The 144,179-nt window shown below is 33.1% G+C and overlaps 3 protein-coding genes across 6 annotated transcripts; 1 reads left to right on the forward strand and 2 right to left on the reverse strand.

Annotated features, from left to right (window-relative positions):
* Positions 1-3,040: 3,040 nt before the first annotated feature.
* LOC129234492 (putative nuclease HARBI1) lies at positions 3,041-68,517 on the reverse strand. 4 transcript variants are annotated; one of them, XM_054868490.1, is made up of 6 exons: positions 68,250-68,517; positions 53,359-53,486; positions 28,262-28,433; positions 19,383-19,524; positions 5,645-5,789; positions 3,041-3,390 (listed from the first exon to the last, which is right to left on the reverse strand). In XM_054868490.1, the coding sequence occupies exons 1-6, from the start codon at positions 68,502-68,504 to the stop codon at positions 3,171-3,173; spliced, it is 1,062 nt and encodes a 353-aa protein (XP_054724465.1). In that variant the 5' UTR covers positions 68,505-68,517; the 3' UTR covers positions 3,041-3,170. The 4 variants fall into 4 exon arrangements, with proteins under 4 accessions (XP_054724465.1, XP_054724464.1, XP_054724467.1 ...); XM_054868489.1 differs by having other exon boundaries at positions 53,359-53,528; XM_054868492.1 differs by having other exon boundaries at positions 53,359-53,528; positions 68,441-68,502.
* A 736-nt stretch (positions 68,518-69,253) lies between these two features.
* Positions 69,254-70,432, forward strand: LOC129234494 (dolichyl-phosphate beta-glucosyltransferase-like). The gene is given in 2 exon segments (XM_054868493.1): positions 69,254-70,199; positions 70,202-70,432. Coding segments are annotated over 2 exon segments (966 nt in total). The 5' UTR covers positions 69,254-69,337; the 3' UTR covers positions 70,306-70,432.
* Positions 70,433-75,573: 5,141 nt separating this feature from the next.
* On the reverse strand, positions 75,574-113,112 carry LOC129228478 (uncharacterized). Its single transcript, XM_054863162.1, has 4 exons — positions 112,740-113,112; positions 105,054-105,135; positions 104,173-104,238; positions 75,574-76,192 (listed from the first exon to the last, which is right to left on the reverse strand). The coding sequence occupies exons 1-4, from the start codon at positions 112,990-112,992 to the stop codon at positions 75,751-75,753; spliced, it is 843 nt and encodes a 280-aa protein (XP_054719137.1). The 5' UTR covers positions 112,993-113,112; the 3' UTR covers positions 75,574-75,750.
* Between the last annotated feature and the right edge of the window lie 31,067 nt (positions 113,113-144,179).

Below are 144,179 nucleotides of genomic sequence, written 5' to 3' on the forward strand. Positions count from 1 at the left end.
GCATGGCTTCTCCATATAAATGGAATCAGGGAAATGAAACATATCTTCAGATGGTTGCCACTGAATTCCCAAAACCTTAACTCTTGTGTCACAACTGGTCTCTACAGAAGTATTACTTGCTCTAAACCTTTCGGGACTGTCCTCTAAAACATTTGGCACGTTTGAAAGCCATCTTCTCCGAGTAAAACCTCCCTTCAACATCATCTCAAAAACTTGTTGGGCTACGAGTTTGGCTCTTTCTTCTCTTTGGGCTCCTGATAGAAGGTCGTTAATGTAAAAATCATGAATAGCAACGTTAGCTGCCAAGGGAAAGTTGTCCTTTTCATTTAAAGCTAACTGTTTCATTACTCTTGTAGATAAAAATTGGGCGCTCGCAGTTCCATATGTAACCGTTACTAATCTGAGGGATTTTAAAGGATCATATGCATTTTCTCGCCACAAAACTCTTTGCCAGCTCCTGTCCACTGGATGCACTCTAATTTGCCGAAACATTTTTTCTACATCTGCACAAAAGACTATTTCATACGTTCTTAAACCAAAGGAGAATAGGGAAGAGTTCTTGTTGAATTCTTGGCCCTGTCATCAAAAGATCATTCAAAGAAAAGCCTGAGGTTGATTTCGCAGAAGCATCAAAAACGACTCTTAATTAACTACACTATGCTGGGGTAAATAATGGGATGAATCACTAAACACCTCATTATTAGGGACCATTTCCATGAGTCCTAAGTTATAGTATTCATTCATAAAGTTCTCGTACTGCTAGTGTACCTCGGGCTTAGGTGATAATGATTTCTCCAACGATTTACATCTGCAAACTGCTGCTTGTCTAGATTCACCTAGCAACTCTGGAGATGAATGGTTGGAAGAGGGAAGAGTAATTTTATTGTACAAATACCGTTTTTATCTCCCAAAAATTTAGATAAAAAATGATTCTCACAGTCTTGTTCTAGTTTAGTAAAACTAGAACTTTCAGGCACAGAGTCTAATTTCCAAAAATTAGTTCGCATCTCTTGTGTTTCCAATTGAATATTATTCACTTGAATAGTATGATTCCCCGTCGCAGGAAGGCTAACACTACCTGAAATAATCCATCCTAAATCAGAGCGATATTTTCACCTCCTCTGACGGTTTCTCCTCAGAACATTGGCATGGAAATGTCTACTCCTAATAGAATATCAGTTGGTCCACTTTTGAAAAATGATGGATCTGCTAAAGTGAGATCGCTAAATTGCTCAACAAACTCTTTACTCAAGGTCATATGTGGTAATTCTCCAATAATTTTGTTAATCACAAACACGGGGTTTTTGAATGATAACTTATTAGTGAAATGTGGGACAAATTTGATTTCTGAAATTCCTTTAGTTTCAGCATCTGATGATCCTAGGCACAATATGAGAAACTTAGCTCTTTTCTAGATAGGCCTAACCTCTGTAAGCAATCCTCAGTTATGAAGCTGGCTTGGCTACCTGGGTTGAGTAACGCTCGACAAAGTTGCAACTCTCCAGAAGAATCTACTACCTTGATGAATGCAGTGCACAATAGTACTTGCCCATGATAGTTAAAGTCAGAAACACAAGAAGTTATAGGTGCAGAAATGTTTTCATGTATTGATGAATCACAGAACCTGCTTATATCACTGTTTGATACAGCTGATGACTGTGGAACAAATACCTTAGCACCGGCTGATAATGTCTTTGAATTACTCGCACCTTGATAGTTACCTTCTAAGTTGTTCTCAGACTGATCATAATGAAGCAAGGTGTGATGATTTTTAGCATATTTTTTACATTTATAAACCCTCTTACATTGCGATACTCTGTGATTTGAAAGTAAACAATTGAAGTACACATTATTTTTCTTCACAAAATTAACACGATCTTGTACACTTAAAAATTTATTACATTTAATTAAAGAATGCTTAGCCTTGCAATGAACACAACACATTACGAACGGATCCTGGAAGTGAATGTTGACATCTTTTGATGAACATTTAGTTTTTCATTACCCTGTTGTTTACTAGTTTGCAGAGTTCTTGAATGAGATTTAAAAAATTCTAATAATTCATCAAGTTTTGAATACTATCTCCTTCCATTGAACGTTCCCACCAAGCACTTGTATCTGGGTCTAATTTAAATTGCACAATAAACATTAATAAAATGTCAGAAAAGTTCTCTATTTTGTACTGTAAAGTCTCGAAAGGCCGAATACATTCTCTCACACTATCCACCAAACTTAAAATTTGTGAAGAATTTTCCGATTGCAATGAAGGTAAATAAAGCAATTTTTTTACTAAAGCACTCATAAGTTCTCTTTTATGCGAAAATCTTTGAGAAAGTAACTCCCTCGCTATAGTAAAATTTGCATCAGAAATTGAAAGTGACTGCAGAATTTTTAACGCTTTACTTTTTAAAGAACACTTTAAATACTGTAATTTCTGCCCGCCAGATAATTTCTCATTATTCGAAATCGCAGTGTTAAAAACGTCACTAAATGACAACCATTCTTCAAGATTACCACCAAAACTCGGCAGAGTTAATTTTGGTAGCTTGATATCAGCTGCCTCGAAACACTTACTTTCACTTCTTACAACAACACTACTGTTCTTAGTAATGGCTCTAGAAACTACAAGAACTAATTCATTAATTATATCACATTGGCCTTGTAACTCAGCAATGAAAGAATCAAGTTTCAATTCATTGGACAAATCAAAAATATTATTAAACACAGACGTAATATTTTCACTAGATTTTTGAATTTTATTTTTGAAAAATTCTAATTCTGTGGAATCTGCATTATCAATATTAATGTGAATTTTCTCTTTCAATTTTGTTAAACTGGCTTTAGTTGCAGTTTTTCTCTTTTTCAAGGCCTTAAGATCCATTGTTAATCACAAATTAATAGAACAAACTCACCTACGCTGATGCATAAAAGCTCTGGCTCCATCGGTCCATAAATAAATGTGATGAATAAGAATAAGAAATGAAGCACAGAATTAAAAAAAAAATGACTTTGTTCAAAGTTCACAAAAAATTGATGAAATTAAAGTTTAATTTGGTTTCTGAAATTTATTACAAAAGTACAAATTTACGAATTGAACAACCACTAGATTGATTTGAAATAAAAATTCAATAACTTATATATACAAATCACTGTAAAAACGATGCAGGACTTTAAACAGAGAGATTATTTACAATTTCTTGTTGAATCTCACCGGCATTTCCATATACTTCATTGGAAACTACACAATTGGTTTCTGGAGAATTCAGTTCTTTGAGGTTTGGCTCACTAACATTGAAATGAACACACATGTTGTGCAACACTGCACATGCATTGACAATGTTAGCTGCCTTGCGTGGTGAGTAGTAAAGAGGTCTTTCTCCAAGAAGGCACCTGTATCCAGATACAAATAAAATTAGGGATTAAGAACTATTAATTGGATATAATTTAAAAGTCTAATGCCAAGCAATCAATTGAGAAAATAGTTTTATGTACATGCAACCATCAATCAAACTAATCCAGAAATGATTCATGTGATTGAAGAATATAAAATCTTTTGAATAATAAAAGAACCATCATTGAAAGTAGATGAAATCCCATCCTCATATATATAATAGCGAATGATCGAGTAACACTCCTGACGTTATCAACAATATAACTCGCTCCACTGCATGATAATTTGATAATGTGTTTTGGTAATGTGTGTCATGCAGGTAAATGCTTTATTGTGACAAGGCTGAACCTGATGCGGTCATTTAACTATTTTACTGGTAAGACTCATTTCAGGGGAATGGAAAAACGAAAAAGTGATCAACAATCTGTTGGGGTTTAGGGTTAATCCACTGGAGTTAGGTTTAAAATTTCAACTATAAAAACATTACTAAACACGCATTTGCTTCTTTACACATAGAAGCAATTTCACCCAGCATATCTTGACGGGCCATTTTCTAGTTTTAAAATATCTATAAACAAATTTTTGATTTATTTGTTTCAATATTAATTCGTGAGCTCATATTGTATCCGAGTTTAAGTAACTCCGAGGCAGACTATGCGCATCGTTTAGTCTCTGAAGTAGTTTTGCACTGTTATTAAATAAAAAAAAAGGAATTTGATGTCATGATTTCAAATTATGTATTCCACAATCACTACGACAGGACCCTACTTATTGGGTTTCTTTTGCCTACAAATGGAGAAGAAATTCGTGCACGTCATATTATGACTGGTGATTTTCTAGATTAGGCAATGCAAGGCATATCCATAGAAAACTGAACTGCTACTTCGTTTTATTGCCTATAAAATTAATTTGCAACTTTAATCCCAATTAGGCGTCTTATTGCTGGTCGATTTGGTGCTTTTTCTTGACCTTGGAGCAGTTTCAGAAATTTTTCGTACCCGCAAAACCATTGGTTCGTTCATGAGGGGTGGGGGGCGAGGAGGGGGTCATTCTTCAGCATGACCCTCCCTATAATGGTTTTCTGTATCCGCCACCGCCTCCCATAAGGACCAATCTTTACCAGAACTGCAGGTGGTCACAGTAGAGAAGTTTCACTACATAGGAAATCTATATTTTTAGTTTAAGATAACCCCAAAGTGTATTACTCATTTATTTATTTATTTTGAAAAAGTAGATAGAACTCCAAGGAAGGAAGGAAGGAAAAAAAATATTATGCAGGAAAAATGAAAGGGGGAATTTTTTTTTTAGAAACTTTTCCTAAGTTGTATATTAGGCACACTGTATGCAAAATTACTGTGTGGTCTCACTTATGAAATTTTTTTAAGCAATTTTAGTCTTTTTAGAAGCACAAAAGTCTGGGGCAATTTGTGCATGACTAGCTATAATGGCAGTTTGCATCTACTACTGTTTTTGGCGTTACAATATGATTATTAATTGACTGATCCTTGTCTCAAATCCGATGGTAGTCTAATAGTCTTGGTTTATTTTTTCTTTCATGTTTGAAGTTGCTCTTATATTTCGCTCTACTTAGTTTTCTTCTCTTTAGGGTGTCACTTTTTCCCATTTTGCATTTTCTCCACAATTTTAAAACTCTTCTGATTTACAATTCTAGTTTCGGGACATTTCATTCATGTATACGTTTGTTGCAACTAGATCATAAAATGCATCTCAAAATATTTTAAACCTTTGTCATGATTCAATAGTCAAATACCGTAGTATAATGCTGCAGCTTGTGGGTCATGTGCTGAGAAATTCTATTCAGGACACTCCTGAATTTCACGGCAATCTGTCAAACTCGAGAAAAATGTTAAAATGTCCACAACAATTTCAAATTTTTGCAATTTTTCAAGCACTAAAATGTAATAATTGTTCTAGGTTCAGCCATTGCTAGAAGAAAAATAACACATAATATGAGGGGAAAAAAATAGTTCACAGAGCCATTTTGCAAAAGTTCTATCGTGACTTTGGTTAAACTAAAAATGCAATAATTTTCCAGTTTAAATTCTTACACATTTGATTTTTATTCATACAAACTAGTGAGTTTTGATCATTTATGTGTTTAAAAGTTTCATCGAAAAGCATTTCTATACAGCAATATTTAGAAACTCTTTCCCTTTGCTTCCCAATCAATTAAGAAAAAAAGGACAATGATATAAGAAACTGCATACTCTCATTACCAATAAATCAACATACTTAAATCTGGATTTCAAGACGTGTATACATTTCTGTATTACACTTAGTCCACATAAGTGCCTTATGTTATATGTTTCCTCTAAATCTGTTTCAGGATCTTGTATTGGTGTCATCAGCCAAGGTTCTAATGGGTAGCTGTTGTCACCTGTAAGAAAAAATACAAATAATAAATTAACTTCAATCCAAAAGGAGTCAGTTCCAAAGAATGCTTAATAAACAATTATTTGAACTATCTGGATGAGTTTTTGATGGATCTTTTTCAAGGACAACTGTTCCATTTTTTTAAAAATTCACACATGGTATTTGTAGCTTTTCACAATTGAAAATAGCAGTATATTATGTATTGATAATTTTTCAGTGCCTTAATATTTGTTTAAGACAGATAATTTTGATAAATTGCACTCTTCATTAAGTAAATCAATCACCTTATGACAGCTAAAAGTTAAGAGACATTGTCTATGATTTTATTAAATTTTAAAAACTTAAACAGAAAACACACACACTAATGGATGATACACCTTCTTTAAAGCTTCTCGTGTTATTTTTGTTTGGTGATATTTTGATAGTTGAAGTTTTAACCTTAACTCCAGTGGATTGACCCTAAGCTCCAGCAGAGAGCGTTCATTGTTGACCACATCTTCGTTTCTTCATTAGCCTAAAATGAGTCTTACCAGTAAAGCAGTTAAGTGAACGGATCCAGTTCAGCTTTGTCAAAATAAAGCATTTCCCTGCATGTCACACATTACCAAAACACATTATCAAATTATCATGCTGTGGAGTGCGTTTCATTTTTGATGATGTCAGAAACGTTACTCAATCAGTGAACTGGCTATTATATATATGAGGATGCATAATGGCAAATATAGTTGGTGTCAGCATTATGGAGGTATGTTATTCCTCTGAGAGAAAAAAAAAATATACACCTCAGCAGGGAAAGCATTTGTTTCTTTAGATGCATTTAGAAATAATCCGTTTCTGATGTGGAAAGTGGAATGCAAATTCAGTTTACTCGATTGGTACTACCTAGCAAAACCAGGTGATACACACAGGACAGGGGTACCCACCTCCCCCTAAGAGCAAGGGTGCACCCCCCTCAATATTGCAAAGACCCCCCAAAAATGAGAAAATATCCCTCAAAACACCCCCTCTAAAAATTTCAATGGTGCAGTATGCGCCAAGACCCCCCTCCCCCCCTAAGTGGGCATCCCTGACATACATCACTCACCACAGGGTGCATACCCCCCGGTAGTTAAAAATCAAGCACTTTCAAGGATTCTGAGACAAAAATCAAGGATGTTGTACAAATAATATTAATAGAACTAAATTTAACACACTACAATACAGAAAGGTGCATTTAAATTACTACTTAATTTATAGTTCTCTATCCCTGTAATGAATTAATTTCATATTAAAAATCTTACATTCAAATATCATAGATTTCATTGGTAAGACACAACATAACAAATATATTTTTCCTTAGTCTCTTTAAATTTTTTCAAATGAAGTAAAACATCATCCCTGGAAAATACAAAGTCCTGAAGCTGTTTGTGTCTTGTTGATGTCAACTGTTGAGATACAGTTATCGTTAAAAACACTCGAAAAAAAGTTATTAAGAACATTAGCAATATCACTATCCTCCTGAATTAAAATTTCGTGCTCATCAACCAGTGGCTCAATATGATTATTTCGAACTTTCCATGAATTAGCGTATGCAAAAAACCTCTTGGGATTCCTGTTTATGTTATCTGCCAGTCTTTGCTCCAACTCTCTTTTCTGAATCTGTACCAAATACTTAAATTTACGCCTTGCTTTACAATATTGGAGCCTATCTGCACTGTGACCATTTCTTTTAAATCTATGAAAAGCGGCTTGCTTGTAATTTAGAGCGTCTCTAGTTTCCCTGGAGAACCTCCCCTTCTTGAAGGAGAAAAAAAAAAAAAAAAAAAAAATTCAAGGCTTTTTAGGTAGCCTATGCACTCTACCACCACATCAAATCATTTTGGTCCATATAATTGGAGCATGAAATTGATTGCTTTCATGGAAATGTCAGTTGGAGATGACTTTTTTCCAAACAAAACATTAAGGGAACTGAGACGAATTAAAAAGCTTTAATAAAATGAGGGAAATCTGATTGGACTATATTCATTTTCTGTTATTTTTAATTTTTATTTTTTTCTCTTTTTATGCTCTACAAAGTTTTTTTTCTGAGATTATTATTTTTTTTTCTTTCTATATGAAATTAGAAACACAATAACCATTTAGTAAATTTAATGAAAATTTGTGAGGTAATTCACAAATTTTTTTGAGTAAATTATCAACCTTAGGGACTTGTTTATATCATCAACAATAGTTTTTCAACATGTAATCCAGTTCAATCTTTTATCATTTCCAACCCAGTTTACAAATTTAGTTTTCATTGTGCACCATTCAAAAAGTAACATAAATATTAATTCATTTTAACTATGCTGGTGTAGAATGGTTAAATGCGGGAGCATGATGGGTTGAACAAAACCAGAAATTTTGGGGAAAAACCGTTTTCCCCCCAAAGAAGTTGATTTTTACTCAGGGAAAAATTTAAAATTTTTATATTTCTGCCCCAAAATAATAAAGTCAGAAGTTCACATTACTTACCTTTCAATGCTTATTTTTGGTTGAAAAGTGTTTATGTTTAGTATCTCACATGAAAACAATAATTGTGATAATGCAAGCTGTGAGATAATTTAACTTGCAACTTTCTTATTAAACCAGTTATCTATACATAGGACAGAGTTTGTTTATCAATAATATTAATCAGTAGAAATGTTTAAGTAAAACTTTTTAAATATATATATTTTTTTATTTAATGGGTGTGTACATATGTACACACGTACAGGGTGATTCAAAAAATGTAGACTTTCTAAAACCTTATAATTGTTGAACTATTTACAATAAAATGATGTGGTTTGCAGGAGTGACTACCTAGTGGGGGGTCATGGCGCAAACTGCACCATTAAAATTTTTGTGGGCAGGGGGGGGGGGGTTGAGGGACATTTTTTACCTTTGGGGGGAGGGGAGCTCTTGCTTTGGGGGGATTGTCATTGTAATATTTAGGGAGGGGGGCATCCTTGTTCTTATGAGGGTGGGTACCCCTTTGGTTTGCACATAAATTCTCAGAAGCATAGGAGTTTTTTGTTCAGAATGAAACAAATTATCTTGTACAAAGTTACATTTTTGAACAAAAGGTGACACCGGTGTTCAACTAATGGAATAATGTTAAATATAGCTCATTTTGATCAATGATAGTGCTTCCATATAACAACCTGCGACAAAAATGGTTTGAAATATGTCACCATGCAGCCTCAAAGAAAAAGGGATATTAATTGAACACCAGTGTCACCTTTTGGTCAAAAATGTAACTCATATAAAATAAAATTTATTTCATTATAAAAAGATCCTCCATGTTTTTGAGCATTTATGGGCAAACCGCATTGTTTTACTGTAAAATTTCAATAATTATAAGGTTTTGAAAAGTGTACTGACTTTTGGATCACCCTGCATATAAATTGATGAAACTGAAAAAAAAAAGCAACTTTCTGTTCAAAATCTTATTATTTACCAAAAAAAAAAGGTTAATTTCTGGGGGGGGGGGGGGGAAGAAAGAAAGAAAGAAAAAAAAAAAAAACCTCACTGAACTATTTACAAAAACCACTTTGTACTCAAAATTATACTTGAATGATAATTTGAATAATTTTTTGTGCCAGTGTTAGAAAGAAGCAGCAGTTAATTACATTTTGTGATCGAGATTTTGATTTGACGTCCAGATTTTCAAAACTAGGTGGTAAATTTAAGGCCTAAATCAACACTTAACTTTGATGCCTAAAAAAATAAGGACTCAAATTCGGGACCTCTGACTGAATATTTTTTTTCTTATTAACTTCCTGAAATGCAGCATTAATTTCCTGAAATGGTTTTCCATAGGTCACCCTATTTTTCTTTCTTCCCTTCTTTTCCAAAATGTTTGGCAAAATATTTTCTTCAGTTAAAAATAACATAATAAAACTCGAAAATGGCAGTAATGCATTTGAAAAGATATGCTATTTTTAAGGATTTATATGCATCTAACGCAAAAGAAGCAAAAATATGCAATGGCATATGCACGTTTGTATATAAACTGGACTCTAATTGTGACCCCCCCCCCAATTAGTTAATGATTTTGATCTTTTTTTGTTTGTTTTTTCCAAGATAAGATTTTACCAATTCCAGTAAGCAGAAATTTTATTTCTCATGGTCTTTTTCTCATTTTTCTTAATTTTTTTTTTTTTTTTGGAATTTTCAAACTAGAATAAAATTTCATACATCCTTGAAGAATTTTCAATAAAACAAAATATGACCACTGTAAAGCACTCTTTAGTTTTCTCCAAGTAGTAACTTGAAACTGAGATATTGGTTTTTTCTGTTGCAATGACAACCTGCACTCCCGAAAATTAATTTGTGTAAGTCACTGGGCTCCATCATGAGGGCTGGATTTAAATTCTAATTTCTAACACTGTCTGGTACTTTGAACAAAGGAAGTACTGGCTAACTTTTTGAATAGGTTAAAAAGTTAAAGCAGAAAAGAAAAAAAAATTGATAAAAAGAAAGATAATATGGACTGCAAATCTGCAAATGTATTCTTAAATATTTAACATTTTTTATATTTTGTAAGGGAATTTAACTATTAAACAACATTTTAATTTGTAAAAAAAAAACAAATTTTTAAAAAAACCAGGGGGGGGGGGAGTTTACTTTTATTGTCTCAAAATTTCTGGAAATTCTGCATCTCTATCTAGCCTTAAAAGTTACACACCGACCTCAAATGAACATCTGCACTTTAACTGGATTTATTTTTTCAGACTAAATAATAGATTTCTTCAACTGCCCCTAAGTAGCAACATATTTCAATCAATTCAATTGAATTTGAACACTTCGATGCTCATGCCCTCCTTTCAGAGATATCATGCCCAAGGGCGCCCCTGTTACAGGTGTTAGAATCGGTGATGTAACCCATGAAGTTTTAGCAGCACTGGAGATGTAAAATTTCCAAAAATTTTGAAGTGGTGGAAAAAAGTTTTTTTTGCCCAGTTTTTTCTAGAAAAATTGATTTTTTAATGAATAAAAATAGTGTTTTTCTTAACAGCTCTGTTTTTCTTGGACCATATAAAGGGTGAGGCATTAAAAAACATAAACAATCCAAACATCTTTTTCGGATGGACAGAAATTCACATAAAGTTTGGTTTATTAGAAAAAAACCAGGGCCTTTTCGTTTTAATAACTGAGAGCTTTCTTGGTCAAACACCAGAAATAAGTCTAATCGTTGTTCAACCAATAATATTGGGTAAGGTGTGTCTAATCATAACAATTACATTTTCTATTTTAGATTGCCTTTGAAACTTGAAATAATAATAGTAATTCTTGATTTTCAAACATGATTGATATTGTTTGAAAGAAAAATAAGTATGATTTTCCTTCCTTGCAATGTAACTTTACTATCTGAAAATGAAAGCTATTGAGTTTTGATTTTTTCCAATCCAGTCTAAGTCCAAATACTGCTATGTGAATTTATAATTATAAAAATTCTGTATTTTTTCAAAACTTTTTATTTAAGTTTAAGTTTTTTTCAATGTTATATAAAAGTTAGTTAAGTTTTGTTCAATGTTCTGTAAAAGTTAAAAATAAAATAGCTTGAAAGTAATAAGAACTAGTATTGTGTTTAAGATCTGTTTGTGATAAAATTGCCAAATACATTTTTTTGTTGTCTAAACAAACTTGGATTTCTGTACGTACAGGGGGAAAACTTTTCAAGTGCCTATAATTGTTAAACTAAAGTAAACAAACTTTCCGTGAGGCTACACTGGATCCTTGAGTACACAATTTTTTAATTTGCACACCCTCTTATATTTTTTCTATTAGGTCAAAAAAATAGTAAAAGAAGTTTCATATAATTTGAACATTGGCAAACCGTGCCGACTTGTGTCTGAAAATGTGAACCAACACTGTGTACTAGACCAAACCAAAAAAAAAAAAATTTTTTTTGGAAGTTTGAAACTTCATGTTGATAAAATGTTGCCTCTATAGCCCGACATGTACCATAAAAATATTCATCCAAATCAAAATATATTTAGATGACCATCAAAAGACCTAAAATTTGCAAATTTTCTTCAAGAAATTGATTTTTTCCCTATATATTTAAAAAAAATGTAAGGTAAATTTTAAGAAGTTATCGAGTTGAAAAATATAAACAGTAGAGTCGATAATTAAAGTTAAATAGCAATTTTTGCTCTCTTGGAATATTTAAGTCTCCCACATGGTCCTCAAACTATAGATTTTTTTAATTTTAAGTGAATTTTTTCATTTTAAATATATTATTTTTTTTATATTTGATTTGCAAATGTTGATTTAAAAATATGTTTGCTAATAATATTTGAACTTGATATTTTATTTAAATGTATATTAGGGTGGAGCTTATTTGCTCTGAAAAAATAAATTTTTAATTTTTGTAGGTCTTACCCTCTTAGTTTGTTCCTTTTGATGAAAAACCACTAAATATGAAGTTTGAATGAAAAATTATGATATTTAGAGGTAGCTCAATGAACTTGAAGTTTATTACATAGAGAAAATTTCGACAAAAAGTGATAGTTACACATTTATTTATATAGCACTTTTAAATCAATTGAGACATGAAAGAAGGTGGTTTCTGGGTTATAAAATGCACCTGGCATTGTTCTGGAAACAAGTTATTGTTTTGAAACAGACCCAGATAAAATCACTTTCCTGCTGTCAGGGTATATTCTGCGGTGTTCCTCGATGACTTGCAGCAGAAACTGAAACTGCGTTTCATCAAATTTTATCAGTCCACTGAACTCCTGAATGAGAGCCACTCCACGTTCAGCATGATCATTCACTACATTTAAAGCTTGAATAATTTTTTGGCTTCCTTGTAGTCATCTCATTTCCCATGATGCTGGAACAACAGAAAGATAATCTACCAGCAGGTTTAATACCTGGAACGGTGACATAGACTTTGCTGTTACAAAATCATCCAAATTTTTGTTCTCAAATGTTTGAAGATCAATCTTCCTCTGTTTAGAATTTTCTTCAGCTGGTTTTTTCACAGCACAGACCATTTTTATCTTGGTAGATGCACTGACATGACTATCAAAAATAGCCAACGAAACTAGTTCCTTTGTTAAATACCATAAATTGTTGGAAAACTTATTTGCAGTTGCTTTCGAGATATTTGTATGAATAGCCGAATATTCAATCAAAGACTCAATTAGTAACAGGTCATTATATGGAGCACTTGCAGCTTCTGGTGTTGATATCCATGCTTTCATGTATACACGTGCAATGAAAATGCGTACAGCTGTTAATCCCTTCTTTTCTTTAGATGTAAGCTTGATTTGCGATCTAAACATCCAGATTTTGAGACTATAAATACATTTTGACATCCAACGGGCGTGATGCATGGCTCCAGGCGACATAAATTTAACACCTCTAACAGGGGCAGTTCCAAGGAAAATAAGCACAAGTTCAACTAATTCTTTATAATCACCTCTTAGTTGGTTATGTGACTCTTCCATGTATTTTTTTGCATAAGCAATTGTATCTTCTTTTATATCCTTTATCAGTTCATCAACTACGTCAATTGAAATTCCTGTTTTGTACTGGTCGGTGTCAATGAAGCTCCAAAATTCCTTGAAATGTTTGAATAATGGAATTTCAGGAGAAGATGTGGCTCCCATGCACACTTGAAACAGTGAACCTATAATCAGTTCCAACACATGATGCCTGCACGCTAAGGACAAAAGTTCCTTTTCAAGTTTTTGTTCTAAAAGAACACATGCACCCGAGTTACTGCCAGTGTTTGAACTGGTTGTGTCAAAACACATAGCACGATTGTTTGATATTCCCCAGCTTTCAATAGCTTTAAATACTGCTGTAGCCTGTACCTCACCTGTCCCAGACGGAATCTTGTGAACTGCAAGTAGCTGGTGAATTCCTTTCCCAGTTACTAGTACAGGCAGGCGATCCACTTTATCTTTTGCAACTAAATCAGGAATTAATTTGCTGTCCCAATGGATAACTAGAGGGACGTTAGGTTGAAACTTAGCCTTTATGTCTGCATATTTCAGAGCTCTTTCCTTCCTTCTTTGACCGCCAATTGAGTCCTTATTTAAAGAAAATTCATTGATATTGAATCCTAAGCCTTTTGCAGTTTCTGCTATGACATAGAAAGCCTTTCGGTCTGACACTTTTGTTCTGTACAAAGCTGCAGCAAGTTGGGGAGTAACTATAGTTTTTCTCCCTCGCTTCCTTTTCTGTCTTTTTGATGCTTGTTCTGTGATATCCATTTTGTTACCTTCTTCCGTTGAGCTTAAGTTGCTATCAGTTTCAGTATCAGTAGATGATTCAAGTTCCACTATAGAATCTTTTAATTCTTGAATTTTCTGTTGCTTATTCGGGCATTTTCTGTTATTCGGGCATTTGCTTTTGTTTCTCGTTCAAGAGCTTTTTTCTCTTTTATATCAAGTTTTTTATCAACTCCTAACATTGATCCACACCTACCTTTCTTCCTTTGTGCTATTAAAAAGTCTTTGTCTTCTTGTAAGACTGCTTTACCAGTTAAAACATCAGCATGAGCAACATCAAAAAGATTTTCTAGTTTAGAGAGAAAAGTTGATTCCTTAGCTTGCTGTGTTGATGAACATCGAGCTTCATTTTTCTTCAAAAGCTGCCACTCTTTATACAACTTTTCAAGCTTCATTTGACAATTTTGGTTGTCTCGCATAGGAATTCTAGCTTTTTACCAAAATTTGGCAATTTCTGTGATGATCAGAGTTGAAGTTTGTCTTACGGTTTTCTTCAATTCAAGATGATAATGCAAAAAATGTCCCAAAGCCGTACGCAAGGATGGCAATTTTCCACCTTTTAATTCTGGAACTGATCCACCAAGAAGATACAAGTCACTTTGAGATCTTGTGGCTTTTGCAGTCATTTTGCTTTCAAAACTGAAGCAAAAATAAAACACTGAAAACAAACTAAGTGCTAAAATAACCAAATGTGTCTTGTACAGCTAAAGATGTCACATCCTAAAACAAAATGGCTAAATCAGAGCTAGCATGGCTTTTAAGTATTTGTGGTCTGCCTAGTTTTGCCATTTAGTAAGTTATATGTGAAGTTAAAATAAGTTCAAGGTATATTTATAAAATAATCAGACCCCGAAGTGGTTTTTTGGGGGAAAAAAGTAGGAAGTAAGGAGTCAAAAATTTAAAAAGTAGGAAAAGTAGGAAAAAATCACTTAAAAAAGTAGGAAAAAATAGGAAGAGATAGGACTGAACACACGTCAAGAGGAAACAGATTTAGCGTAAACTTGATTTCTAATCTTTACTGATATTATAAAGAAAGAGGGCGGATTTTTGTGTTTATATGTTCGAGGTAATCTCCGGAACCACTAAACCTATTTGAAAAATTCTTTCACTACATGAAAGGGGCTTTCTTACTGAGTAACATAGGCTATAATTCGGAAAAATCCGATATATAGTTCTTTTTTTATTCCAATTTAGGTCCAAAATTTCACGTAAATTGCCTACTATTGGCTATTAAAGGGGTGAAAAATTATTTGCACATATTAATATTTTATATCGTTGAAAAGGGTAGAATTTTCCACGTTCTAAGCAATTTGTTTCAATGCTCTAGCTTCATTATGACGGGAGCAATTTGCATTTTAATCTCGAACTTTTTTAGGCTTAGCTGAAATTTTGGCAATACTTTCTTCATTAAATCTGTCAATAAAAAGTAAAGGAATTGTCCCAGAGTTTTCTTTTTGACACCGTTGGAAAAAGCGACATTTTTTACTCCAGAAATATCTCGACCTTAGGTCGAAAAAGTAACCTTCTATCTCCAAAGGAAAAAAAGTTACAAGCCGTTAAAAATAAAGTTTGAATAAATCTAATCTTCATTAAAATTACTGATGTTTTGTTTCGAATTGCCATGGTTACGTCTTTTAGCTTCGCTTCATTTTAATATCTTAAAGGTCCACAAACTTGGCCGCACGGAATTTAAGCAATGGGGAAATGTTTTCGCCAATTCTGCATATTTTACGATCTACATTATGATAATTCCCGCAGACAATGTAGAAATTGCGGGAAGAGTTTGAAAACTAAGAGTCGTGGCAATTTTCCCAATTGTCGTCAAATTTGTGGACGCCAAAGACCAATGGCCAAAGTTCTTCGGCCATGGCCTTGCTAATAGTGGCAGAAGCAAACAAAATGGGGTTGTTTCCTTCAGTCAAAAGAAGTACTTTCAGTCACTGAAATTTTTTTTAACAGAACGGTTCAAACACTTGATAGTTTATCAATTTTTTTAACTTTTCAATTTACAAAGTTTGAACAGAACAACGTCTGTCGGGTCCTCTAGTGTAAAATAAACTAACAGTATTTTTGATTTAAAACTGTTCCAGAAATAAAGTAACAGTACTTTTGAAGTATTAAAGGGATTTAATGAAAGGCCGACTCATAAAAACAAAATGAAAGAAACAAGCTGACAATTTTCAGTATGAAAAATAAACTGCAGGAAACAAAGGTACTAAATACAAAAATAAAATCCAAATAAAAAAACAACTTTCAACAGTACAGTAATAAAAATTTGAAATGTGAAAGAATAAAATGCAATATAGCGATTGCAAAAAATAAAGATAATAATAATAATAATAAAACTCATATTTTGGTGCAATAAAACCATTTTTGTTAAAGATTTGTTTTGTCAAAAACGAAAACATTCCTTCGAGAGCATCCAATTATCATTTGAAAATACTAACACTTTCCACTCCTGTTGTCATTAACTGCGATACAAAAAGAAAAATAAATATTAATTTAATTTTAGTTTAAAATAATCAGCAGCTGACATGCGTTCTTGCATAAATAGGGGCAGATGTTTGAATTTGAAAAACAAAAGGAAAAAGACTGAAAATGCAGAACTAAAATAAATTTGTTCTTAAATATGGGACATAAAATTCATAATAAAATAATTAAACTAAATAAATAATGAAATAGGTAAACTAAAAGGTTTGTATTATGTTACATATTTTTAGCATTCAACAAAATTTTTCTTTCAGGAATGTCATTTAGGGGAGTCAGCGGGATCAATTTCTCCCCTCCCTGGCTTTAGAAAATTAATGCTTAACTATAAAAGTTTGTGTGGTTTTTATTGTTTTCAGACAAAATTTGCATTCAGTATACATACTTCGCTAGCCATCCCAAGGGAAAAGTCAAAATGACGGGCCAGTTTTAATTTTAATCAAGCAATAAAAACGAATATTGTTTTATTGGTTTGATGATTTTTTACCTCCTTCTTCCAAAATTTTTGTCACGGAACAAAAAGTAAAAAATCAATGCATGGTAAACACAAAATTTTTACTCAATCCTCACCATACAACAAAAATATTCTTCTGTAAATTGCTCACGAAATTGAGAGTGGGGGGGGGGGGGAGCAACTCCTCGATATTGATGATATATCAGATTAGAAAATACCCATTAAAAAGAAAAAAAAATACAGTACATATTTGCTTGTGGCTGTAACCCCCCTCCCCCCTCCCAACTTTTAAAAATGTGAAGAAATTAAAACGGAATCTCGCACTTAAATTGATTTCCGATTTTTCTCCAAAAATAGGGAAGGTTTTGCCCATTTAGGTTTTGCCGAGGTTTTTTTTTTTTTTTTTTTTTTTTTTTTTTTTTTGCAAATACACTCTTTGCGAGGAAAGAAACTGAAATTTTATAAATTATTTTTTCATGTTTCCTATTTAGAACGAAGAATAATCATATTCATGTATGAAAAAGGTTAGTTTCTGCGATTATTTTTGAAGTGTTTCGTTTTTGCGAATTTCTGTTACATGTTGCTTTTATTTTGTACTAACATCAAGAAAATATGTACAGTGTACAGGTTTTTCATTTTTTGCTTCCTTACGTTCCTTTTAAGGTTTTACATTGCCTTTCTGTTTAAATAGAGCTCCATTTCTCTTGTAATCATCTATACGAAAAATTGGTGAATAGGAAATTCTGCTTTTCCCGCACTTTTTGAACAGTCGGCCGTTTACTTTAATTAAAGCTTCTAATTGACGGGTAAGTAATATATAATTGCATCAGAATGTGCTGGTATCCATTTCTTTATTGTTTCGTTAAAACAGTAGGAGTGAATTTGGGGCGATAAAAAGAAAAGTCGATCATAAATGCAGCAACGGTAAAAAAGTCACTAACGAAAATTTAACTTTTAAACACGCAGACGCCGCGGCGTTCCTTCCAGAAATTACTGTAGTCAGTCAATGAAAAGTTCAGGATCCGCTTGTTTCTTTTGCTTTTCAAAATTGAAACATGCAGAAAATTATCGGTGCGGCATTGTAAAAATAAGAATCAATGCACAATTAGAAGTGCTATACTGAAGAAAGAAAAAGTAGGAAAAAAAAGGAAAAAGTAGGAAAATAAGGAGCGAGCTCTAAAAAATAGCAAAAAGTATGAAAAATAGGAACTCTTCGGGGTCTGAATGATGGAAAAGTAAGCAACCTTTGCTTTCGAAAAAAAAAAAAGATCCCGCAATGTTAAAAATTTCAGTTGTTGAGCTACCTCTAAATAATCTTTAAATGTGCTAATATTTGGCCTGAATTTTGTTTTCATACAAAGGAACATAATGAGAGGGTAAGAGGTTAATATTTTCATAGTTGAAAAATAAGCTCCACCCTAATGTATATGTAATTTTTTAAAAGGTAAATCGAAAAAAAATCAATTTTTTTGAAGAAAATTATAAATTTTAGGCCTTCTGCTGGACACTAAAAATTTTTTAAAACTTGGATAAATATTTCTGTGGTACATGTGGGGCTATAAGGGCAACGTTGTATTAACATGAAATTTCGAACTTACGAAATTTTTTTCTAATTTGGTGTAGGACACAAGGCTGGTTTACACTTTCAGGAGCAAGTCGGCACAGGTTACCGTTGTTTAAATCATATTCAAGGTTTTACATTTCTTTTGACCTGAAAGGAAAAATATAAGAGGGTATGCAACTTGAAAAAACGGACTTTCGTTTTTTTGGGACTCCCTAATATACGTACTCTCACCTTTAATGGTTCGTTCCCCTAATTGATGTTACTGAGATAATTTTGTGAAAAAAATTTCATTTTTCGAGCAAAAAGTATTCAATGTTTTTTATCTATATGCAAATTATATTATCATATATTGCATATCAAAGTTAGACAGCATTTTAATATACAAGGAGGGGGTGGAGGGAGAAGGAAATACAGTAGAACCCCGATTTAACAATCGTCAAGGGACTGGAAAAAGTTATCGTTAAATCAAGGATATCGGTAAATCAAGGAGCACAGACATTCAATGCGGTCAAATCTGGACCACTGAAATGAATCATTATATAAAGGAAATCATTAAATCGGGTATAGTAAAATCAAAGTTGTACTGTAGTATTAGAATTTAAGTTTGAGAAAATTCTAATTTTATCACTTTTGCTGAAAATTTCAATTAAAACTTCCTGAAAAGTTGATACATTTTTCAATTTTCCTGGACCGGAAATAAACCCTGGTTTTTCTATTTCCGGTTTTTTCGAACTGTGTTCCTCTCTAAGCAGCACTAAACTTATTCAAATCCAACTGGGCTGGGGGATATAAGATATTTTTTAAAAAGCAAATAAAGTATTTCAATAAATGCAATGTCATGATTACCTAGAAGCCATGATTTCTGATCAGATGAATGTAACTTTTCCATAACTCTCCTTACTGCTGATTTATTCCAGACCTCAGAGTTTTTGACTGATCCAGGGAATTTCGCATTGCAATTCAAGATCCTCAGTTGAGCGTCGCAAACCTTATCAACAAAGGATAGATTTATTTGCATTAAAATATATTCATATCAACAAGAAAATAACATGCAGTAACCTATATAATTGAAATAAAAAGTGACAAGAGGCTTACTGAATACATGATAAAAATAAGTCATTTTCTATTCTCATCTGAGATAATTATTGCAAAATTTCCTTAAAAAAGTTTTTTGGGATTCTTTGAATCAACATTTTTTCATAACTTGATTCAAATTCTCAAAAATTGTGTTCTTTTTTTATCATTACATTTTGAAAATTCAATAGCTTTACTGAAAACTGATAAATCAATCTTCTTGAGATGGATAATTTCATTCCTAAGCTTAGTATCTAGATCAGGCGACTTTGATCAAAAAACCAAGTAAGCCATAGTTAGAAAGGGTTGGCTTTCATATTGAAAATCAATGTGTTTGTACACTAGGGTGGAACGAAAATGACCTTAAATTTTTTTTTCAATTTTTTTGGTTTGCTGTAGGGGGGAAAAGTTGTTATTTAAGTTTAAAAAGAAGCAGACGAAATTTCATTGCTTTACTACAACATCTTTAGGTGCCGCAACGAGCTTAAAGTTTGATACTAACCGAAATTTCCATTTAACAATGAAATTTCTTTTTAAGCTTTAATACTGTATATAACGGCACAAAATATGGCAGTAAATACATTTTTTAAGCATTACATCAGGAAAAAAATACTAATTACAAAATACAGTTTAAAAAAAAATCTTAATCTTTACTAATAATAAAGCTGAAAGTCGGTCTGGAGATCTATATCTCTGTCTGGATCTCTGTGACGCGCATAGCGCCTAGACCGTTCGGTTGATTTTCATGAAATTTGGCACAAAGTCAGTTTGTAGCATGGAGTGTGTGCACCTCGAAGCGATTTTTAGAAAATTCGATTTTGTTCTTTTTCTATTCCAATTTTAATCACATTTAAACGAGCAAAATTATAAGATGGGCTAGTAAATTACTAAGTTGTCATAACGTGGAACCGTAACATGGGCGATCCAATTGGCGAGAAATTCTTCTTACATTATTTGTAAATATACAAGCAAACCAAATGACTTTTTAATTTTTCTACAACGCAAAGCCGTGCGGGTATCACTAGTATACTATAAAAGACATTAACAATTCCATTTTTACCATTTAAAGTATTCGTAATGATTGTAAATAAATGGTTAAACCTGTATGATGTTTGTGTCTACTTCTTTGACACATTACAGTGTTTTTTTTTTTTGTTTTTTTTTTGTACCAAATAACTCTTTCTTCCAAATAACTCTTGAGTCAATTTTTCGTCTCCTGCGACTGAACCATACTTTTTAACCGTTTAACCGCCGAACTATTGACGAATGATCAAATTTGAGTAATTTTTTGAAATTATGTCTATTTATGTCTAGTAAATACAGAAATAAAATAAAATTTCCAGAAAAAAAAATTTTACTATGATTTTCAGTGTGTTCCATTTTTGGAACATTGGCGTTTTGCATGAAGTTTTTTTTTTTCAGAGATTTTTTTTAAACTAAGAGGTTTTGAATGCGGTTTTTATCTTAGCATACTTTATTGCGGAAAAAATAATATTTTAAATTGCATTTGTGTACATATCAGAATTCAGAAAATCCAATACTGAAATATCTAATGCCCATCATATGAAAGGAAGCGTTGCTGGTGAAGTCGTTTGTCGCAATGGAAACATTTCTTAGTCGTATTTTTTTGCACACCGCGCAATGTCCTTGGGATGCAGATACAATATAACGTCCGTCAGACATTCTTGACCGTTTATGTAAATGACAACGAGGCCCTGGAGGACTTTCCACTCGTACTTTTCTTCTTAGGAGGTGAGTTGCTATTTCTCTTCGGAACTCTAAATGCTTGATCTTGACTTCGTGTAAATCACAATGAAGTAACCAACTAGCTACAACTGAAATATTCAGCGCATTACTAAAAAGATTCCACCACCATTTTTTACTCCTCAAATGAGGTCTGTAGCTCCCTAAAAGTTTATTCAAGGCGTCCACACCCCCCATTCCTTCATTGTATCTGTTGATAAGATGAGGTTGTGGCACATCTATCTTGCATTTCTGCGCATTTGAGTAACATTTTACAGATGCAAGTGGCTCATGTGTATAACAATTAGATGCTACTGTAACCACTGCATTATCTTTCCAGCTGCACATGTACACTGATCCATCAGATCGATAGTCAAAATTTCCGCGATCTTTTTTAGGAAGGGCTTTTTTTGGATTTCCGTGGACAATGGCCAGTTCGGTTTTCACGAATTGTTCCTGTTGCTCGTACACTTTTTTTTTGATAGCTGAGAAATTAAGTCATATGATGTAAAAAAGTTATCAAAGTATACTTCATGCTTAGACGTGTCAGTCAAAACTGATAATAGATCATTTACAACTCTGGATCCTAATTGCACATCAGGGGATCCTTCTTTTTTGCCTCAATAAATCTCCATGGAATATGGGTATCCACTTGAAGAGCACAGCATCCAAATTTTGAAGCCGAATCTTATTGGTTTTCATCTAATAAACATTTTACATGAATGCCGACCGTAGTAGGGAACCATAGATTCATCTATGCTTAATTTTTCATGAAATACACCAAATTGTTGAGGGTTTTTACACAATTCTTCGTAAATAAGGAAAACTTTTCTTAGTTTGTCATTTTGTTTTAATTCATGGTTGTCCATCAAATGAAAGTTGTTTTTTATTTTTCGAAAACGATTTTGAGGCATAACTGTTAGTACAATTGGCACAGATGTATCTTCTGCACTGCTCCAATACATATCTTCGGAAGGAACAGAATGGTACCCACTCAATAGCAACAAACCAAAAAATTGTAGGATTTCATCTCTGTCAACATCTATTCTTCCTCAGTGATATTGCCTAGTTCATCAGGGGGTAATTGGCATATATCTACATCTGACAAATCCGAATCTGACAATGTCTCTAAATAAGCCACAGCTTGTTCTACAGTAAGAAATCTTGTAGACATTTTTTAACATTTATGAACAGTTGGTATACGTCAAACAGAATTTCGTTTTGCCCGAAAACAAAGCTAGCGAATTATTGAACTGCATTTAAAATATGAAGAATAAAACTCTCACTAATATTATTTTTTATTATTACGTGACAATGCAGCTGTCCGAGCAGGTGTGGATTCGGAGCCATATAGTCCGTCAAACAGAAGACTGTTATTATTTTCTTTGCTAACGAAACGTCATATCCTTTCAAAATATAAACTTACTTGGTTTTGCCAACATCTACATCAGAGTACATTCAAAATGAGAAAAAAAAGAAACATATATTACGAAAAATGAAATTTCCCCTTGGAAGTCGAACGATTTACTTCGTGGAAATTTGCCTCCCTAAAAGCGCCAATGTTCCAAAATTGGAACATGCTATTTTGAAGGGGTACACCTTTCGGAAATATCATTGTACATTTCTACAAGCATTTTAAAATCATACATTGAAGTATTTTTCACAACTATAATAAATATCATCACATTTTCTGAAAAAACCAATTTTTGGTAAATTTTATAAGAAAAAGTTGCAAAAAGCTAAAAAAACACTCATCTTTGAAAAATCGCAATAAATAATTGAAAACATATAAACAATCAAGCAGGAAATCAAAAAATACTTTGAAATAAGACTAAACTGTGTTAAAAAAAACTTGTTTATTTTAACGTTATTTCTTGGGAAAATTTTCACTTAAATATGATGTTCCATTTTTGGAACATTGGCGGGTAAACGGTTAAGAGCTGCTTAAGGGGTTACAATTTTCACTTGGAGGGATTCACTAGACAAATGTTTTACAAAGGGGGGTTCGGTTATTTTATTTTCACCCTAAGAGATCAAATCAATGTAATCTTTGGCAGCAAAAATTATTTGTTGAACTTTAAATTTCTTAACCCCGCCTCTACTTTGTGTTCTTGCATTCTACACACGTCGTAATCCAAGTTCTCATACATTTCTACGCTCTTTGCATAACACAGCCAAATGGAGATTTTTTGTTGCATCAAACAGGGTTCATACTCTATTTGGATGAAAATATTCCATGACTTTTCCAAGACTTTTTCATGACTTCAATGAAAATTTTCATGACCTCGTTATACGAAGAGAATAGCACTATTTAATCTCAAACTCGGTAATATTTGGAAATGAGCATTAGCAAAACGTCAATATGAATGCCACAGCCTCATTGAAGCACTTACTCGTAATGGAAAAAATATAAGTGTACACTTAAAAAACTAAACTATTCTTATTTGTCTTCATCATATAAATTTAAGTAAAGTAAAAATGCTGTGAAGCGAATATGATAACGCTTAAATGTCTGATATATATATATATATTTTTAAACAGGCAGAATGATATTGAATGGGACAAAGGTTGAATGAGTCATTAGTAAGTTTCAATAAATTTGCTTCAAAAGTTACCTTTTAGTGTCCAACAGTGCCTTTAATCATCCACGTAACTTGACAGTATTTTAGTTCTTTAAAGTAAAGCCACATAGTTTAGTTCTTTTTATGTTTCAAAACCAGATCTTTTTTGAAAAAACCATTCAGTAATGAATCAATCTTCTGATTCAGAAGTATATTTGTTTTATTTGCATATTTTCAAATGCATATAAATTAATAGGTTCAGAAATTGCAGAACACGTTAAATTCTCGACATTGACGTAGTAGTGGGTCGCCTGGATTAGTTGGCACTACTGTTTAAGAGCATTAGAATTCCTCTTTTTCTGTATTCTATCGCCTGACTTTAAGATCTTTATTTTCTAAAACATTGAACAAATTAAGATAAACTCTGACAAATTTTATAATAAAGTCCTTACGAGCGATGGAATCGAACTCGCATACAATTAAATTGCTTTTTTTTTTGAGTGGGCGTGGCAAAACTAAGAACGTGAAATTTTGCTACTACAGAATAAGAAACATAAGAAGTGTTGAAAATAACAGAAAATTCAAAATAAATGATGTCCCAGGCAGTAAAATCACATCGCAAAAAATGGCAAGGGGCTGCGACAGAAGTGGATGCAATGAGATTTCAAAATTTAGATTTGATTTTTGGATCGTTCAATTTTCCTCTTTTAATAGCTTTTATGTGCTATACTGTTAAATCACTCAAGATTTCTAATGCTCTTTTAGCTACTGTTCCTTTCTCTTTGTCCAGGACATTTTTCCATGACTTGAAATAAATTTCCATGACTTTCAATGAAAATTTCAATTTTCCATGACTTTTCCAGGTCTGAAATTCTATTATTTTTTTCCATGACTTTCCAGGATTTCCATGACCCGTACGAACCCTGATCAAAATACCCATTTCTTTATATAGCCCGGTCTATAATGTTTTTAAAATCATGAGAGAGATATCGTGAATGTAAGATACGTTCAAATAAATGTTTAGAGCCGTAAGTACGAGAACGTTTTAACACTCGCGTATAGGTTGACCCCCCCCTACTTTTAGGAGAAAAATTGGGAAAAAAATCGAAAACCCGCATGCAAGTCAAGTCCCCACTTTTGAAAAAAAATGGGAGAGTTTTGCGGCAAAATTTGAAAAACGTTATAAATAGGAGGAAAATAAAATGTAATAAACATTTTTATGTTAAAAAAACGTCTGATTTTCATTTTTTTGCACCAAAAGGGTCCACTTTTGCGATCGCGATTTTTGTAAAGGATTCGCTTTCGCTGTTATGCTTTTTTTAATTGTTGCTTTTATTTTGATTTTATATAAATAGAATTTTATGCTGAAGCCATATTGCATTTTTAAAAAAAAATGAGCAATAATTCGCGAATACAGCGATCCCCGCACTTTGCGCGTAGTCGGCCGTTTATTGTAATTATTTATTCTTTATTTCACAGTCACACCATGTAAAATCATAGCAGAATGTTTAAGTATTTACTTCTTTAGCATCTGATTAAAAAGGATGGACTGAAATCGGGAAAACGTTTAAGTCTTCGAGTGTTTTTTACTAAGAAAAAAATTGGGGAAAATTTTCGGAAATTCTGCTGCGAGTATAAGTCAACCCCCTAACTTCAAACCTCATTTTTTGTAATAAATTTCTCAACTTATACGCGAGTATGTATGGTATTCATGAATATATGTTCGTAAAGTACCTCAAAACAACTTAACAAACACCCAACATGAACAACAATAGCTTAGGCATGAAATACTGATTTAGTGTCAAACTTTGGCATTTTTTATCTAGACTAGTTTGCTCACGATGAAACCATCACCTCTTTCTTCACCACAAACTGCTTCTGAAGCCCCTGTTACCAATCTGACGCAGCGTTCCTTTGCTTGGCTGTGACATGGTTATTTATGAATGTTCGAAATGCAAACTGAGTCCTCCAAATTAATTTCACCTTGAAGTAATTGCTTTAAGAAAGACTTAATGGCAGACGTGGGAACTTTTTTCACTAGTAGAGTATCATATGTTTCTATTTGCCAGGTTTACGATTTCAGTGTAATCTCAACAGTTGAAGTTTAACTTGAGCACTTTAAACTGTCTGACTGAGGTAGCTGCCTGTTCACTTAGTGGGTCTCTTATTGAAAAAATCCTGTGGTAGGCCAGAACTTGAATATATCTTCTTTTATCAGCCAGCGTCGGTAATAATATGTTCTCTGAGTTAGCAAAAAATGAATTACGTTGAATTTCATTGTTCCCGATCGTTCTTAAAAGATCATTTTCCTCTAATACAAGAACGTGGCTCAAAATACATTGAGCACAATACAGTTCTGCGTGGAAAAGCTGAAATTATACAGCATAACATTATAAATTTCTTCACATCTAAAGAGCTGACACTTGACAATTTAATTGTTATTGATTGTGACAGAACTAACATCAATACTGCTGTGACAAATGGTGGTATTCTTTGACTAGAGTTAAAACTAAATAAACCCTTGCAGTGGTTGATTTGTCTGCTGCATGCAAATGAACTTCCATTGAGGCATTTTAATGAAATATTTGGATGGAACAACACATGGACCAGCAAGTTTCTCAGGAATTATCAGAAAATCTATCAAAACCTGTGAAGATCTACCACTTGTGAACTTGAAAACAATAACATTAGAGTATTTTCCTCTAATTTTGACTGGAACAGATCTTAGCTCAGATCAACAATATTTGCATGAAATTTGCCAAGCCGTTTCATCTGGACATTGTTCAACCAATCTTGCCAATAAAAACCTGGTCCTGCAGTACATTCTAGGTGGGTAATTGTTGCCACTTGACTTTTGAGATTATATGTTTCACAGAGAATCTGACTGAAAATATGGTTGCATTATGTGCATATGTCATGAAATTTTAAGCTCCTGTCTGGTTCTTCATAAAGACACTTCTTTTTTAGAAGGTGCACATCATATCTATAAAGTGGTCAATCGGAATTTTCCAGATACTTGCCAAACAGCTAAAGAACGATCGTGGACAATGTAATTCAACCTAATTCATTTTTTGTTCACTCAAAGAAAATATTACTATTAATGCTGGCTGATAAAAGAAGACATATTGACGAAACTGCAGTTCTAGCCTACCTCAGGCTTTTGTCAATAAGAGACCAGCTAAGTGAACAAGCAGCTATACCAGTTAGACAGTTTAAAGTGCACAAGTTAAACTTCAACTGTCGAGATTACACTGAACTCATAAACCTGGCAAAAAGAAACATACGAGACTTCACTAACGAAAAAAGTATTCACGCCTGCCATTAAGTCGTTTTTAAAGCAATTACTCCAAGGCGAAATTAATTTGGAGGACCCAGTTTGCATTTCGGACATTCATGAATAACCATGTCACAGCCAAGCGATGGAACGCTGTGTCAGATTGGTAACAGAGGTTTCAGACGTGATGAGCAAACTAGAGCCCAGATAAAAAATGCCGTTCGACACTAAATAAGAATTTCATGCCTAAGGTATTGTTGTTCATGCTGGGTGTTTGTTAAGTTTTTTTAAAGGTACCTTACAAACATATATTTATGAATACTAAAGTATCCAATTTCTTAGGAAGGGAGATAATGTAATATTATTTTTATTTCCAAAATACCACCCCCCCCCCTTTATATTGTTACAGTAAATTATTTAAATAAGAAATTAAATATTTAACTTGTAAAAAAGTTTAGATTTTGTGTTTTAATATTTATATTTTGTGCATTTAACCTATTTTTGCTTTGCAAGATCCTGTAATTTGGGAAGAAAAACAGGTTGATTTTTGATTTATTTTGCTGTTTTATAGAAATTTAAAGAAATTACTCTATTGAAGTAAATTTTTTATAAGATATTAATGTTACCAAGAGTTAACATTTACCACCCTCAAACATTTTCAAAATCATGTATTTTCAATTTTGTAAAAAAAAAAAAAAAATACAAAACCGATTTGTTTGCATTTTTAGGGCGATTGTGGAATTTAAAGATGGAGAATAAAAATTTAGGGGTGATCTATTGATGCTAAAAAGCAACTTTTAAGCCCCCAGGCGTTTCTAAATTCGAAATTTTTTTTTTCACCCCAAAGGAGATTAAGTGACAACTTCACCACGCCTTCTTTAGAGGATATAAAACGATCTGCGTTGCTCAACGGGGACCAAATCTTGAACAATTCCGCTTTCAAAAATCACTCAAAAGGAAACTCCATGACCTAACAGTAGTAAATTTTCCTTCCTAGCACTACTGCACAATACAAAATTGTAAACAAAAGAAATACAATCTTTTAATTACAATTCTTCAAGTTAAAACCTTACCAACTGAACATTTAAGGAGTATGTTCCGCTCTCATTACAGAAAATTTGCCGTGGATAGATAACACTTTTACTTGGAGGAGTAATAATTTCAATATGGCTGCAATCTACAGCACCAACTACTCCGGGAAACTCAATCAATGCTTCAAATTCTCTTTTGTTTCTCTCCAACTCCCTATGAATATAATAATAATAATAAAAAAAGATTAAAAATGAGTGACTTCTCTTCTAATAATAAATTTTAATACAAAGAAGCTTGTTTTAATAAAAACACATATTTGAGACATTTTCCTTTTAAAGATAATGGGTGTGCCTAGGGCTAGAAAAATCTTCAAAAATTTACATGGCCTGCCAAGCATGTTTGTGTAAAAAGTATGTGACCGAAAAAATCATTACATGGCCAGTTTTTTTGTTGCATATTGTTGTTTATTGCACTTAACATAAGCCTTGACTAAATTTAGTTTTATTGTTTTTGTGCCACAGCGGCAACAATACTTGAATATATTGGTAGAATAGATTATTACAAAATTATGAATGTATCTTGTAGTCTTGTCTATTAAATGTTACTTTATGTTGTTAGTCATCCTCTGTAATGCATCAAGTTTACAGGTTATGGGGACCAGGATATTAGCTTCTAATTAGTGAGTACTATAAAACTGGAAGATAGATTTTTATTTTAAGTAGTTATTTTCAGTTTAAATAGAGTTGAATATGGATAAGACAAGTGCGATAATGCTAACAGGAAATAACTGGAATTTATGGAAGTTTCAAATGAAAATAATTTTAGAAAGTAAAGGGCTTTTTGAAGCTATTAATGGAGATTTTCCAGTTGAAGTTGACACAGAGGATGAGAATGATTATTTAGAAAAATTAGCTGAATATAGAAAGAAAGATTTGAAAGCTCAAGAAATAATTGTGAGTCGAGTAGAAGAAGGTCCGATGGCTCATATTATCACTTGCGAAAATGCAAATGCTATGTGGAATAAACTGTGTTCAGTTTATGAGCACAAGTCAGAAGTGAGCATTTATATGCTACAAAAGAAGTTCTTCAATTATAGTCATGATGGAAAGGATTTGTCTTTGTACATATCTGGACTTGAAGAAATTAGGACTAAATTAAAACAATATAAGGAAAATATCTCCGATCATATGTTTATGACCAAAGTCCTTATGGGCTTGCCTCAGGAATATCAGCATTTCATCAGTGCTTGGGAGTCAGTACCAGTTGAAAACCAATCAATTAATGAACTGGTAAGTAGACTGTCGATTGAAGAAGAAAGAATGAAAAATATGTCCAGAAAAACAGAAACAGCTTTAGCAAGCAAGAAAATGAACCAGCATACAAGGAAAAATCACAAGAACAAAAATATAACTTGTAATATTTGCAAGAAAGAACATTTTGCGAACCAATGTCCCTTAAAAGAAGATTTTGATAAAAATTTATGCTTTATATGTCATAAGCCAAACCATAAAGCAAAAGATTGTCATCGAAATGAAATGCATAAAGGAAAGGGAAAATACAATCGTGCTGCTTATACAACTATGGCTTTGTTCCCTGAAGAAAGACTTCAAAGCAGAGAATGGTACGCAGATTCGGGTGCTAGTGAGCATATGACTTGCAATAAAACGTGGCTCCAAAATTATACAGAATTGGCAAATGCGGTGAAACTTAAAATAGCTGATGGAAATACAATTGATGCAGCAGGTCAAGGTGACATCAAAATTAAATATTTTAATGGTAGAAAATGGGAGTATGGAGATTTGAAAAATGTGTTATATGTTCCAGATTTAAAATGCAATTTGTTTTCCATAAGCTCAGTTACTGACAAGGGATATATTTTTGAATTGGATAGAAATACATGCAAGGTAAAGAAAGAAATTGATGTCAAGATTTTTGGAAAAAGAGAGGGAAAACTTTATAAACTAATGTTTGAAGTGGAAGAAACTGCCTTTTTGGGAACATATTGTAGAAAAATAGAAAGTTTAAAAGTTTGGCATGAAAGGATGGCGCATCAAAATATTCATCAAGTAAGAAGAATTCTAAAAGAAAATGAAATAAAATTCCTTGATGAAGAAAATTTTTTCTGCGAATCATGTATTTTTGGAAAACAATACACCTTGCTATTTACAAGAAGTAAAAACATTGGTAAAGTCCCGGCTGAAGTCATCCATGCTGACGTATGCGGTCCAATGGAAGAACCATCTATTGGGGGATCTAGATATTTTTTACTACTTAAAGATGATTTTAGTCATTATAGTTCAGTTTATTTTTTAAAAAATAAATCTGAAGTAAAGAATAAGATTAAAAAATTTGTACTACTTGCTGAAAATATTACAGGAAATAGAGTAAAAATTTTAAGAACAGATCAAGGGTTGGAAGCATTAAATGCAGATATAGCTTCATTTTTAGAAGAAAAAGGAATTAGACACCAGAAATCCTGTACAAACACTCCACAACAAAATGGAAAAATAGAAAGAGAGAATAGAACAGTTGTAGAATTAGCTAGAAGTTTGCTTTGTGCAAAAGATATGAAGAAAGAATTCTGGGCTGAAGCGGTAAATACTGCAACGTATGTTCTTAATCATACGGGAACAAGTACTATTAAAGGGAAAACTCCTAATGAATTATGGTTTAACAGGAAAACTGATTTGAACAAATTACAAGTGTTTGGAACAGATGTATTTGTTTTAATTCCTAAACAACATAGAAGAAAATGGGATCCAAAAAGTAAGAAAGGAATCTTTATTGGCTATGAAGAAAATATAAAGGGATATAGAGTTTATATTCCAGATACTGGAAAAGTAGAAATATCAAGAAATGTTATTTTTAAACCGAACTTTGAAACTGACAAATTTTCAATTCTTAAAGATCCGAGCTCAAATAATGCTAATATTATATCAGAAAGAGTTGATGAAATATCTGAAGACATAAATGCATTTGAAGAAAGAGAAACTTCATGTATAGATGTAACAAATGAAGTTTCACATGAAGAAACAACCAATTTAAATAAAAATGAAACAAACGAGAGTAAGGAAGAAAATTTTGACACTAGAGACAATCAAGTTGTTGAACAAACTGAAGGAGGAAGACCAAAACGCGATAGAAAACTGCCTGCCTGGTTAGAAGATTATGATCTTTCTGACACTTCTTTTCTTTGCGATGAAACAATTGAGTCATCATCTTCAGATTGGAATGAATCAATTAAAAATGAAATCAAAGCTCATATTTTGAATGGAACATGGGAAATTGTTGAGAAAGAAAATGATTTCAATGTAATTGATTCAAAAATTATTTTAAAGGAAAAACTAAATCCTGACGGAACTTTAGAAAGGAAGAAAGCTCACTTAGTGGCAAGAGGATTTGCTCAACGACCAAATGAAGATTTTTTTGCTACCTTCGCGCCTGTTTCAAAACTAAGTTCAATTAGATTTCTGTTGGGGATTGCTGCTGAAGAAAATTTAAAGCTTTCACAACTAGATGTATCAACAGCATTTTTAAATGGAAAGTTGGAAGAGAAAGTTTACATGGAGAAACCTAAATGTCTTGAAAAATTTCTTCAAGAAATACTTTTGGAAGAAACTGAAAATGAGATCAGTGAACTTTTCTTAAAAACTCAAAAAATGTTAAGTGACATAAAGAAAAACTCCAAAGAAAAGGTTTGCTTATTAAAGAAGGCATTATATGGACTTAAACAAGCTGGAAGACAATGGTTCAAAACAATTAATGCGAAGTTAATGGAACTTGGATTTTCATCATCCACAGCTGATCCATGCTTATACTCAATGAAGAAAGGGGGAGATAGAGTTCTTTTAGCTGTATATGTTGATGATATAATTATTGCGACAAATAACAATGAAGCTGTAAACGATCTAAAGAAAAGTTTAATGGAAAGTTTTAGAATAAGAGATCTAGGAGACTTAAAATATTGCTTAGGAATGGAATTTGAACAATCGCATGATAAAATTGTAGTCAAACAACGAAAATACATCAAAGAAATTCTAGAAAAATTTCATATGAGTGACTGCAAATCGGTTTCAAATCCAATTGATCCTGGTATCAAATTAGAAAAAACACACTCTGAAGAAAAGAATAACATTCCATACCAAAATTTGATAGGTTCACTCATGTATCTTTCTATTGCCACAAGGCCAGATATTTCTTATGCCGTAAGTTATTTAAGTCAGTTTAATACATGTTGCAACATGCAACATTGGAATGCTGCTAAAAGGGTTTTAAGGTATCTCCAAGGCACTAAAGACTATGGTCTAATATTTAAGAAAACTAAACGGAATATAACTGGATTTACTGATGCAGATTGGGCTTCGTGTACATTAGATCGCCGTTCCTACACAGGATATTGTTTTATATACGCTGGAGCTGCAATTAGTTGGGAATCAAGAAAGCAGAAAACGGTTGCTTTATCAACCGCAGAAGCTGAATACATGGCATTGACTGAAGCTGCAAAAGAAGCTTTACATTTAAAGCAACTTGCAAATGACATGTGTATTCCTCATCCTAGCATTCAAATATTCAATGACAATCAAGCAGCTCAGAAGCTTGCATCAAATCCAATCATAGGTTCAAGATCAAAGCACATTTCTGTCAAAGAACATTTCATCCGAGATATTGTTGCCAAAAATGAAATTCAGATAGCTTATAAAAAATCTGAAGACATGCTGGCAGATCTATTAACTAAAGCTCTTAATGGTCATAGAATAAAAATATTGTGCCAAGGACTTGGACTTATAAGCTTATGTTCGTGAGGGGGAGTGTTGTTTATTGCACTTAACATAAGCCTTGACTAAATTTAGTTTTATTGTTTTTGTGCCACAGCGGCAACAATACTTGAATATATTGGTAGAATAGATTATTACAAAATTATGAATGTATCTTGTAGTCTTGTCTATTAAATGTTACTTTATGTTGTTAGTCATCCTCTGTAATGCATCAAGGTTGCATTACAGACAAGGTTGCATTACAAGGTGACTTCTCTTCTAATAATAAATTTTAATACAAAGAAGCTTGTTTTAATAAAAACACATATTTGAGACATTTTCCTTTTAAAGATAATGGGTGTGCCTAGGGCTAGAAAAATCTTCAAAAATTTACATGGCCTGCCAAGCATGTTTGTGTAAAAAGTATGTGACCGAAAAAATCATTACATGGCCAGTTTTTTTGTTGCATATTAATAAAAACATTTAAATTTGTCGTACAGTATTACCGTATTACCCCGCATTATTCGGCATGCCACAAAATTTGGGGGTCACCAGATTTTCAATAACTCTCCTAGTCCTTTGCGGGATATCGGAAAAATCGAGGTTAGGAAAAAATTAATACTATAAAAAATATATATGTTCAGCTTAAAAATGAATATAAGTTTTATACTGTTACGCTTTCAATGCAACTTCAAACTTTCTTTCAATGACGACACAGTTCTTGAAAAAACACAGGAGATTTATTAACAACTATGTACAAGAAATATCCTTAGCAACTGCTAAATTAACCATAGCAATTAGGCAAATATCAATTCAAACGGAAATACAAAGGTCCCAGGCAAATATCAATTTAAACGGTCCCTCAAAGGTCCCAATCGTATTCACATCAAAAAATGCAAAAACACAGCGCAAAGGCTAATACGCACTTCCAGTGGAACGCTGAAAACGAATCTCCACAGTTGGAAAACAAACTAACTGATGTATCCACTCACAAGACGTGTGGCGTTTTATACTGAGCAAAGAAATATTTAGAAAATCCTACAAAGTTCTACAAAATTTCTCATATTTTCTTTTTATTCCATTCACAAATCTTATTGTTCAGATACGGGGGGAACGTACACTTCAGTCGAATGTTAGGGGGTTGTACGTACATTACAAGAAACTATTTACAGGTTATGTTACTAAGATAATTTTAGATGAAAGATAATGGAATAAACGCCAAATTTAGCTAGATTACAAGAAATAAATCACAAAAATAACTACTACTTACAGAATTTGTAACAATACATATCTTATTTAATATAATTAAGCAGTTTAATTTTGTAAAAGTATTTACAAACAATGTCATTTGATATTTTAACACAAAAAATATTATTTAATAACAAATAATTTTATAAAAATTAAATTAAATATAAGTAAGCAAACATTTAAGCAGTAAGTTACCTCCCCTAAACCAGTGCTAAAATATTTATCACAGCTATTTAATAAATAAAAATTAAACTTATTCTCTAAAAGGAACATAAAATAATTTATTTAAAAAAATTATGAACAAATCGTAATAACAATGATTGTTTTTGAACTGATTACTTTATTGGCATATAATTAAATCTATTAATAATGATCCATTATAAATAACAAGCACATATTATATGCAATACACATTTTATATGAAAGAAGGTTACTTTCGGGATTTATTAATTGTTTTTCCTTACAGTGGTTTGCTTTCTGATTGGAACTGAATGGGGAAATTTACTTTTATTTTGTTGCAAAATAAACCTTGAATTATTTGGCATGCCAGAAAATTCGAATTTCCCGACATGCTGGTCAACCTAGCTTCTTTCCGGTATGCCAGATAATGAGGGGTAATAAGGTAATCAGACAAAAAATTAATTTAACAGCTTTCTATTTAGATTCAAATGATTTAGCTTTATATTAACAGATTTCTTCTTACTGACGCATGTGCAACAGAGGAAGGTCCCTCCCACACAAATCGGAAACAGCAAACTCTCTTTTTCTACTCGACTCAAGGCAATCCCTATTGTGGTAAACAAAAACATTCTCTTAACACTGGACTTAAAGCAGATGGCTCGCTGACTTGGCTGATGATCCTCATGACTATCTGTACCACTTGAAATAAATTTTGAGCTACAGGTAATTTTTATTAAAAGATTAGCAGGTTTTCTGGTTTAGCAGGGATAGTCATATTACTAGACCTTAACTTAATCTTAAAGGTTAATATGCAATCACAAATAGGGGGTGTCAAAGCGCTACCTTCTGGTATTTTTTCGAAATAGAAAATAATAAAGTTTTATGAACAAAGATTGGATTAAAAAATTACATGCCCATCCTGACATGTAAGGGTAAAAGATTCATGTCTGATCAGAACTTTTACATGCTTCAGGCATGTCAGGAAATATAACTTACCAGCTCTGAGTGTAATAAAACAAAGTCTGCTTTAAAAAAAAAAAAAAAAAAAAAAAAAAAAAAAAAAAAAAAAAAAAAAAAAATCCACATACATACCAAAAAAAAAAAAAAAAGATTAAAAAAATTAAAGAAAAATAATCTAAATGTTGCAAATTAGTGCAGTCAATGATATTGGGTTGTTCGGAAAGTAATTTCGTTTTTTCCCGTCAGAGGACTTAATTACGTTTTTTCGAAACCAACTTCACACTTAAGCCGCATAACCATTATATGTCTTGAGAGCTGATATTGCAAGGCTTGTGTGTGAAAAAGTTCTATTAATTCTACGCAGTAGTTTTTGGTTAGTGCCCTTTTAAATATGGAGAGCAATAAGCAGCATTTTCGTCATATTTTACTTTTTTACTTCAGAAAAGGTAAAAATGCTGTCCAAGCGAGAAAAAAATTGACGGATGTGTATGGAGAAGGCGTGTTAACAGTACGCCAGTGCCAGAACTGGTTTGCAAAATTTCGATCCGGCAATTTTGATGTCGAAGATGCACCACGGTCTGGAAGGCCGGTCGAAGCTGACAAAGATGCGATAAAGGCATTAGTTGATGCAAATTGGCGAATAACCACACGAGAGATCGGTGAGAGATTAAATTTGTCGAATTCGACTATTTATGGCCATTTGAAAGGCATGGGCTTAACCTCGAAGCTCGATGTGTGGGTGCCCCATGTCCTTACGGAGCGAAATTTGTGTCGTCGCATTGACGCGTGTGATTCGCTCCTCAAACGTCAAGAAAATGATCCATTTTTGAAGCGGATTATTACTGGGGACGAAAAATGGGTTGTATACAACAATGTTAAACGCAAGAGGTCATGGAGCAGAAAAGATGAACCGGCTCAAAGCGTGTCAAAAGCCAACATTCACCAAAAAAAGGTGATGCTCTCCGTTTGGTGGGATGTCAAAGGAATCGTTTTTTTTTTTGAGCTTTTGCCGGACAATACAACGATTAATTCAGAAGTCTATTGTCATCAGCTGGACAAATTGAATGATTCACTTAAAGAGAAGAGGCCCGAATTAATCAACAGGAAGGGTGTAGTGTTCCACCAGGATAATGCGAGACCTCACACAAGTTTGGTCACTCGCCAAAAACTTTTACAGCTTGAATGGGTCGTACTGCAACATCCACCATATTCTCCAGATCTGGCGCCTTCCGACTACTATTTGTTCCGGTCCCTGCAAAATTTTTTGAATGGCAAAACCTTTACCTCAAATGAAGATGTCAAAAACCACCTGAACCAGTTTTTTGCCAGCAAGGACCAAAACTTTTATGAGAGGGGAATTATGTTACTGCCAGAAAGATGGCAAAAGGTGTTGGACCAGAATGGCCAATATATAATTTAATAAAATATTTCTTCATTATACGAAAACTGTCTTTCATGTTCCCAAAAAAAAAAAAACGAAATGAATTTCCGAACAACCCAATATATAAGCACACATATCACTTTTTTCCCTTAAGAATAATCTTTTGATGTTTCCTATTCAAATATGTATCTAGAGGCGTGCTCATTGGATTTATTTCAGATGGGAAAACATTTCAATAATATATAAGTATATACATGAGGCATCTTGCCTTCAAATATTACTCTTGATAAAGTAAATTTACTGGACAGTTAGGAATTAATAATCTGCAACAATTTGCTCTTAATTACGAATTCTTGTGGCACTTTTACAAGCAGGTTCAAAATTATAGAACTTGAAAACAGGTCCTTATAAAACTTGACAAAATTAGCTACTGAAAAGGAAGTAAAAAAAAGTTCATTCATGGCCATAAGCAGGGACGTGCCAACATTTTGGAGAGTGGGGGACATGGGCGGATTTATGGGGGGGGGCAGAGGGGGCAATGCCCCCCCAGTTTTGGGAGGACTTCATGTAGTAACAACACATCTACCAAAAATTAAAAGAATATATATATTATTAATTTTTCCTTTTTTAATAGTTCAGAAGGGCATGGGTGGATTTATAGGGGGGCATAGGGGGCAATGCCCCCCAGTTTTGGGAGAACTTTATATAGTAACAACATATCTTCAAAAATCTTAAAACCAAAAAATCATGAATTTTTCTTTTCTGAATAGTTCAATGAAAATGAAGAGAAAAGCGAATGTCCTTTTCTGATGGGAGAAAAGAAAAGGAAAAAAAAAATAAAAAAATGAACATTACATACAAATAGTACATCTGTCACTGGAGTTCTGAAAATGTGTCTAAATTCACTATTTTGGACCGAAAATCATTTGGGCAAGTATATGAATGAAAATATAGGCTAAACGAGCTATACATTAAGCTGCAACACTTATAATAATTGACAATTATTTTAACAAATTAGAACCTAAAGCAAAGGAGAAAAAACTCCCCACCCCCATTCGCCCTAACAGAACGATCTACTCGTTACGATTTGTGTCCACATTTAAAGTATATTTGTGCATAATATTTATGTTCTTAGTAGATTAATTGGCCTTTTGAGAAATTCTAAAAAACATAGTTTTTTTCCTTCTCTCTCTTTTTTAAGAGAGAGAGAGAGAGATAAAAAAAATAAATACTGTCGCAAACTAATAAATTTCAGTTATCATTGTGTTTTGATTAAATGAATCTTTTTACTTAGAGGGAGAGTACAATTTTACTTACTTTATAAATACTGTTTAAAAAGTAAGGTAAGTCATAATCATCTAAGTGAGTTAGTCTTTGTCATTATTGAAATCTAAATAATTGAGTCATCAAAAGTTTTGAAAAAATTTGCTGAAATTTTATAAAAGTCTATAAAAACCTAACAAAGATCGGTAAAATTGTAAAAATCCTTTAACTATAAAAACTGACGAATTTTCGTAAAAATTACAAAAAATCAAGCAAAAATCTGCAGGTAAGAGTGAATTACAAACGGGGCCGAATATGCATATAAGATAAACAAGCTGTTGCTTAGGGCCCTTGCTTTGAAGTGGGTCCCAAGCTCCCAAAAAAATTCAGGATTCATTCCTTAAAAAATGGAAATTGCTTGAAAAAACAAATTTCATTTTTAAGTGCTTGAAAACCTTGAATATTTGGAAACGTGTGGCTGCAAACCTTAAATTTTAAAATTTCTAACAAATGGTAGAGGGGGAGGAATGCCAGAATATGTCAAATTCAGCTCCTTGCCTCATCCTGTATTAAAAATGTAAAAATCATAGTTCCCACGTTGGTAACATATTATTTGAAATAAATTTTTGTGACTCACATATTTCATATCTTGCTATTTATTCAATCCCGAATGCAGTATTTTGGAAATGCTTTTGTATTGAATGCTTTTATCTTATTTCTTCTGCATATTGTCTATCTGTTCAGCACGGAAAAAAATACACACTACTTCTATTTCTAATCGTTTTCTGCCCCACTTGCAACTGAAGAAAAGTTGTTGTCATGAGAAATCTATGGTTTCTTTTTTCTTTTAAATTTAAAATAGCTATTACTCACAAAGTTAGAACAGGACTGTAAAAATTTACAATCAAGTACTTAAATATCAGAGACTGGAAAGTACTAATGAAGTGCGTTAAATAATTTTATTTATTCTAGAGTCCTTGAAAATGATTAGATAAGTCTTCGAAAATCCTAAGCAAAGTGGGCTCCAATTTTTTCTACTGTATATTGTTAATCTGTTTAGCCAGAAAAAAAAATGATACACTACCTCTATTCCTTTTCGTTTTCTGCACTACTTATAATTAAAAAAAAAGGTTGCTGTAATGAGAAATCTATAGTTTTTTTTTACAAACTTAAAATGGCTGTTTCTTACAAAGTATGAACAATACTGTACAACTGTATAAACTAGTTATCAATTTCTATGTCTATCCAATTAACCTTTGTAAGTCTTCAAAATGCAGAATTTTCTATCTATTTTACAAAATTTTCTCCGGGGGAGAAACTCACGGCCCCCTAAAATTGTTGATATTCTATTTCCCACGTAACCAGCTCCCTTTCTTAAGATCAATTCAAAAAGGACAGCTTGAAAACACACATTAATGAAAGCGACACACAAAAAAGTAAAGCATGGACTGATGCATCACAGGAAACAGACAAAAACATGAGAGTGGAGGGCAATAAAAATGTTGCTAAAAAAAGATCCTGCCCCCCCCCAGGAACTGTCCTAAATCCGCCTATGTGGGGGGAGGGGGGAACAAAAAATAACAACTAGGTCCATCACTACTTCAAAATACTGGGGGGGGGGGTGCTAATTTGGCGGCCTTTTTATTGTTTCAAGTGCATGTTCCAACATGCAGAGAGAGAGAGAGAGATAAGATTAGCAAGATTTCTGGTTTAGTAGGGATAGTCATATTACCAGATTTTAGACTTAATCGTAAGGATAATATTCAGTCAGAAATAGGGGTGTCAGAGCGCTACTTCCTCGTATTTTTTCGAAATTGAATACATGATAATGCAGTTTTAGACTATATTTTAAGTTGGGGAGGAAGGGGAGAGGAGGTCCAAGATAGTCTCCCTCAATAATTCTCTTGTCAAATTTAAGTTTCCAAAACATGATCGTACGTTAGTTTTGATTTTGATCAAGTCAGGGGGGGGGGGAGAGAAGGAGGCTCTCCCCCAGGAAATTTTTCAAGATTGTTGGTTGAAAAACAGTTTTAAATAATCTATGGTGTTGTTAAGGAAAGAAGAGTCTCGGGGTCATCCCCCGATAATTTTACAAATTTCAAACTGCAAGCACGCAATTGTGATTTGTTTCTGATTATGACAGGTTAAGGGGGTCCGGGACCTTTACCCCGAGAAAATTTGAAAGTTGTAGTTTGAAAAATGCAGTTTTAGACCATCTATGGTGATATTAAGGGGAAGAGAGATGTGGGAGCTATCCCCCCCGAAATTTTTTGAAGGTGAAGCCTTAAAATCAAGGTTGCAGGCTTTTTTGAGGAGAAAATCAGTTGCTGAACTATTCCTTCTTGAAAGTCATAAAATAAGTATGCGGTAGTTGATGGAATTCTTCGAAGTGACATTGCATTTGGGCTCGAGAAATTATCAATTCATTGCATCGAAACAATGACAGCCCCTCAGCAAACTAGCTTTTCTTCCATTATTCCTTCTGCCCCTCCTTCCCCACATGGTTGGGTGCTTAGATCATTAACACATAGAACGGCAAGTGGGTGTGGTTGTTGACGTAGGAACCTTTGCGGGGGAAGGTGAGGGGAGACCACATGACTGCGTCCTTCCTCGGAAGCACCCCATACTTAAACTAAATCTCATAGGGATTTGAACAGCTGTCGATTTTAATTTTTTACCTTCTGTCTGAAATGTTTTGGCACATTTTTTTTCTGTCATCCGTAAGGGCATAGTTTACTGATTCATGGAAAAGTGTTTTTCTTCATTTTCTACAGTAAGCAGAGTCGGCCTTAGTACATGCTGGGCCCAATTGGTGAAATCTGGTGAGGCCCTTTACAGGATCGTTGTACAAAGTACAAATGAATATTTCTGATTCGATCAAGGATTCGAAACTGCCGCATATGTCCATCTTCCTTCAAATTTCTAAATCACGTTTAATTTTTACTTCTTCTTTTCTTCAGAAATCAATGAATTAGTGACCACAAAAATAAGTGTAAATTTTAAGAACGTAAGAAAAGTAGCTCTGAGAATCTTTATGCCTGATCTGCGGTTGGTGCACGAGGGAATGGAGGGGGGGGGGTCGAAAGAAGTATGGGAGTTAGGGAACAGCGCCCCTAATGCTGATTTTTTTCTTCTTTTTTTTTTCTTTTTTTGTAAATTTGGACGATATTATAGGATTTTAACATGACTGATTAAATAACCTCCAAAAAATGTGGAACATGGCCTCCAAAACCGGGACAGATGTCCTCCAATTCAAAGTTTGATTGTCGCGAAATAACATGAGAAAAGTCCATTTAGCTAGAATTTTCAGGGTTTTTTTTCATAGAATAAATCAACCCACCCAGTAAAAAATCATTTTTTCATCGATCATTATTGTGCAACTTTGAGAAGTGAGGAGGCAACCCCCTCCACCGTTGGAAGTGAACGGGCGGTTGCCCCCCCCCCATATGAGCCGCCTATGTGCGCAATTCATAGCGTAGATGGAAAAGGCAAATGCACCAAAATTTATCAGTTCTAAAAAAGCAATTTTAGACTACATGTAAAAACCAGACGTCTTTGGGATGTCAGAATTGGAATGGAATTGCAGGGAACGGGGGAGCTCTCTTCTTTGAAATGTTTCTAAATGGAAGTTTAAAAAAGCAGTTTTGGTACGGAGATAAGGTTGGGGGAGGGGGGGGAGGGACGTTAGAGGTCAGATAAACCACCCATGATCCCTGAAAGAGTCTTCAAAACAGACGCCTAAAATCACAAATTTGGACAATTTTGTGTAAAATGAAGGAACAGGCAGAGGTTCTCTGCCTACCGAATTATTTTTGAAACTTAAGATAAGTTTAGATTAGTTTTGGTAACAATCTAACAATAGGAAATTGGGGGCTCCACTGAGAAATGTTTCCCGAAATTTTAATCCCAATTGTGTGATGTTTGATGAAAATGGAGAAGAAAAGAATTTGGTGATCTCCCGTGGAAAACTTCCAAAATCGAGGGCTTTAAAGCGCAATTTTAGACGATCATTGGTGACGTTACGGGATTCAGTAACTCTTCGAAAATTTTTCAATATTGAAGTGTTAAAAACAAAATTTTAGGCCCTGTTTAGGAAAAGGGAGGAGATTCCTCCCGGATTTTTTTTCGAAACTGAAATCAATTTTATGCTATCCATGGGAAGGAAAAGAGTTCGAGGGTTTTCGTGGTAATATTTTATATAAGGGAAATTTTCAGCTATTGTGCTAAAATGCTAAAGAAATGGGTCATTAGTTAGAAAAAAGGTTTCAGAGACCTTCCCCATGAAATATTTCGAAATTTAAAACTTTAAAAACACTATTTTAGGCTACCTTTGGAGACGTTAGAGGATAAGAAGGGGAGGAGGGCTGTGAAAGTTATGAATCTTCCTTCCTTAAAAACTGAATGATGTAATTTTTGTCAGTTTTTTGGGATAAAGTTGAGGTAAGGGTGGGAGTTTGAGTAGTCTTCACCTGAATGTTTTGAAACTAAAGTTTTAAAAACGCATCTTCAGTCACGTTAGGAAATATGTCAGGGTTTGGTGGCTGCCCCAAGGAATTTTTGGCCTTGAATATTTAAAAACCAAATTCCATGTTATATGCATAAACGTAAGAAGATGAATGGCAGTTTGCTTTCTTTAAAATTGGTATAGAGATGTATTAAGCACGCAGTATTTGACGCTTATCATTTATTTATTTTTCAGAATTGCACCTACGTAAGTGCTGATTATGTATTAAAGAAATTGTCATAGCTGCTGAGTTTTAGGATTTTTTCTCAACACAAATAAAGAAAGTAAAAAAATAATAAAAGTAATTATATAAATGAAATAAATTAGAAAGATAGCTTTGAAAATTCCTGAAATTTCGGAGTCTTGGAGAAATTTCCGCATTGCCTATGTGATAGTAAGATCCTGGGATAGGGGCCCTTGACCCTTATGTTATTGTGGACCGTATTCATTGTTGATAATCATTAAAAATTTGTACTTTGGTTCCCCACTACCCAGTTCCTTTCTCTTGACTGGAAGTTACAGGGTACAGCGGCTGCGGCCTTAGATATGGATTTAAAAATGTTCAACTGACTACATGTTTTTTTTTTTCTTCTGGAAATTTATTTCAGACAAATAGTTTTTAACATATATCAGGATGCCTCAGGAAACTCCCCTTACTCCCTTAATCGCACTGAAAGTAGCTCTACAACATCAGATTAAATATCAGTTAAGCATATTATGATTAATATCAGTTACATTCATTTAAACTTTTTATTTTCTTTATTTTTAATTTATTTTTGTGAGAAATTGTTTTTTTATTCAGGGCCCCTGCTAGTGCGGAGCCCCATTGGGCTCTTTTGCTCTAATTGGCTTAAGGCCGGCTCTGACAGTAAGTCGAGTTATGCCGATTTAAAAATGGTTCTAAAAGTTGAGTACTCGTAGAAAAGCAACAGAGGGAGAAAACACCAAATCCAACCGACCAGTGACCGACCTATGTGATACATGGGGGCGAAATTATTTGATCTTTTCCCCTGGTCATAAAACTTGTCGCCTTTACTCCTGCTTTAGCACATACAATAATGAATGACACATGTGACACCAAAAAAACTACATGTTCTTTTGGGACTTCAGGGCCCAATACAGGCTGATTTTGCTACCGTTTTTCGGTACCTTCACAAAAATCTTGTTTTGAAATAGGTACTTTCACAAAAATCAAGTAATAAAATCAGTAGCTTCACAAAAACATCGAAAATGTCACAAAAATTAGCATTATAAAATATAAAATTTGTTTCTCTGTTTAAAACAAAATTTACTCATAAAATAAAATTCTAAGCAGGTTTATATGAACAATAGCTTAAATAGAAACCTTTTTGTAGTATTTTAACTAATTTTTAGCTGAATAACGAATAAATACCTTTGTGCTGAAAATTCAAAAATGCAGTAATCCAACGTTATAAAGCACAAAAATTGCAAAATATTGCAGACACGTGTTTCGGTGTTCCAAGTAACACCTTTTTCAATGCAAAGAAGTGTGAGCTTCTGGATGAAAAGTCATCCGAGCTTTTCTCGGATGACTTTTTAGCTGTTTTTAATTTTTAGCTGTTTCTCGCCTAAATGTATTTATGCAATATTATCGCAATTTTTCAACATCTGTTTTGGGAAACCGTTTTTCTCATTATTTCCTATATTGTACACAGTACATAGCCTATTAAGCTGAAATTACAATTGTATTTTTCATACTTCTTAGGTTTTTAGCTCCCCCTCCCCTCCCAAAAAAACGAAATCTGTTAAAAATAATACTAGATGACATTTACACTTTTCGAACTAAAATTTCACTTGTTCTACTTCTTGTTTACAAAAATTAGGATGCCTCTAAAATTTCACAAAAAAAAAAAAATGGTGATAAAAAAAAAACACTTTCTCACAAAAATAGAATGATGCAATACTTTTACAAAAATAGGTAGCGAGAAAAAAATCCTGGATTGGTCCCTGGACTTGTTTGCTTGCAGTGCTATCTATATCTTTGCACATCTGATAGGTCACTAATTCTCATTTTCGGAGAAAATACCCACTTTTAAAAATTAGCATTTTTTCCCTTTCACTATCGATTATATCCACTTCTAGTAATTTTTACAAACATTTAATAACTGGGGGGAAGGAGAGCAAGATGTAAAGTTTGCCCCCTCTCCTTTGGAGACTAGGGGGGCAACAAAACCAGGGGTCGATCCAGCGCCAAATTGGGGCCGCTTTGCGGCCCCTTCACAAAATTCCGCATGGCAAAAGCGGCCCCATTCACAAAATTCCTCATCGCAAAAGCGACCCCATTCACAAAATTCCGCGTCGTAAAAGCAGCCCTTTCACAAAAATTTATAAAAAGGCAGCCTTTACACAATATTTTTTAACCACAAATATGTACGCATCTACGCGGGAGCCTCTTCCACCTTCCCCCATCTTATCTTTTTGCTTGCTGCGTGAGGTGTTTTTGCTTGAGAGCGTCAGAGGGGGGACGGGAGAGGAACACTTGTGATTGGTAGCTTGTTTTCAGGAAAATCTTAAATTTTACTTTGATTACGCAATATATATTTAGTATTAATTTGTGTTGAGTTTCAAAATCCAATTCTAAAATAACTTTACTTAAAATAAAATTATTTTACATGCTGTTTTTATATTTTTATTTGTTTTGAAGATCTTGATTTCCTTACATCGGCCATGGTAAACGAATTTTTCGCATTTTTGATGTTTACTGTACCTTGTTAAGAGGCAAACAAATAAAATTTCTTATATATTTATTAACATCATTAAATTGCAAAGTTTTAAACGAAATACCTACTCTCAGGGATCAAAGTGACCAACTGACAACATATAGGACATTTTTTGAAAAAAATATAGGACACATTTTGAAAAAATATAGGATTTATAGGACATCAAAAAAAGATTAAATTTTGCATACACATCATAAAGAAGTTACCTTTCAGTGCCATTGATGAAAAAATGTATACAAAAATTGTTAGACATACCTTATTGATTCTTTCCTGTACTATAAAAATTTAAATTTCTCATACGCAAAAAATAAATAAGTAAAAACGATGATAATATTATGGGAAATAACAATTTATTTCAATTCAAAATCAAAATAGTTTAGCAACAAATTACATAGAACTGCTGACTCTGAGAAGCTTTTAAATTTTTTATTACCAGTGTCTGTTACAGCTTGCCCCGCCTCAATGTCAAGTCTTAATTTTTAATTTCCAATTCCCCTCATCTATCATTGCCTGAGCTGAATTAATGCTTTCGTTACAACCTCTAGTTCTATCTCAACCTTGAGTTAAACCTCTCAGTTTATCTCAAGAAGATTTTTTTTGTTACATCACTCAATTTAGGTTTTATAATTTTCCTTCTTATTTCTTTCAGTTTTTTTTCTTTCTGTTCCTTATATTTCAAGTGTGCTGCTTTGCACAGCTGGATTATAGTGCCTAGAAAGAATAGTGTGCCGATCGGCGCTTTTTCCCCTTCGATTCTTGAAGACAAAATGTATGAAAACCGCTAGAGGGCAGTGCGGTCGAGGTGTACGTTCAATTTCGCGGTGTTTACATTAGTAGACGCGGGATTTTGTTACAATTTAGTTCCGCGTTTCTCTTTTTTACCTTTATTTCGTGAATATTTCATGAAACAGCGTTTAAGGCTTTTAATGGAGGCATCAAAGTTTAATATTAAAAGAAGTAAAGCTTTATCTTGTTTCGTACCATGGTGCAAAAGTGGATACAAAACACGCAAAGAAAAAGTTTCGCTTTTTAAAGCTCCAGCAGATGAAGAAAAACTAAAGAAGTGGAATTCTTTAATTCCCAGGTTAGATAAAGTTTTTGATAAATATTGCTCAATTTGTGCTCTGCATTTCGAAAAACATTTTATTGAAACGCATAATGAGCATATTATAAATGGTGAGGAAGTTTTGATTCCCCGGGGAAAACATTATTTAAAAGACGAGGCAATTACGACAATTTTCCCAAATCTGCCAACATACTTTACTAAAAAAATACCAAAGCAAAGGTCCATCAGGAATTATGCAGTTAAGAAAAATGTTCCCTGTTTGAAAAAAATAAAACTTGATCTTTCCGCAGATGAAACTGAAATAACCACCTATTATAGATGAAATTGTTCATATTAATTTGCCTAACGAATATTGGGCTTGAATGAAATTTAAAAAATCTCCAAATATTGTAGTTTTTGTATATAATGAAAATTATGTGGAAAATAATATTGACGGTAAAAAGATCATTATTGAAGAAGAAGAAAATTTACAAATCAATGCTACTATTTTGGTCAAAGGTGTAAAAGTAGATTATCCTGTTCTTCGACTCAGACTGAGAATCCCTGATAATTTTAATTAGCTTCAAGAATTTAGAAGCAGTTTTGTTTTGTAACTAGCGGTACCCGCACGACTTTGTCCGAAGGAGAAAATTAAAAGGTCATTTGATTAGCCTGTATATTTACAAATAATGGATGATGAATTTCTCGCCAATTGGCTATGTTCATTCGCTCTTCCCATGTTACGATTCCACGTCAGGATAATTTCGTAATTTACTCGTCCATCTTATGATAATTCTGCTTCGGAAACTGTTTTTAAAATTTAAAAATAAAAAAAGAACAGAATCGAATTTTCGAAAATTTGCTTCGAGGTGCACACCCCCATGCTACAAACTAACTTTGTACTAAATTTCATGAAAATCGGCCGAACGGTATAGGCGCTGTGCGCGTCACAAGGATCCAGACAGAATTCCGGACAGAAATCCATACAGAGAGACTCAGCTTTATTATTAGTAGAGAAATAAGAGACGCGCTGTTATTGAATACTTAGGGGCCATTCATTAATTACGTAAGGATGATTTTGGCAATTTTCGACCCTCCCTCCCCCATGTAAGGGTACGTAAGAATTTTCACCCCCCCCCCATTCTTATGTAAGATTCCATTTCGTTTTTCAAAATTATAAAATAACAAATCTTGAATCGTTACATCACTGGAATCGTTATTAAATTTACATTATTAAATTAAACCTTTTGCGTAAAGAAATAGTTACTGAAAAGAATCTAAACTGAATGTTTTTTCGACTTTTTTTTTTTGATGTAATATTAATTACAAATAAACATGCCGTACGCAATGCGACTCCTTTATTATATTTTACACTATAAATTCTTTGTAAAACAAATAAAAAAACATCTTATCCTAACACGTTTCTTACCTTCCAGACGCAAATGGAACATAATCTCTGCCAAATCATTTGACCGCGCAATGTCTAATGTGAAATATCGACTTGGAAAATATCATGTAAGAATGAGTTTGACCCTCCCCCCAAGTAAGGGTACGTAGAGGCTTTTCCAACCCCCCTCCCCCTTGGGACCCTTACGTATTTAATGAATGGGCCCTTACAGTCTACTATTTTCATTGAAGCAAGGTAGTTTTATAATAAGGTAATAAGGTAATTTTATATGCTTCAAAAAATAAACGAACACCCATCTAACAATTAGCACTTATTACAGAATTTGTCTTTTGCGCAGAAATAAGTTTAATCCGAAAAACGGGGTTTTTAAACTGCGAAATCAGCATGCAATCGCTGATTTAAAACGAGTCTGATTGAGGAGCATAACGTACTACTCGAGTGCAGCGCCACCTGGATTTTCCTCAGATCTGACCTCACTTTTTCCCCGCCGATCGGCACACTACTCTTTCGAGGCACTATAGCTGGATCATTTTTTAAATTCACATTAATATTTTCCACAGGGAGATTTACGTCTTATCACTCGGAGAGCAACAATTGCGTCTAAATTCATGTTTGGTTTGTCACTACTAGTGACTAGTCAAAATTCTTTGTTTAAGCCTCTCTCCTTGGAAGTTTGGCCATAAGAGAAGGTCAGGACAGCCTTAACAAATTTGGTGAAATAAGGATAGTGCAGATTTTCATCCTTCAGGTTAAAGATGTCATTCCAATACTTATTGACGGGGTTATCTGCTATATTCTTAGGAATACCTTCGTCATTGATGTACATTAGGGTATATCAAAAAAAAAAAAAAGGAAAATTGTTTTGTTAAGTGGCACATCCTCATATTTTTCCTTCTATGTCAAAACTAAAAAAAATCACATAATTTCAACAACGCCAACCGTGCCGACTTGCGTCTGAAATTGTGAACCAGCACTTATGTACTAAGCTGAATCCAGAATTTTTTTTTTTTTTTTTTTTTTTTGAAATTCGAAATTTCATGCTGGTAAAAAGTTGCCCCTACAGCCCTATGTGTAACAAAAACATTTATCCAAACTTTAAAATATTAAAGTATACAGCAAAAGCCCTTTTTTTTCAAAAAATTCAATTTTTCCATCTTTTTAACAAAGTTATAAATTTATATAAAAAATCAATTACAAAAATTATTAGCGAACACTTGTTTAAATCAACATTTGCAAATGAATAATAAAAAAAATAATGTATTTAAAATGAAAAATTTAACTGAAACATGAAAAAAAAAAAAAAAAAACATATTTTAGTGTACTATGTGAGAGAATTAAATATTGCATGAGAGCAAAATCTCCTACTTATAATGCTAAGTACCTACTTTATTATTTATATTTTTCAGCTTTACAATTTCTAAAATCTTACTTTATGTTTTTTAAAAAATATATAGAAAAAAAAGTTTCTTGAAGAAAGTTATAAGTTTTAGGCTAAGTGCAGGACAAGGGCGCCCATATGCAAAATTTTAAGCGGGGGGGGGGGGGGGGGCTCAGATATTTTCTCCATAGTTTAGCAGGATATTTTCCCCATAGAAATCGATTTCAGTACAGATTTAGAGTCATTTAAAGTTTGACATTTTTAATAAATTATTCATTAATTGCTGGAGAAGAAATGTTTTTACATTTTTGCAAAGAAAAAAGTACTAAAAGCAAGGAAGCTCTAATTTCAAAGGCGGGGAGGCTTTAGACCCCTCTTGCCCCCCCCCCCCTCCCATATGGGCGACCTTGGTGCAGGACACTTCAATATTTTTTAACTTGAAAAAATGTTTTCGTGGTACATTTGGGGCAATCAGGGCAACGTTTTATCAACATGAAATTTCAAATCTTTTATTAGATCTAACTCAAGTAAATTTTCACCAGTTTTCCCTTTAAGAGCTTCTTTTTTGATGATGCAGGGCATAACTTTCAATGAAAAGTGATATAACTCGTTATGCATAAGGTGTAAAATTCCTCTGGGGTACCAAAAAAATAGGATTTTTATTGGAAATATAGGATTTATAGGAAATATAGGATGGTTTTTGACCTTTTTTGAAAAATATAGGATTTATAGGAAATATAGGACGACTTTGATCCCTGTACTCTGTAAGAACGTCAAAAGTCAAAAAATTAAACGCTGAATGCTGGTGCAGTATTTTTTTGGGTTTTAATTACTTTTAAGTTTTTCAAACACATACATGGAATCTTTAATGAGTATTTCACTTCTGTGTTAAGAAATATGTGATATCTTTGAGTCTGTTCATATTGTATTTATTAGGAGTTATCATTACGTTCAGCAGCATGTGCAATTTTCATTGCTCTTAAAGTATTTGAGAGGGGCAAACAGGAAATCTGTTGTGAGACTTTCACCTTAAGAAAGTGTGCCTTGCATATGTATATTTGTAAAAAGCAATAAATGTAATGTTATGTGTCAAATTACGAATAAAATGTTAAGGGTCTTACTTCCCCCCTCCCCCAGCGCATTTTCTCTTGACAGCTTTCAGGTACTCTTCAAGAACTTGCAACCACCCCTGAAACCTGTCTAAGGCTTTTCTATAACGATACTACAGCTAAAAATGCTTTAATGTAATCTTTTCCAAGAAAAAAATCACGAGAAGGTCTTTTTTACAAAAATAAAGAAAATTCACAAAAATATTTTGCTTTTTCACAAAAATAACGAAATTTCACAAAAATATTTTGCCTTTTCAGAAAATGGGGACCCAAAAAATAAAACCTGGATCGACCCCTGAAAACACTGACCCCTCTGTTGGCACGGGTTTGGCCAGAAATTTTTATTTATACTCTCAGCTGAAAGGGATAAGCACCTAGATTTTTAATTATACATACAAATACTGAATAGTAATTAATTACGAGATGCACCGAATATTTGGTTAGTATTCAGAAAACTACAGATTTGGCAGCCGGACCGAATAATTGCTTCAGCCAAATACTTTAATTTTGGGCAACCGAATAGTAAACAAATTGAAATATTCGAGAATATTGGTAAGCAAACACATTTTATTTATACAATGACAACTTAACCATCATACAAATTAATTGAATTACTTCTTAAAACTATCAAATTCAAAGTAATGTTAGAGTAAAAGAAAGCACTTCAATGTTGGCCTTAATTTTATCGCTTTTTATTTTTTTAAAAACCTTATGACATGTTTCATTACCGCACATGAAATTGAAATATGGTGAAAAATAAAACCTCATAGTATTAAGTGTTCATAATGTATGAAGTAAATTAACTGCTATTTTTTAAAGATAAAGTGCAGTAAAAAACATCTTTTTACGAATATTAAGAAAGAAGAGTAAAAGAAATGTTTGGATACCCCCATTTTGCAGTTTTAATTGTTGAAGTTTTACACTGTATGAAATATTAAACATTGTTTAAAAACACTAATTAAATTAGTCACTAAATCACAATTTAATAACGGTAAATTATGGTGCAAGAACAATAGGCCTTTTGTATTTTCAGGTTTCAGCCTATTACATTTTGGTTCATAAATCTTCCCCGCTTCAGAAAACAGACGTTTACTATCAATTTCACAGTTTAAAAATTCAAACTAAATATTCGGTATTCGACTGAATATTTGGCGTGAGATTTAACCGAATATTTGATAAAATATGGTATTCGGTTCATCTTTATACAGTTGAGTCCCGACTTACGCAAGGGATACGTTCCAAGACTCCTCTTGTAAGTCGAAATTTTGCGTTGTGGAAAAGGGTATGTGTAAAAAATTTTATAAACATACCCAATTATATTAGACACTTGTAAACACCAACTTAAATTGGTAAAAACCATTCCCTAACTATACAGTACTGTTTCTTACATAAGAAACTGAATTTTTTTTTTGTATTTTAAATTAAAAAAAAAGTTTTATTCAACATAAAATAATACTGTGATGCACAAAATCAATCATCAATGGGAAAGAAAGGCACAAAATAAACCAGTACAGTATGTAGTATGAAAAACAAATGAAATTTAGTTTTATTGTACAGTGGTGATTCAGTAATTATATTCGTAACTTAAAAAAAGGAATAGGATTTATGCTGCGTGATCAAACCGTTATTCTTATATATTTTTAAATTCAGTTTAGTTGCTTCACTAGTTCTTTTATTTCCTTCCTATCTATGGCAACGCAACACCCCTCTTCCTGGTTTCTTAAATTCACAGTACAAGAACAGCTTTCATTTTCAAAATTTTTGCATTTTGCTTAAATACTACTCGAACTTTTACGGGCTTCCTTTTTTTGACTCTTAATTGTGCATATGGAAGATTCACTCATATTTAATTGTCGTGTTACCTTCGACGCATTTGTTCAAGCACATAATCTTTAGCTTTTCTTTAATTGACAGAAACTTTCTCTTTTTCTCTGTCCATATTCACAAGATGAAAGTGCTAGGTGTCATTATATTTCAACAACTGCCACATTTAGAATTTTTAAAAAAATGGAAAATGAGTAGTAAATATTTGTATAAGCGATGTCTCGGACTTGTACAGTGTGGGAACTTCTGCTCTCAGTGATGTTAAAGGGATGAAAGTCCATTTACGGAAATTTTTTTTTAGAAAGACAAAAACAAAGCCGATACCGTCACCGTTATTCCCTTACGAAAATTTTCGTATTGCTGGCGAGGAATTCACGTTATGTCTGAAATACTTTACTTGTGAAAAAAGTCGCGCTATAGTCATTTCGCGTAAGTCGGATTGCGTTGTAGCGGGAGTCGACTGTAATTAGAAATAATTACTACTTTGCTTAATCTCTTGTGAGCACAAGAAACAGTAGTTCATAATAGTTAGTGCCAAGCGGGCCTAGATCTAGGTACCTGCAAACCCTGCAGTGCTGCGGAAGGGAGGGGGGGGGGAGGGGGTACGCCTTTAAGGGGGCCATAGCTCAAAAAACCAAATAAATAAATTCTAAAAAACCATGCTCAAACTTTAACAGTTAAATATATTTTTTAAAATTTTTTTCTAAAAATGTGACAAAAAATTGAAACTCTGAACGTCTGAATTACTTTCTCTATCTCTAGGCTTCAAACTGAAAAATGTGTCATTTTTGATAAACCAAATATGTAAGAGGTTACAAACAATAATAAAAAAAAAAGCAAACATTGCATGCATGCAGTTCTAAATCTCAAAATTGAGGGGGGGGGGGGAGCTTAAGTTCACTTTTTTATGTTAAGTTGTGATCATGAGTTAGGGAAAAAAGGTTCACAGCAAAGCAGAATTTTAGGCATCAATTTGGCGCCTAGGATCAAAAATAAAAATGTAGTAACAAAATGCCCTAATGACAGCTCATTTCTAGCAGTCTATCATGAGGGCATTGTAAGCTGTTCAAACTATCTCGGATGAAGTGGAGTGATGTTTCCATCACTATCTTTTACAACAAAACAGATTGAGCAGCGGATGATGTTTTTTTTTTTTTTTTTTTGACAGACTCATCTTTTTTCTAAAGAAGATTTCAGAGAAGAAAAGAAAGACTACACTTGAGTATTTATAGCTGAATAACTGGTGGAAGCTTGAATTGGACCGAAGATCTCTGCAACAGAAAATTCCCAACATGAACTAATGCAAATGTGATATTGAAAATGTAAATGGTAGAAAATCATACTTTGAATCTGTGGGGAATTTGACCCATTTCTTTAACATCCTCTTGTTGATTGCGGCACAGACTTTGTTAATGCATCTGCTTATAGATGACTGACTAAAGTGGAAGGTCTTGCCATCTGTGACATAGTTCTGGAAAGATCCAGAATTAAAGAACCGCAAGGTACACAATATCTAGAAGAAGAAATTCTTTCAATATACAGTATACTCTCGATTATCCGTGGAACAGGGTAGCACGGTAACCGCGGATAATCCGAATAATTGGTAACGATACTACTGTATACAATAGCTAAAAATATGCATAACACTCACACATAGATTTAAATTACAGCTAAAAACATAGCTACATCGCATTTATTAACATTGAATATAAAAAATACATGTAGAAGGTAAAAACAAATAATGACACAATTATAAAATAATTATTAAAAAAATTTAATGACAGTTTAAAAAAAAAACGTGAAAAGACCTGCGGATAATCCAACCCCCAATAATCAGGAGTTTTCTGTATTAAAAAAGGTACAGTTCAAGTATATATTCTGTTTTGTTCAGTGAAGCACTAAATAAGGGGTGCTCACCTGCGGGGGGGGGGGGGGGGGCAAGTTAATGGTGCTGATTGCGCCTTTGAAATTTTTTTTGTTAGGAGAGTGTTTTCAGGAGCATTTTTCAATTTGGGGAGGTCTTTGGTATTTGGGGAGCGAGTTTCATTGCTCTTGGAGGGATGGGAACCCCTGATTAAACAATAAGAAAAATGACATGGTTTCCACACTTTTTCCCCGACTTAATAAGGACTAAAATAATGTATCATAAAGATTATAAATATGCCAGTTAATTGTGTAATTAATTATTTTAGATTTCAAGTTTTAATATTTTGAAACAATCCATTGATAACTAACTTCAACAGAACTGTCACAAGCAAAAAAGGCAGAAATAGCTTATCATTTCAATACATTTTTAAAAATGGCAAGAACAATTTTCCTACAAGGAAAAGGATACACAGCAAGGGCGCCCATGTGCAAGGAGGAGGGGGGAGGGGTCCATTTCAAGGAGGGAGAGGGGTCAGGTATTTTCCCCATGGAAACTGATTTCAGTGCAGATTAGTTATTCAAAGTTGACATTTTTAATATCTTATTCATTAATGGCTGGAGAAGAAATGTTTTTACATTTTTGCAAAGAAAACAAATACTAAAAGAAAGGAAATTTTAATTTCTAAGTGCCCCCCCCCCCCAATGTTACAAAGTGAAATCACATTGTAGCGAACATCAATATGAAATACAATTGAAATTTAATGAAATAAATGTTTACTCCCACTCTCGTTTTAATTGCTGTTGCATTGCTTGAATTCCATTGCAACAGAAAATTTGCGGTCCTTAGAAAACTTCTTTTTACAGGATTTTACTGTATTTGAAGAGGAGAAACTGAATCCTCATACAATTGCCTATATGCATTCAGAAGCACATATTGCCAATTTAATGATAAAAAGGATTTAAAATTGGAAATATCACAAAAATATTCTAATTTGAAACAAAAATTTAGTTTTCAAAAGAAAATTAACTGGTTCTTAGGACTTATAACCAAAAATAAATACTCTTCTGACGGCCCAAAAATATGTAGAAGGTAAAAATTAGCACTTCTTACACCTCATTGAATATGTAATACCTTTGTTAAGGCATTATGAGAAGGAAGTCCTTAGAATCCTAACCTTAGATTAAGGATCTAATTTAAATGAAATTTTTAGTTTATTAAACAAATATTTACTTTGTTTCATTAGATGAAAACTATAAACCCTCAGAAAACTAACCACTTTCTAAACACTTTGTGTATGACATATAAAATTGTTCATAAAGTTTAGTAACTCGCAATTGCTGCATCACCTGATATAATTTTACATGATCAAAGCAGTATCTCTAGTTAATTTTTAAGCAATAAAATATTTTAACCGTTTAAAATCAAGCATTAACCGGTAGATTTATCAAATTTTTTTTAAAGAAGGTTCTGCTTTTATACAGAACCTTTGCAAAACCTCATTTGGATTATATTGTTCAATTTTTTTCTTGCTCATCTCAAGGAAGAAATTTTGTCATTAGAAAGGGTTCAAATTAGGACTACTAGGTTAGTAAGGGAACTTATAAATTTAGATTATGATACTAGACTTAAAAGGCTTAATTATAGCTGAGAGCAAAGGAGAGCCAGAGGGAACATGATACAGTAATTTAAATTTATCAAAATAAAGAATGATGATAGGCTAAATTTTTGTGATGAAGGCAGGACCAGAGGATATATTTGAATCTCAGATTATTATTGGGGAACAATTACTTCTTCAGTACAATTGTATGTATTTGGAACGGCTTAGCAAAAGAATTTGTAATGAGTAAGGGGGGTTGGGATAGCTTTAAGAGGGCTATTGGTTGACACCCAGTGGCAGATTTAGACTTAACGGGGCACTAAGCCGTTTCACATATGGAGCCCTCTTTTGTAGTTTGAACAACTTTTCTCTCGGTGGTGTGAGGCAATTTTTAAAAATTTTTTTCTCCTTGAGTATGTTTGGCTCTTTCCTCTGACACATACAGCAATACTTTTACTTTTTTGATAATTTTTTTCCCTGATGTCCTTTTTCGATTGGCCTTAAGAGGGGGAATGGTATCAAGAAAGTGACCCAGGATTCCCCTTTAAGTGGAGCAATGGCGTAGCCAGAGGGGGGCCCACCGGGCCCGTGCCCCCCCCCTCGAAATTTTCGTTATTGACATAGTAATATTTCATGTAAAAATTATTCTTTTAACCAACTTTTTCGTGGCGAAAAAATTGGTTTAAAAAATTGTTTGTATGAAAGCAGTGTAGACGGGGGGGGGGGGGGGGGGGGGGGGGGGGGCCTAATTGGCAACAATAGCTTTTGTTCTTTTGTCATTTTATGTTTAAAGAAAGCTTAGTTAATTTATCTAGCTTGGTTTTCAGTAAATAAAAGCTTTATTCTTTAAGCCATACTTACGTTGTAATGATTATTTATAACAATTTTATTTACTGATAACATTTGAGCAAGCAACTAAATGGAGCAATTACTAAAACCGGAAAGGTTTGACGTGGATCCCACAAGCGTTGGCGCAGAGGCAAAGTGGAAGCACTGGTGCCAAACCTTTTCTAACTTCATTTCGCAAATTAAGGGCATCCAAGACGGTAACAAGCTTTCCCTATTATGAAATTATGTCTCTGCAACAGTTTATATGTATATCAATGATTGCACAAAGTATACAGATGCCATAGCAGTCTTAGATGCTTTGTACATAACAAAGCGCAATGAAATTTTTGCGAGACACTGCCTGGCATCAAGAGCTCAGCAGAGTGGTGAGTCAGTACAGGAATACCTTCAAGCACTCAAGCAACTTAGCAAGGACTGTAGTTTCAAAGCTGTCAATGCAGAACAGAACAAAAGCGAGTATGTCAGAGATGCCTTCATTCGTGGCCTCAAGAACTCGCGCATTCGCGAAAGACTGCTGGAGAACTCCATTGTCACCCTGGAGAATGCGTTTGATCAAGCCAGAGCTCTAGAGTTGGCTGAGCATCACTCAGCTTCTTACCTCTTACAAAACCCTTGTACAACTGGGGCAACCACGGAGAGCTCGAAAGATGACGATGCTCATCAGCTTGCAGCAGTTACCCCAAATCGCTCAAAGAGGTGTTATTTCTGTGGGAATGACTATCACCCTCAGAGTGCTTGCCCAGCAAAGGATTCGATATGTCGAAATTGTGGAAAAAAAGGACATTTCCAGAGATCATGTAAGTCCTCCCCATTTCAACAAGGCAAATCACCACAATCCAGTGCTTCGTCCTACCTCCTCGCTTCTGCTTCTGTCTTCCCCCATTGCCTTCAAAAATCGGTCACTCAAGTGGAAATTAATGGAGTGAAGCTAAATGCACTGATAGACACTGGGAGCTCTTTAAGTTTTATCAATGCGTTGCATGTTCAGAGATGCCGTGCAGAAGTGAATCCTTACTATGGAAAAATAACCATGGCGAATTCGTCGTTGACCACGGAAGTTTCTGGTTGTTGTACTGTTTCAGTCAAAATGCAAGGTCAAAAATACAACAATGTGGAGGCATTAGTCATGCGAAACTTGTGTGTAGACTTTTTAGTAGGTCACAACGTATTAAGTGATCATTCGTCGGTAGAGATTGACTTTAGAGGAGAGAGACCTCCTTTACGTATATGCTCCCTGGCCGTAGCCTTAGTCCCACCTGTTTCGTTGTTTTCAAACCTTACACCTGACTGTAAACCTATCGCTACTAAGCCCAGGAGGCAAACCAATGAAGACAAGCAGTTCATTGCTTCTGAAATAATTAAGCTCATGAGCGAAGGCGTTATAGAACCCAGTAACTCCCCTTGGCGAGCTCAAGCATTTGTTGTCAAAGGAGACACTCATAAGAATCGCATGGTAATAGACTACTCACAAACCATAAATAAGTTTACCCTTCTGGACCCTTACCCTCTCCCAAGGATTGAAGAATTAATTTCCGAAATCTCTAAATATGAAATCTTCAGCACAATAGATCTGAGGAGCGCCTACCATCAGGTACCAATCAAGGACTCTGAGAAGCAGTATACTGCCTTCGAAGCGAGTGGGAAACTCTATCAATTCTTGCGTGTCCCTTTTGGGGTCACTAATGGTGTAGCCAGTTTTCAGAGGACAATTGATATGATTATCGCAAATGAAAAACTATACGGTGTTTACCCCTATTTAGATGATGTAACGGTTTGTGGTAAAACTCAAACTGAACATGATAACAACCTACAGAGATTTTTAGCTGCAGTAAAGAAGTACAACTTAACCCTAAATGAAGAAAAGTCCCAATACTCGGTGAAATGTATCAAGTTACTAGGTTATACCATTTGCAATAATGAGATTAAACCTGATCGTAATAGATTGGCTCCCTTAATGGATATGCCTGTCCCCAGAGACACGGCCTCTTTACAGCGAGCTCTAGGAATGTTCGCACATTACTCTCGCTGGATCGCCAGCTTCTCAGAAAAAATACGCCCTCTCTTGAGCAATGGACCTTTTCCTTTATCCAAGGAAGCTGTGACAGCTTTCAACTCTCTAAAATCTGATATTACCAATGCCTCACTAGCTGCAATCGAGGATAAAATTCCGTTCAGAGTTGAAACAGATGCCTCTGAATTCGCAATCTCGGCTACACTTAGTCAAGCAAATCGACCTATTGCATTCTTCTCCAGAACCCTCAGCCCATCAGAAAGAAAGCATGCCATCATTGAAAAGGAGGCATATGCTATTGTAGAGTCTTTGAGAACATGGCGACATTACCTGATCGGCAGACACTTCGAGATTTTTACTGATCAGAAATCAGTTGCTTTTATTTTTGATCTGCATCATAATAGTAAGATAAAAAATGAAAAGATTATGCGTTGGAGACTGGAACTGGGATGTTTTAAATATGACATCATCTATCGACCTGGATAGGGATCGATAGATTGCATAGGATAACAAAAATGCAACAGCCGACGCTCTTTCGCGAGTAAGTGGTGCCTCTGTTCCTCAAGTAGATTTGAATATGTTGCATGACTCTTTGTGCCATCCTGGCATTACGAGAATGTACCATTGGGTGCGAGCAAAGAACTTACCTTTTTCTCTAGAAGACATCAAAAGAGTTATAAACTCATGCAAATGTTGTAATGAAGTAAAGCCTCGTTTTTGCAGGGACGAAGGCAAGTTGATAAAAGCAACTTCTCCTTTTGAAAGGTTAAATATTGATTTCAAAGGACCTTTACCAGCTGTATCAAGGAACCGTTTCCTCCTTACGGTTGTGGATGAGTTCACCAGGTTTCCTTTTGCGTTTCCATGTTCGGATGTATCTGCTGCCACAGTTATTTCACATCTCCAGAACCTTTTCTCGGTTTTCGGAATGCCTGCCTATATACATACGGATAGAGGGTCATCATTTATGTCCAGTGAACTGAAAAGCTTCTTGACCTCGCTTGGTATTGCTACAAGCCGTACTACGGCATACAACCCTCAAGGTAATGGTCAAGTTGAAAGGTACAATGGTATAATTTGGAAAACCATACAACTTGCTGTTAAATCAAAAAATATTGCAATAGAACGTTGGGAGGAGGTATTGCAGCAAGCACTACATTCAATTCGCTCTCTGCTGTGCACTGCCACGAACTCAACACCTCACGAACGTCTTTTCATTCATGCCCGAAGATCATTCAACGGTCGGTCTTTGCCTACTTGGCTCTCCCGCCCTGGTCCTGTTCTTTTGAAAAACCATGCAAGAGCCAACAAGTATGAGCCAGTTGTGCAAGAAGTCCAGCTTATTGAAGCAAATCCTGAGTACGCTCATGTAAAATATCCTGACCGACGCGAAACCACTGTTTCTTTAAGACACTTAGCTCCAAGAGGGGATGAGGACTCTACTTGCGACGATGAGTCGAATCATCTTTCCCCACTTCGTCAGAATATCAAACCGACTGATGATCTACCAGAAGAGGCAACCCAACACACTACATTGGAAAAATCTTCATTATCGCTCAGTTCTCCAGAATATCATAAAGGAACGCCACGCAACAATTTCGCAGAATCAATGAATGATGAAGTTGTCTTTCGCTCTACCAGAGAAAGGCGCCAACCATCCTATCTGGCTGACTATGTAACAGGCTGAGAGCTACAATCTTGTTATAGACTGTAAAAATTAATTAGGAGGGGGTGAATGTAATATAATACTTGTTTACGCTATTTGGCAATACTGTTTTTAACTAAATTAATTGGCAACAATAGCTTTTGTTCTTTTGTCATTTTATGTTTAAAGAAAGCTTAGTTAATTTATCTAGCTTGGTTTTCAGTAAATAAAAGCTTTATTCTTTAAGCCATACTTACGTTGTAATGATTATTTATAACACCACCCCCTCCCCAAAATAAAAAAATATCTTTTTTTTTTTGTTCTAACAGGCCTCATTCTACTATTTAAATTATCATATTTCTTGAGAACAGCAAGGACATTGGAAGTACACCGTATTTCTAATAGCAAAAATGATAGTCAAGCGATACTAATTGACCAATGTCTTCATTTTAACATTATCAGTCCATCACAATTTTTTTAAGAATAACCATTAACCTTAATGAAAAATTTATTGCTCTGGCTGGTACAGAATTCGGAAAGTCGGATTACTTTGTAACAATTTTTCTCTCCTACCTCCCTAGCGATTTGATTTGTTTTATTAATTCAATCTCCCCGATCAGAGGTCTATAAAAATTCAGTGAGGTGGAAAAGAAAGCGGATTCTGAATAGGGATGCAAAACAACAGTAATATATTAACAATAATGACAACTGAAGAAATATGCCTACATTCTTTAAAAAAAAAAAAAAAAAAAAACATTTAGTTTCAAAATCTTCACATGCTTTGAAAAATCGTCTATTGAAATCTGATTAAAAGATAGAAAAAAAAGCTTCTATCTACAGTTTTACTTTATCAAGATTCTTTCATTTTATTGAATAAATAATTTAAATTTATATCATTTGTTAATGTCTTAGAAATAGATATTAATGTAATGATTTCCATTAAAATTTACTAACTGGCAATGTTTCTGTAAACTGACCAAACTCATTATATATATATATATATATATACTAGCTGCGTTGCCCGGCTTTGCTCAGTCCACTTTGAAAATAAAAACTGTGTCAAGTGACGTATATTCAACAATCAGGCTTAAATAAATAAATAAATAAAAGCATCATGCAAAATTTCCTTCCCAAGCAATGACGATAGATATTAAAATACTTTAAAGAAATTAAATCGAGAAAGATGGATTTAAAAAGCGTAACCATGGAAACACAAAATAAGATAATTTTAAGGAATTAAAATGCGAAAGAAAATGGTTAACAATTTGAATGGAAATGAGATTTTTTGAACTTAATTTAAAAAGGCTTGTAACCTTTTTTTTCGAAGTAGAAGCTTAGTTTTCGACCGTAGGACGAGATAGATCTGGAGTAAAAAATGTCGCTTTTCACAATGGTGTCAAAAAGAAAACTCTGGTACAATTCCTTCACTTTTTACTGATAGATTTAATGAAGAAAGTAGTGCCTAAATTTCAGCTAAGCCTAAACAAATTTTAGCTAAGAAAACAAACAACCCCCACCGTAAGTAAGTTAGAGCATTGAAACAAATTGCGTAGAACGCGAGAAGTTCTTCTCTTTCCACTGATACATAATATTAATATATGCAAGTAATTTTTCACCCCCATATTCGGGAATTTATGTGAAAATTGGGCCTAAATTGGAATAAAAAAAGAACTATTCATCGAATTTTTTTCGAACCGGTCTGCAAACCTTTTCAGGACTTAAAGGAACAAATTGTGAAATCGACTGGGTAGTTCTCCAGTTTTGTGAGTTCAAACGCAAAGACGCTTTTTGGAGACTTCATTTTATATTATAGAGATAAAATTGAACTCCTGAAAATATAAAAATAGAAGTAAAAAAAACTGAAACTGCATCTTATGCCTCAGTAAGGACGTGTTAAGGCGCCATTCCATGAAGAAATGGACAATTTGTCCCGCACATGTCATGTCATATGTTTTACATCAAATAGTAATTTCAAAGGGTAATGAACACAATTCTGTTGAAATTGTTGTCAAAAAACTTTGTTCATTACCTTTGAATTTTAATAAATTTTAACAAACTACATGAGCTGTCACGAGATGGATAAAATGACGGCTCTTTCCTTGATAAAGCGTCTGCATTACCGTGAGACAACCCTTTTCAGTGCTTGATCTCCATGTCACTTTTCAATTTTAATGTTATTATTCAGTGTCAAATTGATAAATGCAATGTTTAAATTCGTTAAATAGCATACATTCAAATTTCGGATAAAATTTTTCCGGATAAAATGATAAGATTTAGCACTAATTTGAAATTACCAAAGTTATTATTAGATTTTTCAGTTTGACGAAATTAGGGCTTGGTATGAAAACATTTTTACTGGTTCTTGAAGAGTAATATTATTTTTGTCATTTTTAGTTTATTACTCTTGAGTAGCTTTTTTTCAAATATTACTTCGTTTTCATTAATTTCCTTTAATTTATGGCATTAAAAAGGTTTAAGTCCGACCATTTCTGTGTTGTGCTTTCTTTCGTTACTTGATTATTATTTATTTTCAGCAAGCATGCAAACTCGTACAACAGAAGTATGAATAGTTATATTTTTGGTTTAAGCGGTTGATTTCATTTTGTTGAACATCTACGTAGGTTAAACTCTAGTTGAACATATTTACTTACGAAAAAGAATACGCACATCTTATTGCTTTTCCCAATACATTTCTTCGTTTTCACTTTAAATCTTGGAAGCTGATAAATAAATTGTTCTTATTTGAAAACGTTGTGAGTCAGTGGAATATTATTATTAAAGGCAAGTTAATATATAGCATAGGCCACACATATACCATAAAGCACAAGCGCTGCCAGAACTTGCCTTCTGTGGAGAGGGGAGGGGAGTTTGGTCATAACACTGTATTAAAATTATTGGCAATCTAAATCTGCGTTAAAACCAAGGGCCCGGGGAGGAGACCGCAATCCCCCCACCCCAAATGTATATCCCATGATTTTCACTTTAGTTCTTAGAACCTGACAAATAAATTTCATTCACTAGATAACATTTTGAGAGATACCTTTGAAAATCAGTTTTTTCAGTGAGACAAATGGCGACTTTTTCCGGCGAAACTCTTTTTTTTTTTTTGTAGATTAATTCGGGCTTATCCGATATTTCCGATCAGTTTTCACCGTCTCATGATCTGTGATTTATTCCTTCTGAACGGATATATTACATTTGGTTTACATGAAATTTTTCATCAGTTTGAATACGTACAATACAATTTTAAGAAAAGGCTTAAAAAAAAGTTTTTTCTAAAGGGTAAATAGTACTGCTCATGGTCATATGAAGTAGTGAGAAGCAAGGGATGCAAGAGGAAAAATTGAAAATTTGGAGATAACCCGTACAAATGGTAGGTGGACCCCTCCTCTGTCTTGGGGCAAGAGATAGTACCAGCAGCCCTGGTAGGTGCCGCTGTACAGCATGATTTAGAAAAAAATCAATGAAAGCCTACCTAGGATGTAATCTTTATACGAATTTTACTCAAAACTTGAAAATGTCTACTTACACCCCTTTACTTCTCACTACCTCAAATGTATTACGTTTTGTTTTAAATAAGATTTTTATTCATTTTTACATAAATGAAATACTCTTAGATGCGGATTTTCAAAGAAGCCACACAGTTTTCACAGTGGTTTTTTATTGCTAAGAGCAATTTAAGCTTGCAAATATTTTTGAGAAAGTTAGATCCTTGAATCAGTCTGTTTTCAGTTCTCTACCCAAACACAAGTTTTATTTTTGATTCCGCTGTACGTTAAAGTTCTCTTTCAGTTCAGAAGGAAAAAGCGTGCACAAAGAGAAATTTTTGATGGGTTCTACAAATAAATGAGGTAAATTATCCTGCAATATTTTATGAACTGCTAACTTTTTATTTCATATTCCATTGCTGTTATTCTTAAAAAAAAAGGGGGGTTGGAGGGGGGGGGGGTTGGTTTCAAAAAAAAAATCATATGTTAAATTTCGAGAGGAGATTTATTGTTTTAGCTACTAATACATTGAAAAATGCATATCCCATCAAGATTGTCACGAATAAAACATTTTGTATATATGCTTGAGGATAAGGAAAAAGAGTCTTTAATTTAAAAAAAACGACCGTTTATAATTATTGAGCTTTTTATTTATTTATTTATTTTGAATTTAATTATTTTATGATATTTCATTTTTAAGAATGAGAGTTTGGTTTTGTCCCTCTAAGTTCACAATTTTTGTACTCCTTATTTGCAAATAGTCGACAAAATGACTTTTTTTTTTTAAGTATCATTTTAACAAGTAACTAATTTTGCTACTGCCGATACCGCATTATTCGAAATTTATATAAACTAAAAAAAAAAAAAAAAAAGAATAAATAAAAAAAAATTGGTTGATTGACACAAAATTTTTTTTCTGGCAGATGTGAAGCCATACAATAGTTTAACGTACCAAAAATGAAAATTAGGTTTAGCTAATAATTCTAGTTAGCTTTACTATTCAATAATTGAATTACCTTTCAGATTTAAAAACAAATAGATTTTTTTTTTTTTTACAAACCATATGACAATTCAAATAAAAATGAATAGAGCTGCACATTTGACTAAACAGTTATTTTTTTTACTGGGGAAGTGGAGTGAGAAAACTTCAGACAAAACAATCTAGTGACGAACAAAAGAATTCATTAACGTATTACATAATATTTATAATTCAGTTTAATGTGAGTTTCTTTGCCCTAAATTTTATTTAAATACGTATAAATATTTTTCTTAAGCATCATAAAATTCTTCGAAATATATTTTATCAATTCTACACTAACAGCGAAGTAATTATTGGTACATAATAGCCCCTGTTCTGTTAATTTTAGTTTTAAACAAATATTATATTACGTAGCTTCCTTCTTCGTCAGCTCTCTTCTAACTAATAAGATAATTAAAAAGATTTGTTTTTTTAGATTTCAATTTAGATATCAAATCTAAAGTTTTCTTTAGATCTCTTACTGGATTGCAAGAATAATTATATAAAAAAAATTGAACTGCTGAATGAAGCCTTCTTGATATTTCCTTAGTAAACTAAACTATTTAATTTTGATCCGAATCTTGTTTCAATTGATCAAGGGTACATACTAATCATGAATATAGTTTTTATTTAATACATGATGAAAATGATTTTAAACAATTTTATGGAACACACACACACACACACACATATATATATATATATATATATATATATATATATATAATATGCCGTGGAGGCACTAGCACACTGTGAGAAAACAGTTTTCCCAAATGTCCATATTCTTCTTTTAATACTGGCCACTCTTCCCGTCTCTACGGCAGCAGTAGAAAGGACATTTTCGACACTTAAAAGAGTAAAAACCTATTTAAGGAGCACTACTGGGGAAGAACGTCTAAATGGACTTGCTCTGATGTCAATACACAGAGAACTCAAAATTTCAGATGAAGAAATAGCGAAAGAATTTAAAATAAGAGACGACTAAATTTTTAACGCAATATAATTTTTATGTACTTTTAAATAGCTAATTAACATTATGGTAAATACATTTCATTATTTTTGATTACAAATTAAAAAAACATTTAAATTTTTTAGCATATTACTGGTGCATTAATCTTGATGTTATTTATCATCGAAAATATCCAGCACCACAAATATGGGTGCAATTAATTTTTATTGATTTTTAATGAATTATTAGTAATAATCTATAATGCGCATAATGCATGATGAAGTCTATTTTTAATAACGTAATTCGCGATTTAATGAAAAATAGTTAATTTGGTAGTACATTGATAAAACCGCCTGCCCCCCCCCCCCCCCCCCCCCCCCGAATCAGAATCCTGGTTACGCCACTGAAGTGGAGTATAGAATATCCCCAATTGTAGGGGGCCCAGGGGTTTCTCCCTAGGAGGAAAATTAGGAAAATTGACATAAAAGTCAGCATTTTGAAGCATTATAAGATGTAGTTGGAACTGCAAAAACATCAGGACAGAAATAGGCAAACAAAACTTTTTAAAAGTTATATACTCCTTGGCAAATTAAGAAAATGCAAAGTAAAATTGTTTTTGACTTGACAAATCATTGACAGCAGTTGACAGAGAGAAAGAGCGTGGGAAGAGAAAAGACAATGCATTGTTATTTGCCAACATTGGCTTTCAGTATAATTAAATTTTAATCACCCCTGCAACCTTCCGATAAATACAACAATGAATTTTCATAATTTATACACTTGATAAGAAATAAAATGGAGCCCAACTTTGCTTCGGATTTTCAAAGACTTATCTAATTATTTTCAAGGACTCTAGAACAATTAAAATTATTTAACTCACTTCATTTGCACTTTCCAGTTTCTGATATTTTAATACTTGATTGTAAATTTTTACACTCCTGTTCTAACTAAACGTGGGGGGACCATTGAAATATGCTTTATTTTGAAAATTAATAAAAAATAAGTGATATTGATTAAAAATTAGTATTTTCTCAAAAATAAAACAAGTACTAACAATTTCCAAAAAAAAAAAAAAAAAACAACTTTAAACTACTAATTTCAAACACAACAAACAATTTTTAGCGAAGCTTGTGTTTAATTTTGGCATAGAAACACAAGGTTACTCATATGAGATTGAAATACATAAAATTCAATTTAAATATTATGGATCCTTTTGAAAAAATTGTACAAATTATTTTAATCTTCGAAATAGATCAAAATTTTGTAGACCATTTCAAAACTTTTGTGTGACTCTGCACTGATAAACATGGAAAACTGACAAATTTTAAGTTTTTCTCCTATAAAGTCTGAAAATTATAATTCTAGGAAATAGTGTTACCACTGGTTAGTAATTACGTTGCTCTTTCATCTATTGCATAAAATATGTTATGTTTATTCATGTTAAGTAATTAATATCTACAATTTTTTAAATAAAATTAAAAAAAATTACAAACCCTGCCAACTACAGATGTTATGTATATATTAAAACACTTAAAGAAGCTGAAACAAAAATAAATTTCAGCCAGCGATTCCGTACTTAACTTTCTGACATTCAACATTCTTAAAGAGCATGAATTTCATTCAAAACTTTTCAATTTAATGGTTTTAATAAAAATACAAATGAACTTAATTTCTTTGCCACTTCACAAGGCATAGTAAGCATCATAAATGCAAAAAAAAATCTTATACTCGTGGTGGATGCAAAGTGATTGCATTTTCAAAGTGAACACGATAAAAGTATGATGAACAGCACATAATTAATTTAAGCAAATTATTTTAGAATTGCATTTCAGAGCTTCACAATAAACACATTTTTTTAACAATCGAGGTAAATTGAAGCAAAAATCAAATTAAACCAGCGATTTAGATTTTAATTTTTAGACTCTCATAAAGGACGCACAGAATTTGGCTTGAAAATTCAACTTTGTGGTTTTTATAGGAATAAAAAGAAATTTCATTTACTGCCCTCCAAAAAAGCATAATCAGCATCAAAAAAAAAAAAAAAAAAAAAACATTCTCATATATCTGATGCGAGATTGCACTAATCAAAATGAAAGCATTAAAAGTCTAAAAACGGCAAAATAAAAGAATATATTAAAGCAAAAAAAATTAGATTGGTACTTTAACAAGTCTACAAGGTGTTATGTTGCTAATAATTATCGGCATAATCGTAAGAAATTTGGAAAAAAAATTCGGATGTGGGAAAGAAAATAGCCTAACGAAAAAATCGGATTTCCGGTATTAACAGACGAAAAAATAGCAGAATTCCGGTAAAATTTGATATAACGTAATCACTCGTATCGGATTGGCGATAGACGAAATTTTTTAAGGTCATGTAGAATAAAGAAATAAGTAAGATAAATAAATACCTTTGTGCTGAATAGTAAAGTCAGACCAAACAACGTAAGTAGAAGCACAAATTTGTAAATTACAGCAGACACGTGTTTCGGCGTTACAGGGAACGCCTTTTTCAATGCAAAAAATAATGAGCTTATGGATGAAAAGACATCCGTAAGCTCATTATTTTTTGCATTGAAAAAGGCGTTCCCTGTAACGCCGAAACACGTGTCTGCTGTAATTTACAAATTTGTGCTTCTACTTACGTTGTTTGGTCTGACTTTACTAAAGAAATAAGTAGTTTGTAAGGAGATAATAGCAAAATTCAGGAGTTTTAAGGGCCCTTATTTTCTTTTCTTAAAAAAGCAGGAGTTTGTAAGGAGCGTACGAACCCTGATTTAGACAAAACTTATGTTTCTGATGGATGAACTAACTTTTTTTTCCGAGGTAATAACGAAGTTATTGTAAACAGAAGTACATTTCAACTCTGGCTTTAATTCATCGCACAACACTCTAGCAACTTTCTTTGGAATGCAAAATGATTCAATGAATTTTGCATCTGGAAGATCAAATTCATTAAACTGTAACCATTGACCAATATTAAAATATCTTTGGCGATAAATACTTCGGCGCTGCATTTCGTACATCATCAACTCCGTCAAAATTACGTTTCCCAAAACTGCCGCCATTCTGCACGTTGTTTTGTTTTGGTGATTGCAATTAATGATGCCAACGCTCAAAAATAATAGTATCATTTGATTCTGTTGCCACAGTTCGGTCTTAAATGGAATAAATATATTTAGTGGGTCAAAAAATTAAGATGGGGGCTCTTAGAAGCTTTATCATTAGGGCAGCGTTCGGAAACAATCCACCGGTTACACCGCGTGGTTATGACGTATTTGGAATTTCTCTAGGAATTCCGGTAGAACAGCTGTGTTTCCGAATGCACGTGGTTAAACCGCGGTAGTTCTGCAAACGACACTCCAATCAAAGCGTAACTTTCATAATAGGCAAGTCACGTGCGTTACGATCAAACGCTTACGGAAACGCTTGCGGTTGCACCGAGGCGACCGATCCTTGTTTCCGAATGCACCCTAAGTCGGAGGTTGTAGGTTCGATTCCCACCCTCCCTGAGTGTTATTTCCTTCTCTTGAGTTTTAACCCTGTGTATGTGTGGAGGCAAGGTGCATTGTACACAGTCCTCTATGTATGTGAAGCTTAACTTCTAAATAAATGCATACATAAGTAACTGAAGATTTATTCAATGTTGACACCATCTCATTGACAATCAATTTCCTTTTAAATATGTTTTCCCGTCATTTTTCAGCTTACGTTCGACGAGTAAGTTGACCGCTTGAGCTTGTCGAACGCAATCTCAGAAAATTTTCTCTTGCGTAAGATTTGTAACTGCGACCAATGTGTTTAAAGAGCACAGACAACAAATATGGCGGACACGTCATCGAAATGTTTTGGCTAGGTGTACTTTAAAAATTTCTTTTGACCATCAAGTTCTTTTGTTATTATGGATATAGATTTGTTCAACTTCTTGAACATATCCTTTGTAGTAATATTTATATGTGTTTACATTATTGGTTGGTTTATTTTCTCTGATACTGGAAACATGGGCGCTATTCACCGGTTTGATGAAGAAAAATTTTACTTGGATGTTTCCACTGAACCATCTACGAAATCTCCATTTCCATCCATAGAAGATGATCCCTCAGTGACACTTTCGGTTATAATACCTGCATACAATGAAGAAGAAAGACTTCCTTCTATGCTAGATGAATGTATGCAATATCTGGAAAGCCGGTGCGCTAAAGAACGTGATTTCACCTACGAAGTCATCGTTGTAGATGATGGCAGCTCGGACAAAACTACTTCAATTGCATTAAATCACGCCAAAAAATACGGCTCTCTAAAGTTCCGAGTCCTAACATTAGTCAAAAACCGCGGTAAAGGAGGTGCAGTAAGACTTGGTATGTTGAGCAGTCGTGGCAAATATTTGCTTTTTGCAGATGCAGATGGAGCTACAAAGTTTTGCGATATTGACAAGCTAGAAAGAGAAATGAGTTCTTCTGTTGTTGATAACCCTAATTCCATAGTAATCGGTTCAAGGGCTCATCTGGAAAAGCAAGCCATCGCATCTCGTTCTTTTTTCAGAACAGTACTTATGTACGGATTCCATTTTTTAGTTTGGTTCTTTTGTGTACGTACTGTCAAAGACACCCAGTGCGGGTTTAAGTTGTTCACCCGAGATGCTGCAAAGTGTATTTTTTCCATTCTTCATGTCGAACGATGGGCGTTTGATGTGGAATTATTGTACATAGCAGAGAAAAAGAACATGGCTATCAGAGAAGTTGCTGTTAACTGGACGGAAATTGAAGGTTCCAAGTTAGTCCCATTTTGGAGTTGGCTTCAAATGGGGATAGATTTAGTGACAATATGGCTGAAGTATCAAATTGGCATTTGGAATGTCAAAGATTCTAAGAAATCTACTTAAAATGCTTTTATGTTTAGCTTGGGGTTTTCCCACAATGTTTTACTACTTTATTGGACCAAATTTTTCAGCATGGATGTTCATCTGTTGTATAATAATAATACAAAACAAATCTAATATTTTTGGCTTTGAAATGCTTTTTCCATTGTTTGATGAAAGTTTGAATGCAACATAGAACATTTTATTTTTCTACCTTCAGTTAACTATTTTTGTTCCCAGCATTAGAAATAAGCAGTTGTTAGTCACAGTTTGAGACCAAAAGTTTTAACTGGATGGCAAATCCATTTATTTGCACAAATGTGATATTTTAATGCAATTTACACTTCATTCCCAGAATTTTAAATTTCATGGTTTTTAATTTCTAGATAATTGAATACAAGGATCCATCATGTACAGGGGCGCCGACTTGCAAAAATCATTGGGGGGGGGGGCTGGCCCAGTCATCACCGGGGGGTTTTGTAATCCCATGGAGGTTCCCCCCCCCCAAATAAAGGTCGATTGTTGTGCCTTGAAAATGCCAATTTACATATTTTCTGGTGTGTATAATTTAAAAAACAAACAGTATGTGGCATGGCGTTTTCAAAGTAAAACAATCCAAAAATTGGTATACAAATTTTTCTGGTTCAACTAGATCATGTCACTTGTCTTAGTAAGAGACTTTTTTTGTTCTATTTTAAAGGGGGGAGTCATGCAGTGCCATAGCTAGGCATGGAAAAGGTAGGGCGCTTGACTTGCATTGAAGGGCACTGCCAGAGACGCCGACTTAAAAAATATCGGGGGAAAGGGGGCATGCCGCAGGAAATTTTCTAAATTTGAGATGAAAAATAGTGAGTTTTAAAGTTTTTTTAAAATCATATAATCAACATTAGAACCTCGAAAACTCAACAAGCCCGACACATATTTTTTGGCTTCGAAAAACGGAAGAAATAAATACAAACACACACATTATTTTTGTAAAAAGGAAATTTAATTTACGCATGCTTTTTAAGACCAGTTGTTTTTACATTAGTGATATCGGCTAACATATTCAAGTGTAAACGCAGTCTCTCAATGTCTAGGTCATTTTTGAAAAACTCAGTTGATTTTTCAAAATGTTCTCTTCTCTTTCACCTCTGTTTAATAAAAGCAAGCACTCTTGTTCAACTGCAATGACCTGTGTGCGTCCAGTTGATGTAAATCGCCCAATAATGCAAAATTGCACCATTTTACAAACCTCAATGTATATTGCCTTGTAGTACAGTCAACTCCCGTCTTACGCGAGGGATGCATTCCAAGACCTCTCGCGTAGGTCGAATTTTCGCGTTGTGGAAAAGGGTATGTGTAAAATTTTTTATAAACGTACCCAATTATTTTAGACACTTGTAAACACCCCCTCAAACTGTTAAAAACCATCTCTTAACTAACTGTACATTACTGTCTCTTACATAAAGAACTGAATGTTTACTTGTATTAAAAAAAAACGTTTTATTCAACATAAAATACTGCTACGATGTACAAAATCAATGATTAATGGGAAAGAAAGAAAAAATAAACCGGTATACGGTAGACACAGTATATAGTAAGAAAAGCAAATGCATTTTTAGTTGTACTGTACAGTCGATCAATTAATGATATTCGTACACAATACATGAGCAGTTTCCATTTTCATAAATTTTTGCAAGACACTACTCGGTGAATTTTTACGGATTTCCTTTTCTTGACTTGTAATTGTATGTACGGAAGAATCACTCATACCTAATTCTCGTGCTACCTCCAACGCATTTTTTAGTTGACCATCAGCTTTTCAAGAAGCTCTAGCTTTTCTTTAATTGTCATGAAACTTTCTCTTTTTATCTTCACAAACTTTAGATGAAACAGCGCTCTTAGGTGTCATTATATTTCATTAACTTTCGCATTTAAAATGAAAAGGGAACTTCTACTCTCAGCGATGCTAAAAGGATAAAGATCCATTCATGAAAAAAAATTTTTTAGTAGCCAATAACAAAGCTGATACGAATACACCACGATTCCCTTCCGAGAATTTTCGTGTTGCGGTGAGGTTTCTTTTAAACACGATTCCCAAAAGTATTCAAAACTATCACGCCTCCCATTTTATATACAAATCAAACTCTCATATATATTTTTCCAGATCAGCAACACTTAGGTGAACGCGCCGCAGTGCTGCCCACCGGCAACAGACTTGACCCGTAAGTTCGCGCACTGGGACAATTTTTTACAGTACTCGCAGCACTGTAACACTATCATCATTCGCACCACTCGTTTTCAGTTAACCTGCTTACACAACCGTAATAATTATTTGTTTTAACTCATTACTGAATATATTTTACAAGGTAAACTATCTTCAAACAAGGAAAATAAAAGATAAATTTATGAGTTTAGAAAGCATAATGTAACTTATAATTTTCTTGATTTATTGGGGGGGGGGCTCTGCCCCCTCAAAAATATTTTTGAGGGGGCTCGGGCCCCCTCAAGCCCCATGGAGTCGGCGCCACTGATCATGTAGGTATCAGGATGTAAAGTATTTGTTTTTAAATAGTTTATTTGTATTCAACATGTAAATCATTTTTCAAATACAAAAATTTTTAGAAGAAAGTTGAGATGCTTCATATCACAATGTACGGTCAACTTCTGATTATTTGCAGAATAGGGCGGCACAATTTCTTGGTGTTCAAACATGTACTAATTAAAAGCCAAATTTAAAAATTCCAGGAATAAAGTGCAAATATATGCTTAAAAATGTTACATCAGTGCAAATTGATTGAGCATTGATGTCTACGTTTGCAATCCTATGCTCCAAATTTGTAATCTTGTTTCTCTCTACTTATCATTATTGCAGGGATGCCTACCTGGGGGGGGGGGGGGTTGAGGTGCATTTTTCACTTTTTTTGGGAGAGGGGAACTTTGAAATACATGAAGAGTAAACTTTTAAAAGGAATTTTAAATTTGATCAGTTTTGTCTGTAAAAAAATCTTTTTATTCTCTATACTTTACAAATTTAGTTAAATATGCTTCTGGAAAAATGTAGCATTCTTATTCAGTAAAGATTTTTACATTCTGATGTTTATATATTTGATTCATTGAAAATGATATTTAGATTGTTCATTTTGGAAGACTAGAAATCTTGAAGTGTTATCACAATGCCTAAATTTAAGTTTTTATTTCTAACATTGACTGTTCAAAGAAAAGAAAAAATCTTTTTTTCCCCCCCTCCACAATAGGTTGCATCATTATCTCAGAGAGATAAATGTGTAGGTAAAAGCTGCATTTGTTCCAAAAAGAGAAAAAAATATTGCAAAACTAGTTTGAATGTGGCTAGACTAACTTTGTTACCTGTAAGAAATTTGATGTAGCATCAGTGGCGTAACTACGTACCGCAAGACCCCGCAACGCGGTGGGGCCCGCAGTCTGAAGGGGCCCGAAAATTTTTGAATTTTGTTTTCATTCAATTTTGTTTAATTTTTCCGAAAATTCAAACTTAGTTCAGAAAGTTTCTTATGGGTGCTGGGGCCCCTAGAACCCCAGAACCTACTGACATAGGGCCTAGGCTGAACACTTTTCGGGGCGCTCATGCAGCCAAAAATTACAATTTTTGCTATTTTCTAAAACAATTTTTGACATTTGGGGCCCCCAAATAGCAGGGGCTCTAGGTCACGGTCTAGTTGGCCTATTCAGTAAACAGACCCTGAGTACCACGGTGCAACTTCCCTGCACGAAAAACAAACCTTGACTTGGTGCAAAAAATTTTATGTTGCTCTCCCTAGGCCACCTGCTATGAATAGAAGGGAAAATTCCTCAAAGAAAATAACAAGAAGAAAAAAATCCTGACCATACCGGAGCCCGGAAAAAGACAGCCAATAGAAATTTTTGAGTTGGATCTGGATTGGGGGGGGGGGGGGGGGGGGCGAAATCGGAAAAGGCCTGTAATTTTTTTAGCTTTGTTTTCATTTAATTTTATTAAATCCGCAAATCAAACTTAGTTTTAAATGTTTATATTAGTATTGTCCTTGGGCCCCCGATTAAAATATCAGAGGTCGTATGCCAAACCCTTTTTCGAGGCCCTCTTGTAGCCAAACATTACTATTTTTGCCAATTTGCTTAAACAGTTTTGGGCCCCCAAAGAGCAGGAGCTCTAGGCCTCAATCTAGTTGGTCTATTGAGTAAACAGGCCCTACGTTAGGTGGGGGAATAGCCTCCAACTCCTGACCTCCCAAGTTAAAGAAAAGAAATGCAATAGCTACTTTGTTTTAGGTTGACTGTTTTTGGGAGCAACTGCTACACTGTTAAAACTACAGGTTGCATTCGGCACCTTTCAGGGGTGAAACGCTTGTTCACCAGCAGCAGGGCCGCGCCGTCCCTATGTGCAAGGACGTGCGGTGCACGAGGGCGCCAGAGTCAAAAAGGCGCCGAGCTCTACCGATCGAAAATGCTCTAACTGGGAGAAAAAAAATTTCCGACCAAAAAATAAAATTAAACTTTTCATTGTATCTAATGGTGGGGGTGAATTTATACTGTTCAGTGAAACAAGTGATCCGTCTCGCAGCCTATCTAACAAGAAAAATTATTGCCTTGTTGTGTCTAAATATGCTATGCAAAAGCGTAATGTATTGCACTTTGCACTGAAAAAAATGTGATGCTAATTAATGCATACGTTAGCATTTTTCTTCATAATGTGGAGCCGTGAATGCTTTTTTGGTAAGTCTGCGTAGAACATAAGATTGAGTCATGGAGTATCTTGCATTAGATTGAACGTATGAGGCGCAACAAATTTGCATTTTTCCATTTTGGTTCTTGCAATGAATATGTTGTGCGATAATTTTTGCAATTAGTGTTTTTGTGATTTCCCCTGCTTTGTGCAATCATACGGTGAGCATATTTTCATATTATTGACCTGTGCGTAATATTTATATATTGTGGATTATAACTTAGACTAACTTTTTAGTTCAGAAAAGTAACGACTTGACCATAATAACTCGATTCTTCCCTTCTCCCCTTTTAATCTGTGCGTATCAAATTAAAAAACGAGTTTTGGAAAGAGAATGCATTTGTTTTAGATTTCAAATTCAACGCCTTTTTAACGGTTCCGTATTTTATAAATATTGGTTTTATCGGAAATAATTTCAGTTTTAGGGTTTAAGGTGAAATATCCTCTATATTACTACACGTTATTTTAGAAATATAATCAGTAACCTGGTGTCATCTTTTGACAGACATTCATGTTTCATTAATTATTCATCAATTAAAGTTTGAGTGAAAAGAAACTGGGACAGTTTATCTTTATTTTTACATACTATTTATAGTGCTAAGTGTAATAAATTATGAAATATAAGTTTTTAAAACCAGGATATTCTTTTATGCTAATCCTGTTTTAGTTGCTGGATCTTCTTCACAGTATTTTGTTTACTTCGTCTGGTAGCTCTCTAATTCCGAAAACTGCTTTAAAATTTCTGTTTTTTCATTTCCAAAGCTCTTAGTTCATATTTTGACATTACTTGAAAAAGTTCATTTTTTGCTTCGACAATTAGACGAGTTGGTAGGGTGCGCATAGTCGTGCTTAGACCGTAGAAGAAATCATCAATGTGATCTCTTTTAGGTGATTCAAAAACTAAAGAATCGGCGCCATCGAGTTTATCTTTTGGATCATCACTAGCTTCTGTTTCGGGAATACTAATATTAGTTACTGGGTCTTCTTCACAGTATTTTGCTTCCTGCGGCTGGTGACACTCTATTTCCAAAAAATCATTCACATCCAGCATTCCTTGTTGGTTAGATGTATATGATTGGATTTCTATCTGTGAATAACTTCCAACAGAATTTGATGTGCCTGCTTCGTTTGATGAATCTGATGGTTCTTGTTTGATGTGGAAAGTCGAAATGGACCTGAAAAGAAGAAAGAACGTATAACTCTGGCAGGAGATCATTGCATATGTTACACTCAGGTTCTGCCACCCTAGACAATATTGACAATATGCCCCCAACCCTCGTTGAATAATAATAATAATAATATATTGGTAAAATACAAGTAATAGTAAAGTGCTTAAAATTAAAGTGAGTTTCTCGTTAAATTTTAATTGTTTTGCATGTTCAAGCACTGGTACACACTTTAATTTTTTTTTACATTAAAGTAGTGCAGCTTATGGCACTGAAACATATATTAATATTTTCAAAAGGCTATTAAACCAAGCAGTTTGCCGCCTCCAAAACTAAATTGAATTTCTAGCCAAATTCCGAACTATGTTTTGCATATCCAAGCACTGGTACACACTCTAAATTATTAAATTATTATCGTCATTTTTTTTCTTGCATTGAAGCAGTGAATCCTAGGGCGCTTAAACAGATATTTATAATTAAGGAAAAAAAATGTTTCAATTTTGAAATTTGCCATCCTAGGCGGCCCTCTAGGTCGGCTACCCCAGGAGCCGGCTTGATATACCGTTAAAGCTCGAAAGCAGTTTATGTACACATTACTTAGCTAATAAACAGGTCAACTAAAAATGTGCTCGGTTAACTTATGTAATCAAGAGTTAACCTGAGTAATTTGCACATTAACGACTTCCGTATGGTTAAAGTTCAACTTATCAGAAAGAAAAAAAGTTAGAGTTCAAAAAATTCCTATGTAGTAGGGTGGTTCGAAAAAATCTTTTTCAATTCGGGATCGCGTTACCTCTAAAAAGTTGTAGTTTGATGTCCTTAATGGGCATAGGCGGATTTAAGACTGGGTCTCGGGGGGGGGGGGGGGGGGGGCAGGATTTTTTTTTTTTTTTTTGAGCAATATTAGTTGAAATCAAGACTGGATTTATAATATAGACTTAATGTGGCCCTAAGCTGTTTCAGCTTTTTGGTATGTTTTGTAGACCCGGACAACTTTTCTCTCGGTGGCAAAAAAAGAGTACACGTTAAATCCCGGTTATCACAAATTTGCCATTTCAACTGCGCTTGCGCGCGACTTAGCTTTTTGTGCTTTCTGTTTTAAGATTTTGTGTTACTTGTTTATGTTTAGGTTGAGCTAGAGTCCCAACAAATTAATGAATGTGATTAGAATATTTTCACAGCATTTTCGTGATATATTATATGAAACTACGGATATGAATACCTGATAATCTTTATAATGTAAAGGGAAAAATGACACTTCAATATTTATTGGTTTGAAAATATTTACTTAACGTAAACGTAAAACACGTTGTGTACTTCAAAAGTGACTGGAATATGAGTACAGATCTCCGTCCTTTGCGGATATTTTACGTTAGGAGTAAACTGCAGTATTGTACATTTACATTTTTATTTAGGTTGATGGTTCGGCTTTGTATTAGAAGTGATGCTGCAATTCTAGTACTCTCTTCTGAGGTTGAAAATTTGGCCCTGAAAAGGGCCTTTGATAGAAAAATCAGACTCCAAATCCATTAATAATTAAAACTCAAAACTCCATCTTTACCGAAACCTAAGAACTAAATCAGAGAAAGCTTTGGGATTTCAAATTTTTATCTGTTGCTCTCTCATATTTATTAACAAATTTAAAATGTTTAATTATTTTTAGCAAGATTTTTGAAATCAGCTAAGTCAGCGAGCAGGCGCAGTTGAAATGGCAAATTTGTGATAACCGGAATTTAACGTCGAGTCAAAAAAAGCCAAAGTGCCCCCCCCCTCCTCCCCACTATGTTTTATACATATGATTCATGATGGGAAATGGTGTCCTTTTTCAGTAGGGAATATACCCAATTAGATATGCCAAGTAGAATATACCAACAGAATATACCCAATTTTAGGGTGTCCGGGTGTTCTCCCCCGTAGGAATTTTTGTAAAATAGATATAAATTTCTGCATTTTGAAGTCTTCTGCAATTCGATGAATTGCACAAAGATTCAATCTGCACAAAGATCTCTGGAAAAAAATAGCAAAATACTCTTTTACCAATTACGATAATACACAATACAAATCAGTGGCAGCAGTCCTCAGAGAGAAAAAGCGAGGGAGAAGATAAGATTGTTTTGTTATTTGCTCACATCGGGCTGTTTAAATTCACAATTAGTTTTTGGTCAAGCCTTTACCCACCCACAAATACAACAATGAATTAAATACAAAATGATCAAGAGTAAAAAATGCTTTTAAAAAAATGGTGTACAGATTTCGAAAATAGATAACAGGACAGTACCATGCTGCCCATTTGGAAAATTCGTAATTTATACACTTGATAAGAAATTATGTTGAAGCACAATTTGCTTAGGAATTTCAAAGACTCATCTAATCCGTTTCAAGGACTTGAGAAAAATTAAAATTATTTAATTACAAGCAGTGCAGAAAATGAAAAGGAATAGAGGTGGTGTTCCCATGTATATAGGACCCTTTTCCCGGGTTGTGCGCAGAGCGTAAGTAATATGGGACATCATTGCACCTTGGCCGGTCATTTAGGGGGTTTGCATTGAAAGTCAAAAAGTCTTAACAGACGCAGACTTGATATATTAAATGAGAAGAAAGGAAAAAAATGATAATTTTATAATCTTTGATACCTATGCCTTTAACATTTTTTTTCATTATTTTGTTCAAAACGCTTTTTGATCATTTGTTTTAAATTTAGTTGCAAACTTCAAAATGGTTCCAAAAAAAAAAAGGAAAGGAGGTAGAGAAAACATTGTTTTTCTTGAAATATGTTTCCCTTCTCATGTTTAATCATTTGAAAGGGACATAACATCAAATGAATTAATTTTCTTTTGATCAGGCATTTAATGTTAGGCATATAATGATATAATTAATAAAAGTTTGAAACTTGTAATCGCAAAACTACAAAATAAGTTTGCAATGCGTATTTACGGTGTTTACTCGCATAAGAATGCACGTTTTTCAGATTCCTTGTGCCCCCCCCCCCCCCCAAGGGCCGGTTGATCTGACAGTTGCCAGGGTCGAATTTCCTTCCCAGTCTGCCCCTGATAGGTGTTGCTACTTCCAGACTGACCATTCTCTCACTTTCGTTCTGTAAAATTCAACATGTTCCAGAGAGTACATGTACACCAATGGCCTTAGGTCAAGCGTACCGCTTTTCTGTTCTTGTTCCAACCAAGCGGCAAGGGAACGTTTCCTCCCACCAAGATAGACACAAGGGATTCTATAGGCCATTAATGAATGGCCTAGGGCATTGATGAATGATCTTTGACAGCAACAAATTGCCTCCTCCAGGCATTGGGGATGTTGATTTACAAAATTCCATGTGTATTTAACAGGTGTGCCAAATAGAGTCGCAAGGTTTCAATGCTATAAATATAAGTAATTGCAATTATATTTTAATTCGCTGTTCTAAAGTTATAAACATGCCTAAATGCTTATGCAATTTTTAATTTTAAAATATAAATTTCGAAAAATCCTCGATTACTCCTAACATAAAAATATACTGTATTTTACATAGCTAAAATGTAAATTAAAAAAAATATCCAGATCAGAACAATGTAGAAATCTATAAATTAATTTTCTTCTATTTCAGTACATAGTCCTTTATTGTCATCAAATTCTTGCGATTCACAAGATTTAGAAACCGAAATGGGTATCTATCCTAACCTGTTGAACTTTTGTTTTCTACAGCTGGTCTACTACAATGCAAAAAAGCTTGCCAGCTATTGATATCATCTCGCCTTTCATCACTGTTAGACAAATGTCATATTAGGGATAAAGATGTTGTTCATTTATTTACAGCCTATGTAGATGCAGTAAATTTAAATCCAAATGACCTAGTGACCAATCGTACATTCCTTAAGAGAGCAAGAGAAAATCTTCGAGAGGTAAAATTAAATTTCATGAATTTAAATTTATATTTTGTAGTTATTCACTGGGATACAAAGCTACATCCAGATGTAAAAGAAAAAAGAACGCCGACAGGATTACCGTGATAGCTTCAGGTGCTAATATTGAACAGCTACTCAGAATTCCTTAGATATTTCTTCAGTTGTATATGATATCTTAGATGATAGCTCTTTATTGCTAACTGCTCTAGCTGTAGTGTTTTATATAACGACTTGTAATACCAACCGTATTAATTGTGCAAAAACTTAACGGTGAAATATTACATTTGGATTGCCATCATCATGCACTTGAAATCGTACGGCAGAGTGTGTCCTTAAAGAAGTTCTTGCCTTTCTTAGTTCTAGATCAGATATTCAATTATTTAAGCGCTTCAAACTTTGTGGAAAAATCTCCATCACTCAGAACTTATAACATTTCAATCAAGTACACATACCACTTAAATTCTAAAAGACGAAGTTGATGACATATTATTGTTCGTAAAAAGCGGAATTAAGAAAGATTACAGAGAATTCTCGTAACTTGTAATAATATTTCCTGGTGAATTTCCTCCTACAGGGATATGTTTTCGGCAACCTGCAGCTTATCACTGAGCCACATGGGTGGCAAAAGGAATTTTCGTTTGAAAATTTTTATATTTAGGAAACAACTTAAATTGACCTTACATGAAAAGAAAGCCCTTCAATTCTGTTTCACAAAGCTGTTTTACAATTAAATGCTGTAAGAAGATATGGTTTTTCGCAGCAACCCAATCGAGGCTCCTTTGAATAATAAAATATGTCTGAAAAACTAGCAGCATACAAAATGATGACAAACATGCAGCAGAAGCAGTGATTGGAAAATTCATAAATCACTTATGGTATTTAGGGGATAAATTAGTAGCTTTGTCGGTAATAGATGAAGGAATTAACTTTGATGATTGGAAATGACTAGTCCAAAAAATGCTTGTGATAAAGGAAGACGTGTCTGATGACTGTTTAACAAATTTCAGATAACAGTAAATGATTTGGAATACTTTTTTTGTAAAGATCTTCATCTTTATAGAATCAATTACGAGTCAATAAAACTGTTTGATAAGTTACAAATGCTAAAAGATTTTTTCCTATTTGATCCTGATTCACGGCAAAATGAAGGAAGCTATTTAAAGGTAAGAGAGATTGTTAAAATACTGAAAATTGTGAATGATACAATTGAAAGAGGAGCACAATATTAATCGAAGAATTTCACAACTAATTTACCAAATATGAGTCACAAAAACAATTGATTTTACAGACCATCCAAGACAATCGGAAAAAATACAAACTATCGAGATACATTGAGAAAAGTGTACGATTAAGGAACGTTTCTAGAGCATTATTTCATTCTTATTCAACCTAAAATCTTTAGATGATATAAAGTAATTAAAAAGATTAATTGTAGTGCTACCTCACTGTAAAAATATTTTGCAAACCTAGGAGAAACGATGTACTGGGTCTGAAGTAAACACTCGGAAGATTTGTGGGAAAATTATATCAAAACTATTCAAGTTCAACGGCCTAGGGGCACGTCTTATTATTAACCGATCCAGTTCAAATTTTGCACACGTTACTTTTTATTATAGTGTCACAAAACTAGGGGGCGTCACTTGTTGAATTCCGAATTTTTTTTTCCCATATATAAATAAGGACCACCCTAATATATATATATATTAAACTGCTTTTAATGCTATTAAAAAAACAACATATGTTTCAATGAATGTAATTAAGTGTATGTTTTGACAAAGAACAAAATGTTTACACATTTTGTTTCTTAATAAATCAAACGCCAAACGCAGTTTTTTCCATCATATATTTGTCTACAAAACCTCACTATAAATGTTAACTATATTTTTCCCGAACGCTACTGCATAAAGGCACTGAAAAGATATTTGCACGACGGTGCCGATCAGGCTTGGCGCGGCCCTGTCCAGCGGCACCCAATACGGAGCCAAAATGGCACCTCTAACTAGAGTGAAAAACAGGCACCTTTTAAAAAATAGGCAGCCGGAGTGAAAAGAATGAACCTTTGGAGAGAGAAATGGCACCCTTACTGTAGATCCTCCTCCCCCCTCCGTATTGTGTGCGTTTTTGAGTACAGTTGTATAATTCCTTTTTTTTAAAAATTAGTTTTGTTTTGATTCATGATATTCTACGTTTTGAACATTTTTCACATTGTATGAATTCAGTACTGGAAATGATTTAAACTTGTAATTACAGCATTTGATCATCATCTGAGAGTTTTCAACATAGTTAAGAAGTGCTCATTGCTTTAATTCATCTGATCGTGCTCTGATTCTCAACCTTTTTTGACCAACGGGTCGGTAAAAGCAAATGAAAAACATTGCGTACCTGTGAAATTTTTATCCTTTTCTTAAAAATAAATAAAATAAATAAAAATAATTATAATAACTCTCGGGCCGTTAAAAACTTGTGAAAAAATTCTGCGTACTGATGAGTTTTTTTTTTTTACAAAGTAATATTAAAAATGAATAAAACAATAAAAATCTACCTACTTTACTTGGATATCAAAGAGTTGTCACAAATATATTTAAAGTTAAAAACGAGTAATTATTTCAATAATCATCGTTAAGTTAATGATCCTTTGTGAGAAATAACAGCACCAAAAGTAAAGTGTAGAGGTACTTATGGATTATTTACATGAAGAGCCAAAAATATTCTGGGATATTAAAGTTACGGAAAAACAAAACCGTTTCTTGAACGTTCAAAATTTTAATCAAGAGTAACACTAAAATATAATGCACATATGAAATTTTTCGACAGTTTAAAAACTTAATTCCTAACGCTATCGAAATATTAACCGCTAACAGGATATGATTCAAACACTTGAATGAAAAAGCAAAAAAAAAAAAAAAAAGCTAGACGAAGCAAGATTTCTTTTTTATTTTTTGCACTTGCTGTTTTGTAGTAATCTACGAAACACAAGAATCATGTTTATTTAGGTTCTCACTTGTTGATTATTGATAATCTTATTGCGGTTATTATTTTGGTGATTAAATAATGCTTAACGAGTAATCAAGAAAATAATGATAGATATATTTAGTAGCGTTTTGAATGATGGAAATTTCACAACAGTAACGGTAAACTAAAACTAAACAACTAATGGTAATACGGTACCGTAACGGACTAACAGTAACTGAAAAGCAGTGAACGTACTTTTAACTATGTTTGAATGCCCTAAAAGCTACAAAGTGATCAAAAGCTGTACTTACTTGTTATTTTAAAGAATTATCCTAGAAAAGTTGAGATTTAATCCAATCTTTCATTCAATGTGAAAGACATAGAAGGCCACGCATAGATGCAACCTATCATTCGTCCGCCATATTGAATTGGTTGAATGGTGAATGTATGCCGAAAACGCATGCGCCAGCGCGTCAGTTAGCGATTGCTTGCTGTTTTGGCACCCCTGACTGCTATTGTCTGCTGTTTTCGCACCCCTGCTCTATTTCTGGCCAGCATGGCACCCTTGGGCACCATGCTTTCACCTTAGGGGGAATATATTCACTTGTCTGGAACCCCTGGTTATAACAGTGTAATGTATCACCTACTAAGTTTTCTTACTTTTTTTTAATGAATAAAGGATAGGGGCTTAGCCAAGAAGGTGGGAAAGAAGGGATCCTAGGACTAAATAATTTCCTTTTATTTCACCTCACACAGCCTATTGTGTTTTTAAACTTCAATTTCGGAAACATTTTGGAAGAGTGTACGAAAATCGTTTTTTAGACTTCGATTTCGAAAAATTCCGGGACAAAGCTCCGGACCTCATCCCTTCTCAAATATGTGATTTTGAAACTTTGATTTTCAAAACATGCTGGGAGAACATCGGAACTTCACCTCTTCTCGTCAGGTCATCAAAGGTGAACTACGTTTCAGGAGTTCAATTTTGAAAAGTTTCTGGGGAAGAGCCTCCGAACCCGACATCTAAATTTGCATTTTGGGAACTTCAATACAAAAATTTTTTTCCGGAAGTATAATCTTAGAACAGCTTCCCCTAACATAACATCCTAAAAACGCATTTGTGGACTACTTTCGATAAAGTTAGGGGAAGGAATGAGGGGTTTGAAACTTTGCCCCTTAATTTTTCGAAATCGAAATTCCAAAAAGGCACTTCAAGGATGGCTCACAATTGCAGTTTTAAAATTTCAAATTCGAAAATTACCAAGAAGGTCCTCAAAACTTGCTTTCTTTTTAATATCACCTAAATTCGCCTAAAATGGCGTTTTTGGAACTTCAATTTCGAAAGTTCTGAGGCAGAGTCCACAATTCAACCCCTTAATATAACGTCATCAAAGTTGGCCTACAATTGCGTTTTTAGGAATCTCATTTCAGAAATTTTCCGGGGCAAAGTCCCCGAGCCCCCCCCCCTTCACCAACATCAACGAAGATTGTCTAAAATTATGCTTTTAGAACTTTAATAGCGGGAGATTTTCGCAAGAGTCCCTAACTCCTTCCCCCAAAGGTGACTTAAAATCACGTGTGTAAAAACTTTCGAAAAATTTATGGATAAGCCCTCTGAATCTTCCATCCTCCTAACATCACTGCAAACGTTTAAAATCACCTTTTTGGAAATTTTAAAAACTCCGGAGGAGAGTTTTGAACCTCATTCTTTCACCAAACGTCATCAAAGGTATTGCATTCTTAGAAGTTCAATCTCGAAAATTTTCTGGGGATAACCCCCGAACTCCGTTGTTTTAATATCATCGAAGGTCTTTTAAAATTGGGTTTTTCTCATTTCCAATGCCAAAGTATTTGTGGAAGAGAGTCACTGGCTCCTTTCCATTACGTTACAAAAAAAAAAAAAAAAAACCTTGCAATCGCGTTTTTAAAAATTCAGTTTCGAAAATTTTACGACAAAAAGCCCTGAACCTTCTTTCGTACATATATAGTATGAAATTCTGTTTTTTAAACTAGAATTTGAGAAGAAATTTAGAAACTCTACCCAAACTTCTATCTTCTATTTCTGTAAAATATTATATTTACAATTTAATTGATATTGCTAATTCTTTTTCTCCTCGCTGTGACGGATTTTCCGGATTTCTGTAGCTAATTAACCCTTTCTAAAATAGAAGCTCGATCCCCCCTCCTCTCTTTATCTCTCTCTCTCTCTCTCTATATATATATATAGTTAGGTGTGTGTGTGTGTGTGTTAGAAAAAAAACTGTGGGGCTGACAAAATCGAAAAATTTTACTATGAATATACATTAATACAATTTTTAGTAGGGGGCCCAAAATCAGATTTTGTGGTGGGGTCGGAAATTTGAAGTTACGCTACTGTGTAGGATCATGCATCAAATAGAAATTCAGTATTGTTTGCTGTGACCTAAAAATTAACACTGACCTTCACTTATGCACCTACTAAAAAACAGTATGGAAATGTGGGGCCATGAAAAGAAAAGTTAAAATGACTGCCCTTTTTCAAAATGAATAAATTGGAAATTTGTTTTGAAAATTACAGTACAGAAAGAAAGAACAATATATATTATAATAAAACTTGCATTGGGATAGTATTTTTAATTTTTGTACCTTCAAAGAAAGTGGAAAATTTTCACTTTTCTTTTCATGAGCAAAGTGAAAAATAAAATATTTTTCTAATTAAATATTTGCTATTTGATTTAAAAAAATAGTTTTGATCAAATAAATCAGTAAATAAAAGGTTCAATGAATAAATGAAAAGATAATGAAAGGACAAATGAATACCTAATTAAATTAATTTATATATGAAGAAAAAAATAAATGAGTGAATGAATAAATAAAATTTGCTCCAAAAATTTTGAACTATTCCAAAAAATGCTTTGAAATTTTTTAAAAAATAGTATATTTGTTAATTTTTTAAAAAAATTTCACTTGAAAGAGGTGGTGGGTTCTTTTCATGCCCCCCCCCCCCCCAGTTTGGGTATCATGCCCAAGTCATCTTGGAGAAAGGTAGCAACCGTTCCTGCTCTGCATAAGACATGGTAGACATGGCAGGTAGGGACCTCTTTTGTTGCAAGATATTTCACACAGATTTATCACAAAGAAAGGAAGATACTTAACACCTAATGCCTCTTAATTAGCCAATCTAACTTCAGAAAAAAGTAAAATTTTTTTAGAACATTTAGATTCCTAACTCATGTTTTAAAAGAGTTTGGTTTTGCGATGGAGAAAGTTAATAAAAATAGTTTGAAGTTACACAATTGAATAGTTTTTAACAGTCATGCTAATTTCCTTTTAAACTTAGAATAATGCACTAATATTATCCAATTTGTATTTTAATGTCTTTCAATAGAAAGTTACTATTTTGTTATGGTTTATAGCCTTCTTTTTTGACATAGTTGAGTAACAGACAACTGGTGGACCATGGTCCAGGTCTAGACCACAGAAGGTCAAAAATTTGCATTGCCAAAAATATTTTCAATGTCAATTGCACAAATAAATTATTTAAATATAATTTTATGTTGGCATTCTGTGAAAGCCACTTTTACTACTTTTTCTATCATTTAGGAAGTAATTGCTACTGATTTAAATTTTGGATTATGAGTGTTTTTCTGGAATTGGACAGTTTTTAAAAAAGTGTCTGGAACCCAAACAATATTACTTGCCCACTCCTGATGTAGTTCATCAACTCGTGATTGTTGCCATTCGTTTTTGTACAAATTTGCTTCAAAACCAATTGGAAAAAAAAAAAAAAAAAAAGCTACTTAATTCAAGCATTTTTGAAAAAAATTGGTTTGTGAAGAATTTTTCATTTACGATTTTGCTAGCAACATGCATATAAAATAATTTTTGCCATTTGTCAAAAGCCAACAATAGGGAAGTTGCAACCTATTAAATGTTCATATTTTGGCTATTGAATATTGTTAATTGACCCTCAAAACTAAAAAATTCACCATCGCCGAATTTTAAAACACCGTCATTGATTTTTAATGAATTTTTTAAAATCCACGCTCAAAAGTGCACTCTTCTGAAACGTCATGAGCTTACGTCACAGGGCACTAATGGGCAGTCTTCCGCCGAAGATCCCTTGTTTTCGCTAGGGACATTTTGAGCGGGCTGATATTTTTATTTTTTAGAAATTCAATAATCTTTTTGAACACACTATGGAGGCCGGATTCGTTAAAGCACAATCTAAATAATCTTCCTCGAGTAACATCAATGATGATATTCGAATATTTCCGAGAGGATGAGAGGTTTAATGTTCCAGAAACGCGAGGAGTTAAATGCGAGGGAATAAGCCTTTTACATTTCGTCTTCGAAGTCGAATGCACTTCCTTCGGTTTCTCCCCTATCGGAAGAGCGCATGACGTCACTTCCTATGCCATTTGACGTCACAAGCGCTTGAACTTTAAAAATTAATTAAAAAAAAAAAAACTACTTATCGTATCTCAAAATTTTTTTCACCTATGATGTTCATACATGTTACTCTATTATATAAAAATAAAATTGAAAAATCGAAAACTTCCCTATTGTGAGGCAGGCTATAGTTAGCAGCAGATGCCTAATGTTATTTTTTTGTATTTTGTGTGCACACGTGAATGAATACAGTCAAATTTGCTTCTCTGAAAGTCTTTTCTATCTTAAATCTTTTTATTTTTCCAACCCTCATTACAGCTTGAATTTGATCCACTTTCTAATGTGTCTTGGAAAAAAAAAAAAAAAAAAGAAAAAAAAAAGAGAAACAAAAGGAAAACTTAAAATTTTTACAGTTGAAAAGTGAATCTGTCCATGACCAGTACTGGATCTTCAATTTTTCCAAACTTGGGTAAATCTTGAAAATTCTGCCTTTACCCATCTTTCTTCAAGATTATGTACCTGGGGCATTTCACGGTATTTGTGACATAGGGATGTCTGTAACAAAACTTGTTAAAAGATTAAATTTTTAATATATATTGAAAAAGCACATTCCAAGGACATGCATGTCATATTTTTTTCTTTACTTACTTCATATTGTCCATGTAATCGCAATCAAAACACCAAAAATACAACTTGTATCGTTACGGACTCTACATTGAATTTTTCTTCAATACAGGGTTTCTGCTACGGTCGCATTTTTCGCGAAATGCGAAACACTATCTCAAATGCGAAAATAAAGCAAAGTATTTTCTCTTTTTTGCTCAAACAAAAAATAAATTAATTAAAATTTAAATAAAAAAAAGAAACAATGTGATCCAAGAGAGGAAGCAGCATGGCAATTGTCAACTAATCTTTTTTAAATCTTAAGTCAAGATTTTAAAATTACTATTAAGTTCAACAATACTTAGTCTTCCAGCATGATGACCTCTCAATCTCATCTAAGAAGGAGGGGAGTGCAACACTCTAAAAACCAAACATGTAGTTTCTTTTTTTATTTTACGTTAAAAAAAAGATGGCTGTACTTATTTCTTTAAAGATGTCATAGATGAAATAGGAATTTTATTTTCAAGTGGAGATGAAACGTACTGAGGCATTTTAGCATTTTGCTAAAACTTTTCCCACAATTTTAAATACAAATACAAATACAAAAATGACGACCAGCAACAGGCTCTGGGCCCAGCTAGACTGGTCTTAGTCAATTTACAATCCCCAGTGAAGATCAATGGCCCTCTTAAAACTGTCTACTCCTTTGCTCATTAGCACCTCTTCCGGTAAGCTGTTCCAAGGTTCCACTACCCTGCTAAAATAATAATTTTTCCTAATATCCATGTTAGCCTGAGATTTAAATAGCTTAAAACAATGACCCCTTGTCCTGTTTTCAGTGCTAAACTTTAGCCCCGTAACATCTTTCGTTTTAATAAATTTAAACAGCTGAATCATGTCCCCTCGGTCTCTTCTTTGCTCAAGACTGTACATTTTTAGCCTTCTAAGCCTGGAATCATAATCTAAGTGGGAAAGTCCACTTATTAGCCTTGTAGCCCGCCTTTGAACCCTTTCCAATACATTAATGTCTTTCTTAAGATAAGGAGACCAAAACTGAACAGCATACTCCAAATGGGGTCTTACCAAACTTCTATATAAGGGCAGAAGAACTTCTTTAGATTTATTTGAAATAGATGTATTGATAAACCCAAGCATCTTATTGGCTTTGTTGCTAGCAATGCTGCACTGTTGGCTAAACTTTAAATCCTGACTTATTAGGACCCCCAGATCAGTAACTTTGTCTGCCTGACTAATGACTGAACCTTGCAAATAATAACTTGTACACTTATTTCCATGCCCTAAATGTAGCACTTGACATTTCCCAACATTAACAGCCATACCCCATTTATCAACCCACTCCGTAATATGATCTAGATCCTCTTGCAGCTGATTTGCTTGTTCTTCATTTTCTACAGTCCCCACAACTTTGACATCATCAGCAAAACAATTCATGTTCCCAGAAATATTTTAGCTTAAATGCTAAAGAACTTTTGAAGACAGCTTAAACCCTGCTTCAATAGTGACTTGAACTGAATTTCAAGTCAAAACTGGTGCTTGGGACAAATAAAGTAAAGGATTATCTCTAATACATAAAATAATTTTAATGAAAAAGGGCATTCGTTAAAAAATTATAAGTTGTGAAAATGGTGATTGTAGAGTCCGTAACAATAATTAGAAGCAAAGTTTTGTTACAATTTTTATTTATGCATTTTATGTCACTAAACTGTTTCTAATTTCACCTATGGTGTTACAATATTCTAAAATAAATTTCATGAAAATTTAATTTCGGTATTTTTTATTAGTTTTCTAAATTTGGTTACGGACTCTATAGAACGTTACGGACTTTACATTTGGCAACTGTTTCAACACAGCTCTTTCTTTACCAAAATGCTTGAACAGCTTGCACAGAAAAAAAACGAATAAAAGTTGCCCTTTATAGGGAATTACAACTTATACTTAAAAAACTTCGACTTTCAGAAGAATTCTGACTGCACAAGTGTATAGGGGTAGTCGGGGCACATTGGTCTGGCTCTCTACTTTTCTTCTTCTTTTTTTTTTATCTCATCATAAAATTCAATTAGTAGTTTTATTTTCTACCATGAGTTACATTATATATTTCTCATCATCCCAGAAAATTTTCAATTCATTATCTTTTTTCACATTAATATTTTAAGAGAACTTTGTGAAGTGAATCTATCTGCCACAGTGCCGGGGTCCTCACATTACAAAAACAACTTCTATTACAATTTTAATGTTAAAATATTATCTAACATTTGTACCAAACAAATGTTTTGTGATTAGAATCAAAAACCAAAGTTTAAAGATCAATATAATTAAAATTGATCAACATCTACTGTTACACTTTTTCAAGAATCAGCAAAATTTGTGTTTTTAGCAACTTCACAATTGCTAATATTGGAGTATTGCTTTTTTAATTGTTCTAAAAGTTTTTGTGGGTTTTCTAAAAGTGCACCAACATACCCTAGGTTCTTGGTCTAAAAAAAGTTGTCCTGATTTTTTTTCTTTACAACAAAAAATAAACTGTGAAATACTTAAGAACTAAAAGAACTTATTTTAGGAGAGGAATTCAATTTATTGCTTCACTCTTCATGAAAACCATTGAAAAAAAATAAAGTTGCTTAGTCATGAAAGTTAATCAATCAAAAATAGCACTGCCAAAATAAGTTTCTGAAATTTGTTCAAAATAACTGTACCATATGATTTAATTATAGGAATTGTAGAACTATAGGTGCTACGTTTTGTTGGTCGTAAATTAAAAAAAAGGTATTAAAATTATCAAGGTCAGTCTAACAAGTCCCAATTTCCCCTATTATCTTATGGGATGTTGACTGATCTGGTGGTCCCGAATTTCAGTATATTTTCAGTGTGACATTTGAAAAATTTCCAATATGAAATACCAGTATATTGTATAAAAAAAAAAAAAATCACTTTCACTTTAAAATAAAGGAACAGAGTAAGGCATGTCAGATGTCATTTAGTACATTAATATTAGGGCCATTAAACAAAAATATAAGATCTCTTATGCCATACATGACCAATCATACATTTAAATAATTAAATGCAATTATTTAAACTGGAAATGAACAAAATTTTGTTGCTTAAAAATATATGTGATTCCTGAAGCAAAAAATGTTGCCTTTTTAAATTGAATTAACAGAAAATTTAACTTACCTTTAAAAATGCAATTTAAAAAGTTTTGGCTTAAAAATATCTTTTTCCTAACATGTTCCGCCCCCTCTTAATAAATCCCCCCTCCAGAAATTTTGATTTACCCAAGATGGTCTCGTATTGATCACTTCAAATAACCAAGGTTCTACTGTAAAAGTTAAATTGTTAGTAAAATTTGCATTAAAACCTACCATTTCTAATAACAAATTCGACTGAAGAAATCAACATATCACTTGGTCTGTTCGAACAGGAGGCCAACTTCAATCTGGCACCCCCCCACCCCCTAGAGCTTGTTTGTACCTCTCCTAAATATCCTACAGACCCCCCTCCCTTGTAATATCAAAAACCTCTCCAAAAAAATTAGAAAAATACCCCCCAAAACCCCACCTAAAAAAACTTCAATGGCACAGTCCACGGCATGCCCCTCCCCCAGGCGGACACCCTCACATATATTGATGAAGAAATAGCCACAACAGTTGATTCTATCATTGTAACTATTGAACAACGAAGTAGTATTGTTGTTTTTAGACTCTATAAACAATAATTCAAACAATACTCAATCATGACAAATATATAGAGTCCCTAACATTTTCATAAACGTGCAGTGTTTTAGTAAATAATTCTATAAAAAATATTTTTTACCTTTTTAAAAATTATTTTGGTGCTTTAATGTATTATAGACAAACTGAGACATAGTAGAAAATCTTCATTAGGTAAGAATAGCTATTACTTTCACAGAAAATTTGAAGATAGTTTAAGCAAAAGTTTCCATGTCTTTTGAGTGTAGAGTCCGTAACATGCTATATATCTTCCTATATCTTTAGAAATTCAACACGAATCTAAACTTTTTTCAATGCTATGACATAAGTACACATAGGACTAATCATTTACAAAAAGTTTAACTTTACTATTTGCACTAATCATGAGTAGGAGGCTAAAACATCCTTATAAAGTGTAGAGTCCGTAACAGCCAAATACTGTGAAATGCCCCACCTATCAAGTTTCAGCACCCCCCCCCCTCATCGCCGCAAAGAAATAAGATGACTTTCCAGCTCCCGGGGAAAGGGTCTTGGCTTGTTCCCCCTACATCCAACACTGCCCTTGCCTGCATCATGTAATTTATAACCAGGAAGGGATTTCTCAAGTGTGATTGATTTCCAATGTAATCAAGACTTGTTTCTTGATTGAATAATTTCTTGAAATAATAATGAAATTTATATTAAAACTTAAGAAATGATAACTGTCTTAGGTTTCATGAGCACCGTAGGGCCACATTTTAGTGCCGTGATATGGAATTATGCAGTTATGTGATCATAACTGTTTAACCAGAGCTGATTATGAACATGATAGATAATTCTGCACCTCAGAGCGTACGTCACATTATGATAATTTTACAGGAGAGAGGAAAACTATTTTTTTGGCTCATGCAAAGGATGAGATGCACCCTCTTTTAACTCTGGTTAAAAATCAAAAAGGATTTTTTTGTTAAGAATTATGTTGCCATGGCTCGATGGGAAATAGGTTTCTATGTACAATGCTCTAATAAACAGTAAATCCCAATTTTTGGGCTTACGTCAGTCTGGCTTTGAGGCACAGAATTTATGTTCATGAAATTTTATTTTCTTTTAATATATACTTTTCAATTGAGAGGCTGGCAGGTAACTGTCAAGAGTTTTTAAAACTGGCAATAATAACCCAGTTTAAAAAACTCTTGACAATTATCTGACTCATTCAATATTTTTCTGTTGCAAAGATTAAAACAGTTTGTAAACTAAAAGTTACGGAAGAGAAACAATGGAGAAATTTTAAAATTAAAAGATTCCAATTGAACCTACTAATTTTTCATTTGTTTAAACTATTATTTTTGACATTCCATGTTATATTATTTCGTTTTGTTATAGACCTAAGCCAAAATTTTAAAAACTAAAATTATTTTACAACATTTGGCAATGTATACCCATTCCAAAACAACACATAAATTAAATTTCAATAACTAGGGGAAGTCAGGTCTGCTTACTTTTCGTTTTTTATCATGTTCGGAACATGAATCCACATTATGGAAAAACCTCTGTACAATTTTACTAAGTAATTTCCCACACTGTTACTAACTTATTTTCTTTTGTATTTAATATAGAAAACAAAGTTTGAAGATCAATATAACGTATTTAATTAAATGAAGTATTCAATTGACCAACTTCTAGAGTAGCTCGATGTATGCTTGAACTTCAACCTTCATAAATTTCACTCTGTTTATATTATTAGAATATTTCTTTTGTAACTCTTCAAAATGTTTTTGTCTTCTAAAAGTGTAACAACATACACCAGATTCTTGGCCTGAAAAAATGTCACAATTTGTTTTCTTTATGATAACAAAAAAAAAAAAAAAATTAATTTGAATTTTGACCTTTTGAATTCAAATTATGTTTTTCGCAATCACGTGTGTGTGTGTAGGCGTTTGTGTTAATGTGTGTGTGGGGGTATGTGTGTTTGTGTGTATGGGGGTATATGTGTGTAGGCATGTATGTTTGTGTCTGTGCAGGTATGAGTGGGGGGGAATGTGTATGTGTGTAGGCATATGTGTTTGTGTCTGTGTGCAGGAATGAGTGTGTGAGTAGTTGTGTGTATATGTGTAGGTGTTTGTGTGTGTATGTGTTTGAGTGTGTATGTGTATGTGCGTAGGTGTATGTGTGTAGGTGCATGTATCTATGCGTGTGTGTACGTGCATGTATGTATGTGTGTGTATGAATGCGTGTAAGTGTAGGATATTGACGCAATCCGGAGACGGTTTTCGCTAGAGGAGCAGCATCGTGAGGCGGCCGGTCGACGGTAGTGCTGCAGAGGGTGCTGGCGGTAAAATAAAATGATAGGACCTCAAAACAGTCAAATGAAAGCAATAAGCAATCGTGATTGCTCAAAAGATACTTTTTTCATATGATGAATAATTTTACTGTATAAGGTGGAGTCCTATTTAGCTGCATCTTTCTGGAACATCCCTCATTCCACAAGAGATTGCTTGTTAAATGACAAATTTTTAAGGTGAAATGAAAATGTGTATTTAAATGTGTAATCTGATTAAAATTATAAACAAATATTCATATAATTTTTACTTCATGATATTAGCAATTAGCATTTGTGCAAATTAAAAATATGAATTAATACAAATGAATTAAAATTATATTTGATTCCTAGTTCGTCTCAAATTTAAAGCAGTATATAACATAATTATTATAAAAAAAAAACAGTAATGGATACTTTACTATTAGAATAAGTTTGTAAATCGAAAAATGGACGGTTCGACAAAAGGCTGTTTTCCTCCTGAGCATGTGTGCGAGCGCTTTATTCAACGCGCTAATTTAGGCAGTGATTTTGAGGAATTCCATACCAACTCAACCAAAATAAAAATAGTTGGTTGCATGACCGACTCAGATTTTCTTTAAATTTGGTACACAGATTGTTGATATAGATGCATGAAAGAGTCCAAGGTTTTAGGTTCTTGCTCCACTAATTTTTTGAGATACGGGTCCTCCAAGTTTGTTTACCTGTTCAAAATGCCAAAAAATTGATGTTTTATTTTTTTTTAATCCGTCACCAAAGAACGCATAAAATTAATTTTTGTTTTAAAAACAAATTAATAATTTGGAGGGAGCTCCAAGCATCTTTTCTATAAGCGTTACTAAAAATTGCTTAAAATTCCGAATTTTGACTTAATTTTTGGAATGTTTCGGTAGGGCTTTGAACTACTTTTTTTGTCTGCAAGAAAAATAAGAAGGAAAAAAAAATAAGTTTCTTTTCTTGTTTATTAAAATGTTATCAAAATACGTTTGACTCTTTACTCAGATGTTGTCACCTGAACACCAACATTTGGAATTGCTGGAAGGTGCACAACTAGAACTAAGGCATGTTTCATAAGATCCATTCATTGAATTTGTTAGCACTAGTAATGCTTCAGCAGCGGCAATTTCGTCTTCATGAGAAACAGCCTGAAGATCAATTACAGAAATTGGAATGTCTGTGTCTTCATTTGAACATGATGGAATTAGCATGCTCTTTTTCCTAAAATATTTTAAAAGTATTAATGTTGCACATTTTAAACTTCATGCTGTAGAATTATGCACTACCCGATGGCTGGGAATGATTTTACAACTTTAAAAATATTTATTGAACTTAAAAACATCAAAAATTTTGCATTTTATGAAGTAATGATGAAATTAAGGAAGATTATCTTTTTGTTGGAAAATATTAACATAATAATACGAAGAAAAATAGTTGAAGATATACAGCAGTTTGGTACTATACATAAGTACCAACATTTCTTTTCTTCAGTTTGCATTTCAGTACTTATGATATTTAATGATAATGTTCTAAAACAGCAGCTTGCTATCTGTATTATTCTAAAGAATTTTCCAATCAGTTTAGATATAGATTAACCACTGATTTTGCATCTTATATCATATGTTTTTAAAGTAGGTATTAAAAAAATCGAATAAATTTTAAACAGAGTTAATACCTGTTGAGTAAAAGTGTATAAGTCTGTATAAGTGAATATAGAAAATCATAGTGCTATTCTTTTACTGTTATAAGAAATTTATACAACCCAGTAATAAAACAAAAGAAAACATCTATATATATATAAAAATGAATGTTTGTCTGTATGTCATCCATGAACTCAAAAACTACCCGGCAGATTTGGCTGAAACTTTCACCGTTTGTTATTTTTGGTACTGGGAATGTTTATAGACCAGTACGAAAAAAATTCGACCGATAGTTCCTTTTTTATTCCAATTTAAGTCACAATCCATTGGATAAATACGAATAAAATTATCGGCTGCAGAAATTAATTCACGTGAAAGATCTCATTGATAAGTAGTTAGCTGTTGCCATTTTTCTTGAGTTTGAAGAAATAAATTCTTTCTTTATTGTTTTATGGCTTTTCATGCAACGGGGGGATTTAAAACTTTTTCTATTTGATATTTTTAGCGATTGATTGATCTTGCAAACTGCGTGAGTACTAAATTTGAGTATAGTCACGGCTTCACTTGATACCTGGACCGATTATTATGAAAATTGCTATATATATATGTATTTTTCCACGGAGAAGGTACATAAGGGGCAGATTTAACTGAAACATTTTTCGAACATTTTCCCCTTTTCCATCGAACGCTTCGATCAAAAGCAGCGACTCCGGCTTCAACTGAAACGATTTGAACCTTTTGTACCACGTGACCCATCCGAATGGTTGGATTCGAATGATTGGGAAGATTCAATTGATTTTTGTTTATCTTCCAGCAATGGCGTACGAAGGTAGCGGCCAGAAATCGCTATTGCCGATGACAAATATTTTGCTATATTTGCATCCGCAGTTGATTTGCAGGTGAGTGTTACATTTTTATTACAAATAAATACTTTTATGACTTCTGTAACGATGATTGCTGCTTAAAATTAAGTTTTTATCTAGTTCGAACATTCATCCTTTTTATAAACTTGATAACATCGTGACAAGCTTCCAAAATTAAATCAAAATTTGTTTGCCAAGAAGCTACTTTATAAAAGTTCCTCTAATTACGAAGTAATTGTAACATATGACAGCATTGAGTCTTGATTATTTTATGAAATTATTTAATGAATTATTACTTTATTTAATGAATATATCTACTTCCGAAAATTCTTTTACTGCTTACATCTAAGGTTAATTAAAAGATATTGCTTATTACTGAAAATACTAGTGTTTTTTTTAATTTATTTTAAATTTTATGAATAACAACTATGTCTATAAAAACTTGCTTCTTGTAACTGATTAGATTTCAATAAACAAATTGAAGCATCTAAGTTTAGTTAAACTACTTGGGTTTTCAAGAAAACAGTTTTGTATATTGCTCCTCCCTCCCCCCTCCCCTCTTCCAAACGTTTAAATGCTTGTTATTTGTATAAATGAATATAATATATATATTTTTTAAGGAAATGAATAAAAAACTATTATTCTTCATTAAAAAAATACATTATTTTGAGAACTTTGAATCATATTATTCTTAGCAATTTCTTTGATATTCCAGATGCTGTCCACTTGCCCCTTCTCAACGCTGGAATCTTCCAAGGGGGGCAGGAGAATGGAACAGTTTCAGGAATGTTTCAGTTCCCAAGAAATATGAAAATGACGGACGGAATACAACTGATCAAACAAAGGTGCAAGTACCTATTGGGCCCTACTTGAAGAGAAGAGGTAAATCAAATTGTGAGTACGAAACATGTGTTACATATGCATGTAAAATTAATATAGTATATACACGTACAGTGCATGTGCAGAGTCCGACAAAAATTGTGAACTCTTGGTAGCCAGAAAAAAATTGTAGGCTACCAACAAATTATTTATCCGAGTTAATAGGAAAAATCTGAAAGATCTTCTGAAAGAGTCTTGCTCTAAAACAACTTGTCACCTAGACTTTTTTTTTCTTAAGTCACCTGTGTGACATGTTGGATCCAGTATATTTGTAGAACTGGTGCCTGACCTGTTACTTTGAGATTTCCAATGCTGAGGAGATCAATTTCAATGCTGCTTTTTATTTGGATTTTCTTTGATTAACCCTGTTGTACCAGAAATTGAGCAATCCCTGGTCCAGCACCATCAGAAGTATCGTTTCACTTCGAGGACTTTGTGACCACCGCATATTTAACATACCCCAGTAACCATCAGCGAACTCGGAACCCTCCAGTTACAAGTCCGAGGTTTTTCTGATCAGGCCAGCACTGAGCATATACTTTAAACAGGGGTGTCATGGCGCAGACTGCTACATTAAATTTTAGGGGCCAGTGAGCATATCGTCACCTCAGAGCAACAGTAGTGTTATTTCTGGAATTAGATAGCTCACTGTTGCTCTGAGCAACGATATACTGAATACTGGGTACAGCACTAGGTATACGAATATATTAAGCTTAAAAGAAACTGTAAACAAATGAATATGAATTGTTTATAAGGTCACCCACTTCTAAGATCAGTTTCAAACAATCCGGAAGGGTGACCTTATATCGAGATACAGCTCGATTATATCTATTATGATTCATTTTACAACACTATTTTTGAAATTATTGATTAATATATTCAAACTAATTTATATAACTTTCTGAAATATATATTTTTCACGGATAAGTTTGTTTTCTTTCTTCAGAGTCAAGTAATGAGGTTCGGTAGAAAAATCGAGTTAGCAGATAAAATGTTATACTTACTATAGTTGGGGCAAACCTAACTTGGCAGTATTGTGAAGGCTAGACAGATCCTATCTTAGTATTGCATCATTGCCAGGTTAGGTTTGGCCGAACTATAGCTACCTGAAATACACCGCCAGCTCAGTCATTCCAGCCGAGGACTGCAGTTTCATGCTTATTAGCACTACCTACTGGCGAATCAGAAGAGATTGAAAATTGTTTTTGAGTTATTGGCTGGCACATTCCATTCTAACACATTTACTACAGACTGCTGCTTGTAAAATTGAAATTATTAATTAAAAAAATTATAGCAAAAAAAAAAAACATGCAGCAGTTTGACAAATTAACTATGTATTTAAAGTAAAACGCCTAATATCTCTTCAAACCTCGACACAGTGCTTTGAACTACTTATTTCGCTTGCTGTCAGCTTATTTTCCTGTTGCCAAGAAAAAATCTAGTCAAGTATCCTGCCGTAGGTAATTTTTTTGTTTTGACGTGTATGTTTATGACGAGACTCCTGATAGTGTACTCAATAAAAAGTTTATTTGTTACCAGGAGTGTGCACAGGAGAGGGAAGGGACACCCGCGCCAGATAGGGGCCCAATATTTTCAAAACGAGGCTTGGAATATAGAAGTAAACAATATGAAGGGGGGGGGGGGCGGAAAACTCATTTTGTGATGGGACCCAAAATCTCTGTGGACGGCCTTGTGTGTTACATATTTTTGATAATGCATTGATACTCTTATCCTTCTTTTGTAATTTAGGTCTCTGACAATAACTGCAAATAATTGGAGTTGTTGAAAGATGGTCAGGTTGTACCTACGATTCTTACATTAGGGAAGTATGAGTGCCAAAGATACTGATGATGACAGCAAAGGAAACTAATAATTTCGCATTTGTGAAAGCAAATAATGTTAGAAATTGTGTAGCACAAATCTGCAATAAATGAGTTTGTACTTGTAATAAATGTTTTGTTTTATTGAAAACAATGTTAACTATGCACAATTGATAAGTTTATATAATTTTGATAAATTTAAAATTAATGGTAGTTATTGTTTAATGAAACATTGCATGGCTAATTACAGGAACTGTTTTTTTTTTTTTTTTTTGGAGGAAGGGGGAGGAGTGTAATTTCTGTGAAGACTGATTAAAAAAAAAATAATAATTTGAATTTTGACATCTTGAATTCAAATTATGTTTTTCGCAATCACATATTTTTTTACGTGTTTGCAGGCATGTGTGTGTGGGTATTTGTCTCTGTGCAGGCGTGTGTGTGGGTATGTGTCTGTGTGCAGGCATGAGTGTGTGGGTATGCGTGTAAGTGTGTGTTGTGTAGGCATGCGTGTGTGTATGTAGGATATGGATGCAACCTGGAGACGGTTTTTGCTGGAGGAGCAGCATCGCAAGCCAGTTGACGGTGGTGCTGGCAGCGGGAGGCGGTGGGAAATTAAAATCACAGAACCCCAAAAACAGTCAAGTGAGAACAAAAAGCAATCGTGATTGCTCAAAAAAAAAAAAGTTGTAATGCTATTTACAAAAAAGCAGGAAGTATTTTAAGGTTAAAATATTTTTTTATATTGTTTTGTCGTACTTGGTTATTGATTGCATTTCTCTCAATTATACTGCTACTCGTAAATTGCATTTTTTGTCATTTTCTAAACCAAACGTTCTCTCTTTTTTTTAAAGTAATGTTTCTTATAAAAAAAATAAATCAGTAAAAAAAAATTTAACAACATTAAATATTTACAGAATACTGAACACTTAACTGTAATTTGTTTCGTAAAAATATTAAATCCAATGATAAAATGAAGTTCTAATTATTCAAAAGGTTACTTTTATACAGAAAACATACGTATCATAAGTGTAAAAACAAATCAATAATTTGCAATTAATAACTATTCATTAAATTTCAATATTTCAACTATGCTGTTGCTTTTAATAGATGTAATACACCACTGAACAATTAAAATGTGATTGAAAAGATTTTTTGTTTCAAAGTTTTATGTACAGGGTATCTGTTATATTCAGAGTTTTCAAGTCCATGATTTTCCGTTGACATTTCTCACAATAATTGTGCTTTGTGAAAATAAAATTGCATCTGAGTTGCGGTTACCCCCCCCCCTCAATATACTTCTAAAAATTCAACTTAAAGCAAAATGTATTGAGCTAAGCTATTATAACTAAAAACCAATAAAAGCAACAATTGTTTGTGATGCAAGTTACATGGAAAAAGTAAGATCAATATATTTTTTTTGCGATTTACAATGAACCATGAAAATTTAAAATTTCAATACATTTTAACTTCATGAGATTAAAAAAATATTTTTTATTCTAAGAAGAAAAAGAACCACACAAATAAATGGTTATGGTTATAAAGTTTCGGTAGCTTTCTAGAAAAAAAAATGTGTGTGTGTCTTTTTTCAGATTTGTATGTAACACTAAAAGATAACTTGCAGATATCCGGAAAAATAAACACACGAAACGAGAATGACATGACAAACGTAAACAAGGACAACAGCTGCAGTTACAGGTAACTTCGTTCCCTCATTCAATTTTGTGATTGGCTGCCTTAAACTTCCGGCCATATGACGAAACGTCGAGCGAGGAAAACATTCGATTGCAACCCTACGCGTTTCGATCGAACGTCAAAAATCAAGTTGAAGTGCAAAATTCGAACGATTCCGAAAACGTTCGAATTCGAAAAAGAATTTCGACCGTTCCTGATTCGATCGAACACGTTTCAGTTGAATTCCCCGCTAATATGCTCATTGAAGCCACTCGCCACCAGGTGGCACTGCAGAGTAGCAACTTTTGCCCCGTTCAACTGATTGTCATGAAAATCAGCATAATGATGTATTTTTTTGTTGGCGTAGCAACGAGCATCGGGTACAGCTAGTTTTAAATAAAATAAGAGCAGAGATTTGAAAATTAAAATTTTGTGGGAATAAAATAAGTGATAACTGAAAAGCTACAACATAGGAATTGATAGTGATATATGACACCAAAACTCTTGGTTGTAACCATTCAGTATTTGCCTCAAAAAAAAAGAACAGCAAAAGTATTTTCAATTCTACTTTTGCTTTAGAGAACAAGTTGCTCATAAGTGCAGGTGAAATGGCAAGAGCACTTGCTTTACCATCCACACAATTGCAAACGAAATCTACCTCAGGAAGGTAAACAACAGTATCTACAAATGTTTCATTTTTTCAAAAATATTTTTGTCATATATTTTGCGTAAGCTTTATTGCAGAAACTTGCACATTTGGTTTGGGCTGAAAATAAAGAATGAGAAGAATGTCCAAAGATTTTAAGGTTGTTTCTGGACAATTAAAAACGTAGTTCTTCAAATATCTCAGAAATTCATTTTTGTAGATTCTACAGTTTACTTTTCTGGGGCAGAAATGCAGCTGACATTTAATTTTATGTGCCCTTGGGGACCACAAAAACTAATTGAATATTATTAAAATTGAACCTAATAAATAAAGCTACTGTAAAATTGAATAGCAATCTTTCAATAATAGTTATTCTGGACTTGGTAAATCCAGCGTTAATTAAATTTATTTCGCAACTATTTAGATCATGTTACTGACTATTGTACCATGTAGCGAATATTTATTAACTGTTTGGTATTTTGCACTTCTACCGAACATTTGGTAGGCCAAATACTGTATGTTGAATATTTAGCCAAACACATTTAGCCTTTTAGTGAAGTCCATAAAATGAATTTAAAAATACTTAAGAAAAGTAATCTGTAAAACTGAATTTAACGCTTATTATTAAGAAAGTGTCGTCTTACTAGTAATTACTGATTGTTTGAAGCTGTAAAATTGAAGCCTGCTTAGGTATGTTTAACAATATAACAATGTTTCATATCAACAGAATATATACTCAGACCTGGTACTGGTTTGGACAAAAATCTGAACACATTACAAAAATATCAGGACACTTTAAATATGTTTTAATGTGTAACTTTCAAACATCATCTTCTATCGATTTGATGAGCCTTCAAATTAGGGTTAAAAAATAAAGAGAAAGCTGTGGGAAAGAATTCCTAAAAAACACACTTCTACTTACAGCTGCTACTCAACCTCTGAATTAAATGCAAGTAATTTCCTGTAATGTAAAACAGGTTTTTGTGCGGCATGCAACTGCTGAAAACTAATTAAGGAACAGGAAAGTTTCTAATGCCTCACAGAAGCAATTGCAAAAATTACAGCAAAGCCGAACACATATAAACCAAGTTTCTTTTCTTATGCTAGATTACTTTGAAGAAATAGTAAATATATTTCTTTAATGAAGAAATAGTATATAGTTTTAACTACATATGGCTTTGTACTGCATCAAATCCTGCATTGGACACTTTGCCAAAAAACTAAGAAAATAGGAGCTGTAAGGGCAATAAAGTTATGCATTTCTCATAAACATAAATTAGTAGTTCCAGTACTCCTGCTAGAATTAGGGTGTATAAAGTTGCCTCTCCCCCTTAATATGTAGTTGAACCATATATTGCTGTGATATAAACTTAGGCTTGCCAGATTTCTGAAATGCTAAGCCGGGACTCCGGAATGCAAATTTATACATTAAACTTTTTACAAAACAATATTTACAAATTACTTAAATAAGAAGCAATTTAAATGAGGAGGGGAAATTAACAATGTTTACAAGTATTTTCATTGAGTAGGACTTTTTTAAAAAAAAATTCCTTTTTTAGATTGAATCTTACTGTCAAAATCGGTGCAATCGAATCCATTAAGCCCTTAACCGTAGATTCCTTCATCAAACCCCTATCATCAGACCAGGCATTGTTCATCAAAGAAAATACTCTCTCTACTGGTGCAGATTTATTTTATCTCGAAATGGCTGGCGCCGAGAAGAGCAACTTCAATATTACTTCACGCAAAGGGGGTGTTATGTGCAGTGAAATTTCTTCTGGTGCTAAAGCTGCCCCCTTTAGTACGTAATATTAGACTCGACCATAAGGTAGCGATTGGCGAGACAATTAATACGATAGCAGTATTACACTTTATTAGCTTCAGAACATCTCTCTTGTATAGTTTTCATTTTTCATACAATGAGTGAAAATAAAAGAAAGTATTTGTTCTAAATAATCCTTCAAAGTTATTATTTCAAAACATTTTTGGTCGTCTACAATCAAACAAAATTTTTTCTGGGACCCCAAGTAAACCGGCCGAGACACCGGGATTTTGTCTGAATTCTGGGACTGTCTCGGTCAAACCGGCACGTCTGGCAAGTCTATATTAAACTTGAGCAAAAATTTGTTAAAAAGTAAAAATATGGGGGAAAAAGTTTTTTAATAACTTACTTGACATTAAGCACATATTAAAAATTAAACAAATAACTTTAAAGTTTACTGTTTTCTCAAAAACTATTGATTATTAACAATCTCATAATAGCTCAAATATGATTTTAAGAGCTAGTATATATTAAAATAACTTCTAACATTTTAAGGATGCAACAGCATTAAGATCCCAAACACATGTAATTTTCAGCAAAAAATTTGCAAACTTTTTGGTAGAATACCCAGTGTTTAGTAATGCAGTTAAAGCAGTACTCCTTACATCCCTAATACAACTGTTAATGATGACTTGAAAACTTTTATCCTAAATATATTTTAAGTGGTTCGTGGAATAACCTTAAAAAATTGGCTTATTGACTCTTGACTGAATATACACAATAACTTCTTTAAACAAGTTTTTGACATTACATTATAAATCAGTAACATTTCATTTCATTATAAATCAGTATTTATTAATTATGTTACCTGCATTTCTGAAGAGATCCTGTTTGGGATGTCTCTTCAGCGGCAAATCTGCTGGTTTCAGAGGAGCTGTTCCAAAAACCAAGCATCAACTCAATTATTTTGCAATTATATGTTATCATATTATGAAAGAAATTAAAAAAAACCCAGCAATATAAGAATAAGACCCAGTAGCATAACTAGGGGTTGGCAGGAGTGGCTCTAGTCAGGAGTGCAGCAGCCAGGGGGCGGCACTTCAACTGATTTTTAAAAAAAAAATTATTTTTTTTTTGATCATAGAATTTGAAAAATGCTGTAAAAAATGAAAAAAAAAAAAAAAAAAACTCCTAAGAATAAGAGCTAGAGACTACTGAGAAGGAACATTGGGTATGATTGAAAACAATTCTAAAAAAGAAACTAAGAAAAACAAATTACAATGCTGCATCCTATTTGTCGAATCAACTAATCAAAATGCTCCAGAAATTTTTTTTTTCTTGAGGTCACAATGACCTCTAGTGACTTCTCATGTGGACGACCTTGCGGGGGCGAGGGGCAATTTCTTTTGTTTGCCATGGGCGATAGGCTCCATAGTTACGCTACTGGTAAGACCAAATCCTAAGTAGTCTTCATTAAATTTTAAACACAAAAAATCACAGTTTACAAAAAATCAGTGACTTTCAATATTTGTTGAACGAACCAAATCTTTTAATTCTTTAAGTTAATACATATTTGCAAATATATAGTGTATTTAAAATTCAAGTCTTGAAAAATTATACTGAAACACCATAAGCAACACACACACATACAGATATATATATGTATATATATATATATATTAAATTAGTATATACACATGATACCTGTTAACTTCTGTGTGTATGTTTTTTCTTCCTCCTGAAGCTTACCTCTTAGTTCTTTTAGAATGGCACAATGTGTTCGGCCTTGGCACGGCATTCTTTTTCAATGTTCGTTTTATTTTTGGTTCACCTTAAAAAAGTTAAAAATTATCAATCATAAATCTTTTGCAGGTAGAAAATTTAATTTCCTACTGCGATAATCGTCAGGCATGGGCGGATTTATAGGGGATCAGAGTGGGGCAATGCCCCTCCAGTTTTGGGAGGACTTTATGTAGTAACAACACATCTTCCAAAAATTAAAAAAAAAAATCATTATTTTTTCGTTTTTGAATAGTTCAGAAGAGCATGGGTGGATTTATAAGGGGGGGGGGGGCAAAGGGGACAATGCCACCAGGTTTTGGGAGGAGTTTATATAGTAACAACTAATCTTCCAAAATCTTATAACAAAAAAAAATCATGATTTTTTTTTTTTTTTGAATAGGAAATTAAAGTTTATTTTTTCTTTTAAACTTAAAATAGCCGTTTCTTACAAAGTTTGAACAATACTGTACAACTGTATAATCTACTACTCAATTTCAGAGACTGGAAAGTTCAAATTATTGATAGGTTCTAAAATCCCTGAAAGGAATTGGTGCAGTATAGCCTACAAGGCTCTGGAACCAAAAACCCAATCTAACCAACAAAACCTTGAAAATAATTAGACAAGTCTTTGAAACTCCTAAGCAAAGTGTGCTTCAATTTTATTTCTTATCAAGTGTATGAATTAAGAATTGTTCAAATGGGTAGTATGTTACTCTCTTGATACCTATTCTCTAAATCTGTGCACCATTTCTTTTAAAGTATTAACTTGCATCACAAAGCACTTTTAAAGCGTAAAACTTAAAAAAAAAAAAAAAAAAAAAAAATCTATTATTTCCAATTAACCCTTATAAGACTTCAAAATGCAGAATTTTATATCCATTTTAGATAATTTCCTCCGGGGGAGTAACCCCCGGGCCCCCTAAAACTGGAGATATTCTATATCCCACTTAAAAGGGAGCACTGAGTCACTCTCATAATACCAGTCCTCTCTCTTTTAAGGTCAATTTAAAAAGGACAGCATGATTACACACAGTAATGAAAACGACACATAAAAAAGTAAAGTATGGCCTTACGCATCACAGCAAAACAAACAAAAACATGGGAGGGGGGAGGGCAATTAAAAATGTTGCTCCAAAAAAAAAAAAAAAATCCTGCCCCCCCAGGAACTCAGTCCTAAATCCGCCTATGTCGTCAGGGTCCAATAGGTCATAACTTTTTTTCTAAAGAGAGGGATTGGTACGGAACACAGGTGGCTGGTGCACCAGAAAAGTGAGGGTTCAAAAGAAGTGAGGGGGTTACTGGACTTGGCCTCTTAAAAAGATGTTAAAATTTTTTGTTGTAAAATTGGGCTATCTTACTGGTTTTTAATATTGCAGATTAAAGGACTGCTAAAAATGTGGAATATAGCATCAAAAATACGGACGGATGGCCACTGTAGACTTTCCCATTACATTCTTAAGAATTAAGATGACAAAAAAAGTATATTTATTTGAAAATTTTCACATTTCACCTTTATGAAATGAATCATCCTATCCAATAAAATATCATTTTTCAATTTATTATTATTTTTTAACTCTGAAAAGTGAGGGGGCAAGGCACCTTTACCTTTGGAACTGAGGGGTAGTTGCCCCCCCCCCCCTGTATGAGCCATCTATGCCGCCAGAGTATGAAAAATGAATTATAACATAAGAGTTTATATTTTAACTTAAGAAAAAAAATCATAGCTAAATCTTGTCAATAGTTGAAACAAACTTAACCTGTAGTGGTAATATTGTGATTAGGCTCTGCATAGACTTTATGGAGCTGCCGGTAGGCCTGGATCTAGGTACCCGTGGACTTCAAAATGCAGGGGGGGGGGCACTAAAGGGATCGCAGCTGCTCATATTGGTAGTCAGGCCTGGCTGCCAGGTTAGGTTTGACTGAATTATAGAGAACTTAGCATTAATAAGTGTTGAGTATAAATATTCACTTAAAGAAATACCTTAAAGTAAGGAAAACAACGTCAGGGCCGGACTAATACTCCGTTAGTCCGTGCCCCGGCATGGAGTAAAGATTTTTACGGGGCGCTAAATTGCCAAATCAAAATGTGAAAAATATTTGCAACTGAGCGGCTGAAAAAAAAAAACTAAGTTCTCTGGAAAAAATACTGGAACAAATGAAGAGGCACGCATCGTGATATCCCTTTATATATTCTATAACCATAGTCTGCACAAAGTTGAAGTAAAAGGTTTTAGTTCTTTTACTAATTACAGAGACTTTAAAATCATTTTAAATGAAGGAGAATTATCAGTAGGATCAACACCAGCAGGGGCTCCCCGAACTTAAATTTTTAAGAGGAGAGAAATTTTCTGCCAAACGGAGCTCCAAACTTTGAAGAATGATAAATTATGAATATGCACGCATATACTTACATCTTTTGTAAATAGTTACATTGTAAATAGTCAATTATGTCTCCAAATTTGCAGAATCGTCAGGCAAAATTTGCGGAATTATGGAATTTTTGGAAGATTACGGTATATTCCCATCATAGTCTGAAAATTTCGTAATTTTTTTTGTAAACAAAAGCGAAAGTTGAAAAATCCAAAGTAAAAATATTTTTCGCGAGGATTAAAATTTTCGATTATGACGGGGTTGCGAAGATTAAAGCCTCGCGATAAAAGTGCTTTTACAGTATTCAGAGCAATTTGGAAACTCATGGCAAGCCTTAGACTAAAAAATGCATAAATTTATAAATAAACAAGATAGCGTCTGGGGTGCTGATGTTTTTCTGTTTCTGTTTTTTTTTCTTTCATTTTTTTTTACCATGAAAATCTCACTGCTAAATGCTAAAAAATGTAGGTGCCGTTGAAATATGGTTCAAACAGATAAAAAATCAAAGTAGACAGAAATATAGAGAGAAGTGAGATTTAAACGATTGATATGAAAAGTTGCACCAGAAGTTGTTAAAAGGTTGAAGGGAAAAAACGAAGGTTAAAACAAGAATTCTGCATGAAATTAATGAGACACGTTATTTAAAATGAAACATAGTAGAAAAAATTACCATAGTTATCACACAAAAGTAAAAAATAAAAAAATAAATAAATAAAAACACCTCCATCCAAAACAATGAAATATTCTACTGGGGCTGTAAGCGTTTGAGTTCAAACATGTTAAAATGTAAGGTAGGGATGAAAATCAAAAATTTTAATATTTGCATTTTTTGGACTGTAATTTCGAAAGAGTTCCCAAGGTTAGCGGAAACCCTAGAACCCTAAAACCTAATCCCTATAACATCATCAAAGATTGTCTAAAATTTTTTTCAAAACTTTAATTTTGAAAAATTTCCGAGGAAGTCTCCTCGAATCTTTGCTCTTCCCCTAACGTCATCACAGATTGCTTACAATGTGCGTAGTTATAATTTCAATTTAAAAAAGTTTTCGTGGAAGTTCTTCAGAACCTCCCCTTTCCACCATTAAAGATCAACTTTTGTTTAAACTAGAGACGTACCGAGTACTCGGTAACTACTCGGTACTCGGCCAATTTGCCGAGTACTCGGTACTCGGCCAATACCGAGTAGTTGCAAAAAATTGAATATTGTCCAAGACAGATACTAAAATTTATAAAAAAAAGAGCAAGCAATTTATTCTGCAATCATTTACAATTAAAATTTATAAGTCAAATTTAAATTTTGAGAATAATGAAGTTTGTAATGCTTCAATGGAATAAATCTTTATTTTAATGTCCCCAAAGTTAATAAAACTTATTTATTAAAAATTATGCAAAAAATGTAAGTATAGAAAATATGGAATTTTTATATTAAAAATGAATTTTTGCTACAAACAAAAATTAGTTATAAAAAATGTAAAAATACCTTTGCTTAAAAAATAAAACAACCTTAAAAGTACAGTGCAGGAACTCTGCAGACATGTGTTTTGGCATTACAAGGAATTCCTTTTTCAATGCACAAAATGGGGGCTCGTAGATTTAAAGGCATCCGACAAAAGTCGTATTTTTTTGTTGAATGTCTTTACATTCTTTAGCTCACATGTTATGCACTGAAAAAGACGTTCCTTGTAACGGGGGGGGGGGGGGGAGGAGGGGCAGAAACACGTGTCTGGAGTGTTCCTGCACATTTGTTTTATCTGCTTTTAAAAATTATTTATGTTTGGCAGATTAGAACTATAATTAATTGGTATACAGTGAAACCCCTCCTAACGGACACCCCTCTTATGCGGACAATTTTTAATTCCCCAGTTCCAATGCAAATAACATTATTAAACCCCTGTCCGGTGGACACCTCTATATTGCAGAAAAAAAATTTGTCCTGTTAGTGTCCGCATTAGAGGGATTTTACTGTAATTTGTTTTAATTCCAACTTGATTAATCATACCTTTTATTTATTTATTTCTAATTAAAAAAATTATTTTTTTGTAAAATTTTTGACACAAACAAAATTGTATATATATAATGCGTAATTAAATTTCAGCAGGAATTTAGTTTTAAAAACTATTATATGGACAAGGTGGTTTATACTACTATTCCAATAAGTTCAAAATTCATCACATGTGTGTCGGTGGTTCTTCTTAAAACATAATTGGTACTTGGAACTCGGCCGAGTAGTGAAAGGCCGAGTACTCGGTACTCGGCCAAAGTGCTACTCGGTACGTCTCTAGTTTAAACGATTTCAATTTCGAGAAATTCCGAGGGGAGAAGCACTCTCTTCATCCTAAAACATCAGGAAGATCGTCTAAAACTGCGATTTTTGAAATTAAAACATCTGGCAATTTACTAATGGAGAATTCTCCAATCCCATTCCTTCTCTCAAGATTACTTACAATTACGTATTTTGGACAAAAAATGTATGGCGGATGATTCCATACCCCATTCCGTTCACTTACTTCAACAAGTGTTGCCTGCCGACCGACTGGTGTAATGGTTAGGCGTTGGCATCTTACGCCTGAAGACATAGGTTCAAACTTGGCTCCAATCGATGGATTTTCAAGAATAAACAGTGCCCGGGTCGTATGATTTTGCGGCATGTGAAAGATACTTCAATTAGTCGTTTGGCTTGAAATACTCTCGGAAAAATTAAATTCCCAGCTCAGTTTCGCATTGTAAGAGCCCAGGCACCTCCATCTGATACGGATGCTACATCTGGAGATCGCACTAGGTCTACAAAAGTCAAAGCCTCTAACACAGCCCCATTAGAAATAAATAAAAAAAAGACAAAGATTGCTAACAACTGCAAATATTTATTTATTTATTTACTTATTTTGGAAAACTTTTCTCTCTAGACGTTTCGACAACCTCTTCTTCCCTTCCTTTTTTCAAATTTTGTTTACAGAATTAAAATTTGGAATCGTTTAAAATTTTGTTTTGAGCCTTCAAGTTCGAAAAATTCCAAAGTAAGGTCCCCTTAACAGTCCTTCTCTTCCATCATCAAATCATCAAAGATTGTCTAAAATAGTGTTTTCAGAGCTACTACTCAGAAAACTTTCCAGGGTGTAACCCCCACACCCCCTATTTATGCGCAAAATTTACCCATAACGCAATGTTATAATGCAGGTGTCCACATGCCTTGGAATCGAATTATTTAAAAACGACCTTCTCGACTGTACACAATCTTTTTTTCGCAAAAAAAGTATCTAGCACACAGCATTCAGCACATAACAACCAGCAACTGGCATTCATTTGAATTTTAAAGTCTTGAATTCCAATTTTTGTTGTGATAAGAGCCATTAGTAGAACCCAAGGAGTAGAAACCCAATGACTCAAGTTCTATCGCAATTCGTGATCGCAGAAAACATAATCTGGTTTCAAAATCTCAAAATTCAAACATTTTATTTATTTATTTGCACATAGAAAAAGGATTAGTAATATGCATGTAACACATAAACATAATTCTACTAATTCTAGATTCCACATAGATAACACAAGTCCCCTAAATTGTAAGCTCATATTGCTGAAAGGGCTCCCACTTAAGAAGCCCAGTGGCTCAGTGGTAGAGCTTCGCGCTTCCACGCCACACGCCCGGATTTCTATTCCCGGGTTGAGCATGGCTGAACTCAGCCGTTCATCCCTTCAGTGGGTCGATTAAATGAGTACCAAGTGTACTTGGGAACCAAACACTGGGGGTTCTGCGTTAGGCTGACCACCTAACCGGGACATCTGCCTTGCACCCTAGAGCCCCTGGTCAGGAAAACTGAGCTGGGCACAGTAGGCCTTGGCCCTAATGAGCTGTCGTGCCACAGAGTTTTTTTTTTTACCCCACTTAAACCAGACGTTAGATCTGCTTTCTCTCAGACCGCTGTCTTGTGAATGGAGAATTGGAAATCACCAAAATCAAATCTGTCAATCGATTTGAAAATTGTTATTAATATTTACAATTTACATTAATTGCCAAGTTACTTTGACACATTTTATGCGCTTGCCAAAAAATGTAAAAAAGAGCATGTGTTTTTTTATTTGTTGGGGGGGGGGGGGGGGGGGGGGGGGCTCTTTACACATGCAGTTCAAAAGGGGCACAATTTTTCCCTTTTGCACGGAATGGTTCAAAAGTTAAATCCGGCCCTGACAACGTTTAAAAAAGCAAAAATTTGCCAACTATAGCAGACATGTGTGTCGGCGTTACAGGGAATGCCTTTTTCAATGCAAAAAGTAATGAGCTTATGGATGAAAAGACATTCGGCTTTTGTCAGATGTCTTTTCATCCATAAGCACATTACTTTTTGCATTGAAAAAGGCGTTCCCTGTAACGCCGAAACATGTGTCTGCTGTAATTGGCAAATTTGTGCTTTTTTTTAAACGTTGTTTTTTTTACTTTACTCTTCAGCACAAAGGTATTTATTTATCTTAAGAAATACCTTGTTTAGCAAATTAAACGAACTGTATTACTCTCACAAATCAAGGAACGGTAATTGAAATAAAGCCTTCTTTGTTTAAAAAAACAGCTTTTTTACCTAATAGCTTAACATGCTAATAGTTTATTTACTTTAATGCTGTCATAAGATTATTACATTAATTCCCTTCCCATTTACAGAAAATCACATTACAATTGAGTTTACTAACATTAAAAAATACCAAACCACATTAAATTTCATTTACCATCAGCATCAAAATATTTAGAAATCAGGCAGTTATTCTTCAGATTTGTTGCTGTTACTAAGCGATATTAGAATTGAGATTCTTTACACGTAAAGGTGGCTCACAATATTTATCAACAGAATTTAAATTTTAATGATACATACCCAACACCATACCTTCCACCAAATTACACGCGGTTTCAAAGTATAACACGACCTTCGGGTATTTCTTTTGGAAAATAATAATGTACATACATTATTTAACATAAAATTACTTCCAAATATGACATTTGATTGACATACAAGAACGCTATATGATCAACTGTAGCAAGATTCAAAGAAACGCGGAAGTTACAAAACCAATTAAGCGGGTTTTCCGTGAGTTACCTGTATGCTGTATACAATTTAATACATGCTTTAAAGGGAGGTCCTGGAAATTTAACATACATACGTTATAGCACATCGAAGTTTAGAGTTCATCCTTATAACTGCCCGATTTGTAAAGCTGTAAAATTCAATCGATGAAAAAGAACGTTTCAAAACGCTTTTTTCTTTTTTTAAATAAAAGATACCAGTATAAGTGCACATTTACCTGGTAAAATATAATCCTCTTTCAAAAAATGCTTTGAACAGACAAGGAAATGCTTCTTTACTGTCTTACTAATTCGAAGGTTGTCAATCCAAAGTTGTCTTCTTTCGACTCTTTCGCCATTTATGATTATAGTATCATTTTTTCGGGGGAAATAATGGAGGCTAATGTTTTCTTCTGAAGATCGAGAACGACAATTATCGACACAACAATTTCTGTTGTTGAAGGGGTTAGACAATCTCACTGGGTTAGACATGTTGGATGCGTTACTCAGAACAAACTGCCTATGTTTACGTCAACAGACACACATGGAACGCCATGTCGCAATGCCTTAGTTTTTTCGGTAGTTTTGTAAATCACCGTAAGGTAGCGTATTCGAGCGCTGGAGTTGCAAATTGGTTGCGTTCGACGAACCTCACCGGTCGACCAGTAAGTAACCAGTTACTAACCGCGTCGTTCTATGATCAACCGGTTACTGCAGCGGTTATTATTCTAAGCAGTTGATTGGTTGATTGGAGCACGTGATCATTAGCTGTCACGTGATTAACTAACCGGTCGCTCTCGGTCGTGCTCGTCGAACGCACTCATTGTGTGTTGGGTGCGTTCAGACTTCTGTCCCGAGTCACTCATCGTTTTTGGAGTAACTCCCTTTTATGACGTCATGCAGTGACTCCGGGGTTAATGCTTGGAAACGCAACTCTGAACGGCTTTAGGGTTATTGGGGGTAAATAAACATGGCGGACAAAAGAGAGATGCATTTCGTAAATCACGCTTTTTGTAGTCATTTTCTCCTTTATTAATCGATTTTAAAGTGCTTAGTGTGAAATATATCAAGGCAGTGTTCAATTTTGTTCGTTGTATGCATTTGTCAGTTGTTATGCAACAGAGAGATTTGGTTTTGGTGCAATAATCTTACTAATATTATATATGCGAAAGTTTGTCTGTATGGATATATGGATGTATGGATGTTTGTTACTCTTTCACGCAAAAATTTTGGGTGCCGGGAACTTTGGGCGCCGAGCATTTAGTGCGCCGGGAACTTTGGGCGCCGAGCATATTGTGCCCAGTATTCCCGGGGCCTAAAATGCTCGGCGCCCAATGTTTCCGCCGTCCAAAATGCTCGGCGCCCAATGTTCTCGGCGGCAAATTTTGAAACGCTCTCAATGCTTACTTTACGGTAGCTACCGGGTAGTTAACCACGTGACAGCTAATGATCACGTGCGCCAATCAACTGCTTAGAATGGTAACCGGTTGATCATAGAACGCTGCGGTTATAGTAACCGGTCGACCGGTGAGGCGCCGAGCTCAACTGGTAGCTACCGGTTAATCGATCACGTGACATCTAATGATCACGTGCTTCATATTAATACGGCAACCGGTTGATGATAGAACGCAGCGGTTAGCAACCGGTTACTCAGTGGTCGACCGGCTAGGATCGCCGAACAAAACCAATTACAGTACATTGGCGAAATGAAAAATAAAAACGAGCGCGTTCTATTAAACAACATGGTAACCCTGATACATTAAAGCAACCCCGAGTAAAATGTAAACAGAGCTGCCCCTTTAAATTGTGAGGTAGAAATTGCAATGCAAAATATTGCTGTTTAAAGTTTTAGTTCGTTTTAACTTCACGATTTACTGTTTTTTGTGCTGTGAAATATTTCCGTTTTCGTAGGGTTTCTTCTGAATCTTAATTTACGTCTGTATTGTTGTTATGTTTGGAAAATTCTGCTTGCTGTAAACATTTGCAATAAACTCACATTGAAAGAGACGCAGAACAGATTTTAACATGGTAGATAATACATGCTGTTTCAAAATGAGTTTCTTTGACTGTTGATTTTTTTTTTATTCTTGAGAATAGTAACTGAAATACAATCTGAGTGCGCTTCTCTTATGTCGTTGATGTTTTAATTTATTGGTTTTCTCTGAACAATATGTTGAAGATTTTAGTTATTTCATAAAGTTTTTTAACAATAAAAATGTCGTGAGAAAATCTGTCAAAAATACTAACATTTAATGATCTAAGAAATACATTTTATCTCAGGAAAGAATATAATCCTTTTCATTTAAATTAATTTCACCTTCATTTGTCTCAGTTTTTAGTTTTATAAAAAAAAGATAAAAAGGGGAATGGATGGGTGGAAAGATGTTGAGTCACTGCTCCTATGCTCTGTGGGGCTCGTGAGAATTTGAGCGACCAGTGTCAGCCTTTGCACACTCCCCCCTCCCCCCATTTCCTAGAAAAAACTGAAATGACACGTTTGGCTACCACCAACTACTCGCAATCAGTAGTCAATGGCCCCAGGAACTGTAAGCTTTTCCATTTCGGTTGTTTTATGCTCCGAGCATGGCCCCACTGAATACTTAAACGCCAGCGCATTCAGTGGGGCCATGCTCCGAGCTTGTGTCACTCCTTAACTGTACTAAATCATTATAGTCTATTAGGTGTGAGTTCATTTGTATGCTAATGATAATAATATATTCAGAGCTCTAAAATTTTTTTTTTCTTTTTGGCCTTGTTAATTTTGCCTGAATGAACTGATAATTGATAACAATTTGCAGATTGCACCAAAATCTTAATTATATTAAAATGTTCCCTATCAAAGAAGTGTACAGCAAATATTGTATAATTGACTTTGAATTCATAGCACCTTGATAGTTAAGTTAGAGGGGGGAGGGGAGCCAAAGTGAGTTCCCTTGGCTAGTGCATTCTTATTCTTACACCCTTTGAACTTGTTCGTTTCCGTTTTTTTTTCCTTACATTCATGGCATGCGAAAAATCCGGAAAACTTGCAGAAGGGCATTCTATTGTATTGTAACTATTCATATTGTATTGTAATTAACTCTGAATTTGGATCACTTCAGAAGTGATTGGTAGTTGGGGGAAAGGGTTCCAAACATAACAACAATACAGACGTAAATTAAGATTCAGAAGAAACCCTACGAAAACGGAAATATTTCACAACACAAAAAGCAGTAAATCGTGAAATTAAAACGAACTAAAATTTTAAACAGCAATATTTCGCATTGCAATTTCTACCTCACATTCGGCGATCCTAACCACTGAGTAACCGGTTGCTAACCGCTGCGTGATCATTAGATGTCACGTGATTGATTAATCGGTAGCTACCAGTTGAGCTCGGCGAACGGTCGACCGGTTACTAACCGCAGCGTTCTATGATCAACCGGTAACCGTTCTAAGCAGTTGATTGGAGCACGTGATCATTATCTGTCACGTGGTTAACTACCCGGTAGCTACCGTAAAGTAAGCATTGAGAGCGTTTCAAAATTCGCCGCCGAGCATTTTGGACGGCGGAAACATTGGGCGCCGAGCATTTTAGGCCCCGGGAATACTGGGCACAATATGCTCGGCGCCAAAAGTTCCCGGCGCCCAAAATGCTCGGTGCCCAAAGTTCCCGGCGCCCAAAATGCTCGGCGCTCAAAGTTCCCGGCGCCCAAAATGCTCGGCGCCCAAAGTGCTCGGCGCCCATAGTTCCCGGCGCCCAAAATGCTCGGCGCCCAAAGTTCCCGGCGCTCAAAATGCTCGACGCCCAATCTTCCCATTTCGAATAAAAAATGAGTTATGAGCTTTTTAGTTCCAAGTTCGAAGGTTTTCCTAAACTCAATACAGTATTTAGTGTATCATCTCAACTCCCCGTCGATAGCGACAATTTTGTATTGTTGACTATCTTTGCTTTTCGTGACTGTTCAAGGCTTTTCTCAAGTCAAATCTTGAAGTAAGATTTTTGCACAAGATTGGCAAATAATATATGATTTGGCTAATCATTTTCCATTTAAATGGAACTTTAATGTAATTAATGGTTTTTATTATTATTTATGTTGATTGAGCACTTACTCATTATCCAATCAACCAGCAGATCGCCAAAACTTTTGCAGAAAGATTTCCGTAGCTGATGCATTTGGTAGTTTTTTTCGACGTCGCTGTTTTTGAAGCCGAAGACTACGTCATAATGTTTCTCAGCTTTCACCACGTAAACAAAATATCGCCAATCAAAGACTCTTTAAAAAACTTTTTTTACTGTGTTAAATAATCCAGCAACTATAAATTAGGCAAATCCATAAACAGCACAAACACTTCCATTAATTTTCCTTTTTGCACAATTTCAAACAATCGCCAAATTTTACTGCTTATTTTGGAAACATTTCGGATGAAACTCTTTAGCGCCATTTTATGGTGACCAAAAGTATCTCAGCACCTGGCGATAATATCTCTGTAACGAAATATCATATTACATCATATCGTATCGATATGATATATCATTAATATCATATCGTTTTACAAAGTAAGGAAAGAAGGAGGGAGCATCATCGAAGGTATCCTAAAACGATTCCCGCAAATTCGGTAAAATTTTTTTTTAAACTTCGTACTTCAATAGCAATACAGAGAAGGTTTTAGACTCCATGTTAAAAAAAAAAGTATCAACAGATTAATCTTTTTAAACATGAGAAGATTAATTTCATGTTTTGGAAATTTGTATATGCTTAAATATAGTAGTGCTTTCGTTTCTAAATCAATACTATTTTGTTCTTTATACTTATTGCTATTTAAGTTTAATGGGTAAGGTAGAAACTCGATTTTTAATCACGTCAAAAAGATGTGTTTTAAATTCTTTCACTTAAACCAGAAAACAAAAGTAAGTAACGATTTTTTCTCATAATTATTATTGACCCAGGCAACGCCGGGTATTTTTGCTAGTCGCTAAATAAAACTTCGCTTTTATCTTTTGCTGTTTAGTTTGAAATTCTAAGGATTTAATTAATCGTCCGTATGCATAGTAAGCAACTATTTCTATTACCAAGGTAATGAACTCATTTTTCAAAGTTGCGTATCATTTAATTCTATCTAAATGCAAATGGCGACAGAACTCATTTATAGCACAATTTTTTTTTCTGGTGATTGTTAGTTACTTTTTATTTGAAATAAGGTCCTTAACCGGTCACGCATTATGAGAACTTTTCTTTAAAACACGTTTTCTATAAATAAGAAATATGCTCCTTTCGGCGGATTTTAAATTGAAATAAAAATAGAATCTTTGAAAATAAATGCTGCTTTTCTTCCAAACCATTCGCAACTCCAACGAACTATAGGGGGCACTGCAGTCACTGTCTAATGGCGGACGAAAAAACTACAACAAACGCACGTGGTAACGAAGAAAATGCTAAAAGTGTTGTGATTTTTGTTCGTATGTATGATTTTTTTGTTTTATCCTTTTTAAATCACTATTTTAAGTCCTGAGGATATTTTGGTCCACGTAGAAAGAGATTAGAATTCAAGAAGCATTACTAAACGTCAAACATTAATGCAAACTACGTAGTTCGTAGTTCTGAGCAGCCATTTTCACTATGTTGAATTCGATATTTATTAATTCTTGATAAAACTAAATAATAATTGTGGCCTGACAAGAATAACAATTATTGCTAGAAAATATTATATGACATTACAAATTATTACCAAAAGAAGATGATACTTTGCTTTGCTTGGCTAGCGCTTAGTGTTTTGCATTTGTAGTTGAGTTATTTCTCTCGAATTCCCGAATCGGTTAATTTAAAATTTTTCTGTTCCGATGTTTCTAATTTCTGAATTACAATTTAATTATGTCATGTTATGCAAATCATCTACAAAATTCTTACGGATATATGGTGGTAGTTTTCTTTTCAGTTGATTGACCATTATTTCTTTTTACTTATCGAATTCTGTAATCTTACTACCATTTTATTCCACTCATGATAAAAATTAAAAATGGTTTAACTAAAAACGCGAAATCTCGCCAAGGCTACTTTGCTCGCACAATTTCAAAACTATAACCCTAAACAAATTCGGCGAAACCTTTCAGCTGAGAATAAAAGGAATAAAGTAAATTCTTTCTCGGTTAAACATTTTGCATTTTGTTCTACGATAATATATTCAAGAAAATATTTTGCATACTGTCCATTCCAACTAAATGCTGCTGTAAAATATGGTTAGTTAAATTAATTTAAGATTAAAAAATCTCATATTCTTACAAATTCATACAAAACAATAAAAATTTTTACTTTGTATAACGTTATCCAAGTTTGTTAATCCAGAGTTTTCGCTTTTACCATTTTAGAAGGAAATAAGGAAAACTAACATTATTTTGAGAAGCTCGAGAATACTACTAAGGGGCGAATTAATTTCTGTAGCTGAAAGCAATCGATTGCGTTAATAAATACTCAGAACAAACTGCCTGTATTTACGTCAACAGACACACGTGGAACGCAACGTGGCAATGTTTTAGTTTCTTCGGCAGTTTTGTAAATCACCGCAAGGTAGCGTATTCGAGCGCTGGAGTTGCGAATTGGAAACAAGAGAAATTTTTACTTTCATATCAAAACATAATTAGGTTTCTGGTTTCCAAATTTATATAATCTTAAAGAAAATATTTCCTTTGCAAAATTGTTTACTATTTTTAGTTTAAATAAATCGATTATTCGCAACTCCAACGAACTATAGGGGGCACTGCAGTCACTGTCTAATGTCGGAATTAAAAACTAAAACAAACGCATGTGGTAACGAAGAAAATGCTAAAAGTGTTGTGATTTTTGTTGTTATGTATGATTTTTTCGCTTTATTCATTTGAAAAGATTTTTCAAAGTCTTTTGGTTATTCTGACCCATATAGAAAGAGATTAGAAACCAAAAAGTATTACGAAAGTAAACAATTAATGCAGAACACACAGTAAGTTGTTCTGAAGCAGCCATTTTCACGATGTTGAATTCGGAATTCATAAATTTTTGGTTCGCTTCGAACGGCATTTTCATTTTGTACCGTTTTTTCTAAACATTAGTACATATTAAGTTCAGTTTCGTGACATTTCCGGCATTTGTTGACATTTTTGTCACATAGTGCACATACGTGGCAGACTGTCAAGAGTAACGTTTAACACTAGATAATTTATTTCTATGACTAGTATATGATTGGATATCTAAAGAAATCATGCATTTAATTCATTCGTCATGGAAATTATTTACCTGATATGCGAAATCTTGTCAAGATACATTATTCTTTCACACAATTTTAAAACCATAACCCTATAAACAGATTTTTGGCGAACTTTTATTTTTATTGTTCAAATTCTTAACGTTCTTTCTGGATTTTTCAATCTGTTCTGCGATAAATATTTTCAAGAAAATTTATTTTGCATACTGTCTATTTCAGTAGGATACTGTAGTAACAAAGGTTATTTAAATCATTTATGTGGAATTAGGTTAAGGAAAAGTGTCCAGTCAATGTTGTTAAGTTCGTTTTTTTTTTCATCGAATTGAAAAACTGATATTTATTCAAATTCACTCAGAACAAAATAAATAAAATGTGTACTCACAGTTTATATATGGTGGTAGTTTTCTTTTCAGTTGATTGACCATTATTTCTTTTTACTTATCGAATTCTGTAATCTTACTATCATTTTATTCCACTCATGATAAAAATTAAAAATGGTTTAACTAAAAACGCGAAATCTCGCCAAGGCTACTTTGCTCGCACAATTCCAAAACTATAACCCTAAACAAATTTGGCGAAACCTTTCAGCTGAGAATAAAAGGAATAAAGTAAATTCTTTCTCGGTTAAACATTTTTCATTTTGTTCTACGATAATAAATTCAAGAAAATATTTTGCATACTGTCCATTCCAACTAAATGCTGCTGTAAAATATGATTAGTTAAATTAAGTTAAGATTGAAAAAAACTCATATTCTTACAAATTCATACAAAACAATAAAAAATTTTACCTGGTATAACTTTATCCAATTTTGTTAATCCAGAGTTTTCTTGTTTATGCTTCCACCATTTAATACTTTTTTGAAAGAAATAAGGAAAACTAACATTATTTTGAGAAGCTCGAGAATACTACTAAGGGACGAATTAATTTCTGTTGTTGAAGGCGTTCTTAGACATGTTGAATGCGTTACTCAGAACAAACTGACCGCGTTTACGTCAACAGATACACGTAGAGCGCAACGTGGCAATGTTTTAGTTGCATTCGCAGTTTTATAAATCACCGCAAGGTAGCGTATTCGAGCGCTGGAGTTCCGAATTACGAAAAGAACAGACTTCGTAATGTAAATATTTTACCTTATTTATGTTTAAATATTTTATTTGCGTATTAGGGCAGTAATAAAGTGTTAGAGCCAGTTTCGTCTTCACTATGTATCAATTTTATTACAGTTTTTATAAAAGTCATTTTTAAATTTTTTAGTAGAAAATTAGCACAAATATAGAAAAGTAATTATTGAAAACAAAAATGGAAAAAGAAGAAAATGAACTTAACTTTTAAGTATTAGATTCCATATTTAATTTGCTTGGCGTTTTTGGTACTTTTAAAAATAATGAATATTACTTTCTGAATGTATGAAATAAGTTATTGCTATTTATTTTTGAAAAAAGTTATACTGGGCAGCTTTAAGAGGGCTTAACAGGTCCATTGTACCTGCATTAAGTAGCTAGTGCTTCATAATTCCTTTGATGTAGCTTTTCGGTGCGAACATACTTTAGTTATTTGAAATCGCATATTTTTGTTTGTTATTTTTTTTTTATTTGCTTTACGATCATAAAAGAGATTAACTTTCTTTTGTATGCATAATCAAAATAAGCAAACACAATTATCTGTAGATATACTTTGAAACTGAAATTACCAAAAGTTTCGGTTTATTGAATATAGTTTAAATTCAGGATTATTTTTGGAAATAGCCGATGATTTAGACACACGGCAGTGTGTCAGCCAAGTTCGGAAATCAGGCGACACATCTGCCGGTGTGTATCTTACACGAACCATTTCAAGCTACTTTTGACTCCCTTATTTCTCAAAAAGTATTAAATCTACGTGCTTGAAATTTTGTATGTCTAATAGAGCTGCCTAGCAGACCTATAAGTAGTGTAAAAAGGAGAGTTCTGCGGCGGAAGGCGGAGGTAACTCCGCCTCCCAACTCCCCGATCTTCCTTCTCCGCCTCTCACTCCGCCTCTCAACTACCCGATTGCGCCTCTCACTCCGCCTATGACCTTGCGTTGAGCCGCCTCCCCGGGGCCGCCGCGTTTTCGTGCTTTGTCATGAAAGATTAAGAGCGTTTAGTTTCGGAATAAGTTTTTGGACTTTGTTGTTTTTTACTTTTAGGAAATGGCAACACTTTGTAGAAGATTAGGAGGTTTTTACTTTTTGGATGGCAACATCAAAGTTTTTATTTTTCGAATGACAACACTTGTTGCTATGTTTTTACTTTTCGATTAATACTTTTAAGAACGTTCGTGGCGCCATCTATCGGGACTTTGATTTTTTTCCGGACTTAGAATACTTCCAAGAATTTATTTTTTTTTTTTTTTACAGAGTGTCGGGAATCGAACACCCAAACTTTGAATTAGCAAAAACGCATGCTAACCACTATACTGTATTTTGCATTACCCGTTCAGTCTTAATGTGAATCTGTACCATGACAACGAATATTACAATTAAATTAATTTTAAAACCATCAGTTAATTCACTCTTTAGTACTAATCATGGCATATCATTAACTGAATTTCAGCACATATTTTGAAACTATCATCATTATTATTATTTTTCATTATAACAAAGTTTTTCACTTAAGTAAAGATTTATTTAAATACAACCCATTCGAGATTTTAGATTTATTTCAATGCTTTGTGGACTTGAAATATATTTTAAACTTTGATTTTCTTTTTCATGCATTTCAAACTTTATCATTTTTTTTACAACATTGATTCTTTGCATGAATTTCAAAACTTGCAATCAATTTACTCTTAGCATTAATGAACACTTATCATTAACAAATTTTCACGGAATTTTTTAAAATCATCTTAAATATGTTTTTTTCTTTTTTTTACTTCTATACAACAAAATATTTTTTCTAACTTGTTAAATTTTCGAAGAAATAATTTTCTTAACTAATTTTTTTTTAACTTTCATACAACAAAATTTTTTTCTAACTTGTTAGAATTTCGAATAAATAATTTTCTTACCTATTTTTTTCTTACTCGTAAATTTTTTTTTATTACGAATAAAAATGAAATCATTTTTTTTTTACTTTCATACAACAAAATATTTTTTCTTACTTGTTAAATTTTCGAAGAAATAATTAACTTAAATATTCTTTCATACATTTTGAACTTTAACGTTTTTTCCTGTCATTTAGCACTTTGATTTTTTTTTCACTATTTTAGCGTTTTTCAATTATTTTTAGTCTTTAACTATTTTCTTACTTTTTAGTCTTTAACCAATTTCAAGCATTTCAGACTTAGATTATTTTTTCGTGATTTCGATTTTTTTTAGTATATTTTAGAGTTTGATCATTTTCTCACTTGTTTTTACTTTATCGTTTTTTTTCCCGATATTTTTAAACTTAGAAATTTTTCACAATTAGTGACAGGAATCGAACCCTCAAATTTTTCGAAACATTATCAAGTCTACAATTTTCATCCAACTAATTTAATTTAAAAACGTGCAATCAATTTACTCTTAGCAGTAATTAACACTTATCATTAACAAATTTTCACGGATTTAAAAAAAAATCAACTTAATAATTTTTTTTTTCCAGTACGCAAATTTCGCACTCAAGTTACATTTCATCACTACATATGCTTTTCAAGAGTTTCATTTAATTTATTGCATTTTATTTAATCAACTCTAATAATTATTTTTTGATTAGTATTTAACTTAGTCATTTTATAGCATAATATTTTACTTTATTATTATTATTTTTCATACAAGCACTCTGGTTAGAATAAAACAAAATTTTCACGAAGTAGATTCACTTTGACTATTTCATTTTCCCAATAATATTTTATTTTACTTTACCATACTTTACTATTTTACTTACCGCGTTTTACTATTTATCATTCATTTACCAAAGTGATGAAAAATGTTCCCGCTATTATATTCAAAACACATCACGTTCAATATAGTTATTTTCGAAGACGAGAGTTTACAGCTTTTCCAAAATATTACTTTACAACCAACTAATTTCATTGACAGAATTTTCATTACAATTTATAAATTTCAGTTTTATTTAATTATTTTTACCTACGGTAAAATAAAACACATCACATAAAAATGTTAAAGATCAATGAAGAACCCAAGAAATGTTAAAATTATAAGTCGAGTATCAAAACTTTATGTCTACAATCCTATAAATTTTAAAAATAGACTCACCAAAAAATAACTTCTACTGAAATTAATTTCAAAACTTACAATCAATTTACTCTTAGCATTAATAAACACTTATCATTAAGAAATTTTCACGGATTTTAAAAATCATCTTAAATAATTTTTTTATGTAAGCAAATTTCGCGCTCAAGTTACATTTTATCACTACATATGCTTTTCAAGAGTTTTATTGAATTTATCACATTTTATTTAATTATTTTTTGATTAGTATTTAATTAAGTCATTTTATCGCTTAGTATTTAACTTAATCATTTTCTCGCTTGTTTTTACTTTATCGTTTTTTTTTTTCCCCAATATTTTTAAACTTAGAAATTTTTCACAATTAGTGACAGGAATCGAACCCTCAAATTTTCCGACACATTATCAGGTCTACAATTTTCATCCAACTAATTTAATTTAAAAACTTGCAATCAATTTACTCTTAGTAGTAATTAACACTTATCATTAACAAATTTTCACGAATTTTAAAAAATCAACTTATTTAATTTTTTTCCAGTAAGCGAATTTTGCACTCAAATTACATTTCATCCCTTTATACGCTTTTCAAGAGTTTCATTTAATTTATCACATTTTATTTAATCAACTCGAATAATTATTTTTTGATTACTATTTAACTTAGTCATTTTATCGCATAGTATTTTACTTTATTATTATTTTTTTTCATACAAGCACTCTTGTTCGAATAAAAAATTTTTTCCACTTTCATGAATTAGAATCACTTTGACTATTTCATTTTCCCAATAATATTTTATTTTACTTTAACAACTAATTTCTTTAACAAAATCGATATCATTTATTTTAGTCTTTATCCTCTTCGAACGATACATTCAAATGGTCAGCTATACGTTAAATTAAGAAACTTAATCTAAAATTTGACAAAATTGAGTTATAACTAAATACTGAGTAAAATTAAGTACAAAAGACTAACCTTTTTGGGGTGAAATCCCTCAAGTACCACCTATCGCGAAGTTATTTAAAAACAATGCATGAAATTGTAATAAGTGGATTGTTAATTATAACTCAATCTCACAAAATTACAACTACACGCATGTTTTATTTGAAATCGCTGCATACGGCTGGCTGCCCATCGTCGATTTGCAGAAGGCATGCCGTGGTGATATCGTCAAATCAACGCGGCTGTTGAAAAAAAAAATTACCGTAATCCCAAAGAACTTCGGATCATCCACACACACCGATACAAATTGAGGAAATGACTTTATCAAAATTGCTATCTACCCCTTTACCGATAACAGATAACAAACCCCACGTGCGAGTATTATTCACCCCTAGCAAGTACATCTTGCAAGTGACGTCACTGTTTCTGACCAATTAAAATTAGTTCACGTTTCTCAAACGTCACAGCAAATCTCAATAATAGATCGTCAATAGTCTGATGCCAGGTTTTCCGAACACAATTTTAGATTTTAATTCGTAGTTTCGAATTAATTTCTTTTTCATTTCAAATTTATAAAAAAAAATTTCCAGCTTGTAAGAATATTTCTTCCAAAAACAGATTTTTGATTCAAAACAGTATTTTTTCAAACTTGTAATATTTTTCTACTTAGAAAATGAAATCAAATATTTTTTTTTCCTTCAATCATATAAAATGTTTTTAAGAAATAATTTCTCAAACTTGTAATATTTTTCCACTAATTAAAAAAATCAATTTTTTTTCAATCATATAAAAATGAATTTTTAATCTTACAAAAATAGATTTTTCCGCAAAAATATTTTTTTCAATAATAATAATAATAATAATATTTTTCTAACATATTATTTTTTTTCTTTTCAATCTTTTTTTGCAAAACTATTTTTTTTTTTCAAAAATTTTCAAACTTACAAAATAAATTTTTTTAACTAAATCTTCAAACGAAATGATTTATTTAAATTTAAAACTCAATATCACTTTACTCTTAGTATTAATAACCAATAGCACTTAACCATTTACTCTTTGCACTCTAAGTATTAATTAACACACACGCATTACAAATAATAATAATGTTTAAGATACTTACAAATTATCCACTCAAGCTTTTAAATATGTATCTAGTATGTTATTGTTCATTCGTGTGAGGGAACTTGTAATTAAACTTTACTCATCAATCGAAATTATAAGCGAAAATGTCATTTTTAGCACTTAATATAATCATACAATTAACAAATTGGTTTTAACTTTGAATTTATGAAAAATAAAAACTATTACACACTTAGTAACATATCTATCGATATTATTTCATGACGAATCTCAAATAGGTGAGGGTCTTTTATTGATCATGTAACCAACTAAGTTAAGAAAGAGCGTTCTTATCTCATATGAGAATTTGAAGGTCTATATAAAAATTTTTCTCCAATATAAGTATATAGACACGTACGAGTTTGTGTATGTGAATATAACTGTGTATCGTTTTCAAACCATTGACATGTTTAAGCATTATGCTTCTAATTTTGACTTTCCACTTAGCATAAGTCGAAGTCCTTCGCATGTATTAATCTATTGAAATATCACAAAAATTATATTTTCATTCAGTCTTAATTACAAAACCATACAATAAGATGAAGACAACACAGATAGTATAAAGATTACTTACAAGAAAGTGCATATAAAAAATATATGTAAGAGTGATTTCAAAGTATAATCCATCAACCATATTCAACAACTCAATAAAAACACAAGTCTCTTTTAAAATGATAAACACAATTTATTCACACACACAGTAAAAGACAATTAAATAAAATTACATCTTTAAGTAAAACTCTTCAAAACTTTCAAACATATTTTTAACATTGATTGCATCAAATAAATCAGACACAAGATATTTTAAACATGGACTATCAACATTCAAAGTAACGAAGTCACGAGCCAAGTTTTCTCAATTAACATTATAAAGAGCCTGTTCGAAAAAAGTGTCGAACTTTCGACCCCTTGTTAGTGATTCACATTCATGCACTCTCATGTAAAAAATGAATCCATTTTTACAATCCACATTCTTTTTTAGAAAGGTAGTTTATGTTGCGTATGAGCTCATCAAATAGACACTTACGTAGAGAATCAGCCAATTTACCAACTTCTTGTGATGTATATGTGCTGATTTTATCACATCGACAATCAGAGGGATATTTTTTCTCAATTTCCGAAAGGATGTACTCTTTTAGAGTATATGTCATAAGTTTGTCTTTGACACTACGTGAGATACAAGGGGACGCGTAACACAATTTGTCAATCTGACTTTCCAAAAGTAGAACTCTATCAGGCATCAACTGGAACACTTCTCGTTTCAGTTTGAACAATCATTGCACACTAACACAGATGTTACCATTTGCACTCTCGTTGAATACACATAAGTCCTTTTTTATAACAAAAGCGAAATCACGGTCTTCGATTAATTTTTGATTTATATTTTTACGTAGGCTTGTGAGAGAGAAATAAGTGATCTCCACACATCTGGTTCTAAGGAAATACCATCCTTAGTTGGTCGAAGAATACCATCTTTCCCACACGTATATCTTCTAATATGCACGCGTGTACGTTTCCGAAAAGTATTCACTAAAGTGAAAATACAATCACCCAAGTGTATCATATCGTCAGACTGTGGAGTAGGCTTAATGTTCGTTTTCGTGCTCGTTACATTCATCTGTTCATCTTCAGGCTTCAAAGTTTCAGAATGATTTTCACCAACGTTACTCATTCTTAACTCTCATAGGATTAGGAGTGACAATACTAAAATAACTTCCTGTGAACTTAAAAAAATAAATCAAACTAGGTTTTAACACTAGCGGGTGAAGAAAAATCCTAGGTACATAGAACAAAATTTCACGACGTCTTTCAAAGCTCAGAATCACTCTGAAAATGATTCTCCAAACATCCACTATTAACCAATGAATATTCACTTTAACCAATAAGAAGTGTACATAAGTCTCTTGCTACTGACGTCATAGAATATCACACGAACTTTTGAGCAGAGTTGAGTTGTTTTCCATAGTATTTAGATTTTTAGAAAATTCTAACACTTTGACTTCCAACTTCATCCTGACCTACTACGAGTAATTTTAAGATGGCAACAGGTTTTCACATCACATCGAATGCCGATGACGTTTTCGCATCTCGTGTGACATGATCAATTACACGAGATTGATGGATTATACTTTGAAATCACTCTTACATATATTTTTTATATGCACTTTCTTGTAAGTAATCTTTATACTATCGGTGTTATCTTCATCTTATTGTATGGTTTTGTAATTAAGACTGAATGAAAATATAATTTTTGTGATATTTCAATAGATTAATACATGCGAAGGACTTCGACTTATGCTAAGTGGAAAGTCAAAATTAGAAGCATAATGCTTAAACATGTCAATGGTTTGAAAACGATACACAGTTATATTCACATACACAAACTCGTACGTGTCTATATACTTATATTGAAGAAAAATTTTAATATAGACCTTCAAATTCTCATATGAGATAAGAACGCTCTTTCTTAACTTAGTTGGTTGCATTATCAATAAAGACCCTCACCTATTTGAGATTCGTCATGAAATAATATCGATAGATATGTTACTAAGTGTGTAATAGTTTTTATTTTTCATAAATTCAAAGTTAAAACCAATTTGTTAATTGTATGATTATATTAAGTGCTAAAAATGTGATATTTTCGCTTATAATTTCGATTGATGAGTAAAGTTTAATTACAAGTTCCCTCACACGAATGAACAATAACATGCTAGATGGATATTTGAAAGCTTGAGTGGATGATTTGTAAGTATCTTAAACATTATTATTATTTGTAATGCGTGTGTGTCAATTAATACTTAGAGTGCAAAGAGTAAATGGTTAAGTGCTATTGGTTATTAATACTAAGAGTAAAGTGATATTGAGTTTTAAATTTAATTAAATCATTTCGTTTGAAGATTCAGTTGAAAAAAATTTATTTTGTAAGTTTGAAAATTTTTGGAAAAAAAAAAAATAGTTTTGCAAAAAAAGATTGAAAGGAAAAAAATAATATGTTACAAAAATATTATTGTTATTATTATTTTTTTTTGTTTTGAAAAAATATTTTGCGGTAAAATTTATTTTTGTAAGATTAAAAATTCATTTTTATATGATTGAAAAAAAAATTGATTTTTTTAATTCGGAACTCCAGCGCTCGAATACGCTACCTTGCGTTGATTTACAAAACTACCGATGAAACTAAAACATTGCCACGTTGCGTTCCACGTGTGTCTGTTGACGTAAACACAGGCAGTTTGTTCTGAGTATTTATTAACGCAATCGATGAGTCTTAGTTTGCTTTCAGCTACAGAAATTAATTCGTCCCTTAGTAGTATTCTCGAGCTTCTCAAAATAATGTTAGTTTTCCTTATTTCCTTCTAAAATATGAGTTGATTGAAAATGGTGACAGCGAAAACTGGATTAACAAACTTGGATAACGTTATAGGTAAAAAATTTTATTGTTTTGTAAGAATTTGTAAGAATATGAGCTTTTTTTAATCTTAAATTAATTTAACTAACCATCTTTTACAGCAGCATTTAGTTGAAATGGACGGTATGCAAAATATTTTCTTGAATATATTATCGTAGAACAAAATGAAAAATGTTTAACCGAGAGAGAATTTACTTTATTCCTTTTATTCTCAGCTGAAAGGTTTCGCCAAATTTGTTAAGGGTTATAGTTTTAGTATTGTGCGAGCAAAGTAGCCTTGGCGAGATTTCGCGTTTTTAGTTAAACCATTTTTAATTTTTATCATGAGTGGAATAAAATGGTAGTAAGATTACAGAATTCGATAAGTAAAAAGAAATAATGGTCAATCAGCTGAAAAGAAAACTACCACCATATATCTGCAAGAATTCTGTAGATGATTTGCATAACTTGATATAATTAAATCGTAACTCAGAAATTAGAAAAATCGAAACAGAAAAATTTTAAATTAACCGATTTGGGAATTCGAGAGAAATAACTCAGCAACAAATGCAAAACAATAAGCGCTAGCCAAGCAAGGCAAAGAAGTATCATCTTCTTTCGATAATAATTTGTAATGTCATATTGAATTTTCTAGCATTAATTGTTGTTCTTGTCAGGCCACAATTATTATTTAGTTTTATCAAGAATTGATAAATATCGAATTCAATATCGTGGAAATAGCTGCTTAGAACTACGAACTACGTAGTTTGCATTAATATTTGACGTTTAATAATGCTTCTTGAATTCTCATTTCTTTCTACGTGGGCCAGAAAATCCACAAGACTTTGAAAATTAATTTAAAAAGAATAAAGCGAAAAATATCATACATACGAACAAAAATCACAACACTTTTAGCATTTTCTTCTTTACCACATGCGTTTGTTTTAGTTTTTAAGTCGGCCATTAGACAGTGACTGCAGTGCCCCCTATAGTTCGTTGGAGTTGCGAATTAGTGGAAAAATATTACAAGTTTTAGAAATTATTTCTTAAAAACATTTTATATGATTGAAGAAAAAAAAAATATTTGATTTCATTTTCTAAGTAGAAAAATATTACAAGTTTGAAAAAATACTGTTTTGAATCAAAAATCTGTTTTTGGAAGAAATATTCTTACAAGCTGGAAATTTTTTTTTATAAATTTGAAATGAAAAAGAAATTAATTCGAAACTACGAATTAAAATCTAAAATTTTGTTCGGAAAACCTGGCATCAGACTATTGACGATCTATGATTGAGATTTGCTGTGACGTCTGAGAAACATGAACTAATTTTAATTGGTCAGAAACAGTGACTTCACTTGCAAGATGTACTTGCTGCATTTAAGCATACGGTACTCGAGTTTGGACATGTGAATAACACGCGCTCTTCATTGGTCGAATCGTCTGTCAATCAATTGCCTTTCCCTCCGTCGCCGCTGAAACACGCGCCATGTTGTCTGAGATGGCCGATATGGATTCGCTCTCGTTCTCCATGAAAATAAAAAGCGAACATCTACCTGCTAAGTTTCACAATATTATTGTAGAAAATGATGAAAAGATTTTAATAAGAAGCAACGTCAAGACCATGGTGGACATAGATACTTGAGTCCGAGAATTTGGAAAGAAAACAAATACTAAGTGGAACACGAGAAATTGATGCCTATCAGGTCAAAAGTTCGTTTGCTGATAAGTTTTTTTTTTTCCTTCGTCCTTTTTTTAAAATACTTAATTTAACTTTGAATACCTTGATTTTTTTAAACATGTTATGAACTTTTAAATCAAATTGTGCAGTTATGTTTTCTATACATTTGAAGTGTTAATAAATGATTCAAAAACAATTATTCATGGCTAATATATATATATATATATATATATATATATATATATATATATATATATATATATATATATATATATATATATATATATATATATATATATATTGATTTATTTATTTATATTTCAAAGTAAATTTTTAATTAAACTGTTGAACTACAGTGTGATGTATTCCAGGATTTATTAGTACAACACTTGCCATTGGTGTGAAAATATTTTAAATTATTGTTGAATCTATCAATTTCAAAATGTTTTAATTGACAAAGGGAAACACAGCTAAACATCAAAATTATGTATAACATTTCTTATAAAATGCAATTAAAACAGAAAAAGGAGTTATTTTTTATATTTAGGCAATTGCGGTTATTTTTTGCTTATGCTTGACTGAAAAAAAAAATGTTCCCATGAAAATAATTACTATGATAATAATAATAGCTGTAGCTTGTTGTTTTAAAGCCTTATTAAGATAGATTAATTTTCGTTAGGATGGTTACAAGTTATCTGTGGTTGCGTACATTTTTTGTTTTTCTCAAAGCTTAAGTAAACCAGAATTTACTTTAAATAACTGGTTCATTTGTGGCAAATCACAGGATTTCAGAAAACACGTACCCAAGGGCGACTTTTAACTACCTTTTTTGGGGGGCGGCAGTGGAGGATGATGCTGACAAATTTTTAGAGTTTTGACCACAAAATTTTTTTGAAACTGCTTAGGTGTCAATAAAAAGCACCTAAGCAGATAGCAATAAGGCACCAAATAACTTTACGAAAGAATTTTATGAACTATTTTAAAAAAAAAAAAAGGTTTCAACCTTTACAACTCAAGATAATTCATGAATTGAATCAAATTTTGTAATTATTTTCACTTTATTCATAAAATATTTCAACACAAGGGATGGATAGTATTGTGGTCAATTGGGGGGAGGGGGAGGGGGGGGGAATGCCCTATGGCCTCTCCTGTAGCTGCCCCAGCGGATACAAAATGCGGATACACACAAACCCCTAGTAGCACACAATGATGACACAATTCTAGTTTTAAATCAGCGTTAAAGTTTGTGACAGCGTGGAACAGAAATTAACTATACTATAAAGGATATGTCTAGCAAACCATTCCAGATAACTTTTCTGAGCTATTTTGAGGGTTTTAAATCATTGTCTTTTTAATGTCTCTTTTAAGTTTGCTTCTGGTTATTGCATCACTCCAGTTTCGGTTGGTATAATGATTCATAGAAACGTTGGAAAACAATTATAATAAGATTATTTTCTAGCAAATTTCACCTTAGCAATGATTGAACAATAAGATAAAAATGAATATTCTTATTGATCCAATCCATACGTATAACAAAACGCCACTTATGCAGAAAATTCATTAAAGAAAAAGTTTATGAAGAAGCATGCTCGATTCGCAAGCAACAGAAATCCACAATGTAAACAACAAAATAGTTACCACTCAAACATAACCTTCTTTTTAAAATCAGAACAAAATTGCGGCCACTACGCTTTCGAGAAACATAAAAAGATAGCAAAACAATTTATTTCTCAACAAAATAATTTATTTCTCAAAAATGAAAAATAAACAGCTTATAACACAATGTTTACATTTGGACTTAATGTTCTCGCATCACTTCCAGCGAAAGGCGATTGATTGACAGACGATTCGACCAATAAAGAGCGCGTGTTATTCACATGTTTAAATTCGAGTACCGTATGCTTAAATGCGTACTTGCTAGGGGGTGAATAATACTCGCACGTGGAGTTTGTTATCTGTTATCGGTAAAGGGGTAGATAGCAATATTGATAAAGTCATTTCCTCAATTTGTATCGGTGTGTGTGGATGATCCGAAGTTCTTTGGGATTACGGTAATTTTTTTTCAACAGCCGCGTTGATTTGACGATATCACCACGGCATGCCTTCTGCAAATCGACGATGGGCAGCCAGCCGTATGCAGCGATTTCAAATAAAACATGCGTGTAGTTGTAATTTTGTGAGATTGAGTTATAATTAACAATCCACTTATTACAATTTCATTCATTGTTTTGAAATAACTTCGCGATAGGTGGTACTTGAGGGATTTCACCCTAAAAAGGTTAGTCTTTTGTACTTAATTTTACTCAGTATTTAGTTATAACTTAATTTTGTCAAATTTTAGATTAAGTTTCTTAATTTAACGTATAGCTGACCATTTGAATGTATCGTTCGAAGAGGATAAAGACTAAAATAAATGATATCGATTTTGTTAAAGAAATTAGTTGTTAAAGTAAAATAAAATATTATTGGGAAAATGAAATAGTCAAAGTGATTCTAATTCATGAAAGTGGAAAATTTTGTTTTATTCGAACAAGAGTGCTTGTATGAAAAAAAGATAATAATAAAGTAAAATACTATGCTATAAAATGACTAAGTTAAATAGTAATCAAAAAATAATTATTAGAGTTGATTAAATAAAATAAGATAAATTAAATGAAACTCTTGAAAAGCGTATAAAGTGATGAAATGTAACTTGAGTGCGAAATTTGCTTACTGGAAAAAATTAAATAAGTTGATTTTTTAAAATTAGTGAAAATTTGTTAATGATAAGTGTTAATTACTACTAAGAGTAAATTGATTGCAAATTTTTAAATTAAATTAGTTGGATGAAAATTGTAGACCTGCTAATGTTTCGAAAAATTTGAGGGTTCGATTCCTGTCACTAATTGTGAAAAATTTCTAAGTTTAAAAATATCGGAAAAAAAAAAACGATAAAGTAAAAACAAGCGAGAAAATGATTAAGTTAAATACTAAGCGATAAAATGACTAAGTTAAATACTAATCAAAAAATAATTAAATAAAATGTGATAAATTCAATAAAACTCTTGAAAAGCATATGTAGTGATAAAATGTAACTTGAGCGCGAAATTTGCTTACGTGAAAAAATTATTTAAGATGATTTTTAAAATCCGTGAAAATTTCTTAATGATAGGTGTTTATTAATGCTAAGAGTAAATTGATTGTAAGTTTTGAAATTAATTTCGGTAGAAGTTATGTTTCGGTGAGTCTATTTTTAAAATTTATAGGATTGTAGACATGAAGTTTTGATACTCGACTTATAATTTTAACATTTCTTGGGTTCTTCATGGATGTTTAACATTTTTATGTGATGTGTTTTATTTTACCGTAGGTAAAAATAATTAAATAAAACTGAAATTTATAAATTGTAATGAAAATTCTGTTAATTAAATTAGTTGGTTGTAAAGTAATGTTTTGGAAAAGCTGTAAACTCTCGTCTTCGAAAATAACTATATTGAACGTGATGTGTTTTGAATATAATAGCGGGAACATTTTTCATCACTTTGGTAAATGAATGATAAATAGTAAAACGCGGTAAGTAAAATAGTAAAGTATGGTAAAGTAAAATAAAATATTATTGTGAAAATGAAATAGTCAAAGTGAATCTATTTCGTGAAAATTTTGTTTTATTCTAACAAGAGTGCTTGTATGAAAAAAAATAATAATAAAGTAAAATACTATGCTATAAAATGACTAAGTTAAATACTAATCAAAAAATAACTATTAGAGTTGATTAAATAAAATGTGATAAATTAAATGAAACTCTTGAAAAGCATATGTTGTGATGAAATGTAACTTGAGTGCGAAATTTGCTTACTGGAAAAAAAATTAAGTTGATATTTTTAAAATCCGTGAAAATTTGTTAATGATAAGTGTTAATTACTACTAAGAGTAAATTGATTGCAAGTTTTTAAATTAAATTAGTTGGATGAAATTCGTAGACCTGATAATGTTTCGAAAAATTTGAGGGTTCGATTCCTGTCACTAATTGTGAAAAATTTCTAAGTTTAAAAATATCGGGAAAAAAAAACGATAAAGTAAAAACAAGTGAGAAAATGATCAAACTCTAAAATATACTAAAAAAAATCGAAATCACGAAAAAATAATCTAAGTCTGAAATGCTTGAAAATTTAACAAGTAAGAAAAAATATTTTGTTGTATGAAAGTTAAAAAAAAAAAAAAATGATTTCATTTTTATTCGTAATAAAAAAAAAATTACGAGTAAGAAAAAAATAGGTAAAAAAATTATTTCTTCGAAATTTTAACAAGTTAGAAAAAAAAAATTTTGTTGTATGAAAGTAAACAAAAAAATTAGTTAAGAAAATTTTTTCTTCGAAATTTTTACAAGTTAGAAAAATTATTTTGTAAATTTGACAAAGAAAAAAAAATTAGTTAAGAAAATTATTTCTTCGAAAATTTAACAAGTTAGAAAAAATATTTTATGGTATAAAAGTAAAAAAAGAAAAAAACATATTTAAGATGATTTTAAAAAATTCCGTGAAAATTTGTTAATGATAAGTGTTAATTAATGCTAAGAGTAAATTGATTGCAAATTTTGAAATTCATGCAAAGAATCAATGTTGTAAAAAAAATGATAAAGTTTGAAATGCATGAAAAAGAAAATCAAAGTTTAAAATATATTTCAAGTCCACAAAGCATTGAAATAAATCTAAAATCTCGAATGGGTTGTATTTAAATAAATCTTTACTTAAGTGAAAAACTTTGTTATAATGAAAAATAATAATAATGATGATAGTTTCAAAATATGTGCTGAAATTCAGTTAATGATATGCCATGATTAGTACTACAGAGTGAATTAACTGATGGTTTTAAAATTAATTTAATTGTTATATTCGTTGTCATGGTACAGATTCACATTAAGACTGAAAGAGTAATGGAAAATGCAGCATAGTGATTAGCATACGTTTTTGGTAACTCAAAGTTTGGGTGTTCGATTCCCGACACTCTGTAAAAAAAAATAATTAAATTCTTGGAAATATTCTAAGTCCGGAAAAAAAAATCAAAGTCCCAATAGATGGCGCCACGAACGTTCCTAAAAGTAAAAATCGAAAAGTAAAAACATAGCAACAAGTGTTGCCACTCGAAAACTAAAAACTTTGGTGTTGCTATCCAAAAAGTAAAAACCTCCTAATCTTCTACAAAGTGTTGCCATTCCCTAAAAGTAAAAAACGACAAAGTCCAAAAACTTATTCCGAAACCGAAACTAAACCCTCTTAATCTTTCATGACAAAGCGCGAAAACGCGGCGGCCCCGGGGAGGCGGCTCAACTCAAGGTCACAGGCGGAGTGAGAGGCGCAATCGGGTAGTTGAGAGGCGGAGAAGGAAGATCGGGGAGTTGGGAGGCGGAGTTACCTCCGCACCTCCGCCGCAGAACTCTCCTTTTTACACTACTCCTATAATCCTAAATTTCATGAATGTACCTCTTATAGTTATGGAATTATTACTATCTGAAAAGTGTCATTTTTTAAACTGACTCACTCACTCACTCATCAAAATGTTTACGAACTTCCAAATGTCTCACATACTTAAAATTTAGCATAAAGATAGATTTTCATGCATATGTAAAGGGAAAAATCTAAAAAGTCAAAAAACTACATTAAAATAGCAAAAAACTACTCTAATTTTTATGAGCATCACGGCGTAATCACTTCACCGCGCGATTCTTTTCTTTCTTTCTTTCTTCCACACACACAGATTGAGGTTTCTGCTATTCCACTAGGGAAGTTTATACCTCTATTAATCCACAATGTTTCCAGGATTTTGTTTTTCCAGAACAGCGCAAAGACAACACAATAGATGGTGGTGCCATCTATGGACAGTTCGAGAGACAATTTAGAACCAGGCCAGGAGCCGAATAACTTCCTAGTCTGGCACCCCCAGAGGTATCGTTTCACTTGGAGGACATTGTGACCACAAGCATATTTAACGTCGCCCAGTCACCATTAATGACGACGGTGGGTCTTCGACAGGGAGGTAGAAGGGAGGAGATAAATCTTTCCTATTTAGAAGTGGCAACGATTGTTCACTTTTTTAGAGGGCGCATTCGGCGAACCGCTCCCGTCAATCGCAGCAGATCAAAGTGATGCTAAGTTTCTCATTTTTTTAAAGGCAGCTATTAAAGCAAAAAAAGAAAAATACTACTGAAAATTGGTTGTAATAAGGGGCTAATATAGTGGACGATGTACGGCTTTCGTCCACAGGAAGTTTGCACAGTATTTTGATGGGAAAATTAATTTTATTTTTCATCACCAACTTGCCGAATTCGTCTGCTATTAATATTGCGGTGTGCGATATTTTATTTATTACGAGTTGGAAATTTTCTATTCCTGTAAATAATTGACAAAATGAGAATGTAGTACAATTATTTACGTAAATACATTTTTTTTAAATTAGTTGTAAATTTCGTGACATGTTAAATTTCGATGTTAATTAAAGCGAAATAATTTTTTGCTTTCACGACCTTTAACAGATAAAAATAATTGTTAATGTTCTATTTACTTAACTTCAAGCTGATATTGATTATAAAAATTTTATTCATGTATTTACTCACTGCTTAGACATAATTATTATTATACTAGCAAAAATACCCGGCGTTGCCTGGGTCAGTAATAATTATTAGAAAAAATCGTTACTTGCTTTTGTTTTCTGTTTTAAGTAAAAGAATTTAAAACACATCTTTTTGACGTGATTAAAAATAGAGTTTCTTCCTTACCCATAAAACTAAAATAGCAATAAGTATAAAAACAAAGTAGTATTGATTTAGAAACGAAAGCACTATATTTAAGCATATACAAATTTAAAAAACATGAAATTAATCTTCTCATGTTTAAAAAGATTAATCTGTTGATACTTTTTTTTTTAACATGGAGTCTAAAACCTTCTCTGTATGGCTAATGAAGTACGAAGTGATTAAAAAAAAGTAGCTGCGCTCGTAATCCCCTTATACTTGCTTTAGTTATTTCGGGAAATTTCAATCATTGTGGCTCTTGGTGCGATTTTACCGAATTTGCGAAAGTCGTTTCGGGGTACCTTCGATGATGCTCCCCCATTCTTTCCTTACTTTGTAAAACGATATGATATTAATTTTCGTTACAGAGATATCGTCGCCAGATGCTGAGATATTTTTGGTCACCATAAAATGGCGCTAAACAGTTTCATCCGAAATGTTACCAAAATAAGTAATAAAATTTGGTGATTGTTTGAAATTGTGCAAAAAGGAAAATTAATGGAAGTTTTTGTGCTGTTTATGGATTTGCCTAATTTAGTTGCTGGATTATTTAACACAGTAAAAAAAGTCTTTTGAAAATTCTTTGATTGGCGATATTTTGTTTACATGGTGAAAGCTGAGAAACATTATGACGTAGTCTTCGGCTTCAAAAACAGCAACGTTGAAAAAACTGCCAAATGCATCAGCTACGGAAATCTTTCTGCAAAAATTTTGGCGATCTGCTGGTTGTTTGGATAATGAGTAAGTGTTCAATTAGCATAAATAATAATAAAAACCATTAATTACTTTAAAGTTCCGTTTAAATGGAAAATCATCAGCCAAATCATGTATTATTTGCCAATCTTGTGCAAAAATCTTACTTCAAGATTTGATTTGAGAAAAGCCTTGAACAATCACGAAAAGCAAAGAAAGTCAACAATACAACAATTGTCGCTATCGACAGGGAGTTGAGATGATACACTAAATACTGTATTGAGTTGAGGAAAGCCTTCGAACATGGATCTAAAAAGCTCATAACTCGTTTTTTATTCTACTTAGAAATTTCGAACAGGTGCCATCTTCAGCAGAAAAATCAGAGCTTTCGATGGACATATAATGTAAATATGTGCAAGTATTTATTCATCCCAATTAGAGAATTTATACAAAAATTGTGTTTTATTGCCCCCCTAAGGGGGTTTTGCCCCCCATAACGGGACGAAAACTACCCTATGTGTTATTCTGATGCATAAGCTATATTATTGTAAAGTTTCATCAAAATCCGTTCAGTAGTTTTTGCGTGAAAGAGTAACAAACATCCATACATCCATCCATACATCCATACATCCATCCATACAGACAAACTTTCGCATATATAATATTAGTAAGATTGCTTTTTATTATTATTGCATTTATTTCGACAACCAAATGGAAAAAAAAATCGAGAAACCTTATTCATTAAAAAAATTATACCTTGGAACGCTTTTTTGAGATATTTGTGGGATTTTCTGTTGAAATTAATCAAGTTTTCAAAAATTAAAATTTACTCTTATTGTACATGTATTTTTTAAATGAAAAAGGTTTTCCGATTTTTTTTTTCGATTTGGTTGTAGAAAAAAATTCAATAATAATAAAAAGCAATGATAATAATTATGTCTAATCAGTGAGTAAATACATGAATAAAATTTTTATAATCAATATCAGCTTGAAGAAGAATAGAACATTAACATTTATTTTTATATGTTAAAGGTCGTGAAAGCAAAAAATTATTTCGCTTTAATTAGTTCTCGAAATATGTCACGAAATTTACAACTAAATAAAAATAATGTATTTACGTAAATAATTGTACTACATTCTCATTTTGTCAATTATTTACAGGAATAGAAAAATTCCAAATCTTAATTAATAAAACATCGCACAGCGCAATATTAATAGCAGACGAATTCGGCAAGTTGGTGATGAAAAATAAAATTAATTTTTCCATCTAAATACTGTGCAAACTTCCTGTGGACAAAAGCCGTACATCGTCCACTATATTAGCCCCTTATTACAACCAATTTCCAGTAGTATTTTTCTTTTTTTGCTTTAATAGCTGCCTCTAAAAAAATGAGAAACTTAGCATCATTTACATTGATCTGCTGCGATTGACGGGAGCGGTTCGCCGACAGCGCGCTCTGGAAAAAAGTGAACAATCGTTGCCACTTTTATTACACTAGCAAACCCGTAGGACATTTCTCTCCTTCTTCCTACTCCGTGGTCTTCGACCAGTGAGGATCGAACCCGAGACCCTCCGGTCCCGAGTCCAATGCCTTATCGATCAGGCTACCACGGCCACACCGCGCGATTGCAAAATATTTCGCCAAATAAATCAAAACAAATGTGCTCGTCAAACGTTGCCAAAACATGGTTGTTGAAGTTTAAATTAACACTTTAATTTCTAACCGAAATGGGGCTTGAAACAATATTTTAATTTCTGCTAAAATGAAAAATGATCCAGCAAATAATTAAAATTGCAAATCTAGAGCTACGCCTTTTTTAAAAAAAAAAAAAAAAAAAAAAAAAAAAAAACAGGCTTTGAAATTTTATAAAACTTTATTCGCAACTCCAGCGCTCGAATACGCTACCTTGCGGAGATTTACAAAACTGCCGACAAAACTAAAACATTGCGTTCCATGTGTTCATTTTGGGCAAAACAAATAGTTTGTTATGTGTATTTTTTTTATTTGCGTAATTCATCATTTGGAATCGTCATCCGCAACAGCGTAACATCAAAAATATCTGATATAAACTGTGAGTACACATTTTATTTATCTTGTTCTGAGTGAATTTGAATAAATATCAGTTTTTCAATTCGATGAAAAAAAAACGAACTTAACAACATTGACTGGACACTTTTCCTTAACCTAATTCCACATAAATGATTTAAATAACTTTCGTTACTACAGTATCCTACTGAAATAGACAATATGCAAATAAATTTTCTTGAAAATATTTATCGCAGAACAGATTGAAAATTTCAGAAAGAACGTTAAGAATTTGAACAATAAAAAATAAAAGTTCGCCAAAAATCTGTTTATAGGGTTATGGTTTTAAAATTGTGTGAAAGAATAATGTATCTTGACAAGATTTCGCATATCAGGTAAATCATATCCGTGACGAATGAATTAAATGCATGATTTCTTTTGATATCCAATCATATAGTCATAGAAATAAATTATTTAGTGTTAAACGTTACTCTTGACAGTCTGCCACGTATGTGCACTATGTGACAAAAATGTCAACAAATGCCGGAAATGTCACGAAACTGAACTTAATATGTACTAATGTATAGAAAAAACGGTACAAAATGAAAATGCCGTTCGAAGCGAACCAAGAATTTATGAATTCCGAATTCAACATCGTGAAAATGGCTGCTTCAGAACAACTTACTGTGTGTTCTGCATAATTTTTTACTTTCGTAATACTTTTTGTTTTCTAATCTCTTTCTACATGGGTCAGAATAACCAAAAGACTTTGAAAAATCTTTTCAAATGAATAAAGGACAAAAAATCATACATGCGAACAAAAATATCTATCATTTCCTAAGTTTAGAAGCAATTTATATGTTACAGCGTGCGTTTGTTTTAGTTTTTTCATCGGACATTTGACAGTGGCTGCAGCGCCCCCTATAGTTTGTTGGAGTTGCGAATATGTCAGTTAAATGCAAAATTTTACAGGAGGAGCAGAAATGGCAGCAATAATTTCAAATTGAGAAATATTTTCGTCAATTCTGCATATTTTACGATCTACGTTATGATAATCCCCCCGAACAATAAAGAAACTCTAGACAGATTTTGAGATGAGTCTTTGCAATTTTCCCAATTGTCGAAAATTTGAGGAAGCCAAAGAGCTAATGTACGTTGGTCTTGCTGATAAGTGGGAAAACAGATGATTATTGTCCAAAATTGGCGATCGCGCCAAGTCCCCAGTTATCGAAATATCTTCATTACTTCTAAAAAAAAAAAAAAAGAAATCGCAGACCAGTGCACCGTAACAGCAGAGAAATAAAAAAGAAATGTATTTGCAATATACGCTTTGCATTTATAACTGTCTAAATTAGAACATAACCTTTGATTCAGCTTTTCAAAAAGTAATCGTACTGTATATTCAGACAACAGTTGTCTGACTATGCTATTCAAACAACAGATAATTGCGCTTTGCGCGGAAACTGTTGTGCGAGTTGCTATTCTGACAACTGTTGTCTGGTTATACACGACCGTCGTACTTTATTATTCAGACAACAGTTGTCTGACTTTTTATTCGAACAACAGATAACTGCATGGGCCGAAACTGTTGTACGAGTTGCTATTCCTTCAACTGTTGTCTGGTTATACACGACCGTCGTACTGTATTATTCAGATAACAGTTGTCTGACTTGTTATTCCAAAAACAGATAACTGCGCATGCGCCGAAACTATTGTGAGAGTTGCTATTCTGAAAACTTATTTGATTATACATGGCCAAAAGTAATGATATCCCAACAAAACATAAATGTGAAAAAGAAGCCAAGTTCGGTTGAAATGAGGTGCGGGAAAGACGGTGTCACCGACAAAAAAAAAGTTCAGATCTAAACAGTTACCAAGTTCCATAGCAGTTCCTCATAGAAGTTGGATTTTCTCATGTTCTTCAATTCATTTAGAAAACAATTTTTTACTTTCTTTGATATTTTATATAAAACTTGGCAAGTTTGAAAAAAAAAAATAGTGATGACTAAAACTTGCCGCAAGTTTAAAATCCATTATCAAAGCAAGTAAAAAATTGCTTTCTAAATGAATTGAAGAACATGGGAAAACCCAACTTCTATGAGGAACTGCTATGGAACTTGGTAACTGTTTAGATCTGAACTTTTTTTTGTCGGTGACACCGTCTTTCCCGCACCTCATTTCAACCGAACTTGGCTTCTTTTTCACATTTATGTTTTGTTGGGATTACATTTTCTCTTTTCGTCTGTCTATTTTATAGTCATGAATTTCTTTAAAATAAAATTTCTTTAAAATAAAATTGGAGGATGAATGCTTTTGTATGTGTTTTGTTTTGAATGGTATTTGAAAGGGTAATTTGGTGTCGTAGCTTTTCGGTGCACACATGCTAGCAGTTTCGAATTACATGTTTTTTTTCTTTTTAATATTTTAAAGAGATGAACTTTCTTTGTAATTTGAAAAATTGAATAATACATCGAACTAGCTCTTGATAATTCAAAACTCTAGAGTTTGCAAATTAAAATTGCTAAGAGTTGGTTTGACTTGCTAAAACAAGAACGAAGAAATTAGAAATAATTGGTGGGTACAACGTTATAAGTCTATGGGAGTATAGTTCCACTTTAATGAACAACCGCAAACCCCTTTTAAAGCAAGCAATACAATTTGAACTTCATAAAGGCCTTGAATGTAGGGAAAGCAGGGTTGGGGTGTTTTAGAATCGATCGAGGCAGAGGAAAAATATTAATAAACAAAAATATAGTTTGGAGGTAAGGATAATAGACCAGTGCCAATAGCTTTGAAAATGGTAAAAAGTCGAAAAAATTTAGAACAGGATAAAACCAGTTAGAAAGGTAAGAAAATCTAATAACATTAATAGGAAAAATAAATTACGGGCGAGCTGAGTTCGGGAAGGGGGGTGTAGGGGGGTTTAAGGGGGGGGGGGGGAAACGGTTTATCACGATTTCCGGAAAAACTAAGAGTCCTATCGAAAAAAACAAAATTGCAAAGTTGTTGGTAATAAAAAGATCTACAACTTTTGTATTTGTACTTTTTTTCTATAACCTCAAAATATATGCGAAAAATTCAAAAAACCGACTTTTTGGTTTTTTATTTTTATCTCCCACAAAAAAAAAATTTTTTTCACTAAATTTAATGAAAAGTTACCTTATTATGTCCCAAATACACTGTAATTTTTTGTATTTAAAATATTTATTTTTTCTCCTTATTTTGATTCAGTAGTAAAAAATCATCAGAATTTTCAATCAAAAATTCTGACGTCAAAATATCAGATTTTTTTTAAAAATCGGAGCAAGGTTTTTTCGTTGGAATCTCTACTTTTTGATGGTATAAAAAACAATATACAATACTATAGAAATTTTTCGCAAAAAATGAAAAAAATCAGAAAACTCGAATTTGAAAAAAAAAAAAAAGTCATAACTATGTAAAAATTTTAAGCTCCTTATTAAAATGTACACTTTAATTACTCGAAAAATGAAATTTTCCATGTGACATTGTCACAAACTAAAAATAAAAATATATTAAAATAATTAAAAATCAAGCTACAGCATGCATTTGTTTTATACCCTTCTCATCCATCATTAGACGGTGACTGCAGTGCCCCCTATAGTTTTTTGGAGTTACGAATAGCAAGCTACACTGTAGGATGGGAT

This window comes from Uloborus diversus, chromosome 1, assembly GCF_026930045.1.
Source record: "Uloborus diversus isolate 005 chromosome 1, Udiv.v.3.1, whole genome shotgun sequence".
Classification (NCBI taxonomy): domain Eukaryota; kingdom Metazoa; phylum Arthropoda; class Arachnida; order Araneae; family Uloboridae; genus Uloborus; species Uloborus diversus.

Excerpts from the sequence above, each read along its gene's own strand:
- LOC129228478 (XM_054863162.1), bottom strand. The coding sequence starts at position 112,992 with ATGTCTAACCCAGTGAGATTGTCTAACCCCTTCAACAACAGAAATTGT. Across the intron at positions 104,239-105,053 it reads CATTCTAAAAGAACTAAGAG|CTCCTCTGAAACCAGCAGAT; the intron begins GTAAGCTTCAGG and ends TTTTTGGAACAG. Across the intron at positions 76,193-104,172 it reads GGATCTCTTCAGAAATGCAG|GTCCATTTCGACTTTCCACA; the intron begins GTAACATAATTA and ends TCTTCTTTTCAG.
- LOC129234492 (XM_054868489.1), bottom strand. The coding sequence starts at position 68,504 with ATGGCGGCAGTTTTGGGAAACGTAATTTTGACGGAGTTGATGATGTAC. Across the intron at positions 53,529-68,249 it reads TTATTACCTCGGAAAAAAAA|ATATTGTGTACCTTGCGGTT; the intron begins GTTAGTTCATCC and ends TTCTTCTTCTAG. Across the intron at positions 3,391-5,644 it reads GTCTTGAAATCCAGATTTAA|GTGCCTTCTTGGAGAAAGAC; the intron begins GTATGTTGATTT and ends ATCTGGATACAG.